This window comes from Panicum virgatum, chromosome 9N, assembly GCF_016808335.1.
Source record: "Panicum virgatum strain AP13 chromosome 9N, P.virgatum_v5, whole genome shotgun sequence".
NCBI classification, from domain to species: domain Eukaryota; kingdom Viridiplantae; phylum Streptophyta; class Magnoliopsida; order Poales; family Poaceae; genus Panicum; species Panicum virgatum.
In genome coordinates this window covers 65,886,746-66,026,387 of record NC_053153.1, presented here as the reverse complement: position 1 = coordinate 66,026,387, position 139,642 = coordinate 65,886,746, and the positions used below count along the sequence as shown (strand labels likewise).

Here is a 139,642-nt window from a genome sequence, read left to right as displayed (position 1 = left end):
AATCCCTAACATCTTATGAAACCTAGTATGGAACTTCATTCAACAAAACTATTAATCCCATGGATGAAGAAATAACTTCACAGTACCAACTGAACAGAAAATCTATCTCACTGTTATTGTTAAATTCATACACTAACTTAAAAAACCAAATCACAACACAGAAGGGTATAAAATCATAGCCTATTCAGTCCTTGTTGACACCAAACTAGGATGCAGCATCAAAACTGAAACAAAACCACCATTACGTTGTTGCCAAATCAATACATGTATTTCACACTGGCCCCTATTACCAAATGTTTTCGACTTAGCTTCCATAGCCGAATTTCAATGTAAACAGGACAGCTAATTTTAATAACTACTGCTTCGAATTCACGTCATTGGTATGAAATGGGTCCAAAATGCATTACAGCACAAACTACTCTTGTTCGGCATCCGAACACATTCACTTTTGTACGCAAAGCCAGCGAGATGGTACGGGGAGATCAAAGCTGCGCCGCAGCTAGATAGGGCGAAATTAAAATGGATCTGGGGTGAAGATGTCAAGGGGGAGAAAAACGAGGGGGAATGATACGTACGGATCTCGGAGAAGAAGAGGAGGAGGATGGCGAGGGAGGAGAGGATGGTGATGAGGCCGCCGGAGAGGGTGCGGCTGTAGAAGTCCTCGTTCACCTTCGGGTAGGCGTCCAGGTTCCGAAGCTTGCTCCAGAGCTCCATCGCTTGAGCTCACGCCGCCGGCGAGACCACCGGAAACCTGGGACGAGGAGGAGATCTACGACGTCGGCGTGGCCGCCGCGAGAAATGGGGAGGGTATCTCTGGAATTTGTCGGACCGAGGGGGGCTAATCGGCGAGAAATGTTTGGATTCGTGTTGGCCTGTTGGGTGGGGTCCACTTGAAAGTGTGATAAGACAGGAGTCAGGAATTAGTAGCATTTTATTTGGGAATTTTCTCCAAACCTACTACTAGTTATATTTTATTTCAGCTCTCAAAACTCCAGAGTTCCTCAAACCAAACAGTCCCTGACGCATCAGTCTCCTTGTTGCGGTTCTGGTGTTCATACTGCTTTACGTGATCTATCTATAACCATGATTCATAGCTACAGCAAATCCAGAAACAAGTACAAACATCGATCCAAGTAATAAGAAAATTTCCCAAAATAAATGAGGAGTGACTGATCGAAATTTCATTTTTCAGCACAGGCATTCCATAGCACGAAGCCACGAATACATATAAATTACAAATATAGCATCCATTGTCCTATCACGTGCTGGTGAAAGAGATGCAGAATTCCATAATTCCATTACTTGTATAAAAACTCCAAAGAGATGAGAAGAATGAAGAAAATGGATCCCTCATATACTGATATAACCACAGGAATGTACATCTCTATATCCACGCATCTTTGAATTTAATTACCACCATATTACATTTACAACCGCAGACTTAAGGCGGCATAGCACTAGGCAGTAATCTACAATTCTTTCCTAGGCTTAATTTGAAACTTAAAAAATGGTCAAAGTAATTTATCCCTATTATTTCGACAAACATTTACACCCAGATGATTTAATTATCCATCTATAAATGACTGGTTATGTTCAATTCCAGAAATTAGAGCCACTAGTCTGACTGCACCGAATCTACTTCCACTCCTCATAATTTGTCTTAGCCTCATCAATTTTCTCTTTGAGAACCGTATAATCCTGCACCGAAACCTCTGAAAAGGTTTCAAGCTTCCCTAGGAATATCTCCAAACTTGATTGTAAATCTGTAGGCAGGTCACTCCTCTGGACTTCCCCCATTTCGCCATTTAACCTTCCACTATGGGTTAATGAGAAAGTCAGCTTTGAACTACCACGTCGCTTCTCTTGGTGTGGTATAGAGCGGTTTACATCTGCGGCAAGGCTTTTAATGGCATCCTCCAAGTCCTTGGTTGGTAAGTGATCCAATAAGTCCATCCAGCTCTCACAAGTTTTAAATATGGGCGCAACAGCATACTTGGTTATTGGATCAGCTTCAACCTTCTTTTTCCTGGAACTCTTCCTCCTCCTCTGTAGTGACTTCACACACTTGAGTAGCCACGAATTTAGGCTATTCAAATATGCTCTGTGGGATGATATCCATTTCTGGAAGTTTGAACATAATGTGCTTAGCTCAACCTGGAGGAGCAGACTGGCTTGTAACTGTGATTCTGACCGAATTGAGACCTTCATGCTGCCACTGTTGCATACTAGCTTAATAATCTCATGTTGATGCCGGTGACACTCGAGCATTGTTGGCCACATCCGAGTTAAGCTGCAAATGAGACAAATATTGTGTTCATTCAACAAAGATACCATAAAAAAGGATTACCAAATGTGAACATGATGAATGCACTAAATAAATGCTAAATCAGATATTGCAAGCATCATTACATGAAAATTTTTGGTCCACCATGTAATCATAACTAGTATTTCATCTATTAAGTTAGACTTGAGTGACCAGGAGGACCAGGCCAGAGCATAGCCCAATTTCATTCAGGTCATAATTACTTACTGTATCATTTATTAATGTAGATCAGAACACCAGAACCAGGCCAGTTTCATTCAGGCCACACAGTGAGACTTCTCATTTTTTCCATTAGGTCCAGACCATAGCCTAAGTGCGTAAATCAGTTTCAGAACTGATCACAACTATACTGGAGCCAAAAGGGTTATCCGGTCTACATTAAAGTGCCAATTGAATTGTAGTTCAGTCAAAACTGAAGGGATAAATATACCTTCCAATCAATTCCTCTAGCTGTGGTTGAAGCTCTTTGTCCCTTAGATCCTCGATGTTCTTCGAAATCATGTCTATTCTCTGAATGGCAACTAAAATTCTGGAGTGCAAATCCTTTACAACAGCACGGGTTTTGTCAATACTCATTTGGCTTTCTCCTCTTGATTCCTGGTGTCTTAGTTGCCTACATTTCTCATCATACTGCCTGCAAATTGCACTACTCGCCTGGAGGAATGGAAAAGAAAAACTGTCAGATCAACATATTTTGGCTATCTAAAGCAAAAAAAAAAGGTTCTAGAATGTACAACAATTATCTCGTTGTAACGAGATAAAATTAAGTTGAACACTGTAGGAGGTATGGGGTAGTGTGCACTGCATGATACGGCCATATCGCTTTGTAAAGCAGGTTTCCAGGGCAGTCACAGTCATGTATAGCCACCATATAATAGTGTGCACGTGTGGCAGCACTTAGTTCAAATACATGCTGTGCATCAGTATGGTCTATTTGTTCCGCCTTCTAGTCATCTCAAAATTGGCAACTTAACCGCCTGTTCGGCTGAACGGATCAGCTGCGGCTGAATTACTGTGGCTACAGTAATTCGTCTCACAAGAAATCTCCAGCGCCAGCGGCTGGGCTGGCTGGAGCTGGCCAGCCCAGCCAGCCGAACAGGGGCTAAGTCATAGAACAGATGCTGAAAAAAGAGGCTTTTTACCTTAACTTCATCATAAAGCTTTCTCTCCCATGCATACAACCTGTCCAGTGTGGACGCGTGACTGCCAGCATTCATGTATACGCCACTAAAGATATTTCCAGTGAGACCATCAGTGTCATCTTTTGTTGTTGTCCCAAGAGGATTTCTAGATGAAGAAGAAAGTGAAGACATTGATCTATGCCAGGTAAGGTACTTCACTTCAGCCTGAGGAGGAGCTGCATTACAACATGAGGCATTATACGTCATTGTGGACAAGAACACAAGCCGTACTATTGCTCATCGCACAAGGTATAAGTTAACTACTCCCTCCAAAATTGCATTAGTTGTTTCAACTTCAACTAAACTATATGGTGGACCAAAAAGTGACCACATGACAATGAGATCTCTATAGTTGTTCTCTAAAGTTAAACTACCTCAAACACATCAGTGCAGTTAATGAGCAAAGCTATATGCCAGGGTGATAAATATTGCATTGGATCAAAATAACAATATATTGTGCTACAATAATTTACAGGTGCTTGTGTTACAAGAATGAAAAAGAACTGTAATAATTACTAGATAAGAGCAAAATAACTTACGTTGAGGAACAGGGACTTCCTCTCTGCAACAAGCAAATAATTTTGCAAAAAAACCTGATGCAGTTGATCCAGGTGCTGCATCAAAATATCAAGATAAACCCAATAGTAAGTAAACTAGAACAGATGGAGTGACAAAAAATAATGGCCACTAGCAAAGTTTTAGCTGTGGCAACAGATAAATAGTGAAATTTCATATCATTGTGTGTGTTCATCCCAAAACCTTTCTAGTTCCTATCTTCATTTGAAGCAAAACTTGAATGCATGTGTTATGGAACAGTAATGTAAACCTACTAAGATATAACCTTTTTCTTCTGGAAGTAAAGGGCGGAAATTGACTTTATCTGCTTCAAGCATCCTCGGAACTTCTTTTCCAGAATCAGATGCCTTGATAAATAAGACCTCAATCTCCTTCATGCATGAGTTTAAATCTTTCACTACATTCCTTACATCACGAAAAGTTTCCTTTGATTTCCCATTCATAGGGAGAGCAGCAGTCGAAGATGAAACTTCTTTCACAGGGCTTGCCAAAGGAGTTTCATCACTTTCATACATGCTAATGTCCAGTACCCTGGTGTCATCTTTTGGTCTTACAGTCTGAGAATCAACTCCAGTGTCATCTTTTGGTCTTTCATTTTGAGAATCAACTCTCATGCCATCTTCCAACCTTTCAGTCTGAGAATCAACTCTCATGTTATCTTTTGGTCTTTCAGTATGAGAATCAACTCTTATGCTATCTCTAGGTCTTTCAGTCTGAGAATCAACTCTTATGCCATCTCTAGGTGTTTCAGCCTGAGAATCAACTCCCATGCCATCTTTTGGTCCTGCGGTCTCAGAACCAATCGTTTCTGAAGTTAACTCATCAGTAGGATGCTGCACAGGTGACTGACCTGTTGCAGTATATCCAACAGGTGTGTCATTGCGATTCTTGAACACACGTACTAAAGATTCAGATGTTGGATTGTCAAAATCATCTTCTGACAATGCAAGATCATCCTCTCCACCATTCATAGGAGACTTCTCAACATCTTTGAGATCTGAAGCTTTCTCCTCTCCTAGGTGCCTAGTTATAAAATCAGAATGAGCAGGAGACTTCTCCACTTCCTCTTCAAGCTCTGGGATTCCTTCCTTCTCACAAAGACGCCTGATATCATCGGAATTCTCAAATTCATGAACAAGTTCCTTCTCATCATGAAATGAGATCTGGCTCTCAACAGGTTGAAACAGGCCAAAGTAGTCCCATGGTGGTGTACCGGGCGGAGCTTCAAATGTGGAACTATCATCCAGATCATGGATAGCTTGTCTACGCACAGGGGATGATGTTTGCAGAGTGGCTCTTACAGGTTCAAGCAACTTCTCCTGGACAGTTGTCACTGCGCTCCCCCCAGCTTTCATATGGTTGACATGGAAACGTCCTGAAGATAAAGGTGATGGAACTGGGGAGAAAGAGTCACTAGCATGATGTGAAAGGGATGGGGAAAGGTTCAACGATTTCTGCCTCATGGTAGGAAGCTCTGGAGTAGCAGATGTTGATGTGAATAGGGACGAATCCGTTGGCACTTCAGGCTCCATGAATTTTCTCAGGGCAAATCCTGTGTGCCTAAGTGACTGAATATAAGCGAAATGAGCAGCTGCAAAAGCACATCTTCCATCAAGAGCTTCTCTGACAAACCGTTTTCTTTCCTGACACAAGACAAGAGCCTTGTCATCTTCGCTCTTTGATCGCGAGCCCATTGCCAGTGCACCACACCACCACCCTCAATGACTAACAAAAATTACAGGTCAATGCAAAGCCTCGGCCATGCACTGTAGATCTATGCTAGTATTGAGGGAAGCTGATCTGTAGGGGAGATCACCCAGGCAGTATACCTTTGTGCCTGCACTAAAGTAGTAAAGAATTTTGCTATTAGATTGTATCCAATAATTGAGTAAAGCTGCCATTTAAGAAAATTAAGCTGACGTTTCCCCAGATATTTTGTATACCCATTAAAGTACATTCTGGGGAAATGGAAATTGCACGAACTAAATGCCTATTGCCTAAATGTTGTAAAATTAAGTTCAATGTATAATGCACAAACTGGTCACATCAAAATCTAACACTATAATCAGTGATACCATATATCATAAACAAGTGACCTGCACAGCTCAGGTCGTAAATTTCATGTTTTTATGCTTAGAAACAAATTTGGAAGGTGAAACTCACGTAACTGAAAATAGCTTCCTAGATCATAGGACCACACTGATATGTAACGGAAAACTGGAGAAATAGGCACATACTAAAAACAGAACAAACAACCGGGTGTTCCATTTTTGGGAATTTCTTCAGTCGTCTCAAACTTAAAACATAATCCACGGAGAAATCCAAGTGGTGTAACAGACAATCCCATCCACTACACAAATCAGTTTTATGCCCAAGTGTACCCGCTCCAACCGACAACAGGTTTGGCCGTATTCGGGAATCTAAAATGCGTCATCCGAATCCTTCACTAGCAACGGCCTAATCTCAACTCAGATAATTCCAGGCACACTGAATTCACCAACGAGCGTTGCAGGAACCCAACCCTCAAGAGATTGGGACTACACAAGCTCGGATTGCACCAAGGGCAGTACCGACCAAGGGTTCCGGTGATGAAGTACACGCCTAGAACCACAAGCGGCGCTGTGCTGGAGCTTTACCAGCCATCCGACGGGTGAGCAAAATAGATTCAGATATAAAACGGATTCAGAAACTGCAGTGCCCACAGCGCAATTACGCAATTCCTCGCACGCGGAACCAATCATCCACATCCACCCTACTTTCCACGGATATCCTAGTAGAACACCCACTGGTACCCTAACTGGACCCATTAGTATTGCCAAGTAAATCAGGAAACGAAGTAGCTAAGTCATCAACGCCGCGTACTACAAGCCCAGACGAAGAACCGCCAGCTGGAGAGCAGAAAGATTCGATTTTCCGCTCGCATCCACCACCACGACCACGACTCCTCCCTCAAACCGCCCGCCACCGCGGAGCGCGCGGCCGCGGCTCCCCGATTCCCCTCGAAACGCGGAGCGAACCGCCCGACGAGGAGGCAGAACCTGGGAGAGTCCGAGAGAGAGAGAGAGAGAATAGTCACCTCGCTGGACCCTCTGGTAGAGCTCGGCGCCGGGCTCCCGGCGTCCCGCAGCTGGACGGGGGGAAGAAGAAGAAGACGACGAAGAAGATCGCCGCTGGCCCGCTGGCCGTCTCTCGTCGGGGTGGGGTGGCGAGGACGGGACGGGAGACGGGAGAGTCAGTAGCGAGAGAGGGAGTGAGGGACTAGAGAGGAGAAGGTTCGAAGACGGTGGGCAGGGTGCGGGGCGCCGACTGCTGCGAACACCACTAGCGGAAGGATGGAGCGGGCGGATGCGTGTGTGCGTGTGTGCGTGGGGATTCGTGTCGCGGCTTGCGGGCTCGCGGAGGCGGGGGATGGGGGGGGGCTCGGTGTCAGGTCGCTGCCACGCGGGGCCCGCCCGCCCTGGGCTCGCAGGTTGGCTGGTGCGCGTCACCGCGAGGTGGCCGCTAGCACGACCGGGTGGCCGCTAGCCGGTGGTAGAAGGAACGAGCCGAAAGGGGGTGGAGCGGCTGGCGTTTCGTTGGCTTCTTTCGCCTCCTTCCCCGAATCCCCGTTCTCTCCCGGGGGGCGCCGGCACGGTGGGCTGCCATTTTCGCCCCACGGCTCGCGCTACGGGCTAGGACCAGGGTTTAATTATCCGACAGGTGACCGGTAACCGCCGGCCTCCGGTTCCGGTATACCGGTCCGGTTTGGCCGGTTACCGGTCGGAACCGGTCAAATCCAAATTTGAATTCAAACTTCCCAGTTCAACCGGTTTATACCGGTATACCGGCCGGTTATACCGGTATACCGGCCGGTTTGGCTGGTAACCGGCCGGTTTGGCTGGTAACCGGCCGGTTTGACTGGTAACCGGTCAAATTCAATTTTTTTTTGGTTTAAATTCAAATGCCCGCAAAGTATACTAAATAAATATTTGTATAACATATTTTAGTCTAAATGAACCCTCCAACTCTCTTTTGTACTACTTTTACATTGTATTTGTATATTTTTGTATGCACGTTTTTTTAACTTCAAATCCCCGCAAACTATACTAAATGAACGAATTTTTGAGAAAATTTAACACCATTAGATTCATCACACCTTGAAATATTTTTAGGAATTTTTTGGGAATTTTTCATTTTTTTGAATTCAAATTTAAATTTTGAATTTGGACCGGTTTCATACCGGACCAAACCGGAACCGGTCCGGACCGGTTTGACCGGTAACCGGTCAAACCGGACCGGTTACCGACGGTTTGGTTAACCCTGGCTAGGACTAGGGGGGTGTTTGTTTCCACTTATAAACGGATTCTCCAAAATAATCAAGAATCCCATCCAAACACCTAACTTAATTTTCGCTTACCTAGGATGCCGCTTATTTGAGAAGCGCAGAATACACATTAACTTCGCTTTCCTTCAACGCGACATCGGAGAAGCGTACCTGAGAATCGAGCGCTTTTTCCTCGACTACCCCCGCCTCTGCCCGTCCATAGCTCACCCCCGCATCCTATCCTCCCGACGGCATCGTCCGTCCCTGCTGTGGATCCGCGCCGGCGCCTCCTACCCTCCCCGCGCATGAGCTGCGCCGCCGCCCCTGCAGCACCCCTGCCCGGATCTGCGCCGCCGCCCTGCAAGCCGGCCCGATGGAAGCAACGCCTGGCGCCCCTACAGGCCCCCTCGCGTATCTGTGCCGCCACACCTGCAGGCCCCCAACGCAAGCAGCGTCCGGCACCCCTGCATGCTCCCTCCCTCTCTGCTTTTCCTCCCTCTCTTGCTTTTTACTCCCTGAATGCTATTGTATGTGTTGCTACTGGATCCAATGAGTGTATTATGGTGTATTATTGGTTGCTAAATTGCATGTTTTGCTATATAGATACTGCGCATAATTTTTTTCTTTGAGGTACTTGTTGCTAAAATAAATTTTTGAATATAATTATGTAGTCAAGATACTCAAAAAAATATAAAAATTATTGAATTCTTATTTTATTTAGCAAAAAAATGAGATATCATCAGACTCAGGGGTATTTCAGACATTTTACTACTCAATTCAGAGAATCGACTCAAAATAATCAGGATTGCCAAACACCCTGCTTATCCAGACAACCGATTCTCCAAACAGCTGGTTTATCTCATAAACTTGATTCTCAAAGAAGCAAAGTCCAGAAAAGCGGAAACAAACAGGGCCTAGGAGGGCTCGCGCGATCTCGCTAGCCCGTCTGGTCAGATTTGTTTGGGTCTGCGCCAGCCAGCCTCGGCGGCGGCCGCAGGGGTGGGTGGAAGGAGAAAATGGAGAATTTTGCCTTTGGAGACCGCACATGGTACGCTTGTGAGCTTGTCCACCACTGGCGGCTACTGGTTTGTGCTCTGCTCGGGTTTGTGTACTTCAAGACTCGAGTTACTCGAAATCAAACCAGCAAATTCTATAAGGTGCAATGGAGCAACTACTCCGAGCGAGAAGCCACATGGGAAACTGAAGAGCTTCTTAAATCTAAATATCCGGAATTGTTACAAGCCTACCAAGGTACCTAATTTCCTACCTACCTCTCAATTTAACTTCTCCATTAAATCTCGGGACGAGATTTCTTTTAGGGGGAAGGGATTGTAACACCTCAGGTGTTAATCACTGATAATTAGGATTAAGCACAGCCATTAGTTACAAACACATACGACCAAACTTCACAAAACCAAAGTTTTTAGTCTCAGCTCAGCCGGACCAGTCTGACCGGTCGGGGCAACTGGTCTAACCGGTTGAACTGGGTTCAACTAGTTGGGCCCACAACATTTAACTCACTCACTCTCTCTTCCTCATCAGTTCACCCACCTCCCTCAGCTCTCTCATGCTCCCACCCCGAGCTCTCCCTCTCTCCAAGCCCAAATCCACCAATCCACCATTTCCACTTGATTCCAAGTCCAAGTAAGGATCAAATCGGCGTGGTGGATCACCCTTCCCACGATTTTCTCCCTGGGGTGGCTGGGATTCAAGTTCTTGTGCACAAAGGAGCTCACTCAAGGTATGACGCTTGTGTCGGCCGATCTCTTTTCCTAGGAGGTTTTAGGAGATTTCCTCTGGTCAAAAACGTCCAAATGTATCCCTGAACTAGTACCTAGAAGGGTTTTAGAATTTGTGGGCCATTTTTGCCGCACCAAGCATTCTAGGTTTTGATCTGGGCAGGATCGGTCTGACCGGTATGGGTCCGGACAGTCCGGCCATTGGTTTGGATACTCCGGGTTTGTGGTGGTTTAGACATTCCGGGTTTAGGTCCGGATTCTCCGGACTTGGGAGTCCGGATACTCCGAGCAGGTGTCCGGATACTCCGGGTTTTTGGGTATTTTTGGGTGGACAAGAGCAATTGGGTTAGATCCTTAGTAGTTGTACTCGGTCGATGGTTAATTGTAATTATAGAATCGTATTTGCATTAACTCATATCATATGCATACGTGTAGCAGCCGCGGCAGAGGAGATGGTATACGAAGTAGTTGTGGAGCCACAGGAGCCCCAGGGGCAAGCCCCGCAATAGGAGGCACGCGAGGAGTCGGCCCAAGGCCCAACTCACCTAGTGCTGAGCAGCAGACTCAAGGCAAGCCCCGGTGCACATCCTACTAATTCAAATTATGACACATATATATGTCTCTAATAATTGTGCATTAGGTTTAGGAATTGTTTGAAACCTTAGTTGCATGATCCCTAGATTTTCCTGGGCCTTATACTAGTATGAATAGGTCGTTAGCACTGTTATGCTTAATAGGGCTCGATAGAAGTCGAGTGATAATTCTGTCACTCGCGAGATATAGGATGTCTTTATATTACAGTATATGAATTATTATATTCAAGATGGAAGGTATGGGATGGGAGACCGTATGGGGGAAGGTGTAGCCCCATCTGTGTTGATTAAGGACCGTTCCATTGTCGGCTGTGCTGATCGAGGATTGAACTGTACTAACCGCATGCCGGGAGTAGGAGGTAGTCGAAACCGGTAAGCTGAGTACTGCTTTGCTTCGAAAGTACAGGAATCCGCACCCAACTCCTAGGGTAGTCGAGTAGTCGCAGAGAAATGGGGATGCATATGTTTAATTTTGGTGGTCTCATGTTGAGCTCGGCTGACCATATGTCGTTGGGCTGGTTCTTGTAGTTCGAGGCGGGGAGGGGAAAGGTCTGTGCGTGGGGTCCGACGGGTCTTTTGCGTGCCGTGTTGGTTAGGTCCACCTTGCAAGGTTAAATCGAATCGATTCGCCGTGTCTCGCGGTTATGAGGGCCTTGATCTCTTGGTCACATCGTAGAATGGAAAATGAGTAGAATGAGAAGAGATGAAATGTGGGCTGATGATATCTAATTAATGATTTGATCACCTTGATTATTGTAGTTTTGCTAATCATAGATGATTAGTAATTCTATTGATAGAAATGGGAGCTAAAACTTGGGAAATAAGGACTCACTTATAGTGCTTTTCTGCAAAATATCCACCAGCCAAAAGTCTTGCATGTCTAGATACGTGGGCTAAGTTATACCCACTGGTCGTGTAAGTCTTGCTGAGTATTAGTTGCTCAGGGTTTGTTGCCACCATACTTTTATTTCAGGGCCCCCAGACGTGGATTTTTGCCCCTGCTGCGTCAAATTTATCCGCCGGGATGCAGAGGGGTGGAAAGTCGTGGATCGAGACCCCTAGGTTAGAGAGTTGTTGGGTTGCACACTTAAGGGCAGAGTTGCAACCCCTCAGATTTTGTTGGACCGGTCTGACCGGTATTCGCAGGGTTTTCTTGCAGCCGGTCTGACCGGTTGTCTGAACCGGTCTGACCGGTTGTGCATAGGCAGAAGTGTAGAAGTAAGGGAATGTAGACCTTTCTCTTATTATTCGAACTCGTATCTCTGGAGTTGTAAAACATGTAAGTTATGTATGTATTTGAACCAGCTTTGTAAAATTGTTATATTTAAACTCGTGTTGTAAAGATTGTGGTTTTTCCCTTTTCCGTCTTACCGTATAATTTCAAGTATTTGTCATGTTTGTACCATCTGCGCCCACCTTCGCGTGGGACTACCGGTGTTGTTTCGATCGGGCCGTGGGTTGAGAAAGGATCGCCAAATTAAACCATTAAGCTAATGCGCCCGATGTGTTCAAATGGCGGCCATTACGCTTAATTTAGCGTTTTAATTTGGCGGTTCCGTCACACTCCCATCTTCCCATCCCCGCAGTCGGCGACGGAGCGCCTACCTGCTCCTCCCAGCACCGACGGCCCCGTTGGGCACCGTGTTGATCAAGCTTCCCGGGATGAGGGGTTCGGGTCGGTACTGATCCATACCCATATCCCGGTCAAGGGTGTGTGCTCTCGATCAACCCCTCCTCTCACCTCTTCCGCCCAGGTTTCATCTGGTTTTTCCCGTGATAATCCCTCGCTCGGTAAACTCCCCAAGTTGCATTTCCATCGCATTGACGGAGATAATCCCAAACTCTGGATCTCTAGATGTGAGGACTACTTCGAGATGTACTCGGTAGATCCCAGTTATTGGGTCCGATTGGCGCTAAACCAATTGGATGGTCCTGCAACATGTTGGTCCCAATCAGTTTCCAAGCGTCTAAAACAAGCGGGTTGGTCTGATTTCTGTTCGCTGCTCCTTGAGCGCTTTGGATGTGATCAGCAAGGGTCCTTGATCCGCCAACTTTACCATATCCATCAAACCACTACCGTTGCTAATTACGTGGATAGTTTCTCTGAATTGGTCGACCAACTCATAGCTTATGAACACACTATTGATCCCATGTATTACATAATTCGCTTCATAGATGGTTTACGTCCTGATATCTGTGCTACTGTACTTGTTCAGCATCCTTCTATGCTCGATTCTGCTTGTTCCCTTGCCCTGTTACAGGAAGAGGTGGCCTCCCCTGCACGGCTGCACGACCCTTGTCGTCCCGATGTCGGGTTTCAGTGGAAACTGCCGCCTCCTCGGACACCTCTACCTCTCAAGGCGCCGCCCCGCGTCAACAAGTAGCCGTCGCCAGCCCTCGCCACGACGGATGACAGCAGTCCACCCGAATCAGGCAAGCCAGCGGCTGACAAGTTCGCGGCGCTGAAGGCATACCGCCGCGCCGCGGACTCTCCGATCGTTGTGCTGAGCACTGGCGTCCCGGCCATCAGTGTGCCCCGTCAGTCCAGCTCCACGTGGTGTAGGAACTCATCGACTTGCTCTAGGTATCAAATTCTAACACTGAGCTCTCCCCGCCACTTGCAGAGTCTGCTTCAGATCAGGGTGGTTCCTTGGCCGAGGGGTAGTTGTTCGTTTCTTTATCTACAGAAGCTCTGGCCGGCTCAGGCAGTCCCCGCACAATGCGTTTTGAGGGCACATTCTTTTCTCAGTTCTGTTGTCGCTGCTCAGTTGCCGGGTGTTCAAAGGTTATTTGATGCAATCTCAGTTCAAGTAGCCAATGGCAATGTTATGCACTGCTCCACTCACCTACCCGCTGCTGTTTGGAAGATTCAGAACTACCACTTTTCTTCAGATCTGCGGATTCTCCCGCTCCAACATTTTGATCTGATCTTGGGGATGGACTGGCTCGAATCTTTTAGCCTGATGAAGGTACACTAGAAATTAAAATGGTTATCTATCCCATATCAGAATTCTACCATCCTGCTGCAGGGTATTCTCCATCAGGTGCCCCCTCACACTTCGGTTCAGATCTTCAACATATCAGTGTCTGATCAGTTGGCGAACCTGTCTACCTCCATTCAGCCTGAGGTGTCAGCGGTTCTATCTGAATTTGCTCTAGTCTTTGCTCCAGTTGATGGCCTTCCTCCCCAGCGAGCTTGTGATCATGCTATTCCCCTGGTTGCGGGTGCCAAGCCGATTTATATTCGTCCCTATCGTTATCCTCCGGCTCTCAAGGATGAAATCGAGCGTCAGGTGAAAGATATGCTGGACAAAGGCCTCATCCAACCGAGCAGCAGCCCGTTTTCCTCCCCTCTCTTGTTGGTTGAAAAGAAGGATGGCTCCTGGCGTCCCTGTGTCGAATACCGGCACATTAATGCCCTGACAACCCGTGGCAAGTTCCCTATTCCCATTTTTGATGAACTAGTGGATGAACTAGCTGGCACTTCCTGGTTTTCCACACTTGACCTCAACTCAGGCTTCCATCAGATTCGTATGAAGGCCGGTGAAGAGTTCAAGACGGCCTTTCAGATTCCCTTCCAAGGCGCTATGAACTGCACTCTCAAGCCATTGCTTCGTAAATGTGTCCTGGTTTTTTTCGACGATATTCTAGTTTACAGTCACTCATTTGAACACTTGGCCCATCTCAGAAAGGTGCTTCAGCTGCTCACTTAGGATCATTGGCGTGTCAAGTTATCTAAATGCACTTTTGCCCAACGTCAGATTTCCTATCTGGGTCATATCATCAGCGCAGAGGGAATTTCCACTGATTCCAGGAAGGTGCATGACATGGTTTCTTGGCCTTCTCCAACCAATGTCAAGGATCTTCGTAGTTTTCTAGGCCTGGCCGGTTATTACCGGAAGTTCGTCCGCCATTTTGCTGTCATTGCCCGCCCTCTCACTGATTTACTCAAGAAACATGCTCTGTACGTTTGGACTCCTGATCACCAAGCAGCTTTTGATGCTCTTAAAGCCACCTTAAGCTCGGCCCTGGTCCTGGCCGCTCCAGATTTCAGCAAACCGTTCGCCTTGAAGACTGATGCTTGTGGCAACGGCGTGGGTGCGGTCCTGTTACAAGCTGGCCACCCCACTGCTTACATTAGCAAACCTCTCGGCCCCATGTCTGCTGGCCTCTCCACTTACGAAAAGGAATACCTGGCCATTTTACTCGCGGTGGAGCAGTGGCGTTCTTTCCTGCAACACGCAGAGTTTACCATCTATACCGATAAGCGCAGCTTGATTCATCTATCCGATCAGCGCCTGAATACTCCGTGGCAGCAGCGGGTTTTCACTAAGTTACTGGGCCTCCAATACAAGATTGTGTACAAGCGGGGTTCTGATAATCGTGCAGCCAATGCTCTGTCCCGACGGCCACATGCTTCTGCCCAGATCTACCTAACAGCTTCCTCTGTTGTTCCTTCTTGGACCTCTACAATTGTCCTAGGGTATGACTTGGATTCAGTGTCCCAAACTTTACTGTCCAAGCTGACAGTGGATCCTGCATCTGTTCCCCATTTCTCTCTACAAGATGGTCTCCTCCGATATAAAAAGTGAATCTGGCTGGGCAACAACAAGGAGTTACATATTCAGATTCTATCTGCCTTGCATGCCTCTCCATCTGGCGGCCATTCCGGGTTCCCTGTGACTTATCGAAGAATCAAGCAGCTATTTGCATGGCCAGCAATGAAGTCTGAGGTAAAGTCATTTGTGGCTCAGTGTTCCATTTGTTAACAGGTCAAGCAAGATCGTGCTAAGTACCCAAGACTTCTTCAGCCCATACCAGTTCCTTCTCAGGCATGGCAAATCATATCAATGGATTTCATCGAGGGGCTACCAAAATCTCAGGGCAACACTTGTGTCCTTGTAGTCGTTGACAAGTTCACAAAGTACAGCCACTTCATCGCTCTCTCTCATCCCTTTACAGCTGCCAGCATTGCCAAGATTTTCTTTGATAACATATACAAGCTGCACGGCCTGCCTGAGTCTATAGTCTCCGACCGAGATCAGATCTTTACCAGCGCATTTTGGCAAGAGCTTTTCAAGTTGACCCGGATCTCTCTGCGCATGAGCACAAGCTACCACCCCCAAACCGACGGCCAGACCGAATAGGTCAATCAATGCCTTGAGACTTTCCTTCGTTGTTTTGTTCACTCTTGCCCATCCAAGTGGTGCGATTGGCTCAGCTCCGCAGAATTTTGGTACAATACCTCTGCTCACTACGCCATCGGTTGTTCACCATTTGAGGCTCTATATGGGTACACCCCGCGGTGCTTGGGTTTGGCCGTCCCTGGTCAGTCCACATCTTCAGATGTCGCAGATTGGGTTCAGAATCGGCAGCTCATGACCCGTCTCATCCAGCAACACTTGTTCCGCATGCAGAACTGCATGAAGATGCAGGCGGATAAGAACAGGTCTGAACGTTCTTTTGCCGTGGGCGATTCAATGTACCTCAAGCTGCAGCAATATGTGCAGTCGTTGTTGGCCCCGCGTGATAACCAGAAGTTGGCATTCAAGTACTTCAGCCCTTTCTCCATCATCGGCAAAGTTGGTCATGTCGCTTATCGTCTGCTGCTTCCCCAGTCAGCTGCCATCCACGACGTGTTCCACGTCTCTCAACTAAAGAAAGCGATCTCTGCCGACACCCAGGTTTCTTCAACTCTTCCTGACCCAGATGCTGCTTTACAGTTCCCTGAACAGATACTCTCCAAGCGTCTCCTCACCAAGGGCATTCACCAAGTTCAGCAAGCTTTGATCAAATGGTCTGGGTGGCCTCCATCTCTGGCTACATGGGAAGACTTCGAAGCTCTGCGCCAGCGTTTCCCAGCAGCACCCGCTTGGGGACAAGCGGCTTCTCAACAGGGGGGGATGTCACTACCTCTAGTATTCCATCAGTTGGGCCTCGTCGTTCTTCTCGGCCCAGAGTGGAGCCGGCCTGACAGGGGTGTAAACCCGGGGCTCCTGACGAGCCTGACTGGTAGAGGAGGAAGCCCAATAGATTCCCTGGGCTGGGCACGACATGACCCGTCAACCAGCGTGGGCAGCTGCCCGACCTCCCGGGACACGTGGCAGTCCCCCGACCTGGCGCTCCGAGTCAGAGCCATGCCAGATGACCTGGGTCGTGCGCTCCAAGGTAGCCGCCCTCCCTGACAGGCGTGCCTGTCAAGCCAGGCCTCCGTGCAGGCTCCGTGACAACAGCTCTCCTTATCTTGCGGCATGGGCATAGGCTACAGAACTCTCTGATAGAGGGACAGTGCCACCCGCACGGGCCCCGCGACACTACGGGAGGGGGTGACAACGGACGTCGCCTCCCTCGCCATAATGATGGTTGCCCCTGCGCACCATCCCATTATGCCAGTGAGTGTGACCGGACGCCCCCGGTCTGACCTCGATAAGGCACCCCTCATCGGGTGAGCTGTCCTGCTGGCAGGGGCTACGCAAAGAAGGCGTGAGGTAGCCTCGCAGGCGGGGAACATAGGCCCAGGCAGACAAGACCGGAGGTGACCCCCGAGCGACCACCCGAGTGACCAGGCCTCCCCGACTAGTTAAGGATGGGACAGTGCTTGGATAACCCGTTGCCCAAGAAGATCACCAGGATCAAGATTCCCCACTCCCGACCGATCGAGTGTGCCCCGATGATTGACAAGCACGAATGACACCTTGACGGTGCCAAGACACAGCGCTAGATATATGTAAATGGGGGCCCCACCTTGAACTATAAAAGGGAAAGCCCCCCACGTAGGAAAGGGTTGGACTCCTAGAGGTTCTATACTGTTTGACCAGCTTGTAAGCTCCCCTCTAAACTGTGATCACCCGGGCTCGAGAGCAATAGAGCAAGAACACCACCCCCCATATAGGACGTAGGACACATTGGGCCTGAACCAGTCCAAACCCTCGAGTCTTTGTGTGCCAGACCATATCCGATCAAGCGCACAACAAACGAGCAATCAAGTAGTTTAGTAGGCGCTCACTTCCCACAGCGACAGTTTGGCGCCGTCCGTGGGGAATGCTTTTGTGTGTTCACTGCTACGGCGATCGGATGGTTTCGATCACCCTATTCGCCGCTCCGGCGGCGAGCCGCGGTGAGACGATCCGCTTCGGCTCCCCGGAGTTCCCTGCGATCCCCCGCAACAGATTGTGGGCGCCTCATCGTTTCCACCTTCCCAGACCTTCCAATTCAGAAGTCTGGAGTTCGTCACCGACCAGCTCGGTGCATTGTGCTTCGGCGAGGAGGAAGCCGCCCCGGCGGCCACAGAGGAACCCGTTCCTCCTCCCAAGCCTCACAAACTGACACGTCGGTGATCAGTCCACTGGCGCATCAGGAAGCGCAGGCCATCACAGCCAACCCGTGCGGTGCTCCGCCGCATCGCGCTCATGATGGCCTCCAATCCCGCCGTCGAGGACATCAACCTAGTCCTCTTCTCTCTGGCCTACGTCTCTCGGCAGCTCGCGGGCGGACCTCCGCTCCTGACACCCCGCTCGTTCTCGGAGTGGCTCCCATTCGGCCTACGCAACTCCGCGAGCGTCTACACTCGGGAGCTGCACAAGGCCACCCAAGGGCGCCAGCCCGCGTCCCAGTTCGTCGGCATGACGGAGAGCTACCCCAACTCAATCCATGACCTCTTGTGCTACGAGGATCTCCTGAGTGATTCCTCCAGCACGGGAGACAACCACCTGGAGGGAACATCCGTGCCGCCGCGCGTGTGCGCCATGGCCGACAATGACCCGCCGCTAGAGGTGGTGCCGTCTCAACAGACGCACACCCCGCCGGACCACCGCGAGCAAGCGCTCGCCAACACGCAGGCCCATGGCGAGGATCTCCGCCGTTGCCAACAGACGCCCCCACCCGTGGACCAGCCTCCGCGGGCTCCCTCCGGGTCAAAGGGGATAAACCCCGCGGGCTCCACACATCATCGCGCGCGCGGAGTCAATCGCGACATCATTAACGACGCCCGCATGCCACTCCCGCAATAGTTCAGTGCAGGCCAGAACATCGCGGCGGCTGCGATTCTCCTGCAGACACTGCCAGAGCCGGAGGATCCGGCCCAAAGGAACCTTCACCGCTAGGTGAGAAACCTGGTGGAACTTGCCGCCGTCCAGCAAGCGAAGAGCTCCTCGTTGCACCGCCGGCAGGTCGCTGCCTCGTGTCCTGTTGGAGGCGCAAGCCACCATGGGCGGGAACCATCCGAGGTACAGCACCCCCCGCCGACGCAGCAGGCCAACGTGGGTGGCGCGCCAGCCCCAGCAACGGTGTCCGCTCCTCTCCCGCCGAGGCCTCCGATTCACGACTGCATCGGTCCCAACTACGATGCGTGTAGCGTGATCCAAGGCTGGCAGCAGGAGAGGCACCACGCCGACGTCAACCGCGTGGCCGCTCGAGTAGAGGACGCGCGGGCATACGCGCCCAACCCGGAGCGCTCACCGCTCCTGCGAGCGGGACGCCCCTGCGACCCTGACATGGATCACGACCGGCGTCCGAGCCCGGACCCCACCGGACCAAACACATTTTCCAGGGCGATTCGTGCGGCGCATTTCCCCCAGCGTTTTCGGCCTCCGGCAAACGTCGTGAAATATACTGGGGATATGAACTCCGGCGTGTGGCTGGAGGACTATCGGCTTGCATGCCGGGCCGGAGGAGCAAGTTACGATCATTTCATCATCCAGTATCTCCCAATATGCTTGGGAGAGAACGTCCGCGCCTGGCTGGAGTTCTTGCCCGCCGACTCCATCGGCAGCTGGGCAGACCTCCGGAAGGTGTTCATCGGCAACTTTCAAGGCATGTATGTGCGCCTTGGCAATTCTTGGGATTTCAACAACTGCCAGTAGGAGCCCGGCGAGTCCTTGTGCAACTAGATCTGGCGCTTCTCCAAGTAGTGCAACTCACTCCCAGGCGTCGTCGACGCTAACATCATCAGCACGTTCCTCAGTGGGACGCACTGCAAGACCCTGGTCCACAAACTAGGGTGCCAGAAGCCGCGTACCACGTACGAGCTGCTGGAGATCGCCACCAGCCATGCTTCCGGCGAGGAGGCAGTCGGGGCCGTCTTCGAGCGCGACCAACATGCGGCGAAGGAGAAGCGACATGACCGCGATAGGCCTTCCTCAAGCCGCGAGGATAGGAAAAACAAGAAGAATCGCCGGCCTATCGCCGCAGGCGAGGTCGCGGCGACCGAGCGCCAAGATAAGCGCCCCCTAGAAACGACCACTTCAACCAGCTTCTGGAGAAGCCATGCACCAACCATGGCTATCCGGTGAACCACAAGTTCAAGGATTGTGATATGATGAAGCGTCTCCTCTGCAGGACAGCCAAGACCGACGGCGACAGCCGCGACAAACGGCTCGACGCCGACCAAGACAAGGAGAAGCTGGCGGAAGGAGCATTCCCGGACGTGAACCGGTGCTTGGTAATCATCGGCGGCCTGGAGGATGAATGTTCCCGGCGACTGCAAAACGATGACCATCCGGCCAGCTTCCCTCGACCTGGGAGATACCCTCTCGTCGTCAGCAACATGCGCCTGTCCAAGGTGCTGATGGACGGGGGCAGCAGCCTCAACATCCTCTACATCGACACCCTGGAGGCCATGGGGATCCCACGAGCCTACCTGCGGTCCTCTCTCTTCCCATTCTACGGCATCTTGCCAGGCATGAAGGCGTACCTGGTCGGCAACATCGACCTGCCGATCACGCTCGGCAACAAAGCCAACTTCCGCACCAAGACCCTCACGTTTGAGGTGGTGGACTGGAAGGGGGCGTACCACGCCATTCTCGGGCGCCCCGCCTACGCCAAGTTCATGGCGGTGCCCAACTACACCTACCTCAAGCTCAAGCTGCCAGGCCCAAGCGGAGTCATCACGGTGAGCGGCTATTTCGAGCAGGCCTACGTCAGCAGCCGCGAGTACTACGATCTCGCCACCACTGCGGCGAACTTGGTCGAGCTCGGCCAGCTTCGCGCCACCACTCCCGAGTGCCATCCTGACCCTGGCAAACCCAGCCAGGCATCGACCTTCTTCTCAACCGATGAGACCAAGTCGGTCGTGATCGACGATGCTGATCCAACCAAGACAGTACGGGTCGGCTCCGACCTATCGGCCAAATAGGAACACGCGCTCGTCGACTTCCTCCGCGCCAAGAAGGACACTTTTGCCTGGAAGCCATCCGACATGTCGGGCATCCCAAGGGAGGTCGCCGAGCACGAGCTCCGCATTTTGCCGGGATCCAAGCCCGTCCAGCAATGCCTGCGCCGCTTCGACGACGAAAGGTGTAGAGCCATAGGAGAAGAAACTGCTAAGCTGTTAGCCACTGGCTTCATAAAAGAAATCTATCACTCTGACTAGCTCTCTAACCCAGTCCTTATAAAAAAGAAAACTGGTCAATGGAGGATGTGTGTCGATTACACCAGCCTGAACAAGGCTTGCCCCAAAGACCCTTTTTCTTTGCCTAGAATAGATCAGATAATCGACTCCACCTCTGGATGCGAGATCTTATCCTTTCTAGACGCTTACTCGGGCTATCACCAGATAGCGATGAAGGAATCCGACCAGCTCGCGACATCCTTCATCACGCCGTTTGGCTCATACTGTTACGTGTCGATGCCGTTCGGTCTTAAGAATGCAGGGACAACATACTAGTGATGCATGCAAGCCTGCTTCTCTGGCCAGATTAACTCGCCGATCGACCCCGACTGGCCGGATCCGCCTTGGGTGACGGTCGCGGTCTACGGTGACGACATCGTCGTCAAGACGCCGCGCGCAGATGACCTAGTCGCCACCCTGAGTGCCACGTTCGCAAATCTCAAGAGGTTCAACATCAAACTGAACCCCGAGAAATGCGCATTTGGTGTGCCTAAGAACAAACTTCTCGGGTACATGGTGTCCGAGCGTGACATTGAAGCCAACCGCGACAAGATCGTTGCTATCAACAACATGGGACCCATCCGCGGCATCAAGGGCGTCCAGAGGTTAACCGGGTGCCTAGCAGTGCTCGGCCGGTTCATCGCCCGGCTGGGAGAGTGAGGCACAGGCGGCCCTCGACCGCCTCAAGACCCTCTTATCCTCTCCACCGGTGCTCGTGGCACCGGATCCTTGCGAGCCCCTTTTGCTCTACTTAGCAGCCACCAACCATGTGGTCAGCGCCGCTCTGGTAGTTGAAAGGGAGGAGCCAGGACACACCCTCAAAGTCCAGCGCCCAGTGTACTTCGTCAGCGAAGTACTGACTGACACCAAGTCGCGGTACCCACAAACACAGAAACTCCTCTACACCAACATCATGGCGGCCAAAAAGCTGCAACACCACTTCACCGACCATGAGGTGTCGGTCGTCACCTCATTCCCACTCGGCGAGGTGGTTCGCAACCGCGATGCCGTCGGGCGGATTTCTAAGTGGGCAGTCGAATTGATGGGGTATGATGTCAAGTTCGTATCGCGCACGGCGATAAAGTCTCAGGCCCTGGCCGACTTCATCGCCGAGTGGACGGAAGTTCAAGCCTCGACCCCAGAAATCTCTCACGAGTACTGGACCCTCACTTCGACGGATCGGTCATAGGACCCGGCTCGGTGGACGTGTTGTCCTGGTCTCCCCAGAGGGAGGCAAGTTCCAGTACGCAGTCCGCCTTCACTTCCCTGCGTCCAACAACATTGCAGAGTACGAGGCACTCATCAGCGGCCTTCGCATTGCCATCGACATCGGGGCAACCCGCCTGTACGTCTACGGCGACTCCAAGCTAGTAATCGACCAGGTTATGAAGAACTCCAACTGCGAGAGCCCCCTCATGGACGCATATTGCCAAGAAGTCCGCAAGTTGGAAGGAAATTCCGGGGTCTGGAGCTCCACCACATCCCATGGGAGCAAAACCCTGATGCGGACGCTCTCGCAAAGATGGCCGCTGAGCGCAAGCCGGCGCCCAGTGGCGTTTTTGTCAATGACCTGAACGCGCCGTCAGTGCGAGAGAAGCCGCTGACCGCAGACAGGACAAAAGCAGAGGAAATAGAGCATGCAGAAAAAATAGAGCACGCTCCCTCAGACCCAGCCCCCGACTAGATACCCGGGGGCCCAACTTGTCTAGCTACGGGACAATCCGACCCAAGCCAGACAGACAACACAGATTGGAGAGCAGACCTACTGGCCTATCTCCTCCACGAAGTCATCCCTGAGGAACGCAACGCAGCCTGACGAGCCAAAACCTTCGCTGTAATCGACGACGAGCTCTACAAACGCAGCCCCTCTGAAACTGGCATTCTCATGAAGTGCATCCCCATTGCCCAGGGCAAGGAGCTTCTTCTCGAGATACACGCAGGGATCTACGGACATCATGCTGCACCACGCTCCGTGGTCGGAAAAGCTTTCCGACAAGGGTTTTATTGGCCAACAGCACTACGCAACGCGGAAGAAATCATCCGTGCATGCAAAGGCTGCCAGTTTTACGCCAAACAAATCCACTTGCCAGCCCAAGCCCTTCAGACAATACCCATAACATGGCTGTTTGCCGTGTGGGGCCTGGACATGGTCGGGCCACTGAAGAAGGCACCAGGAGGGTTCACTCATCTACTTTTCGCAATCGACAAGTTCACAAAATGGATAGAGGTAAAACCGATCCCCACAATCGACTCCAAGGAGGCCGTTAAGTTCTTCCTTGACATCGTTTACAGATTTGGCGTGCCCAACTCTATCATCACCAACAACGGAACCAACTTCACAGGCCACTACTTCCAAGAGTTCACGGAAGGATACGGGATCCGGATCGATTGGGCATCGGTCGGACACCCACGCACAAACGAGCAAGATGAGAGAGCCAACGCCCTAATCCTCCAAGGGCTCAAACCACGAATTTTTGACATGCTCAAAAAATTCGTGGGCCGCTGGGTGGAGGAGCTGCCGGCAGTGCTATGGACCTTGATAACCACACCCAACCAGTCCACAGGGCTAACACCTTTCTTCCTAACATACGACTCCGAAACCGTGCTCCCTTTCGATCTGGACTACGGCACGCCAAGAGTCAGAGTGTTTGAGCAAGAAACCAAAGCCCAGAGGGACGCCATGGAAGTCTTAGAGGAAGCAAGGCTAGCAACGCCACACCGATCGGCCTGCTACCAACAAACTTTATGCAGGTACCACGAGAGGCGCATACGGGAGAGGACGATGCAGGTTGGAGATCAGGTTTTGCGACGAGTCATGTCGACGAAGGACAAGCACAAGCTCTCACCGCCATGGGAAGGACCCTACAGCTTCGCAGAGGTCATACGCCCAGGGCACCTACAAGCTAAAAGACTCCGACGGTAATATTCTGACCAACTCTAGGAACATAGAACAGTTACAGCGTTTCTTCCCGTGAGAAGCACTAGCGACTCAGTCCAAGTGCCCCGACCCGGCCACTTCCGGCTCGGGCACTCGGGGGCCCGACACCTGTCAATTTCTTTCTCCTCACCGTACAACACAGTGCACTCACCCGGCGACCCGACCCGGCCACTCCCGGCTCGGAATCACTCGGGGGCCAGACACTGCATCTTTTTCGCTCGCAACACACAATCTCTCTGGTTTCTAGCACCCCGACCCATCCACACTTGGCTCGGAGCGCTCGGGGGCTAGACCATGGTCTTCGACCATCCTACTTTCTGTTCTTTTTCGCCTCAACAGCCCCTTGCCCTGAGCACTCTCAGGCCAAGGCGCTCGGGGGCCTCACTAGGACAGACTGTGCAGTACACGCACACTAGTCTCTCCTGTCACACAACATACAAAAAATCCCATAACCAAATCGAAAAAACAAACGGCAGAACCTTTTCAAAAAACAAACCCGAGCGAGACGGAAAATGGAGCAAAAACACAAGAAGCGAACACAAATTTAAACATAATTAGGGACGTCACACACACACGGTGAACGCCCCAAATGTTCACCCAAGCCGCACGAATGGCTTGGGGCACAGTACTTACATACATCCCATAATTAAACAAAATAAAAAGATGGCCGCCGGCCGGCCCCGCGCTCTGCCTCCGTCACACCAGGCCACTACGGGCCGTCCAGCTCCGGGTCCGCGCCGAGCTGCAGGAGGTCGTCGACGTCCATCTCCACCACGACGACTCGCCCGAACCCGGCGAAGTCCAGCATGGCCCTCCGACGGACCGCCGCGCTAGAGGCCTCCGGGAAGCCGGGGTCGATCCCCCCGAGGTGCACCCCGGTGTGCAGCCGGACGGAGGCTAATGCGGCGGCGGCGGCGCGACGGCTCCCCAGCCTCTCCGACGAGCGGATGATCACGGGGAGGGCGTGGAGCTGATCCACCCGCATGGGCGCTTGCGGCTCCGCCACACGGAAGACAGCAAGCGTACCTTCCTCCAGGGCCTCGCGCTGGTCCTCCACCTCGCCAAGGCGGGGGTGCAAGTCCGTCACCTCGCGGCGGATGGCTTCCAACTCCTCCTCCAGCACTGCGGGCAAAAATTGTGAAATGCAAGGAAAACAGGGGATGAATTGGCGCCTCCTCCTCGACCGCGCCCCGAGCCACCTCAACCACCCGCAGGCTCTCCTGCAGCTGCTTGATCTCGACCGAGGTGGCCGAGTAGCGCCCGCGCGCCAAATTACACTCCTGCTACAGCACTGGTATGTCTGGGTGAACTTCTGCAGGGTCGGACTCCGAGGACGAGGCGGACGACGCAGGTAAACCCGGCGCAACCGCAGCGACACCCTACGGCGCCGTGATGACCGGTGCCGGAGGTGTAGCGGAGGACAAGGCAGACCCACTGGCAGCAGCAGCAGACACCCCGCCATCGTCTCGCACCGAGAGCCTGTTAGACGAAGAGGAGCTGGAGGCGACGAGGCCACCCGACAGCCCAATGCCCCCTTGCCCCACGATCCACGCGCCGGGACCCATCGACGGCACCCTTTCCATCACACGGTAATTATCAAAAACATAACTAAGTAAAATGCGCAGACGGATGAGCGAGGACAGTGCCAGAAAATACCCTCCCCGGAAGAGGTCGCGACACACCCGCGGTAGGCCGCGCGGCGGGGCACTGGACTCCTCGTCGCGGGGGCGCTTGCCGTCAGCCATCAGAGAAGACGACGACGACAAAGGCGGTTAGCACCTTCTCCTCCTTCTTTTTCCCCCGCGCCTATGCCTTCTCCCTCTCTCTGTCCTCTCAGAAAACTAGCAGGCAACAGCGTCAACGGAGACGAGGCGACGGGAGGAAGAGGGTTAAATAGGCGATCATCGTCATCACTCCGCAGCGGTTCCCGAGCGAAGCGACACCTCAAGACACGAGCCGACACAGACAGACCTCTCCGCAGCAACCGGTGCGACACATCGGCTCCACGGGTGCGTATTCTACGGTTCCAATTAAATCCCCATCGTCAATTCGTTTCCAATTGCAGGGAAGATGGTGAACCGTTTCCATGCCTCAAATGAATCACGACCGCACGATTCGATTTCATGGTTCGAAGGCCAGTCCGCTAGGGGCTCCGCGCCGCCTTGACCCAAAGAGCCAGGGAAGAAAAATTGAGATGAGCACCAATCGGCCCGAGCCCGACCTGCCCCAGCCGCAGTAAGCTCTTCTCAAATTTTCTTGTCCGATCCGGCCTCTAGCGTTCCACGGAATCCCCTCCAGGGAGGAGGCCGACTAGGCCCCCCCGAGCTGGCTGACGGCTCGGGTATCTGACTGGGATGCGGGCTGTAGAGCAGTGAAATGCTCCCAATGGGGCTCCATCGACCCGGTCATCCGCGGCAGGGTCGAACTTCACTCAGATTGTCCTTAATTGGGCGTACCCGCTATTGAGCTCACCGAATCCGCCATTCCGGGCCATCTAGGTGAAGTGGAAGGATTCACCTCCTCCGATCGCCACAGGTCGCAGTGGTGTCATTCATCGTTGAGGCATGAAAATGAAAAAACAGTGCGGCAAACTAACGAACAAAAACACCTCAGGGCGAATCTTATTCTATTTATCATCTCCTTGAAACAATCAGCCAGAAGCCGTTGCAACAAACGAAAGCTAGCTGTCCTCGACTCGGGGAAACAGCGGATACAATGGATCAAATCCATTTACTCCCACAAAGGGAGCAACGAAAAGGGGCTAACGCAACGGCTGCTACCTGGCAAGCTAGAGGACATGGCCAAAGAATGTCGCAAGACTTCTTGTAGCACCTCGCAAGCCTTCTTCCAGCACTAGCCGCGCCAAGAGCCCTCGGCGGAGGTAGAGGCCGACGGCGCCGTCGAGGAAGGTTTAATGGAGCTGAGGCTAGCCCACACCCCTCGACCGACGCCGCTTCTGTGTATCTTCCTCAAGCACTGGAAGACGGGCCATGATCTCCTTCCCACGGCCACGCCCGCTTTCCAATCGCACCTCAGAGGACCGCCCGCCTCCGAACAGAGGCGCGGAGACCCATCCTGATCGTAAGACCACCCTGCTAGACGAGAGAGGAGCCCATGACCGTCCCCCGCTACCACGAAGCACGGCGCCGAGCTGTGCCACCTTCCAGCTGTAGCTGGAAGATGAGGCAGCGGATCCGCAGCTCCGCGCCAACGACGCGTGATGCACCCACCCGAAATCTCGGGGGAGCGGCACTCGCAAGAAGGACGCAAAAGGGCGACCCCCACGGCAGGACAGGATAGGTCCACCACCACTAGGTCTCTGAGATGACGCCGATGAAAGAGTCCAAGGAGGCCACCAGAAGCCGGGAGCCCCCCTGGCCGATTGGCAAGGGAGCCGGCAGACCAGTGGCCTGGCTTGCCAAACTCCAGCAGTAAGCCCTCGAACTCCTCGGCACCGAGCGGCGGTTGGCGGGACGAACTCGTTGACGAGTTCACGCCTGAGGAGGATCCCCCGCCGTTCGCAAGCATTCTTCTAGCACCAGTAACACAAGACATGCCCGCTCTCATCTGGAGGACGGGTGTGGGGTGTGAGGAAGAGAATTACCAAAGGGATTTCCATGATCCGTTCTCTTGTGTGGAACCATGTATCTACAACACCCCTATTTATAGGCAACCGTGGACACGAACGGCCCCAGCACTCAGCGGGCCGGCCAAACGGGACACACCAAAGGCCTCCACCTAAACCGAACCCCCTCTAGAATGCCGACGGGACGGCGCCAGCTCACCAAGCAACCGCCGCGCCACTCGGGGCACGATCGCCGCACGACCCACCAATGGGAGGCCACCCTGGGCGAGGGGGAAAAGCGAGGCATCCGCAGTGTGGCGATAAGACGTGGCGACCGGCCTCAAGATTCCACGGTACAAACGTTCCAGCCGGCCATCAAGACCGGCGCGACTCCGTCACTCCAGCGCTGGCGCACGCCGAAAGCAGGGAGCACGGACAGGTGGATGGGACGCCCCGGCCAAGGGTCATCAAGACCGAATCCAGCGGCTCCACGATTACCAAAATCGCAGAGCCACTCGGGGGCCTCTGACGGGGGTGTAAACCCGGGGCCCCTGACGGGCCTAACTGGTAGAGGAGGAAGCCCAACAGATTCCCTGGGCCGGGCACGACACGGCCCGTCAACCCGCGTGGGCAGCAGCCTTCGCTCGTAAGGCAATGCGGCCGGGAGCCCGACCTCCCGGGACACGTGGCAGTCCCCTGACTTGGCGCTCCGGGTCAGAGCCATGCCGGACGACCCGGGTCATGCGCTCCAAGGCAGCCGCCCTCCCTGACAGGCGTGCCGGTCAAGCCAGGTCTCCATGCAGGCTCCGCGATGATAGCTCTCCTTATCTTGCGGTGTGGGCATAGGCTACAAGACTCTTTGACAGAGGGACAACGCCGCCCGCGCGGGCCCGGCGACACTACGGGAGGGGGCGACAACAGACGTCGCCTCCCTCGCCGTAATGATGGTTGCCCCTGCGCACCATCCTATTACGCCAGCGAGTGTGACCGGACGTCCCCGGCCTGACCTCGATAAGGCACCCCTCATCGGGTGAGCTGTCCTGCTGGCAGGGGCTACGCAAAGGAGGTGTGAGGTAGCCTCGCAGGCGGGGAACATAGGCCCAGACGGACAAGACCGGAGGTGACCCCCGAGCGACCACCCGAGTGACCAGGCCTCCCCGACTGGTCAAGGATGGGACAGCGCTTGGATAATCTGTTGCCCAAGAAGATCACCAGGATCAAGCTTCCCCACTCCCGACCGATCGAGTGGGCCCCGACGACTGACAAGCACGAAGAACACCCTGACGGTGCCAAGACACAGCGCTAGATATATGTAAATGGGGGCCCCACCTTGAACTATAAAAGGGAAAGCCCCCCACGTAGGAAAGGGTTGGACTCCTAGAGGTTCGACACTGCTTGACCAGCTTATAAGCTCCCCTCTGAATTGTGAGCACCCGGGCTCGAGAGCAATAGAGCAAGAACACCCCCCCATACTGGACGTAGGGCACATTCGGCCTGAACCAGTCTAAACCCTCGAGTTTTCGCGTGCTAGACCATATCCAATCAAGCGCATGCGTGCGTGACCCGTTGCCTAGAGTACAAGTAGACGGCGACGAGGTGATCAACTTGTCAAGCAAGAACATGAACATTCTGATGAATGAATCTGTCCTCCGACCTCCTCTGTTCTCCCTCCGTTCCCTGCTACCTTCTCTCGGATCCGTGAGGATTGCTAACATAATCAAGTCAACAGGAGGTTGACCCCAACTAAGACGCACGCACCCTTTCGAGGGGGCAGTTACTTTGTAACCCTGTATATATAACAAACTCAAGGGATCAATGAAATGACTAGTTGATTGCCATTCATTTGTTCTACTCGCGAATCTCGTTTACATCTTTATAGGATGGGTCCTGGGCTCCTGGCGCTGACTCACAAGGGGATGGGGGCGTGTCACGTGTTCACAGTGCGCTCATGGGGGCTAGTACGCTGTATCAATTTGTCTTGGCTACATCCCCCGTACGGAATCTGAATTTGGTAGCAAGCCAGTCCTGCCCTGCTCCCCGGACTCTGAATTTGGTAGCGAGCCTGCCCTGCCCTGCTCCGGTAAATCTCTCGAGGCCGGCTTGCCCCCCAATTCTACCCGCCTGGTGTTCCGACGGCATGACGAGACGGCAAGACACTAAAGCTAACAAATAACCCGCGATTACGTTTCGTACAACTGCAAGCATAGTCCAGTCATTATCGGTAACCTGACTGCGACAAATGGATGGGTTTCTCGCACGGCACGACGACCGTGACACTAGTCGGCCGCAGAGCTGGCTAGTCAACACGGCAGCTTCGACCTTTGTTACAAAAGAAAATGAAAAGAGAGGGGCAGCTTCGACTTTTGCCGCCTGTTTTTCCCCTTTCAGAGTTTCAGTTGTTCTAGACCTACGGAGTCAGGAGCACACCAGGTCTTCTCCCTCGCCCACTTGCCCTTGTTTTTTTTTCCCGACGATGATTTTCCGTGGCCGTCGATTTGGATGTAAAAACAATGAAAATGGGCCTAATTTACCCGTTGATTTCCAAGTGGATCGCGTGAGACGTGACTGACATCCAAACGATCTTACTCGTACCAAGCATCATGGTACTCACGAATGGATTGGACCCAATAACCAAACAGTCGTCTATCTATACCAGGCACCGAAACCACCGAGGGCCTGGGATGCGCGCGATCACTGCCGATTGACCGTTCCTGCCCACGGCGCTGCGATGGCTCATCGCCGATCGTACCACCGATGGCGACGGAAGTAGTTCCTCTGCAGTAGTGTGGTGTCACTGACGTGTGGGGCCGGGCTCACACGGCAGTGACCCAGCTGCACCATGCAGCTACTCCCCTAGCGCCGAGCCGGGCGTGGCTACAGGAAGCATATCCACCAGGATCAGGTTGTTATCATCGATCGATTGGCGCGCGACCGCCGGCTCCACCGCTTGACCTGTGCCGCCGAGCAAAAGCGCCAAGATTCCCTTAGGGATGGGTGCGGACAGGCGGGCAGCGCCTGGTTGTTATCATCCGAGCCGCTCGCTTTCCGACCCCGAAACCAAAAGCTGCTTTCCTTCGGGAACGTACGCACGGGTCGGTGCGAATGCGGCGTCGCCGCCGCTGCCGATGCTTTTCTTCCCGCGCGCGTTGCGTTGCGCTCGTGGAGTCGTGGGCGCGTCCGGTGCGCGCAGCGCTTTGCTGAATGGCATCCGCTGTTTTGTTTACACAAATTGCTGGCTCGTGCGCGGCCGATCTGGATGCCTGTCGACGCGCGCACAAGCCGTTCCGTTGCATTGCATCTAGCGGGCGCCGGCGAAACCACGTGGATCTGTCAAGGCCATTTCTCCGGGCAAACGATCGGAAAAGCCTCGCGTACTTTTCTGATTTTACTTAAAAAGAAAAACACTTTTCCAGATGCGACGAACGCCACGCACCCGTTGGGAAAAGGGCAAAGGCGCGTCGTCGACCTCGGTCGGGGTTGCTCTGTACCCCGCCTCTGCTCTGGAGTCTGGAACCTACCACTACCAGTACCACATGCGTGCACGATTAATGTGGGTTCGCTCCGAAAGGGGGCTCGCTCCGGTTCATGTGGCCTCCACTCCACTTGAGAGAAAAATGCACCCGGAGCTGCCGCGTCACGCTGAGCTGGAGCACGGAATCTCCAGATCTCGCCAGGCGGAAGGAGAATGAAAAGGCCAACTCGAACGGACGTGTTCCGTGGCCCTGCTGTGCTGGATCCAGTTTTCCAGTGAAAGCAACGGTTTTAGGTTTTTAAACCCACATCAGCAAGACAGCGAGAATGGGCAGCATTTTCCCAGTGAGAAGTCCTTGCACGAAACCCGGTGCCTCGAGTGTGGAGACCGATGAAAGGCCAGCGAGGTTAGCGGATGTGCGACGCGGAGGAAGTTTGTAACTGTCAGGCTATCCACAACGGTAAGAGCAAATTTGCTCCTCCTCCTCGTTTCCCACGCTCCCTCACATATTTACTGTCTATAGTGCGTCTACAGTGCCAAACAGTACATTTGCTCCCCCATCACCATCTCGGTTAATCATCAGATCATTTGCCTTCGCTGTTTGAAAAATCTAGTATGCTCAGCTCGTGGATATAGATTAGTGTGCTGATGGCGACCAGATATATCATATAGGCAGGGCGCTTTCTCCAAAAGCAGACGAATGTGATGGACCAATGCGTGGTAAGTTTTTTTTTTTCCTCAACCACCAGAGCTAACTAACGAAAGCCTTTGTATTAATCAGTCAATTTCGGGGCTCTTTTTACGGCACATTCTGCTAGACCTCTCAGTGCGCCGCCGGCGGACAAGCACGTGGGGGGGAGAGTCGAGTTGTTCGTTTGAGATTTGGGAATATAACATATATTCCCAAATCTCAAACGAACAACTCGACTCTCCCCCCTCGTGGCCTCAAAGCACAGCGTCCGTTTTCTCCTTTTTTTTAATAGCCGTGGGATCCCGATAGTAAAGAATCCGAGGACGTTGACGAGTTGACAGCATCGATTCCATGTCCTCTATAGCCTGTGTTTAGTTCCGCGAAAAATTTCCAAAATTTTTCACTTACGCACATCACATCGAATCTTACGATATATACATGCATGAAGTATTAAATGTAGTTAAAAAATATAATTAATTGCACAATTTGGTTGTAAATGACGAGACGAATCTTTTGAGACTAATTACTCCATGGTTGGACAATAATTGACAAATAAAGCCGAAACGTGCTACAGCAACTTTTTCGCGAACTTTTCGCGAACTAAACACACCCATAGTTGAAGAATGTTCTGTTCCCCACATCACATCGTTGGCACGAGATGTTTTTAGGTTCTGTTTGGAACCAAATTTTTTTCAGAAGTCCCTATCACATCAAAAAGAATCTTACTATTTTATAGTATTAAATAAAATCTGTTTATAAATGTTTTTTGACAGCTGAGTGCTTTTTCGCGAGACGAATCAAATGAGCCTAATTAATTCATAATTTGCTACATTGATGCTACAGTAACCATTCGCTAATCGTAGATTAATATACCTCATTAGATTCGTCTCGCAGTTTAGCCCCAGGATTCTGCAGTTAGTTTTATAATTAACATTTATTTAATACTTCTAAATACTAAAAAGTTCCAGGGACTTTTTTTAAGTCCCTGAAACCAAACAACCCCTTATTCTTCATGCTTGTTCGTCTCGCTGCTTCGTGGAGCATCAGATCTGATCTCTCACATGCTAGCTCAAGAAAGGAATCCGGACGATCGTGTCAAGTGTCACAACTAGGAGGAAGTCTGGAAGTGTACCGTAGTACAGTGCGTTTGGCGTATATACCCAACTGCAGTAGCTCGTCTCTTGTCCACAGTGGCGAAGCTAGTCATCAATCTGGGGAGGGGGTAGTATACCCGTGCCTACTGCCTAGTGTATAATATTAACATTGATGCTATAAATAAGAATTATACAAACTAAAAAATAGATGATTTATTGGGGAAGCATCTCTTGAGGTTTAGACTTTAGAAGAAGTATGAAATAAAGAAGCAAATCTAAACTACAGTAGGCAAGTAGACAAAACTGATGATTAACTAATTGTTACTAATATGATCAGCGCTGGTGTACAGTAGTACTAATATCCAAACAAAGCAAATGAACTACTTGATGAAAGTAAAATGCATAGGGAAATATACATGCATGATGCATGCAGCTATGCAAATGTGTAAGAGTAGTGTGTATGCAGTAAATATAGGCTACCATCCTTTATGCATGTGTACCATGCATCACAAATTGATAGTGTGTACTGTAGATCCTTCGAAAATTTATCCAGGGCAAGAGGGGCCGGAGCCCACTGTGGCCCGAAAGAGGCTCCGCCGTTTCTTGTCCAGACCATGAGACCAAAAAGGAAAGGAAAAGGAAAAAAGCAGGGCTAGCCGAGCGCGCGCGCGCTTGATTGGGCCCCGGCAGTGCGCGGCCGGGTGCTCCTCTCAATTTCTTCCGCGCTGGGCCGTGTGGTACCGGCGGGACGCGGGATCCGCGCTCGTTCCGCGGGGCAAGCGACGAAAAGGCCCATGGGCTGAATATTAAGCCCTCGGAGGGGCGTGGCCAGCAGCCCAGCCTGGTTTAGGTGAGAGGTGCCACATTGTTGTGACTGGGCCTCATTGCAGATTGGGCTATCCAGAGCTTTGGCACTTCCTTTCTGCGATGTTTGGGACACACAGATTTCCCCTGGAATTGAACAAGGGAACCTAGCAAATTCTGAGAGCTGAACAAACTTTACCTGCAATTATCGTGTTCACTTTAGAAAACCTCATATCACACGAAAAAGGGTTGTGCGCGTGTAGTGCAGCAATTCTTTCCCTCTTTTGATGCGGAAATGAGTAAACAAAGAGACGGCAAAGAAATCTTTGGAAGTTGAATTTTGGGTAGTGTTTTCACGTGTTCTTGTGCACGCAACGCTACGAATAAAAGCCACTGTAGCAATTTGATGTGACAAGCCACTGTAGCACTTTTTGGGTTTTTTTTTTAACTAAACATCCCCTGATCCGCTAACTGCGAAAGCCACTTCCTCGCGGTCCAGCCAATTTTTCCGGCCGCGGGGCAAACCGGCATCTATGGACGCCAACAGGAAAATCGCAGCGGCATTTCCGTGCCGTGTCCCAACTCCCAACTCCCAACCCAAGTTCAAGACTGTTCCTTTGCTCAAAAAGAAAGGAAAAAAAAGGCTGAAGGCTGTTCCAGGAAACATTCAAAGGCTGCTGCGCCCAATTTAGTTCTGACCAACGACGGCCCATTTTATGTAGCATTTGCCATTTGGTTGGTGGGATGATATGAAATAGGATGGAACGGTTTCAGCACCATTCATAAAGCTGTTTGGTTGGAGTGGGAGGAATTGAGGGGTTCCAAATAAAAAATATTTGTGAGAGATTCGGAATAAATTTGTTCTGTGAAATTGGTCGAACGAGCTCATCCTATTTCTCGCCATCTCGCTCCTTCCTTCTCGCTCGAAGCTCGCCGGCGGTGGCCTCTACGCGGGCAAGGGGCACGTTGGTGGTGGCCTCCGCCGCGCCCGGCTCTCCGCCGTGCCTAGCCGGGCCTCGAGGCACACATGGGAGGAGGGAGGAAGAACAGAAAGGGTAAAGAGGGAGGTAGAAGATTTCTTACAAATAGATCCCATGTGAAAAGTGAGAGGAGTTTAGATGGGCCGCTGCTTGCTTATTGGGTCGGAGGGGCAGAGGGAATTAGGTCTATGAAATTTGTAGAGTGGAGTTCTCTTGAACAATAATGGAGTGAAAATTACTCGAGTGGAGCCCAAAAATAGTGGAGTTTGTGGAGCAGAGGTGATTTGGATGGACTGAAGTGCTCCCAAATAGATTCTAAAACATCTGAATTCGTGTCCGTCTTTTTGCCAAAAACCTAACTAGACCGCTGCAAATTTGGACCAGGGACACATCTTTTCCGGCGCAAGGAACGAGAGATGAGCGTGTCTTAGTTTTGTGTCATCGTCTATTTGTCTTCATCTCATCGTGTGTCTTTTTCTAATAAAGCAGTGTTTTTTTTTTGTCGTTGGCCGATGGCCGAGCGCTTAGTTAAGACGACTGTGCCTAAAGCAGGGTCAACTTCAAAGCAGGGTCAACTTCTTAAAGGCCGTCGACCTGACTCGGCCGGCTCGCGCCACGTCGATGCGTCGTGTCGTTTGCTCTGACCGCAACACACAAGCGGCCCACCGGGCCGGGCGCGAGAGAGGTCAGTTTTAACAAAGACTAATGAACCAAAAGGTGCTTTTCAGATAAGCAAAGACTCGACCAATCGAAACGGTTCGATGCATATATACCATCTTGCCACGAAAATTCGGTCACGGCTCTAACTCGAGAGAGAGAAAAAGAAAGCTATTTTCCGAGGGCTACTCTCGTTGAGTAGCTTGGCGCTATCGTACATCCAGGGACTTTTTTAAGTTTCTGGAATTTTTTAGTATTTAGAAGTATTAAATAAAAATTAATTATAAAACTAACTGCAGAATTCTGGAGTTAAAATATGATAACCATAGCATTACTGTAGCAAATTATGAATTAATTAGACTCATTAGATTCGTCTCGCGAATTAGCACTCAGCTGTCAAAAAAACATTTATAAACAGATTTTATTTAATACTATAAAATAGTAAAAAAAATTTAATGTGATAGTGACTTTTGAAAAAAAAAGTTTGGAACAGGGGCATAAACTCCGTCCGCTTCGTGGTTTGACGTTTGGCCGGAGCTCCAGCCGGCACGGCAGGGCGGGCGCAGTATTTTTCCACGCGTATCATTACTGGCACGCATAGAAGGCAGGCAACTTCGTAAACGAAAAAAAAGTCACATCGAATATTAGAACACATGTATGAAGTATTAAATGAAATCTATTTATAAAACTTTTTGCATGAATGGACTGTAAATCGCGAGATGAATCTAATGAGTCTATTTAATCTATTATTTGCAACAGTGATGCTACAGTAATTGTCCACTAATTATAATTAATCATAGATTAATTAGTATCATTAGATTCGTCTCGCGATTTACAACTCATCTATGCAAAAAGTTTTGTAAATAGATTTCATTAGCATTTCAAATTAATAAGATTCCAACACAAAATTTTTACATATAAAAAACTAAACACGACCTTATTATTGTTATCTTTCTGACTATGCTAGGGTTATCATATTTTCAGATGGGAGGTAAGTACAGTGAATGGCATGATATTCCAAGGCTAAGCTTTCTTTAAGTGATTCCAGTGTTAGGTTCCAGTGGCTCTCATGCCAATTTAATTTTTTTAGTCCCTTACTTGACACCAACTTTTTCGCCCTATTTATCTCTCAATACTTTTTTTAGATAATTTATCTCTTATACTAGTAAGCAGCAACCATTCCGACCAGTTCATGGAAATATCAACAGATTGGTTTTTAAGTTGATTTATATTATGGAAAACTTTGGTGAGATGGTTTGCGTGTGTGAGCGGGGAACGCCGGCAGCTGCATGTCACGTACCGAGCCGCTGGGATGGCACACGTAGGCGGTAGGCCGGCCGCAAACTACACGCCTTTTTCTATCCCCGGGTCGCTTGGCCCCCGGTTGTTAATCGTGTTGTTCATTGTGGCCACACTCCGATGCTTGTTTTCTCCCGTTTTATCAGGGACCGCGGCGCCATAGTTTAGTCCGTTAGTCTCTCCGCACTCGTCAATCTCTAAATTCACTCTCCAAAAGAAATATTTTTGTCTGGTCATCAAGATTCTCCTCTCTATATTCAGTTTCTCCACGTTCATTCACTCTCTAAATTTCTACTCTATACCAACTACCACGAGTGGGGCCCACGTGTCATAATTATTTTTTCTTTTTTTACCCCCTCCCTCCCCACTCTCTCTCCCATCACCGCGGCCCCTCTCTCCCTCCCTCCCTTCATCGGCGCGCCGGCCACGGCGGGGCGGAGCGGCCGATGGCCGGCGGCCGCGGCGGGGCGGCCTCGGCGTGCCCCTCCTCCCTCCCTTCCCCTGCTGCGCCAGCGCGGGGGCGGCGGGTGCGCGAGGCCCGGCGGCGTGCCGCGGGGCGGTCGCGGCGCGTCTGTGCCGCCGCCGCGGCATGACGGCATGGCGGCGTGCCGGCGAGACGGCACTGGCCTTGCTCGTCGCCGCCCATGGAGCCGAGGCCCCGGAGCTGGCGGCCCTCGAGCTCGCTGCCCCGTCCCCCCTGGCGGCGGCCTCACGGCGACGCAGATGAACGCCCGTGGCGGGGTGGGCGGCAGGCGAGCGAGCAGCGCCGCCGCGGTGCGGGCGAGCCCCGCGCGGGCGGGCTAGGCGCGGCGGAGCGGCCAGGGCGGGCCGCCGCCGGACGGAGGCCGCGACGCCATCGCCCCCACGCGGCGGAGGAGGCGAGCGGGGGCCGTGCGCGCCGGGCTCCCTCGCGGCGGCGGCGGCGGGCGGGACGCGCCTCCTCCGCGCGGCCGAGCTCCTCCCCTGCTCCCACCGCTCGGGCCCTCTGCTCTGGCCCTGCTCGCCGCCACCCCAGACCTCGGTGCGGCTCGTCGGCCCCGGAGATCTGGCCTGCCCCTGCTGCGCGACTTCGCCGCGCCCCCGCGCCGGCGGCGCCTTCCTCTTCCGCGTGGGGCAATGGCAGGTGGCGGGCGAGTGCCGTCGCGGCATTGGGCTCGAGGCCCTCCCTCTCCCCGCCCCCTCCCATGGCGCGTGGGCTCCGAGCTCTGGCCGCGTGGCCATGGCGCCGAGCTCGGGCGGGAGGACGGCGTATGGTTCGGGACGACTGCGGGAAGGACAAGGGGGCCGCGCGCGTCAGTTCCCAGAGTCGTCCGTACCGCGCCACGGATGCTCGAACTCCATTTTCCAGAGCCGCTTAGCGCGCCCCGCTGCAGCGAAAAAAACGCTAAAGACATTTTGTAAACGGGGTAGCGCGCGGCATACCGAGCCCGCTGCGGAGAGCCTTACCAACTGCATTTAGTATATATTTATAAATATATCTGCATGTCAATGAATAAGCCAAGATCTGGATTGCTGAAGCGGCTGAGCGCATCGCATGCAACCCCACCTCCGGCCTCTCTCCTCCCCCACCATCCAGCCAATCAGGAGGCGATACCCGTCCACTCTCTAGAAGGGCCCGTTATAAAATGGGCTAGCTAGCGTGTCCCAGTCTTCCTCTAGCGTTCTTTATTTTCGGATATACAAGTATAGTAGACCGGTGTTCAAAGTATTTGTAAATATAGTAAATCCCAAGGGGAGAAGGGAAGAGAAGAGAAGAGTAGGACTAACTGCTCCGGATACTTAATCAAATCCCAACCCCAGCGGCTTGCGAGGCCGGGTAGAAAGTCAGACCTCTTCTGCTTAGCGGAGTCTTATTCAGTGATGCGCTGCATTAAACTAAGTCATCTGGTGGCCTTGCTACTTTACTGTTAGCCTGTCCCCTCCCCATTTTCTCCTCTGACTTCGCTGGCCCCGGAGCTAGGGTTTCATCGCTCATGTGCGTCCGCCGCCGCGCCCGTCCATCCACCCGAATAGATTAATTAAATTAATTATCTCCGTGGCTGTCATTTTCACCGCACAGAAAAACTGATGGCGCAGTGCGTTCCTCTCAACATTTCTTCTTCCAGCTTCCGTTTTTCTTTACCGCTTCCGCGCGTCTCGGCATCATTTTTACCGCGTCATGGACGCCGCTCGATGCGCGCATCAACGGCCAAATCAACCACTGGCACTAAGCTTATCGTCCCAGCTGCGGGATTGCACTAAGCTTAACTAGTGGCCCGCGTGGGTGACCGGGCGCCCGCCCGGCGATCCAATCGCCGGTGGCCGGGGTTGGTTTTAACTAAGACCCAGTGGGAGCGGGTTAACATCAGGGCTGAGCTCACGTCCATGGTCCTAAAAAAACTCGGCGGGAAGAAAGCGAGCAATGGAGAGATTCCTTGCCGCCCCAACTTGGCCTCCGGCATGTGCAGGTCTTTTTAAAAAAACCCCGGCGGGCGATCCTCTCCATCGGGACGCGCGGTAGGTATCAGCAGCATTCAGCAGAGAGCAGCAGCAGCTAGTCGCCCTCGTTCCCAAGCAACGAGACGATTCCTCTGGCCTCCGCCAGGGAAAGGCATCAATCAGGTCAAGCCCAACTGGTTCCTCCTTTTCTTTTTCTTTCTTTCTTTTTCTCCATCATGTGCCACCACCTCAACTTCCATTTCGGAAACAAGATTTTGAACCGGTCCAGTCGGAAAAAAAGATATATATACACAAATACGCCGAGTTCCGATCAGCCGGAGTTTTTTTTTCCTTTTTGAAAACTGCCGGAGGCTTGTTTTTAGCCCAAGTTGCGAGATCGATGACAGTGCTTAGGGCAATAAACAAACACGGGGACACATCATCCGAGGCCACTTGTACGCTGCTCCGGCTCCGGCACTGCTGCGCTGGGCCTGGGGGCTCTGGAGAAGGCTCAGGGAAGTTTCGTCAGGGAGGGGGGTCGCCCGTCGGTGCGCGGGGGCACGTGACAGCGATACGCCCGGAGGCCAAGATAATCTTTGCATCGTTCTTGGTCTCGGTTTCGGGCAGTTTTATATGGCCGCGAGGGTTCAATTATTATGGAGTTCATCTTCTCTCTCCCTCTCTCTTCCTCTGATGTGTTGTTAAGCTGTTAAGCAGCGAAGCTAAAAAGGGGTGCTCGTCTGCTGCCTGGAGAGGCTGGTCAAGTACGCTTCCGAATTAAAAGCGCTCTGGCCTGCCTGCTCTCTCCTCCACGGCCGGCCGCGTCCTCTCCGCCCTCGCTCCCCTCCCCTTCCCCGCATTTCTTGATTTCTTCTTCTACCGGGAACAATGTCTCCGGCGCCGACCTCGCATCAGTCGCCGATCAATTCGAGGTAACTGCCGCAGGGGCTTCCGTTTTCTCTGGATGATCTTTGCTGTTGCCGCGGTTCAATTAAAAGTGGGCGGCGCCTGATTTGTGTTTCCTTCTGTTGTGGCCTTGTGGGGGAAAAAATTGAAATCTTGGCAGGAAGGAGAAGCGCATGAGGAAGGTGGACACCTTCGCGCCGCACAACGACGGCCACCAATGGAGGAAGTACGGGGAGAAGAAGATCAACAACACCAACTTCCCCAGGTCCGAACGGATGAGCATCTCTCTGTCTTGTTTCGTTTCGTCCTCGTTTGTTCCTGAAAAAAAGAAAGAAATTCTGCATCTGCCCGTGCTCTGAGAAATCTACCTTGACGGGCAAAGAATCCACCTTTATTAGCCAACCTTCTTTGACTTTCCTCCTTTCGCCGCATCCAAATCGGCCGTACAGTAATACACAGACAAATTTGAAGAAATGTTTGAAGCCAAACGAAAAGCTGGATCTTTTCATGGCCATTTCGCTCATATGTTTGATTTCCTCCCCCCTCCTTTGCTGCAGATACTACTATAGATGCACCTACAAGGACAACATGAACTGCCCGGCCACGAAGCAGGTGCAGCAGAAGGACCACAGCGACCCGCCATTGTACGCGGTCACCTACTACAACGAGCACTCGTGCAACAGCGCCTTCCTCCCGCTCTCTCCCTCCGAGTTCCAGCTGCAGACCTCGTCGGGGAAGGCCGTCTCCATCTGCTTCGACTCCTCGTCCGGGCCGGCGGCGCAAGAACCGCCGTCCGCCGCCGCCGCCGCCGCCGCGGCCCCCAATGCCAGCGGCGGCTCGCCCTCCTCCAGCGCCGCGCCGCGGCGAGGCACGCCCCCGGAGATCAGCAACCCGCCCGTTCTGCGGCGGTCGGAGACGTACCCGTGGGGTGCGGGCGCAGTGGAGCAGAAGCCGGCGTCCTGCAGCACCGAGTGCCACGACGCGTACGCGGGTGGCGCCGGCGCGGTGCCGGAAGAAGTGGTAGATGCAGGCAGATTTGGGTCTATCAGGTTCTTCCATTTTTTGTAAATTGATCAGTGGAAGGCAATTGATTTTACTTCAAGAAACTAATATGATACAGATGTCTTTTTTTCTTTTTGTTGCTTTACGTGCCGAAGAGTACTAGAGATTCGCATGTTACTTTTGTTCTCTTGGTTCAAGAATCGACATACCACTGCTAATTTAAATCCAGTTCATCTCGGCATGCTGTGTCACTAATTTTGTTCCGGTAACTAATGTATGTTCAGGCCTTTGTTCGTATAGAGTGAAGAAAATTTTCCTGTTCCCTGCAAACTTTGAAGTGGGATTACAATCTGAGCACATAGGGTGAAAACTGAAAAGGGGAGCCGAATTAGACAAAGACGCAGCATGGCCACAAATAATTTTCTTTTTGCAGAGGTGATGGTGCAAAGCTTGTGTATGTTTAAAAAGACATGTAAAGGCCAACCCCCCTGATGAATATGACCATGGACTAGGATGAGCAGTCTAGCACAATCTATCTTCCTCCAAGGCTCCAAGCCATATTTGTGCGCTCCGCGTATGCAGTATCATGGAGGCGTTTTTTTTTAAAAAAAACAGTATCATGAAGGAGGTACATGATATAGTGACTACTCTGTAATTTACCATCACAGGCAGGTGCGCATGAATTCAGGATGTCCAGCCCCAGGCCCAGATCAAGAAGCCAATTAAGAACAAGGTCACCTTACATAGTTAAAAAAAGCAAAGTGATGCAGAGATTCACATGAGTTTGATTCCTCATGTTGTTCTTTCAGAACTCGGGTTTTCAAACCGCCCTGGTTTTTTGTCGAAACAGCTACTAGGATTTAGTGCTTTACAGATGCTGGAATAGGAAAAAGGGTTATCATATGAAACAAAAAAAAGTCTGCATGTTCAGTGTCTGAAAACAACCACGGATCAACAGCCACAGCCCACTGATGAGCCCAACGAGGCCCACAGTTAAGAGAGCCGCCCAGCCCCCGTAGAATTCGCAGATGGGCCGCGTTTGGTTAACACCACGAAATTTTTTTTCACAAAAAGACAAATGTATGTATGAAGTACTAAACGGAGTTTATTTGCGAAAACTTTTTACGAATGAGTGTAACTTTTCGAGACGAATCTAATGGCAGTAATTAATTCATGATTTGCTACAGTGATGCTACAGTACCGTCATCTAATCGTGCGGTTAAAAACCTCATTAGATTGATCTCGCGAATTTACTAGGAGTCCTGCAGATGGTTTTGTAATTAGACTTTATTTAATACTCTAAATTAGCAGTCAAGATACAAAAAGTTTTCGCGGATAGCTACAGTGAATCTTACTGTAGCAACTACACGTGGTATAGCTACAGTGAATCAGCCGAAATAAGATCAGTGCAGCCGAACAGATGAAGAAGAAAAGATGTCAAGTGAAAAACTAAACCTCGCATATTCAGAGAACATGATGAAGACAAATTTCAGCATCAACAATTGATAACTGCATTCAATCTCCACTAACCACCACTAACGATTTCAAAATTCCAAACTCCGAAACAATGGCTGGAGCATATTAAGTGTTACTGTTGTTCTATCACCAAGTACAGACAGATTTGTGCGTGCCTAATTCCATGGTGCAATGTACAAGCTGTCTAGCTGCAGAATTGCAGGAAAGCCTGCTACCTTCTATCGTACATACACAGATACACAGGAGTACCTTGAACACAACCAGATGAAAAAATATTCCAAAAATTGATCCGAGGACATTCTGAAGGATGCCGATTGCAGAGTGCATACAGATTGAACCGCGCGTCAGGATTGCGTAGCTGCATCTTGAGCTGCGCCAATCATGTCTCCACACTCAGAATCGTCCTTGAATTCCACATCGGTGAAGCCCAAAGTTCTCCCCAGGCACCGGACAAGCTGGTCATGGATGGCCTCGTCGGTAGGGAGCTCCACTTCGTCCGGCACCTCCCGCCGCAGCGACGTGACCCCTTTGCCGGCGATGCCGCACGGCACGATGTGCTCGAAGTACCCGAGATCGGGGTCGATGTTGAAGGCCAGCCCGTGCCACGTGAACCCGGACGAGATCCTGACCCCGATGGCGCCGATCTTGCGGTCCCCGACCCAGACGCCGGTCTCCCCGGGGTCACCCGGCCGCGCGGTCACGCCGTGGAGGGCCGCCAGCTGGATCATGGCGGACTCGAGCCCCTCGACGTACCTCCGCGCGCCGAGCCCCAGGGCGCGCAGCGAGAGGATTGGGTACAGCACGGCCTGCCGCGGCCCGTGGAAGGTGACGTCGCCGCCCCGCTCCGTGCGGTGGAGCTCGGCGCCCAGGGCGCTCAGCTCGGCCTCCGGGGTGAGCAGGTTGCGCTCGGCCTTCTCGCGCCGCTTGCCGAGGGTGTATGTCGGCGGGTGCTGCAGCGACAGCACGATGTCGCCGACGCGGCCGGCCTTGCGGTCCGCGACGAGACGCTCCTGGAGCTGGAGCGCGTCGCCGTACCTGAACACCCCGAGCCTCCACGCCTCCAGGACCCTCCTCGCGCCACCGCTCATCTTCCTCGCCGTCGGTGGGAGGGGGAAAACGGAGATAGGCGCCGGCTGTCGTGACGGTGAGAGAGGAGGGGACGGTGATGGGCCACACGGCCCACGGGCTCAATAGACGCCGAGGAGGAGAGGGCGCGCGCGCGCACTCTGGAGACCTAGTTGACAGGTTGAACTCAGCCCACCCCACCCGCGTCAAGCCGGTGGCGCCGCCGAATCGCTGCGCCGCCGCGCTCCCCCGCCGATTGCCGGGCCGCTCCACCGAGCTTGCTCCGCAGCCTCCGCTTGGATTTGCAATCCGGCTTCTCGCTGGCCGTTTCGAAGGATGGCCGCGCCGGCGGCGTTCATGGAGCGGGCGCTCGAGCAGGTACGGTTGCTTAATCCTGCTCATCTTGCAACTGGTGCACGTATGATTTGGCCTCCGGTGCTTAGCTTCGACTTAATCGATTGTTGTGTAGGCCAAGTTCGCGCTGGACAACCTCGAGGTCCCTGTAGGGTACGCTTTTGTTTGGATTCATCCGTCACAGTCCTTTCCCAACTCCATGTGTGCGAACTGCTAACTGCGGGGTTTTGTTCTTGTTAATTACCTTTTGCCGATATTAGATGTGTGATTGTTGAGGATGGGAAGGTGATGTCCTCTGGTAGCAACAGGACGAATGCCACTCGAAATGTACGTCTGCTCATCTCGTTTTTGCTGGAGCCAGGAGATGTCTGTTTTACAGTGTTTCTGTGCTCTTTCGCCTGTGTCATTTTACCTTGTGATTGTTCGTACTGCCAGGCTACCAGACACGCTGAGATGGAAGCCATCGATGTCCTGCTTCGGGAGTGGCAGAAGATGGGTCTTGATCAGGCACAGGTGGCGGAGAAATTCGCAGGATGCGACCTTTATGTCACGTGTGAACCCTGTATAATGTGTGCAACGGCATTGTCGATCCTTGGTATGAATTCCAAAGTGTTTGAATCATATATTCTCCAGTGTAAGCTGCTCTGTAGTATAACTATTTGTGATTTTAATTGTTTCACTTTCTTTGGTTAGGAATAAGAGAAGTATACTTTGGTTGTGCCAATGACAAATTTGGAGGATGTGGCTCGATCATGTCGTTGCACCAGGGTTCTACTTCGTCAGATGATTTGTCAGGGTAAATAAAAGGCAGCATGCCGCAACATGCTCGTAAAGCTGTACATATTCATAAGAGCATGTTAATTTCGTGCTCTCATTTGTGCTGGTATTTCAAAGTGCTGCGTACAGTGTCACATTTAACGCAAAGTTGAACTTGCTTGACCTTTCAATTTTCGTTCTTGTGATGTGATGCATGGTTTTATGGCACCAACAAATTGTATGGCTGACATTGTTTTTGTTTTGCTAGGAGCCAACCCCCTAAACCAAAAGGTTTCAAATGCACTGGAGGGATCATGCCTGAAGAGGCAGTGGCTCTGTTTAAGTGTTTCTATGAGCAGGGAAACCCGAATGGTATGTGCTTATGCATGCACCTATTAATACAGTGATTTCTTTAATTATTTTTGCGCATAGACTTCCGATGCAGGTCCTAAGTTAAAAGGTCTGTGTTGCTTATTTCGTTTTGCACAGTTAGTTTGGCTCATGAATTTTTGCTGGCATCGTTACACAATTACTATGATTCATTTTCTTAAGCATCTCATGATCAAGGTTAACCTAACCGGTGGGAACCGGTCCGGTTTGACCGGTTACCGGTCAAACCGGTCCGGTCCGGTTCCGGTTCCGGCCGGTACCCAACCGGCCAAAATTCAAAATTTAAATTTGAATTCAAAAAATGAAAAATTCCCAAAAAATTCCTAAAAATACTTCAAGGTGTGATGAATCTAATGGTGTCAAATTTTCTCAAAAATTCATTCATTTAGTATAGTTTGTGGGAATTTAAAGTTAAATCAAAAAAGAAAAAGAAAAAAAATGGGCCGGCCCATGAAGGCCCACCGATCAAACCGGCCGGTAAACCGGTCAAACCGGTCGGTAAACCGGTAAAACCGGCCGGTAAACCGGTTGCACGGGAGCGTTTGAATTTCAAACCGGTCAAACCGACCGGTAAACCGGTAAAACCGGCCGGTAAACCGGTCAAACCGGCCGGTAAACCGGTCGGAACCGGTTGCACGGGAAAATTTGAATTTATTTGAATTTGGATTTGAATTCAACCGGTTTCCACCGGTTACCGGCCTAACCGGTCCGGTAAACCGGTACCGGAGGGCGGCGGTAACCGGTTTCCGGTTGGGAAATAAAACCCTGCTCATGATCATGCAAAGAATGGAGAACCATGTATAGAACTATAGATGTTGTGTTAAAAAGTAGATATAGAAACTTTTCTGATGCCACATAGCAAGCCCGGTTATCCTCCATCATTTTGTATGCTGGATCAGTCTTCATTTTCATGTTTTCATACGATAACACCAAAAACATCATAAAAACTTATCATGTCATTTAACCTTCAGTGTTATGATTAAAAAAAATGTACCCTCTACATTTTTCAGCACCAAGGCCTCACAGACCAGTACGAATACTTCAACAGTGACAGGTTTCTTTAGCTTGACTACAAGCATAATGTGGAGGATCTCAGGAGCGCAGGCATACAGACTTGACTGTAAAATTGTATTAACATTAGTAACCTTGAAAGAAATATTTCGATGTGATGTATGTACAAGATACAATGCCACCTTTTCCATTTGATTCTTTAAACAATATGCATTTCTTTTGTGAAGAATGGCTTTGAGATATAATTTTATGCTTAACTCTTAGATAATTGTGTGAATTTGAGAGCAGAAACAGTTTCATTCTAGTTGCTCACGCGTTGAACCATTTCAAGAAATGTGCAACTCCTTCCAGGAGCATGGAAACACTAATTGCCTTTTATTGGTTCCGAAAGGATTGATGCGTCCCCTGGGTTGTCCTTGCGTGCAACAGAGCAATAACATGAAACCAAAAGGCAAGAGTGGCTGAAATGCAGAATATACTGTATTGGCTAAACGAGCACGGCTATGACCCGTGGTTCAGTGTTCACAAGTATTTGAACTCTATGTAAAGAGTGGTAAAAGCTATTATCTTTGTACAGAAAGGAAAATAACATCTTCAAAATCAAGTTCTGCTATTTGTTCTGTGCAAATTTACTCCAAGCCAAACTGCTTTATGGACCGAGGGCTGCAGATGTCAAACGGTTTGTCAATACTGTCCCTTAATATTGAAATCTCACCGTCACGAAGCAGTATCTCGCTCTCCTTAAGCATTATATCCTCATCAAGCGATCTAATCTTCTGCTTCAGCCAAGCAACTTCATTTTGCAAGCCATTGACAGTTCTTTTCAGCTGTTTTGATTCCTGCCATGAGACATCTCTTTCATCGCTTACTGTTTTGAGCATGCACCGAAGAGCAGTTCCTTGGCAGATTCCTGGTAATCCTGCTCGATCTGGTTAATTGTCCCATCTTTCTTTGAAACCTGCAATGTGCAAAGTTGAAACCAAAAATGGCATTGGAATCATGGGCATGCGTACAATATCGGCAGTGTGTGTGTTGCAAATATTTGACTGTCCACCTCTAGAAGGATAATAATGGATGAAGATAGAAACAACATATTTTATGAATTTCTTAGATGATATTAGTTGAAGACTGGTCAGAATGACAAATAATGCATACAGTGGCACAACCTAAGATTCATTTGACAGGGAGACATACTGTGAAAAAAAAACTCTTCAGGGGGCAGGGTTTTCAGGTCACCTGAACTTCCAAATTCTTGGACTTGTGTGTAAGGCAACTTAGTTCATCTTGAAGTCTCTGGATCTCATTTTGCATTACATCTTGGATCCTAACTGAAGCTGCTAGATCTGACTGCAATTGCTCAATGTCTAGTTCCTTGGACACTAGCTTCTCCTTCAGTATTCTACTGATCATAGCTTCTTCTCTTAGCCTAATTTCAATGTCATCCTGCATAAAATAATACAAAAAACGAAGATTGATTTGAGTTTCAGATAATAGCTTCAGTTTCACAAGTTATAATTTTGTCTCGGCAACTTGCTCCATGCTCAGAAATGTTTTTTCATATTGTACAAAAAAAACACAGTATTAATTTATTACAATATTACTTACAAGAAAATGTTTGTCATATTCTCTAAATGAAAGTCATAATATCATTAACAACATCTAAAGAGTTAAGATATCAAGACCACGATATTATTTCTAAACAAGAACCTCAAAGATAGGTCATACCTTGGATACCTTTTCTTGTTCCAGAAGACAATCTCCAGCACTCTGCCTAGTCTCTTTGTTTTGCTTCTCCATCAGCAGGGATTTGATTGCACGCAGCCTCTGTTTTACATTCTCAATTCCTCCATTCATGGTCTGGTACTTTAGAGTATGCTCAATGACTACTAATGCATCAACATCACCACTGTTCTTCCTACTCTTTGATTTGATCAATTCCAACAACTTGGCACAAAGTTGGCTAGCATCATCAAGTAATGATAAAGCTTGTGTCTGCAGACTTTCCACTCTAGCATGAAGCTCCTGGTCAAGACGAATTGTGGAAAAAATCACTCCATCTTCACTCTTTTGCAACCGATTTAAAATCCCTATATTCTCTTGCCTAAGAGACTCCATCTCAAGGGTACAGGATTGAATTTCTTTTCTCAGATTTTGCTCAACCCCAGTAAGTCTGTTAAGCTCCGTTAGCATTCTGTTTATCATATCACTATTTCCAGCAGCTCTCTTTTCGAATTCGGTGCCGAATCCTTGTCTCAGGCCAGCTATTGTTTTCTCCTGTTCGTTACATGCCCTTTGTAATCTTGCAATAATTTTGTGTAACGCTTTATTGGCCTCCTCTTTGTCTTCTAAAAATTCTCGGATTTTATCCCTTTCCGCTATAGCTTGAGCAAGTTTATCATGTGACTCTACTAAGGAGTTGTGAATGTTTTCGTGATCAACTTTTACTTTCTGTAACTCATTGTCCAGATGCTTGTTTTGCAGCTCTAGACTTTTAATCCTACTAGTAGCATCAGCTTTGTAGGATTGAAGCAAAGTAATTTCTCTCTGAAATGACACATTCTGCTCTGCAAGCTCTCTTACCCTTCCCTGTAGTCTTTGTTCTTCAGATTGAAATCTCTCCAGCTTGACTGACCAATCACTTGACCTTCTATCCAATTCTGTCTCCAAGTTACTTTGTATGTCTATCTTCTCCTTTTCCAGCCTTCTATTTCTAGTTTCTAATTCTAACTTAGATCTCTTATATTCTTCTTTGGTTGCAAATCTTTCAGTAAGACGTGCCTTAATCTGTGAAGATAATTCAGATGCCAATATTTTTCTATCTTCAATCAGACCCTGGATGAGTTGCAACATTTCAGTTGAATCCAACCTCTTGTCCCTGAGTGCATTAAGCTTACTGTTTTCCATTGGAGAAAGCATAAAGCACGCATCAACTTCTTTAGCTCTTTGAAGCAACTTTTCATCAGTCTCTTGTTCCAATCTGAAATCATGAGCATCATGAGACTCCTCATGACAACTAATGTCTGCAGCAAAGTATCTTGAGGTAGCACTAGAAACAGGATCCGTTGAAGAGCTGTAGAAGAACGGAGATGGAGGTCGTACATCTTGCAAGTCCTCGTAAATATCTTCCACAGAAGTCATAGTTTGTGATCTGGGCTCTTCAAAATGTGAAAGCTTCTGAGAACATACTTTAAAATGTCTTGCATCATGGCCACCTCCATGACACATAGATGCAACCTTGCAGGTGCCGTTAGCCCCACCATGAGCAAGTTGGGAGTGCCAGGCATCATCAATATCAATGTTGGAGGGGCTTTCAATAATCTCTTTACGCAATTTTGGTGAAGATGGCGCTGTAGAATGTGGCCGTGGTGGCCGTCCCTGTCCCAAGTATGGAGCTGTAGATCTGGTGGGGAATTTCTGGTTCTGTCTCTCATTTAATCTGGTAACTTCTTGCTCGCCATCGATGTACAGATCTAGCACTTCATTCTTATTCAATAAATTGGTCAACCTAGCAGGCCTGCATTTTAACACAACAGGAGAACTGACAGGGGAATTCCCTGTTGAGCATGAATGGCATCTTGAATGAGATGAGTCAGCTTCCTGGAATCCATGTGAATTTGGGACCTTTATTGTGTATTCTCTTCTGCTGAGGTGTCTTTCTGGAGACCATGTGTAGCACCTGATAATGACCTTTCTTAGTGATATCTACAGCCATGCTGAATAAAATATCATCCATGTAAGGTGCACCGGCTATTATCATAACAGCAAGTCCCAAAGGAGATTTTGTAACAATAATATTATAGAACACACAGATTAAATTAAAAGAGCAAGCTGAATGTTTACTGCAGCTTATCTCCGCGACAAAGATGATATGTCATCAAATTTAGTCCACATAACAAACATCAGTTGCAAATAAATGTCCAAGCAGCTACAGAAAATAATTCATGGTGTTTTATCTCCTTTTTATTTTTTCCCCGAAAGAAGTGACTGGCTGACTGCTAGAATCCATTAACATACTAGTGAAAGTTCTAACTGTTTGACTGCTAGTTTTTTTTTTTTTTTTTTGAACAAACTTGAACTGCTGGTATAGGTGAAATGTGAACTTTGGTTACTTACTCCACTTCGCCGATATGACCAGGCGCATCAGAATCATTGGACATCGAATATGGAATATCACGTGATATCATCCTTTCATCCAAGGACCGATCAATTGCTGATGATGAAAATGAAAAGGACCTCCTGAGCTGTGGATGGGAAGATTCCTCATTCCTCGATGCACCATGGCGGCTTCTTGATCGGAATGACCGTGCACCAGGAGATCGGGAAGCCCTGCTGGTTCCACCTTCATCAACTTTGTTCTCGTTCATGGCATCATTTGCCTGTGCTGCTTTACCATTCCCGGTACTGCTTGTAAACGAGCGGAATGGGAAGAATCTTCTCATATTCCAGGACCAGGATGACCAACGCTCTGCTGCCTGGAGAAAATATCGGGTTCAGCAGAATATAACAGCCACAAACTGAGATGGAATTGCCCCAGATGAAAGCACGGCATTGATAGGAAAACAAAATGAAATTTACTAGGTGTGGACCCCGACTTGTTGTGTGGCATGAATGTTGGGGGTTTAGTTGAACACTTGAACTCCCAAATTTCAAAAATAGTTTGGGCCTTGGATCCCGGTCCAATGGCGTCAGCTAAGAAGATAGATCTTGGGCGCACTGAAGAACTTGAGCCAAATGGAACCGGACCAGAACAATGGGCGGACCCAGTATACGATCCGAAATACAAACAGAATACTATAGGGGGTTTGGGTGTTCGATTTCCCACATCACAAAAAGGAACGGAAGGGAATGGGCAGACATACCCTTGTTGGCCGGCGAAGCGTCCGACGAAGGACTGCCAAGGGCGGCGGCACCGCGGCACTCGCCCTGTCGCCGCCGCTAAGAAAGAACGCCGAGAGAGAGGGGGAGGGAGAGAGGGAGAGAGAGCAGCCGGATGTTTTCTTTGCTTCCACGTCGAACAGGGCCAGCCAGCATAGGAAAGCAAACCAGAAGGCCTATCAAAAAAAGGAAGGCCCAGCTTGGCCCAGCGCGCGAGAAAGGCCTGCCTACTCAGTGTCTTACCATTCGCGGTTTTTTCTTTTTTATATTTTTTAAAAATTAAAATTTCAAAAATATATGTCCGTTTTCAAATATTTCAAAAATATACCCCGGTCGCCCTCCCATAGGGCGACAGACCCAATGTGTAAATTTTTTTTCAAATTTGCAACGAAGTCCCTGGAGAGAAAAAAAAGGCGGGGGACCTGTCGCCCCCCCAACGGGCGACAGGCCCCCCCCTTTTTTTCTCGGACTTTTATTTTTGCAGAGACCTATTTTGAGCTATTCGAGCGTGTATTCGTCATCATCGTCGGCAAGATCTCGGCCGCTAACTCCTACCGCACGTTACTTGTCCTTCATTAAATCACGGAAAAAAATCGCAAGAACTTCCCTTATTTCACGAGCATTATGGAACCCACAAACATAATAAGTTCACATAAATAATATCTATAAAAACAAATGACAAGTAACCTACCACAATCATAAACATCGGATACAAATAAGCGGTCCATAGCTATCTAATTACAAATAAACATCATATACATCTAACCACCCCTAGGGCATCGGACTCTCTTAGCCCTCTGCTGGGCACGGACATGTCCCTCGGAGTAGGTGAGAACATCCGGAGACCTCACCTGTCGCTCAGGACGCGCAAGGGGCTGCGGTGTCTGCTGCTGAGAGATCCCAAGTGGTGCTCCTCCTAGCTGTGAATACCCCAAGACATCGGGGTCACCTTGCGCGGCAGGCTCTTCTGGACTCAAGCTGTCGAAGTCGTCTAAGGTGAATGTCTCGTTATCTGGTCGAAAGGAGGAAGAAGAAGGTCCGGCGCCCGCATCGGGGTAGAATCCTACGCAAAAAATATGGATGTTAGCGTACGCTCGTATATTTCATAATGACATGTAGAAACCGAAATACGAAACATAAATTAACCTGTGCACGCCGGTATCTGTGGCCCCGGTACCATCCCTGGATACGGTCCGCCAACTGGTGATGTCCCTCTAAACATTCCAGTATGGCCGAACGCAGTAGCTGGATCGTATCCTGTATGTGATATTAGTAAATATGTAGGAACACTTGATGTAATTTTAAATAGATATGTATGTTACCTGTACTTGGGAAGAACTGCGACGTCGGCCCGTGTATGGTCGACGGACACGGGAACGACGACGACGCCTGAGACGACCCGTGGCTGTCTTCGTACTGCACACGGCTTCCGAAGTTGTGCGTTACCTGACGCAACTGATCACGCTGCCTCGACCATGCCTCTATCTGCTCAAACTGGGTCATTGGGGATCCGGCACGTACCCTCGTCAGGTAAGTCGAGCAGTCCGTCTCCATCATGTTGCAAAGGCGAAACTGCATCAATTCAGTAAAATTACAAACACATGAATTATCTTATGAATATGATTATATATATATGCAAATATGAGGAGGGATTTTTGGTGGAATTTTGGTGGAATTTTCGGGCTCAAATGAGGAGGGAAGGGGAGGGCTGGGGCTTTTATAAGGGGGGAGACCCCGGTCGCCCGCGGGGGGGGGCGACCGGGGGTATTTTTGAAAAAAAAATTACACATTGGGCCTGTCGCCCTATGGGAGGGCGACCGGGGTATATTTTTGAAATTTTTGAAAACGGACATATATTTTTGAAATTTTAATTTTTTTTAAATATAAAAAAGAAAAAAGTTCTTACCATTCCATCCTTTATTTTGGACATCTTCCTTTTAATACTTTTAGTAATCCATTATTCCATAAATATCTACTACCTTAAAAAATAAGTGCTTAAATAAATATTTCGTGGAGGATATTTATCAATTCTAACATATATATTTAACATTTCATGTTCGAATGTTGAAATTGTAATATCAAGATGCTGACATTGTAAATCCCAGATGTTAAATGGTACAATCAAAAAATTTTGAAATATACTTTGAGTTGGCATACAGCCGAAAATCACACGTGCTACTGTCCATAAAATTTTAACAAGCGCACTATATACATATACAACTCTTTCGGATTTCTTTCTTGAGGCGATCAGGTAGCGGACGATAAGTTGAGAGTAAAAAAGGGGCGCTATTTGTACGCCTCGTGCTGGATCGTGTGGGAATGGGATCATCCGCAAGAAACCGACACTCTTTAATTATTGTACACGTCTCTTTTCAAAAAGACTAAAAGGAAAAAAAATCATTTACACGTCATTTAGCCATGCTGAGCCGGTAGCTAGCGCAGCACTTAATTATTCTAAATCTTGCAACGCCTAAAAAGGGGAAAAAATGAAACAAAGAAACCTCCACACCAAAGTCTCGAAGATGACACGGAAGGAAGACGCCGGCGCGCCAGGGTGCGCCGTGTAAGCGCACCGCGCCCCCTCAGACGTACAAAGCAGCGGCGGCGGAGTCACGACTTGTCCGTTTCCTGGGCCTCGTCTTGCTTCGCGTCGGCATCGGGAGCGGGGGTCGCGGCGACGGCGCTGAGGTTGGAGGCGTGGTGGCGGTGGTGCTTGCAGCGGAAGGAGCCAGGGTGCGTGGTGGGCGCGCACACGCAGGAGGCCCTGCCGTAGCCGGCGGCGAGCGAGTCGTTGGACCAGGACTTGCGCATGCCCCGCAGCCTGGGCGCCGCCGGGCGCCCGTACCGGTACGCCCGCCGCTCGCTGTCCGTCATCACCGGGCTGCTGTCGCCGCCGTCGTCCATCGCCAGTATCTCCCCGGCGATCGAAGTTCACTGCGCGCGAGCAAAGAAAAGATTCAGGCCAAAATCATGTGTAGGCAGCGCGCGATGGACGCACAAAGTTGCTAGTAACGTGATCTTCTCTTTACACCAAGGGTATAGAAAACGAGATCTCCAACTGCAACGAATTTCTCATGGAGAAGAAGAGGGATAAATGAAGTCGATAAACGCAGCAAAGATGTTAGTTGATCTGTTCGTACCTCGGGTCTGCAGGGAAGGTGTGGGTGGAGTCTGAAATCTGAATCAAGAGGAGACTAGGCTTCCGCTCAACTCTTGAAACATGGGAGGAGATGTGCAAGAGGCCGGTTTAATAGGCACGGAAAGCGGCGCATCTACCACGTCGGCACGGTGGGCGTCGACTCATCAGACTGGGAGAATAAACAAAGCGCCACTTCAACTCAAACCGGCCGTCTCCTTGGACTGTTGGACCAGGCCAATATTTGTTTTCATTTGCAGTTAGCATTGGAGACACGTGTTCGTAGGCTCAAGAAGCCTCACCATGACATTGACAATGGTCTCAGATTCTTAGCATACGCTCTCCTGGTGGCCGGTGGTCAGCGTATGCGTGTAACACCTCAAGTATTAATTACCCATAATTAAGACTAAGCCCAACCATTAGTTTTGAGAAAAACCTAAACGATAAAACTCACTGATCAAATTTCTTGGCTCAGTTCAGTCGGACCGGTCTGTCCGGTTGAACCTGTTTTGTGGGTTTTGGGCTCACATCATTTAAATCACTCTTCTCTCTCAACAACTCACTCATCCTCACCACACTCAGGCCACTCTTTCCCCGAGCTCTCTCCCTCTCATTCCCTACCCAAGCCATAAGCTCCTCAATCCTCCCTCTCCCTTGATTTCGAGATCATGGGAGCTTCGGATTTATGTAGGTGATCATCTCCTCCACATACTCCTTCCCGGGGTGCCGTGGATTCCAAGTTCTTCGTGGGGAAGAAGACATTCAAGGTAATCAAGCTTGGGTGGATTGATCTCCTTTTTTAGGTGGTTCTAATTGATTTCCTTTGGTCAAACATGTTCACTTACATCCCTGAACTAAAGCCTAGAAGGAATTTAGATTTGGTGGGCTAGATAACTCATTCAAGGTAATTCACCTAGGGTTGGGTGAATCCACCTTTTTGGAAGGTTTTAGTTGTTTTTCTTGGGTTAAGATCATCCATATGCATATCTGAATTAGGGCCTAGAAGGGATTTGAAAGCTGTGGGCTAGTTTAGCCGCGACTTAGATTCTAGTTTGTGGTCTGGATAGGACCGGGGGGACCGGTCGGAGGGACCGGTCTGGCCGGTGGCGGGATTGATTTAATTGGGACCGGTCTGACCGGTCAAGTGGACCAGTCTGACCGGTGTGGCCCTGGATGAGAGGAGGTGATGAGTGGGTGTTGGTGCAAATAGTTGGAATTTAATTTGGGTATTGGTTATTTATAATTTTTATAAATCATGCATGCATTCTCATATCATATGCATATGCACACGTGTAGCAGCCGCCGCGGAGGAGGTGATATACGAGGTGGTTGCGGAGCCACCGGAGCCGCTAGAGTATGCCCAGTAGGAGGAGAGGCGTGAGAACCAGGCCCAAGGCCCAACTCACTCTAGTTCTGAGCAGCAGCCAGAAGGCAAGCCTCGGTGCACAACCTATTAATTTAAATTATGACACCTATATATGTATCTATTACTTGTGCATTAAGTTGTAGGAGTTGTTTGGAACCTTAGTTGCATGATCCCTAGGTTTTCCTCGACCTTTTACTAGTATGAATAGGTCGCTAGCACGGTTATGCTTAATAGGGCTCGATAGAAGTCGAGTGATAATTCTATCACTCGCGAGATATAGGTTGTCTCCATATTACATTATATGAGTAACTATATTGTAAGGATCGATGGACCAAGAGGGGGGTGAATTGGGCCTTTTTTCAAATTTCTAAGATAGATAAAACAACCTTAACCTATGCAATGCTAGTAAGGCTTAATTCACCAACCGGCTAAACAAAGCAAACTACACAAGCTAACAAAGATATGAAACTAAGCAAGGTAGAGCTAAGCTATGATCTCTAAGGTCAAGCACATGAAAGAATGCATGAAAGTAAGTGATTGAAATGAAAGAGAGTGCAAGAGACAACCGGATTTTTTCCCGTGGTGTCGATGTGTTGGCACACACCCCTAATCCACGTTGTGACACTCACTAAGAGTCTTATCACCTCCCATGTCACCGAGACTTGGGCGCTCACTAAGAGTCTCCGTTCACCATCCCGGCGTGGTGGAGCTCAAGCCACGTACAATCTTCTTCTCCGGGCTCCCACAATCCTTGGCAAGCTCCGCGAGAAACACTTCTATCACCAAGATCGTCTAGGTGCTGCCAAACACCAAGAGTAACAAGCTCCTAAGCCTTCACTTGACCTACACTCAGTTGGCCCTAGCTCAAGCACACTTGCTACACTTGCAAAGGATGAAATCTTCAAGATTGAAGCACAAACAAAGCACTAGATCTTCTCTCTTTTGCTCAAAGCTCTTTCTCTTCTTCTCAAGGATGGCCTCAGGTTTTCAAGGTGTCAAAAGGCAACTGAAATGAGCCAGGGGGTACCCTTATATAGAGTGGAGGAGGTCACATAGCCGTTGGAAGTTTTCTGCAGAAAAACCGTGACCACCGGAAGAACCGACGTGATAGAAAGTATAAGCATCGGTTCAACTGGTCTCTGTGTGTCCAATAAATAGCCGTTGGAGTTCTGACACAGTATCCACGCTTGCGTCATTGCACTGGTGCATGCTCCGTAGGGGCATCGGTTCAACCGGTGCTGAAGAGGTTCACTGATCAACTCAAACAAGCATTCTGGAACAAAGTACATCCAATGCACCGGTGCTTTGATTCTGAAGCGTCGGTTCAACCGGTGCTGAAGAGAAGTTGAAATCCACCAAAACATGCTCTCTGGAACAAAGTACATCTAATGCACCGGTGCTTTTCTTGGGACCATCGGTTCAACCGGTGCTATAGAGTTTTTGACTTGATTCCTGCCTGCTTCCAGAGAAGATAGACCGACAGGGCATCGGTCCTTCCGCCATGCATCGGATGCTCCGATGCTAGGGCACCGGTTCAACCGGTGCTGCTGTTTTTCTTTGTTTTCAGCTGAATTGACTTGGATTCAAATGTGACTTTGATTGTTTCTTCTTCCAAGAGTTGTGTTAACTTCTATTGACCATATTTTGCTGTTTTTGAGTGAGTGTGCAAGATTCTAAGGCCAACTCAATTTTGATCAAGCTACTAACTCATGAACCCCTCTTAATAGTACGATCAAGAACTAGAAACTATAAAACCTAGCTAAATCAAGTGTCCTTCATCTCCTTGTGACACTTGAGACTAGAAAAGGTCCTTAATCTTTGAAATTGAGTCCTTGGTACGTATGATTGTTTCGAATTGAGGGGTCACCTTTCTTATTTCATATGAGACTAATCCAGTCAAAGAGATTTCCTTTAAAACACACGTTAGTCGCATACGGTTGTCATTAATCACCAAAACTTACCATTAGCATCTATCGGCCTAGATGCGCTACAATCTCCCCCTTTTTGGTGATTGATGACAACACAAAGTAGAGATACACAAGATATGAAATTTAAAGCGATAAACAAGCCTGCATTACTCGAATTAAAGCACATGTAGGGACATGTCAACACAGAGCATACACAATATCCAAATAACATGTCCATACACAAAATCCATGAAGATCCAAACACGCCACAAACCACCAAGCTCCCCCTATCTCTACTCCTCCTATCTATCTCCCCCTTTGGCAACAAAGCACCAAAAAGGAAGGTGATCTAGTCCTGAGCTGGAGAAGGCGGGGTCTTCCGGCTGGGTCCGGTGGAGAACTGAGCGGCGGAGTCGTCGGCGTCGTCGTCCGTCCAGTCGTCGTCGACCGAAGAGGACTTCTGCTCGACCGGAGTCGTCGGAGCAGCAGAAGTAGCTGGTGTAGCGGTAGAAGCTGGCGCAACGACGACCATGGAGTCCGTCGGAGGAGCAGACGTGACGGGAGTCAGGTCTGGCTGAGTGGAGCGCACGACGGACGGACGGAGCACCTCAGGCTGAGAAGGAGAGTCGAACGTGAGAGACTGAGCCGAGGGGTGCTAGAGCTGGTGTAGGATCTGCTGCTGCCTAAGGAACTCTGCACGCTGCTCGGCAGTCCAAACACTAGGCTGAGGAGCAGGAGCCGGAGCAGCAGTAGGAACAGGACTGGCAAACAATCCGGTCTGAAGAAGTGGTGACATCGGGAAAGATGACAAGGGTGTCTGCACAAATCCGCCAACAGGTGGAGGGGGAGCAGTGGGGTCGAACTGGAGCTGCTGGGGTGTAGGGAGCTGAGGCTCAGGCAGTCCAGTGTGACGGTACAGCTGACCAAAGCATCCCGAGAAGAAGGTAAACATCTGCTGCTGGATCTGGGACTGCTGCTGAAGCTGTAACCTCATGGCCTCCTGCTGCTGCCGAATCCCCTCAAGCACTAGAGTCTGGGCCTCCTGCTGGCGAGCCTGCTCAGCTTGCATACTCAGCTGAGCTGCAGCAAACCGGTCCTGCTGGTCAGATAGCCTCTGAAGAATAGTAGCGAGTGCATCGGGCTGAGTGACCTGAGCAGTGGTGACTGGAGGAGCAGGGGCTCGTGCTGCACCGGAGGATCCTGCCTCATCATCATGAGCTCCTCGAGGGACTGTAACAGTGGGAATGAAGTACTCGTCATCCTCCGAGTCCTCTGAGTCAGTGATCAGGTAGTGTGGGAGCTGGGCCTCTGCTGCTGCTAGTGAAGCGTCCTCGGCTGCTGTCGGATCATCTGCAATTCTGCCCTCAGCCAAGATACGCTCATCCAGAACCTGTTGTGCTCGACGCTGGCCTCTCGAGCCACGACGACCGTCTCGAGAAGTAGCAGGTGAGTAAAAACTGAAATGTGTCCTCGACTGCTCCAGCTCATCCATATGCTCATTCTGACTGAGCTGAGCCAGAATCCAGCAGATCCAATGAGCAAACGGATGGCGGCGGTGAACTGTCATCCCATCCAGAATCACGTCCTCTAGCTCGCAGATAAAGAAGTCGACTAGGTCAAAGTCACGACCTGTCATGATGTAAAGTAGAAGCCACTGCTGCAGAGCTGTGATCCCCTCATTGTATCCAATTCGAAACAACAGACTCTTCCTCAAAGCTAGGTGTACTGAGTGAGCTACGTGAGTAAGTCTGTCCGGGGTCCTCGGTGTGCCAGGCAGGAAAGGCTGCTCAAAGAGAACGCTGATCTCCTCGTCAGACGGGACGTGAGACTCATGAGGACGACGAGGAGGCACCGTGCTGCCATAAGCCTGATAGTGCACGAAGTGTGGCTCCTCGGCAATCTGAACTCCAAGCAGTGTAGCTAGACATGCTCGAGTCAATCTGTAATGCCTCTGCTGGAACATAAAATCTATGAACTGTCGGTCCTCCTCAACAAATAGGGTGGCGTAGAAAACGCGAACCCACCCTCTGATGTACCGAGACCTCTCATTCAGTAGAGCTGGCAAACCCTCATATCTCTCAAACAACGGGAGGATAGGAGTGCCTCCTGCTGCCACGCGCATAGCCACCCAGTGGAGCATTTTGTGCTCACTGATCTTGATATCCAACTGGGTATAAGCGTGGTAGAAAGACTCCTGGAGCAGAGTGTGAAAGCGACGATCAACTCCAATATCCCTCTGCTCGGGAAACCACTGCTCCGGGGTCACGTATCTCAGTCTCTTGACCCTAGGTCCTGGAATACCCCTGAGATCAAATAGCTCAACCTCGGGCAGCTCCTCACCACTGTCCTGACCTCCTACCTGAGTGTCACTGCCGGTGTGCTGCTGCTGCTGTGCATGACCTGCTCCTCTCTGAGTACTACCACCTCGAGTCCGTGGACGAGTACGGGACTCAGGTGAGATCTGTGCTGTCTGAGTACGTCCTGAGCGATGTAACTGTTGCTATGGCTCCCCCTGAACCTGAGGATCCCTGATCCTGAGCGATCCCTGCCTATCTGCTGCATCTGCAACTGCCTCTGCTTGCTCTCGCTCGCGATCCTCACGGGTGCGCTTCTTCTTCTTCTGCGCTACCATCTTACCATTGCCCTTCTTGTCACCAGCCATCTGACATAGAGAGGCAGAACAAGGATTCGATTTGAGCCTATGACATGAATTCTAGTGGATAACCTCTGAAAGAACACACTAATAGAGATCTTATCTAGACAAGTGTAAGTGTGTGAAAGATAAGTGTTATGTGAGGTGCAAGGGGCATACTAGTGCATAAGTACAAAGGATGTGAGATTGAGGGTGCATGAAATGCATAGAATGGTCAGGAAAGTACCCTTGTAGATCAGAGACGAAGCTGAGTCAAACTATGACGAAAATTGTCCTTGAGACAATTCGTCGAACACCTTGAGGGCGCCTGATCAAAGGGTGAAGGGAATGAATCAGAGCCCTTGCTGTGGCGCGAGTAGGGCAAAAGCGCGCGCGTGCGAAGGTGGGAAGGTGCTGCGAAGCGGCGGCGCTGGTCGTGGAAGGCGGCGGCGCGCGGTGCAGGCGGCGCAGGGCGACGCAGTAGTGGCGCGGGCGCAGGCGCGGCGGGTGCGCGGCGCTGGCGTGGCGCGTGACGCGGCGGCGTAGTGGAGCAGGGGCGGCGCTCGTGCGGCAGCGGAGGGGCGGCGCAGGAGTGGCGGCGGCGGTGCGGCGCGCGTATGGGCGAGGAGCAGCGGCGGCGACGGTTCGCGAGGTAGACGAAAAAGAGAGAGAGAGAGACTGACTTGCGGGGCCCGCGGAAAGATTAAGAGAAACAGGACGAGCGGGCCCGCCAACCCTAAGGCATCGGAAGTTCCGATGGTTCAGAGAAAAGAGCATCGGTGTAATTACCGGTGTAACTTTGACCAGATCTGATTGAGAAGAAAACATGGTCAACAGGGCACCGGAAGAACCGTTACTAAGGCATCGGAACATCCGACGGGCGTCGGTGCAACGACAGGAGTAAGGTCCAGAGACACTGCAAGGGCCATTTCTCCACGCAGTAGCACCGGTTGAACCGATGCTGAGGCGTCGGTTCATCCGCCAACCATCGGAAGCACCGGTGGCCTTCGGTGTTACGGTCGGGAGTTGTTCCAGAGGCGATGCAGAAACCAAGCCACGAAGACTTAAGCACCGGTTGAACCGATGCAGTGTAAAACCAGGTGTCGGTTTAACCGGTCGTTAAGGAAAAATTCTGCTGAACTACAAACTCTACTTCTGATCCAAATTTACAAAACCAAAGCCTTAAACACTCAATTTGGACCATTTTCGAGAGACAACCTCACCCCTCAAACACTCATACTAAGTGCTCGCAAGCTTTTACATAAACATAGGCAAATTAAGATCCAAGCGAGGTTTTAAACACAAAAACCAAATGTATGAGCCACTTTGCCTATGAACTTAGAGATTTAAACTTTAAGTTCGATAGGACGTGACTCAATAGGCATGAAAGCGCAATATTGATCTTATCACTCTTGTAGAGATGATATTTCATATTTAGCATGAATATCTTTCTCGAAGTGTGATTTGCTCCCTTGTGATACTACTAACGTGATGCAATGCCAATGCAAAGCAAGAATTAGACATGGATGCATTCTATATGACAAGCACATGCATTGCACAGATTTAAATCTATCTTGTCAAGTTTGAACCCTTGGCAAGCTTCTTCATGATGAACCATTCTTCATGCCATGAGCGAAACGAAGACCACCGGCTCATGCAAGACCCATGTTCATCACTATCTTGACAAGGTTAGACAAGTGTCCTATATGGATGCATTTTTCTATATGACAAGGCAACTTACATAACGTTTGCCGCATCTAATACATTTAGCTCATTCCTTAGCCTAACAAAAGTACTCTCGTCTAAAGGTTTTGTGAAAATATCCGCCAATTGCTCCTCGGATCTCACACCTTGAAGAGATATGTCTCCTTTAGCTTCGTGATCACGCAAGAAGTGATGGCGAATATCAATGTGCTTTGTGCGAGAGTGTTGAACAGGATTTTTGGCAATTTTTACGGCACTTTCATTGTCACAAAGGAGTGGGATCCTATCTAGTTTCACACCAAAGTCCAAAAGGGTTTGCTTCATATATAGGATTTGGGCACAACATGCACCGGCCGCTATATATTCCGCTTCCGCGGTGGACAAAGCCACGGAATTTTGCTTCTTACTCGACCAAGAAACTAGAGAACGCCCAAGCAAGTGGCAACCCCCGGAGGTACTCTTGCGATCCACACGGCTTCCGGCAAAATCCGAATCCGAGTATCCCAAGAGATCTAAGCTAGCGCATTTGGGGTACCACAAGCCTATGCTTGAGGTGTGCTTGAGATACCGAAGGATCCTATTCACAGCCGAGAGGTGTGATTCCTTTGGGTTTGCTTGAAAGCGGGCACACAAGCACACACTAAACATTATATCGGGCCTAGATGCGATAAGGTAAAGCAAAGACCCTATCATAGAACGATAGAGGGATTGATCAACCGATTTACCGTCCACATCCAAGTCAAGATGCCCATTAGTTGTCATGGGTGTCTTGATTGGCTTGCACTCATCCATCTTGAACTTCTTCAAGATATCTTTAGTATACTTTTCTTGATGGATGAATGTCCCTTCCTTCATTTGTTTGACTTGAAAACCGAGGAAGAAGGTCAATTCGCCAATCATGGACATCTCGAATTCCCTAGACATCATGGTGGCAAACTCATGGCTTAGTGAATCGTTAGTTGAGCCAAAGATAATATCGTCAACATAAATTTGACAAATAAAAAGATCCCCGTTGACATCTTTTGTGAACAAAGTGGTGTCCACCCTCCCGATCTTGAAGCCTTGCATGATTAGGAAGTCACGAAGCCTCTCATACCAAGCCCTTGGAGCTTGTTTGAGTCCATAGAGTGCCTTGTGCAACCTATAAACATAATTAGGATTCCTCGGATCTTCAAACCCGGGAGGTTGCTCAACATAAACAAGTTCGTTAATAACGCCATTTAAGAATGCACTTTTCACATCCATTTGATATAACTTAATGTTATGATGTGAAGAGTAAGCAAGAAGGATGCGGATAGCTTCAAGTCTTGCGACCGGAGCAAAAGTTTCACCAAAATCCAAACCTTCGACTTGAGAAAACCCTTTTGCCACAAGTCTAGCTTTGTTGCATATCACCACCCCATGTTCATCTTGCTTGTTTCGAAAGACCCACTTGGTGCCGATGATGTTCTTGTCTTTCGGAGGAGCTTCGAGGACCCAAACTTCATTGCGGGTGAAGTTGTTCAATTCTTCTTGCATGGCCATCACCCAATCCGAGTCCTCAAGCGCTTCCTCTATGCTAGTGGGTTCAATACAAGAAACAAACGAGTAACATTCGCAAAATGAAGCATGCTTGGAGCGAGTTCTTACTCCCTTGGAAGGACTACCAATGATTTGACCAATTGGATAATCCTTGGAGATGCGACCATGCTTCACTAGCGGTGCTTGAGTGGATGCTTGTTGGGGTGGATCATGGGTGACTTGTGCTTGTGGTGGAACACTTTGCTCTTCTTGTTCTTGGACTTGGGGTGTTGGTGTTGGCACATCTTCTTGAGGTTGTGTATCATCTTTGTCTTGATCTTCATCCACTTGGGGTGCCATGGAGGTGCTTGGTGTAGATGAGGAAGGTCCTCCCCCTTGATCATTGCCTTCATGCACCTCTTCTGGCTTGATATCCCCAATTGACATATTCTTCAAAGCTTCATCAATCTCGTCATCACCTACAATGTCATAGCCAACAACCTCCTCTTGGGAGCCATTAGATTCATCAAACTCCACATCACATGTTTCTTCAACTAACCCGGAGGTTTGATTGAATACTCTATATGCTTTGGAGTTTGATGCATAACCAAGAAAGAATCCTTTATCACATCTACTTTCAAACTTACCGAGCCTTTTCTTCTTATAAATGAAGCATTTGCAACCAAAGACTCGAAAGTAGGAGATGTTTGGCTTCTTCCCGGTGAGGAGTTCATATGGCGTCTTCTTGAGGAGTCGGTGGAGATACACCCGGTTGGACGCATGGCACGCCGTGTTGATTGCTTCCGCCCAAAATTTCTCGGACGTGCCATAGTCATCCAACATTGCTCTTGCTAGAGTGATCAATGTCTTGTTCTTTCTCTCCACCACTCCATTTTGTTGAGGCGTGTAGGTGGCGGAGAACTCATGCTTGACACCCTCTTCATCGCACCATTCTTCAATTCTCATATTCCTAAACTCGGTGCCGTTGTCACTCCGGATCTTCACAATTGGGGAGTTATACTCCCTTTGAGCCCTTCTTGCAAATGTCTTGAAGAGTTCCGGAGTTTCACCCTTATCGCCTAGAAACATAACCCAAGTGTAACGTGAAAAATCATCAACAATTACTAGGCAATAGAGGTTACCACCAATGCTCTTGTATGTAGTTGGTCCAAAGAGATCCATGTGAAGTAGCTCGAGCGGCTTGGAGGTAGACAACATCGTCTTGATGGGATGATGTGTTGCAACTTGCTTTCCGGCTTGACATGCACTACATAGCTTGTTCTTGTCAAAGGTGACATCCTTCAAGCCGGTGATCATCCCTTTCTTGTGGGCTTTCTTGAGGTTGCTCATGCCGATATGAGCAATTCTTCTATGCCAAAGCCACCCAAGAGACGACTTGGTGAAGAGGCATGTCATGGTGCTTGTTTGCTTTGAAGAGAAATCCACCAAATAGATGTTGCCATGCCTAAACCCCGTGAATACCATTGACTTGTCTTCTTCAAGAGTTACTACAACACCATTCTTGTCAAAGGTACACGTTAGTCCAAGATCACACAATTGAGCAATTGAAATAAGATTAAAACTTAGTGCTTCTACAAACAAGACATTAGAAATAGATAAATCTTTGGAGATTGCTATTCTACCCAAACCTAAGACTTTCCCCCTTGAGTTATCACCATAGGTGACATGTTCATGATCGCCGGGGTCTTCAAGAGAGGTGAACATGCTATCATTGCCGGTCATGTGTTGAGAGCAACCGCTATCAAGTACCCAATGTTTTCCACCGGCTTTGTAGTTCACCTACACACATGAGAATTCACTTTTGAGTTTTAGGAACCAAAACAAGCTTTGGGCCTTGCACATGTGTGACAAGAGCTTTTGGGACCCAAAGTTGCTTGGGGAGCTTCTTCTTTGACTCCTTAGCAATTTTGCCAATGAATTTGGCCTTCACCTTGCCCTTCACTTTACTCAAGAGAAAATGGTTATTTTGAAACATTGATGAGTAATTCTTAGGTAAAGTGGGAAGAGGACGTGATGGTCAGGTGCACTCCCTAGTGTGGTGCCCGGTGACTTGGCAATATTGGCAATATGAACCAACTTCCTTGATGAAGCTAATCTTGATCTCCGGAGAAGGAGTAGTGCCTTGATTTGGCTCCGGAAATGAACCAAGACCTCTCCTGCCATAGTCACGGGCATTGTTGAAGAGAATCTCCTTGTGGATGTATTCTCCTCTTGAGAGCTTCTCCACACTACTCTTGAGGCTTGCCACTTGATCCATCAATTCCTTTTCCCTAGAAGGTACAAGCTTGGGCAAAGCATTAGTAGCATTTGCATTAATGAGTAGGTCATCACATGAAGTAGAAGCATTGACCTTCTCAATAGTTTCATGAGCAAAGTTCTCAAGACTTGGGTCAATTGCTTCATAGGCAAATTCAAGTTCTTGCTATTTGTGAGCCAACTCCCTATGCTCTTGTTTAAGCTTTTTGTGGCTCTCTTCAACTTGCTTAGCAAGTACAAGTGACTCATTGTGCTCTTTGAGCAAGTCATTGTACTTGCCAAGCAAGTCGGAGTGGGCAAGCTCCAACTTGGCATGAGTGCTCTCAAGAATCTTGACTTTGCCCTTTTCCCTCTTGATGACGGATGTATACTCATTAATGAGGTTAGTGAATTCATAAGGGTCAAGCTCTTCATCACTATCATCTTCACTATCCACCTCACATACCTTGGTGTTACCTTTTGCCATGAGGCACATAGGAGGCGGAGGTAGTGGTGGTTCTTCATTTGTGAGGGCGATGGTGACGATGTCTTCTTCATCACTTGAATCTTCGCTTGATGAGACATCGGTCACCCACTCTTATTTTTCCACCAAGAAGCTTCTCTTGGTGTGCCCTTTCTTCTTTGGGAAGAGCTTGGTCTTCTTGTCATGGCTCTTCTTCTTCCCAACCTTCTTGCTCTTGTTCTTTTTTCATCCTCTTCATCATCGCTTGAATCATGGCAATGTTTGCCTTTGTTGTCCTTTCTCTTGTCCGGCTTGGGGCAATCGGGAGAGATGTAGCATTTTTCTCCACAATTATAGCAAGTTTTGTTCTTGACATCTCCCCATGGCCGGAACATTCTTCTTTTGGGGTCAAAGTTGAAACCCTTCTTGTTGATCTTGTTATTCAAGCGTGTGAACTTTCTCATCATGAGAGCAAGTTCTCCATCATCTTCTTCATCGGATGTGCTCTCATGATGATCCTCTTCTTCATTGCTTGAGTTTGATTCTTGCTTGACCATCTTGAGCTTGCGGGATTTGTTGGCCTTGGTTTTGAGAGCAATTGACTTGCTTGTTGTTGGCTCTTCGGACATACCAAGGATACCCATTTCAAGAGCGCGAATTTCGCCCACAAGCTCTCCCACTTCCATTGCATCAAGATTCACTTTTTTAAGCATAGCATTGATAATGTTGTACTTGGGCTTCGGAAGGAGCATGAGAATCTTGCGGTTGATGGAGGCACTGTCAATTTTAGAAACTTCAAGAGCATTAATGTCCTTGACAATGACATTCAAGCGAGAATATATATCATTGCAATTTTCATGAGCAAGCATCTTAAAAGAATCATACTTTGCTCTAAACAAGTGATATTTTTGTTCACGGACTTTTGTGGAGCCTTCATGAATTTCAATTAGCTCTTTCCATATGTCACTTGCTAAGTCCATGCCATTTACTCTAGCAAAGACTTCCTCACTAATGGCTTCGAAAATTGTATTTCTAGCCTTAGCGTTCCATTTTAATTGCTCCGAGGTGGGAGTTCCGGTGAATCCGGTCTTTGTTGCCATCCACACTTCGGGGGCAATCGCATCAAGGTATGCGGCCATACGAACTTTCCAATAGGCAAAGTTCTTGCCCTCGAAGTGAGGCGGCGAACCTCCCATCTTGGCCATAGCTCTAGGCGGTGAAGCCTAATGATCCAAATGAGCAACGAGGCTCTGATACCAATTGTAAGGATCGATGGACCAAGAGGGGGTGAATTAGGCCTTTTTTCAAATTTCTAAGATAGATAAAATAACCTTAATCTATGCAATGCTAGTAAGGCTCAATTCACCAACCGGCTAAATAAAGCAAACTACACAAGCTAACAAAGATATGAAACTAAGCAAGGTAGAGCTAAGCTATGATCTCTAAGGTCAAGCACATGAAAGAATGCATGAAAGTGAGTGATTGAAATGAAAGAGAGTGCAAGAGACAACCGGATTTTTTCCCGTGGTGTCGATGTGTTGGCACACACCCCTAATCCACGTTGTGACACTCACTAAGAGTCTTGTCACCTCCCATGTCACCGAGACTTGGGCGCTCACTAAGAGTCTCCGTTCACCATCCCGGCGTGGTGGAGCTCAAGCCACGTACAATCTTCTTCTCCGGGCTCCCACAATCCTGGGCAAGCTCCGCGAGAAACACTTCTATCACCAAGATCGTCTAGGTGCTGCCAAACACCAAGAGTAACAAGCTCCTAAGCCTTCACTTGACCTACACTCAGTTGGCCCTAGCTCAAGCACACTTGCTACACTTGCAAAGGATGAAATCTTCAAGGTTGAAGCACAAACAAAGCACTAGATCTTCTCTGTTTTGCTCAAAGCTCTTTCTCTTCTTCTGAAGGGTGGCCTCAGGTTTTCAAGGTGTCAAAAGGCAACTGAAATGAGCCAGGGGGTACCCTTATATAGAATGGAGGAGGTCACATAGCCGTTGGAAGTTTTCTGTAGAAAAACCGTGACCACTGGAAGAACCGACGTGATAGAAAGTATAAGCATCGGTTCAACCGGTCTCTCTGTGTCCAATAAGTAGCCGTTGGAGTTCTGACACAGTATCCACGCTTGCGTCATTGCACCGGTGCATGCTCCGTAGGGGCATCGGTTCAACCGGTGCTGAAGAGGTTCACTGATCAACTCAAACAAGCATTCTGGAACAAAGTACATCCAATGCACCGGTGCTTCGATTCTGAAGCGTCGGTTCAACCGGTGCTGAAGAGAAGTTGAAATCCACCAAAACATGCTCTCTGGAACAAAGTACATCTAATGCACCGGTGCTTTTCTTGGGACCATCGGTTCAACCGGTGCTATAGAGTTTTTGACTTGATTCCTGCCTGCTTCCAGAGAAGATAGACCGACAGGGCATCGGTCCTTCCGCCATGCATCGGATGCTCCGATGCTAGGGCACCGGTTCAACCGGTGCTGCTGTTTTTCTTTGTTTTCAGCTGAATTGACTTGGATTCAAATGTGACTTTGATTGTTTCTTCTTCCAAGAGTTGTGTTAACTTCTATTGACCATATTTTGCTGTTTTTGAGTGAGTGTGCAAGATTCTAAGGCCAACTCAATTTTGATCAAGCTACTAACTCATGAACCCCTCTTAATAGTACGATCAAGAACTAGAAACTATAAAACCTAGCTAAATCAAGTGTCCTTCATCTCCTTGTGACACTTGAGACTAGAAAGGTCCTTAATCTTTGAAATTGAGTCCTTGGTACGCATGATTGTTTCGAATTGAGGGGTCACCTTTCTTATTTCATATGAGACTAATCCAGTCAAAGAGATTTCCTTTAAAACACACGTTAGTCGCATACGGTTGTCATTAATCACCAAAACTTACCATTAGCATCTATCGGCCTAGATGTGCTACAATCTACCCCTTTTTGGTGATTGATGACAACACAAAGTAGAGATACACAAGATATGAAATTTAAAGCGATAAACAAGCATGCATTACTCGAATTAAAGCACATGTAGGGACATGTCAACACAGAGCATACACAATATCCAAATAACATGTCCATACACAAAATCCATGAAGATCCAAACACGCCACAAACCACCAAGCTCCCCCTATCTCTACTCCCCCTATCTATCTCCCCCTTTGGCAACAAAGCACCAAAAAGGAAGGCGATCTAGTCCTGAGCTGGAGAAGGCGGGGTCTTCCGGCTGGGTCCGGTGGAGAACTGAGCGGCGGAGTCGTCGGCGTCGTCGTCCGTCCAGTCGTCGTCGACCGAAGAGGACTTTTGCTCGACCGGAGTCGTCGGAGCAGCAGAAGTAGCTGGTGTAGCGGTAGAAGCTGGCGCGGCGACGACCGTGGAGTCCGTCGGAGGAGCAGACGTGACGGGAGTCAGGTCTGGCTGAGTGGAGCGCACGACGGACGGACGGAGCACCTCAGGTTGAGAAGGAGAGTCGAACGTGAGAGACTGAGCCGAGCGGTGCTGGAGCTGGTGTAGGATCTGCTGCTGCCTAAGGAACTCTGCACGCTGCTCGGCAGTCCAAACACTAGGCTGAGGAGCAGGAGCCGGAGCAGCAGTAGGAACAGGACTAGCAAACAATCCGGTCTGAAGAAGTGGTGACATCGGGAAAGATGACAAGGGTGTCTGCACAAATCCGCCAACAGGTGGAGGGGGAGCAGTGGGGTCGAACTGGAGCTGCTGGGGTGTAGGGAGCTGAGGCTCAGGCAGTCCAGTGTGACGGTACAGCTGACCGAAGCATCCCGAGAAGAAGGTAAACATCTGCTGCTGGATCTGGGACTGCTGCTGAAGCTGTAACCTCATGGCCTCCTGCTGCTGCCGAATCCCCTCAAGCACTAGAGTCTGGGCCTCCTGTTGACGAGCCTGCTCAGCTTGCATACTCAGCTGAGCTGCAGCAAACCGGTCCTGCTGGTCAGATAGCCTCTGAAGAATAGTAGCAAGTGCATCGGGCTGAGTGACCTGAGCAGTGGTGACTGGAGGAGCAGGGGCTCGTGCTGCACCGGAGGATCCTGCCTCATCATCATGAGCTCCTCGAGGGACTGTAACAGTGGGAATGAAGTCCTCGTCATCCTCCGAGTCCTCTGAGTCAGTGATCAGGTAGTGTGGGAGCTGGGCCTCTGCTGCTGCTAGTGAAGCGTCCTCGGCTGCTGTCGGATCATCTGCAATTCTGCCCTCAGCCAAGATACGCTCATCCAGAACCCGCTGTGCTCGACGCTGGCCTCTCGAGCCACGACGACCGTCTCGAGGAGTAGCAGGTGAGTAAAAACTGAAATGTGTCCTCGACTGCTCCAGCTCATCCATATGCTCATTCTGACTGAGCTGAGCCAGAATCCAGCAGATCCAATGAGCAAACGGATGGCGGCGGTGAACTGTCATCCCATCCAGAATCACGTCCTCTAGCTCGCAGATAAAGAAGTCGACTAGGTCAAAGTCACGACCTGTCATGATGTAAAGTAGAAGCCACTGCTGCAGAGCTGTGATCCCCTCATTGTATCCAATTCGAAACAACAGACTCTTCCTCAAAGCTAGGTTTACTGAGTGAGCTACGTGAGTAAGTCTATCCGGGGTCCTCGGTGTGCCAGGCAGGAAAGGCTGCTCAAAGAGAACGCTGATCTCCTCGTCAGACGGGACGTGAGACTCATGAGGACGATGAGGAGGCACCGTGCTGCCATAAGCCTGATAGTGCATGAAGTGTGGCTCCTCGGCAATCTGAACTCCAAGCAGTGTAGCTAGACGTGCTCGAGTCAATCTGTAATGCCTCTGCTGGAACATAAAATCTATGAACTGTCGGTCCTCCTCAACAAATAGGGTGGCGTAGAAAACGCGAACCCACTCTCTGATGTACCGAGACCTCTCATTCAGTAGAGCTGGCAAACCCTCATATCTCTCAAACAACGGGTTGATATTATTTAATTAATGATTTGCTCACCTTGATTGTTGTTGTTTTGCAAATCTTAGGTGGTTAGTAAGTCTATTAATATAATTGGAAGGTAAAACCTGGAAAATAAGGACTCACCTCTAGTGCCTTTTTTGCAAAACCAACCACCAGCCAAAATGTCTTGCATGTCTAGATATGTGGACTAAGTTATACCCACTGGTCGGTTAATGTGACAGTCCCCGTTTTAAATATAAACCTAAGTCGGGAAAACAGTGTAAAATGCAAACCTCAATTCAAATCCAGGTGAAACTTCCCGAACATACCCCAAATTGAGGGCACAACTAAGTCATAACAAAAGAGTGGAGACAAGGTGAATTTATGCACATGGAATGACAAGTTAAACCCCTCAATTTTTTTCAAATACTTAAAAAGCCAAAAATCCATTTAAATAGACCGAAAAGTCAACTCTCACACCTTAGCTCAAATGAACTTTTGCCCAAAACAAAAGTTGTAGAGTTTTACAAGACAAACAACTTTTGTATTCAAAGTTTTTCAAGTTACAACATGAAATTTGGAGAAAAACCCGAAAACAGTAGGTTTATGGGGTTTTCATTTAAACTTGAATTCGAAATTTTAACTTTCAAACCGAGCCTCAAATGGGAAAACGTCTGAAACCAAAGTTGTAGATTTTGACCCGAGGAACAACTTTGGTATTCAAAACTTTACAAGTTTAGTTCAAAAATTTTGAGTTATCCTCGGTCAAACCACGCTAGGCACTGTTCGTTTCTTTTCTCTTTCTTTTCTCTCCCCTTCCCGAACTCACGTCGAACACGTCGGCCGCCGAGCTCGCCGAGCGCTGACCTTGGCCGCGCACTCAATGCCTAGCCGCCTAGCCGCATGGCCGCCACAGACCTCACTCGCCTACTGCCGCGCACGCGCCCTCGCTGCTCCGCCCGTTTCGCCGCGCCATCGAGCGCTCTGCGTCGCCCCGTCGCACTTCGTTCACGCCACCGTCCGCGCACGTGCAGCCACTCATGGCCTCCATGATGAGCACGCAGCTCGCCCCGTCCCGTCGCCACTGCAGCGCCCCGACCCTCCTCGCCGCACCCCTGAGCCGGCCATTACTGCCGCTCGGCGAGCACGTCACCGCAACGCCGCACGCGCCGAGTTTGCTCTACTACACCCCCTCTTGCCGAGCTCTCCCCCTCCCCATTTGCTTCGCCAAGAGGCGTTCCACCCTCCCTCTCCACTCTCCTTCCCTCACCAAGCCAAGCCGAGCAGTCCCTGGGCCAGAACGGCGTCGCCGCCCCGCCATTGCCGCCCGCCGCTCGAGCTCACCGTCGAACCCCCTCCTCCGCCCTCCTCGACCCAAATCGACCCCCAAGATAGCTTCCTCGTGGTCCAGTGAACCTCCCCGGCCTGTCCTCGCCCTCCCTCTCATGTCGGAGCGCCGCCGCCGCAGCTCGCCACCGCCGCCGGCCTTGCTCTCCGCCGCCGACCCCTCTCCCGGCCGCCCCGACCTCGAGAAGACCACCTCCGAGTCGCTCTCGATCTCCTCTATCATTTCCCCCACTTCCCCTCGCCACCGGCGAGCTCCCTCGCCGGGAACCAGACTGCCGCCACCTCCTCTGTTCCTGGCTCCAGCCAGGGGCATATCTGCAAGCCCCCAAATCATTCCAGGGGCCTAGATGCAAGTTTCCGTTTTCTTTTTCTTTTGTTTTCAAAAACAGCAAACTTGTAAAATCGATATAAATTCATAGAAAAATTGGAAAAATGCAAACTCTACTGTTATGGAATCTTTGCAAAGTGATCTACAACTTTTGTTACATGCACTTTTTTATTTGCTCAATATTTTTTGCTTTATTTAAAATACAAAGAACAAGTAGCTTTTATTGTATCTCAAGTTCTATGCATGTTATAGTAGCCATCTTTGGCCAGTGAGTTAAACACTAGAAGTGTAGCTTTGTGTAAAAGTTTTATAGTCAGTTATCATGCCTAGCTATTGGTTTATTTAGGTCTTGCTTTATGCCTAGGTTAAGTAGATTTATTTATTCGAGTTGTTATGCTATGTTTCTTCAGCTGAAAATTCTACAGTATATCTATGCCATGATATAGTTGCGGTAGAAAAATTTTGGAACTTTTTAGTCAAGTGTAACTGTCCCCACAAATTAATAGCATGAGTTAAGGTGCTAATTAAAGAAAAATAGTTCTTGCACATGTAAAATTCTAATAATTTTTCTATGCGTTAACTTTGAGTATAGAACCATGCTGGTAGAAGATGAGGCTCTGGAACTTGCTATAACTGTCTGTAGGATTTAAACCTGATTAATGTAGCTTTATTTTGTCCTATTTATCATGCTCTGTTACTTGCTCATTTAAATCTAAAAAATTTACATTAGACTTACCATATGTTTAGGAGCACTCAGTAAAAATTGTAGCATCTTTAATTATAGGGTTTGTTCTGTATAAATGAATCTTAATCCTAGCAGTAGTTGTTTAATGCATTTTTAATAATTAATATGCTCAATGAAAATAGCTGAAAATTTTATGGCAGGTTTGTACTTAAGTGATTGGCTCTCCATAAAAATTACATCTTCAGAAACTATACCTATCATCTGTTTTGAATATTCCATGCTTACACTTAAAAATAATCTTTATAAAAATAACAAAACCCTCACTTACTTGACGAGGTTAGTCAGTTTAAGATAGACCCGATAAACGACTGCCCCAGTGAGTTATAACTAAATTGTTGTACAACTTTATTTGATCTTGTTGGAGTGCAACCTTGTAGCGGAGTGCTTGATGTTTCTTTTCCAATAAAAACAACTCACGCATTTGCATCTCATATAGATTTGACTACTCTCGCCGACGGTACGTACGAGCTGGTGCCGGAGTCCGAGAGTGAGCAGCGTGAAGCTCAAGTTAATCTAACTGAAATTACTGAAGACCTGAACCAAAGTTAAGAAGAGCCCAAGGCTAGTTCCGCTCAGGAAGGCAAGCCCCGGAGCATGTCCCGTTTATTTTTTAAGTTTATGCAACTTATTGTTATTCCTATTGACTTGTGCATTTAAGTCTACAAGGGTTGATTGGAACCTTAGTTGCATGATCCTAGGTACCTATACTTGAAAACTAGTATGTGTAGGTCGCTAGTTGGCTATGCTAATGGTTCGGTAGAAGTCGAGTGATTTTCTGTCACTCGCGAGAATTATAGGAGTTGGATGTTTACGACACACTGCAATATAAGGTTTACGGGCGGGGTTGTTGTACTTGTGATACCCCGTCTGTTTAGTGAAAATGGATAAGGCCGCGGTGTGTGGTAGTGGTGGTTAAGCGTTTGAACGTACTAACCATATGCCGAGAAATATGGTAATCGGTAAGCTTAAGTACCTGATCGGTCCAGGGAGGGGACTTTTCCCTCACCCTTTGAACGTTGTTTCTCATGCGGCCACATGCGGGTGCAAGCGTAGTCACGACCCGGCGTCGACCGTGGCGTGGGGCTCTTGTAGTCGAAGGGGGTGACCCTGATCCACGAGCCGGAAAGAAAGGGGAAATATTGCGTGGGGACTTGGTTCCCATGCGTGTGTTTAGATCTGCCTGGCCAGGTTAACAAATTCGATTCGAATCGTCCGCCTCTCACGGATCTGGGGACTGCTTAACCCTTTTGCCACATAGAGTAAGAAGTGGAACAATGAGGATGATGAATATGGTTGAATGATGAAAAATAATTGTTTTCCACCATGTATGCTATTGGTTAGATGCTCACTTAGATTGGTTAATTAAACTAGAATTTGGAAGCTAAAACCTGAAATTAAGGATCTACTCTTTACTGCTTTTCGGCAAAACAAACCCCTCTAGCCAAAAGCCTTGCATGTCTAGTTAGAGGCTAAGTATATCCTAGTCGGGTAAGCCTTACTGAGTATTAGTATACTCAGCCTTGCTTGTGGCTCAACTTTGTTTTCAGGTGATACGTTTGAAGATCAGATAGCTAGCTTGACTTGGCCGTGCACTTTACCTCCTGGTTGGTCGGTGGAGTGGGATACGACTCCGGCCAACGATGACAATGTCGAGTGATGTCATGTACGGGCTTCATCATGACATCTTGTAGCGTCGTTTAGAACTCGCTTTATTTCCGCTGCAGTTGAACTCTGAACTACTTTCAATTTGAACTTCAAGTACCTTTCTGAGATTTCGAACTTGGTTTGTAATAATTAAGTTAAGACTCGGTAATGTAATGTATTTGTGAAATGTGGTACTCTCTGGACTCACCTTCGTGTGGGTTGCATGTAAGCTTTGGGTTCGATCGACGCTCAGGTGGATTCTTCAGGACTTTACCCGACAGCCCTGCCGAATTACTCCGTTTAAAGTGCGTGTTAGCCGGGATTACCTTTAGGATGATAGTTAGCGCACTTGAGCCGGATTAATTTGGGCGGTTCTGCCACAGTTAAGTCTTGCTGAGTATTAGTTGCTCAGGGTTTGTTACCACATATTTTTGTTTCAGGGCACCCGGACATTGACTTCTGTCCCTGCTGTGTCAAATTTATCTGCCGTGATGCAAAGGGGTGGGAAGTGGTGAAGCGAGACCCCTAGATTAGGGATTTGGCTAGTTGCACGCGTGTGGGCGATGTGTGCAGCTTCTCTATCTGTTCAGACCGGTCTGACCGGTCGGTGGGACCGGTCTGACCGGTGTCTACGTAGAGTTCCCATGCAGACCGGTCTGATCGGCTGGATGAACCGGTCTGACCGGTTGAGAAGAGGCAGAACACTAGCGTAGTTGTAGGTTCTTTTCTATTTGAACTTGTCTACCCTATTGTATAGTTTGTAAACTATTTAGTTTATGTAGATTATGTAAACTATTGGTGTATTTAAACTCGGTTTGTAAAACTCTTTGATAATATCGTATGTCACTCTTATATATTTTCAAATATTTATTGTGCTTGTACCATCTGCGCCCGCCTTTGCACGGGACTACCGGTGTTGTTTCAATCGAGACGTGGGTTGAGAAAGGACTGTCAAATTAAACCATTAAGCTAATGCGTCCGATGTATCTAAATGATGGCCATTAAATTTAATTTAGAGTTTTAATTTAGCGGTTCCGTCACAATGCGTATCCGAAACGGATTTAGAGTACTAGCGAAGAACCTGTAGTCTTGGTACAGAACAACCCGAACGTACATGGCGAACCAGTAGCGCATCAGTCAACCTCCTCTGGATCTTAGTCACATGTGTAGTTCCCACCCGTAAACCTAGTAAATACAAAAAAAAAATATCCAATGTTTCGACACATGCATGGAGTACTAAATGAAGTCTATTTACAAAACTTTTTACATGGATGGGCTGTAAATCGCGAGACGAATTTAATGAGCCTACTTAATCCATGATTTGCAACAGTGATGCTACAGTAACTATCCGCTAATTATTGACTAATCATGATTTAATTAGCATCATTAGATTTGTCTCGCGATTTACAACTCATCTGTGCAAAAAAATTTGTAAATAGACTTTATTTAGTAGTTCAAATTAGCAAGATTCCAACGCAAAAAATTTTTAAGCTGTAACTAAACACGGCCTTACCCTTGCCATGCAACAACCAACAGGCGAGAAAAGGCAGAGGGCAACCAACCACCCCGCAGGCATGACTTCATGGCGGCTTCGATGGCCATTGAGGCATTGACCATTGAAAGTCCGTGTGAAACGCATAGTCAATTGGGTATCAAAGATCCTACGGGGAGGTCCGCAATGTGCTTGGAGAAGGTAGGAGAAGCAGGCATTGACTGCCGGTGCCGGCGAAGGTGATTGATGACCGGTCGTTCAACTGTAGTTTGCCTGCATTGCCGCTGCATCTCTGACCCACGGCATGATAAAAAGAAAAGACAAACGCCAAACGCCATAATCCAACTTACGACCAACTGATTTACTGGGTTCATTATCCAAATTTCAGTTAAAAAAGGTGGACTTCAAACGCCATGATAAAACGGATCTAGTGCTAGTGTGCCCCTGGCAAATTTAGTTTCCTGTTTTTTTTTATCTCTGAGCTTCTTCTGTCTTTCTGAATTTTGAACCACGGTTATTCGTTCGTTTGATCCTGGTGTCCCTGGAAACTCGCATACACGCGCAGTGAGCCAGTGACGGTATGATTTTTTTTGAAAGAAAGGTGACGGTATGAATTCAGTGGAACTATATCTGCTGATTTGATTTCAAACGCGTACGACGACACATTGACACACACAGTTTTTCCGTTATCAAAGCGCAAACACAGGTTCCACAACAAACTGCTTCCTGCACAGGTCGGCGTAATCCATGCGTTGACAAAAGATGACCAAAATGCCATGGGCGTGACGCCCCTGCTCTGCTCAGCGGCTCTGCATTCTGTAACCATGAGACGGCGAAGGGTAGAATGGTAAATTGATAGAGGAAACGAGGGTTTCTTCGGGTCCTTTCGAGGGGCAGGGGGGCTTTATCCGCGGAACATTTTCCGGCGGCGACCACTTGGTGCCCGGGGAGGCGATCGATCCCTCACCATGTCATCGGAGAAGGAGGCGGCGCTCGCCGCCGTGCCCAACGACAACCCCACCATGTGAGCTCTCTGTCCTTTTCTTTCGCGAATTGGAGTGACCGCCCTTTTCTCCGCGGTTTTTGTTCCAAGACCGCTACTGATTCGTAGATACCGAAGTATTTCGGTAGTAGCTGCTTGATCTTTCACTTGAGTATTGAGAGAGTGTTGATTTGTATAGTTTAAATCTCAAAATGTCATGAGTTGCCTCTCCAGTTTCGGATAAGTTAGGGGCCCATTGATTTGGTTCGCGTAAGCTCAGAGCTAGTCTAACGATTTAATGAATTAATGATAGATATTGCTTTGAATCATCAATCATGTGAGTCCAGTTGCTTGGCTCTAGAAACATTGTCCTGCTGAATTGACCAGCTCTTTCTGAAGAACAAGAAGGTGCAAAAAAGAGAAGGTCGAGTTTTTTTTTCGACGGTCAACGGAGGGGGAGAGGATCCCCCACCTGTATTCATTAACTGTGGCCCAACACGGCCCGTTGGATGGTTACAGATTTTCGGTTTTCATTGAGTTTACATTGCCAAGGAAAAGAAAGAGCACCATTGGTCGCCTACTGCGACATCTTTATGGGGCAGTCGTGCTGCCCAGACCTTTGATTCTGACCTGCAGCTTGCGATGAGCTGTTGGAGGGACATGTCCTCTTGCCGGAAGATAACACCATTCCGCCGCTTCCAGATTTGCCAGCAGCAGAGCAGAATTAGTGTTTCAAAGTGTTTGCTGGGAACATGTGCTGGTTTCGGTAGTTGATGTAGAGAGCTAACACAAAATCCAGCTGGAACTTGAACCCCGACTGTTCTCCAGAAGCTGCTGGCCACAGGGCACTCAAAGATCAAGTGGGTTGCCGTCTCTGGGCAATCGCCGCAGAGGTCACAGACAACAGCATCAACTATCTTCCGCCTGTGTAGGTTTGTTTTGCTCTGCACCCGGTCATGGACTAACAGCCAGCCAAAGAACTGCACACGGGGTGGGGTGCTGCTGGACCAGATGAACTTTGCTGTGGCATCTGGTTCCCCCTGGCTTGACTTGAGAAGTTTGTAGAGGGTCGATGTTTGGAGCTTGCCGTCCAGGGCGATCATGGGAGAGAGTCTCCTGTCAGGGGCCGTCGAGAGTTGAGTGTTGGCCATGATTTCCTGGACTTGGACCAGTTCAGCGGTTGCCGCTGTACTCAGGCGAGGGACAAGGTGTTGTTGCAGCCCTGTCTCACACATGTTTTGCACAGACTGCGTTGTGGACTTGCAGTGGCTAAGTAGCAGCGGGAAACGGTCCGCCAAACTCTCGTCCCCTAACCACACATCATGCCAGAAGGTGTTGCGCCCGTTACAAATAGAAATAGTGGTGATGGCACGATAGAGCGGGAGCAGTTCCCTGAGAGCTTCCCAGTGGTGCCCTTGCAGGTCCCCTTCCAATGACACCATGTTCACATGTTGACGAGCCCACAATGCCCACGATGAATCTTCGCCAGCAAACAGCGTGTGCAAAAGTTTGACAAGTAGACAGGAGTTCTGCAGCCCGAGATCCTTGATCCCCAATCCACCTTGTGCTTTCCCATGACGGACCCTGTCCCATGCAACCAGACTGCTTGATCCATGCAATCAATGAGATATGGTGTTTTAAATTGAAACCTGTTACTTCACAGTAGCAATCTGAACTGTTGCTCAAAAAACTAGAAAATGCAAAGAAAGGGTAGAATATTTCCATAAACACATTGCAGAGCATAGGAGTTTGGCAAGCATATTACTTTCTGAAACTTTTTGCATCTGCAGATTTGACAAGATCATAAAAAAGGAAATACCGTCTACTGTCGTTTATGAGGATGAGAAGGTATTGTATGGTATTTCTTTTTCACAATACTCAATTAGGTTGAGAATGTTTTGCTGGTGAATGAAATTATAGCTCGATTGTCCGCTTTCGTTCGAATACATGCTTATCTTTAGGACAAGGTATTATGAAAATTACTGTACTGAATAATGTGGTGTTTGCTATTGTGAAAAGGTTGTTGTCAACTAGTGTAAGAATGCAGTAGATGCCCATGTGTGGAATTTTTATGCTCGGAAAATTAGTTGTTATCTAGGAATGTAGCCAAACTTGCTATATGATAATTTGTTTTAGGAGGGCTATGCACTGATGCTTTAGATAATTTGTGTTTTGTTAATGATCTAGAGCACTAGGTAGCTGACAGGTCCTTGCTACTCTGAGCCATTATTAAATATCATCGTCTCATTGTTCATTTGAACCTTTCAGCTGCTTCTGAAATTTTCGAGCCTTAACTCTTTCGAAGTTATGTAAGGAAAAACTTCAAGCAACTTACTGATGAAATATTAGACCCAAAGATGAGCAGCAACATGTTTTTTTTTAAAAAAAAAAAAACTAGTTCAGCCTGGGGTCTAGTCCAATCCTAGGTCTGCCGCTGACTTTTAACTATTAGGTTTACATGTTCTTTAGTGTTGTTGGCCTCACTTCTGTAGAAATTAGTTTATTAGGATGAGAACAATTAACAGGGTTCTGTACACAGTTGCCATGCATTTTGCGCTGCATATTGATGTTTGATGGTGGTGGATCACCATGTCAATTGTCATGTTGGTTAGTGTATGTGATGTAATTGATCTGTCGATTCTTTTAAGGAGCCTTACATTGGTATAGAAATCAGCTAGGGCCTTACAGTGGTTAGGAATCATCTAGGGACCTTACAGTGGTATATCAATCTGTATTCCATTTTGCCATCAACTACTGTATGATGGATTACTAAATTGCAAGTTTCAAGTAAACTGGCTGTTCAGTTGAATTCTGCTGTTTATCGTTTTGTGTATGCCTAACTCTTCAGCCCAGTTTGTGGTGCTTCTGCTCTAGATTGTAATTATTTGTTTGTATATCTGAAGTGCATATATACCTGATGTTTTGGTTACAGGTATTGGCTTTCAGAGACATCAACCCTCAAGCTCCAACACACATCCTAATCATTCCCAAAGTCAAGGATGGATTAACTGGCCTTTCGAAGGTACAGTTTACTATTTATCGATTATCACTTTATGCTTTCCATTAATTCACTGTTCGCCTACACAACCGTTTAAACCGTTTACACAGCGTGTAAATGCTACTCGATGGGTAGCCGTGTAGGCTGATTAGCCGTGTAAAGCCGTGCAAAACCGTTTCAGCCATTTAAAAGGTTCACCATTAACGTATAGGCTAACATTGCATTAATTTAAGCAACCTTTTTATAACCAGATCATAGAATATATATCACTCCAGTTTCCTAAAATGTATTATCTTTCATGGTCAAAAGAAATGCGCCTCATCTGGGCCCTTCTTCCCACTTCCCAGGCAGAAGAGAGGCACGTTGAGATACTTGGCCATCTCCTCTATGTTGCCAAAGTGATTGCGAGGCAGGAAGGACTTGAAGATGGCTACCGTGTTGTCATCAATGATGGCCCCAGTGGATGTATGTGCTACTGACTGAATGCCCTTAAAACAGCTTTCTGCTAGGTACTCACCCCATTAACTGCCCCATGGCTTCAATTGCAGGTCAATCTGTTTACCACATCCACGTTCATCTCCTTGGAGGCAGGCAGATGAACTGGCCCCCAGGCTAAGAATCTCGCGTTGATCAGTCTCCATGGCGAGGATTGACGCTGCATCTCTATCGAATAATTCCTGTAATTCCCACAAAATTTAGCGTGTGGAACTTGTGCTGTATTTGTGGAATTACTGGAACCAATCCTGCTGCGATTTATGGACGACGAACTTGCACTTGGAAGTTGGAATCATGGATTGACTTGTCCTCGTTGATCCGCTCATTAAATTGCCCCTGTTGATCTGCTTAGTGTTATCGCAAGTGTCGCTACTTCTCTTTGTTCAGTAGCATCAGTACCTTCGTTGGCTTAGTTGTATGCACTTAGCACAGCTGATGCGCCTTAAAACTTTGATCCTTCGGTTCCCACTGGAATTCGTGACTTCTTCTGTAGCAAATAATTCATTACAATGTTTCTCGTGCTTCCTCTTTCTTTTTTGAGAGAGAATGTTTATTGTTCTTCCCCTTTTTTTTCTTTGAGGGAAGTTTTGTTACAGAATTCTGTCTACTGGATCACTTGGGCCATAAGACAAAAAACAACGGAGTGGATTGAGGCCCAGCCCGAAGGGAAGATATTTATGCAGTTTTGGAGAGTTGTGACTGCTTCCGAAGTTTTGGATTGTGGTGAGAGGAGGACGGCCTCAGCCTCGCTTCGCTCTTCCTCCGTCCAGGTTCCAATCGAACTACTACAGCTTGATTGAAACTGCCATGGCCATGGGACTCCCAGGCCTCCGCTGCTGCCACCACCTCCCCGCGCGCGGCACGCTGCCTCCCCTGGGTCCCGGCCTCCCTCGCAGGCCCCTCCCGCGGACCTCGGCTCTCCGCTACTCCTCCCTCCAAGCCCAAGGTAATTTTGTTCATCCACCACTGCTCCTTCATTCACTTCATCCTTCCTGGATGCGCTCCTACCCCGCCTTGTGGCGGAGAAATGAATGCCAAGTGATTGGCACCTGGAACGTATTCGTGCCTTGGCTTTATGGCTTTGTTTGCTGGTACTGATCCCGTGAACTGCTACCAACAGCTGGGGACAGTGTCGGGGAGGAGGTCCTGCGCATGTTCCTTGAGGAGAGGCAGCTGCACGGCGATTTCGTCACGAAAATATCTGACATGGTCTGGGGGAGGAGTGGCGCAAATGTTGATGTGGTAGAGGCGACCGTGGTCCAAGGGAGTGCTGCGGATGCTGCTCAGCCTGAAGATGTAAGCTCTGCTAACCATGGTGTCTGTTCCTCTACTTAAGCAAAGAGTAACTGGCACACATTTGGGATGTGGGTACAGGAAGATGTTGCGGATGAGGGGGTGTTGAGACTAGCGGCAACGAGAGATTGGGTGTCCGGTGACAGCAGCCCGCCTGTGAGCAAGAGGCGTTCTGCTAAGGTATGACATTTTTTTTGTATGGCGGTTGCTGTTCATTGTTTTGGATCGAGAGAATGTTATCTCAGTGACAGCTGATGGAGAAATGGGAAATGATTTTGCAAATGATGGCAGGATAGGCAGAATGAGAGCGACAAAAGGAAGGAGCTGAACCTTTTGAAATATGAAGCAGTAATGGTTCCTTCCAAGCATTCTATTTTTAATCTTCTACACATTGCTCAAAAAGGTAATTACATCTGATTACCTTGATTTTCGTGCAGCTCAAGGATGAATTGTTGCTCTTGACTACTGGAATTGGAGCCGCATGTAGTTTATACTGTCTCCTGGTCTTTTCTCTCAAGGTAGATCCAGATTTTAAACCATGTGGCTGATATATTAAATGTTGCTCTTGACAAAGAAGCAAGCAAAATAACTATGTTACTATTACTATTATATGTTTATGTGCCTAACATAAAACTTCTGAAACTAACTGATATGATTAACCCAAAACAAGAACCCGGTTTACAAATGAAATGTTGTAGCTTGAATATGTTGCCGGAACTGACCAACTTAGTTATATGGGCAAAATTAGGTGTCGCAGCGCTTATTGCCCATCCAGCCACCTAGCTAAGACCATCAGCTCTGAACCCTCATTTCTCTGGCTGCCAAAAGCCTAACTGAATGAAATCAGTTGGGGATATCCGTGCCCCCATTGACTATAAACAAAAGACTATCAACTCTGCCTTCACTTAGAAATGGTTTGATGTCAATCGATGTGACTGAATCTTAAATCTTCTTATTGAACAGACTGCTGTCAGTTATGCTTTTGGGGTTGGTTTCAGGTAAGCATGCCCTTCGCAACCTCAGGAGGCATTTTATTCTCATAATACCTGTTGAAGTTTCAAGAAGTGTTTCAACTATTCTGAAACTAGCCATTCTTATGTTTAACAGTTGCTTGTATCTTCAACTTCTGTGTCGGCACACAGATAACCTGTCAAAGGAAGATATTCCAGAAGTCTTTCTAAAGAAGAAAGTGAAGAAGTAGGTTTCAAGATTCAGACATGTTGTCAGCCGCAGTCTGTACCCCATTTTTTTATTCCTCTCATTCTGGTTGTTTAAATAATTACTACTTTTGTGCAAATGCTAGAATTGGCATTACAAGTGAAGATTTGAAGAACACAATAGAGAAGACATTGGGTGGTGCTGGAGTAGCTCTTTCATCCCCAAGGCTTGTGATTCCTGCTGTGATTTTTGGAATGTCTGCTTTATCAGATCACTTCCAAAATAACTTTTTCAGTTTTGAGGTGAGAGCACCATTCTGCTATTGTACTAGATTTCATTCAGTTGGCAGACAAAGCAAAATATATCTAGCCTTGAATACACACATATTTCAGTACCTATTTCTCCTTTTAATAACTATGATTATTGTATAGCAAGGGCTATTATTATATCCCTGGGTCCTCGTCCAGACCCAATATATTATTCCACAAACATATCTGAATGACTGGCTCTATTTATGCAGGTTCTTCCAGGTATGATGGGTTTCCTCGCATACAAGGCTGCAGCTTTGGTTCAAGTGTACAGAGATAACGAGGACCTGCGATTGATACTTCCTGAGGAAGAGGATGCTGACAGTAACAGCACTTGAAACGTAACAGTTAGAGATTTTGTTAACCTAGTTGGTGATAAATACAGATTGGTGTACTGAATCATACTTCAGTTTGGATTAAAATTTCTCGCAACAGTGTATCCTGAAATCCAATTGCTTAATCTACCTTTTCGGGGGGAGAAAAGAAGAAGAGCTGAATAGATTAGGACTCCATGTCAGAGACAACTGAGATAGAAGGAAGCCAAACATTTTTACCCCTTGGGTGATCATACAGCACAACTGCTTATCTGTTCAACACTCTTGCAATCATAGGTTGCATAAATCATCGGATCAGTTAGATGGCAAGATTGCCGCAACAACTACATGGTAGGGGTACTAAGGGTGCAAATGGCTAATCTTTAAGTGCACCTCCAACTCTCTTTAGTTCAGAATATTGTACTAGTTTTCTAAAATGGGATTCCATTTTGAAAAACCAGTATAATATTTTGAACTAAAGAGGGTTGGAGGTGCACCTAAAGGTTACCCATTTGCACCCCTAAGGGGTACCATGGCTTGCAACAATACCCAAATCCAAGCTGCAAGTTGGGGACTGCATAGAAGAGTTCTTACTACTTAGTAGCTGGGTATTCCCAACAGGGCGGTTACAACTTGAACAAACCCTACTGCCAGGACAGTTCACTACTATTAACATGATCAGAAGTTGGCCGAGTTAGTCCGCCGGAGCTGATTCTTCACCTCCTGTGGCGGCACATGCTGCAGCACCGGCTCCGGTGCCTGCAGCAAACACAAAGCAGCTACTTCATCAGTCCCCTAAACTGTAAAAGATTTCGCTGGACGTTGGGCATATCATAAACATCTAAGTATGAGATGGAATCCAGATCTCAAAAGGCAAATGTCTATATGAGTTCATCTTTCCCGGAGAAGTAAAAAATGAATACCGTTCTTCAGTGCGTCAAAGCATGCAATTTCGACCCTGCTGCTGCTGCATGCCTCAAGTTTCAAGTTTCAGTGAAGCGTTATGCCACAAAGCCAAAGGCAGCAGCTGCGGAAAAGGGTAGCACACTATTTCCAAACCCCACCTGTCACTGAGCGCTGTACCAGCATACCAACATAGTACTAGAAGTTTATCTTTCTGTAGATTAAGGCATATAAGTTTATCTGTTCATGAATGTTTGTTTGGTTTGCCCCTTGTTTAGTTGCAAAGTTTAAAATTCCAAAAAAATTTCCGGCACCTGCATGGAGAATTAAATCTAGGCGAAATAAAAAACGCATTGCACAGTTTGTCTGTAAATCGCGAGACGAATCTAATGAACCTAATTAGGCCGTAATTAGACGCTAAATTGCTATAGTAATGCTACAGTAAACAATCTCTAATGATGGATTAATTAGTCTCATTAAATTCGTCTCGCGATTTACAGATGAGTTCTGTAATTTATTTTGTGATTAATCTATATTTAGTACTTTAAATATAGGAAGATATCTTTTTAAAATTTTTACACCGCGCAAATAAACAAGGCCGCTCTTGCCATTTTTCTAGACAATGGTGTCAGGGTCTCAGTCCCAAAGTGCAGAGTAGGACACAGATCTCGCCTTTCGGAGAGCTTGTCACTTGCAGAGTAATACATACTGTCTTCAGATTGCATGACACGGGGCATAGAAAGGAGCACGAAGATTACTACAAAACCAGCAAAGAAAAATAGAAAACGCAGCTCGAGATGGATGTGAAGATTTACATCATGGTCATGGATACTAGTAAAATTTTCACATCGAGCTGAATCAAATGGGCAAAAACTATTACTTGCTGACGGGGAGTATAAGCCAATGCTGACTCTAAGCCAATGCTGTCAACTTTTCCAAACTCTTTGTTTAAGCTATCGTAAGAATAACCTATCTTTAGTAAGTATAGTGACGGCTGTCCAATGAGAACTGTTTTACAACAGTAAGAGGGATATGAGCGGTTGATCGTCCACGAGGCCCTTGGCAGTGATGCCAGTCCAATGAGCACACACGGCACACTAGTTGCGTCAGAAAACTATGCGAGTGGCCCAAAGGTGGACAGGAATGGCTGACCATACAACAATGCCCATTTGCAGATACTTCAGTATTTTTGTCTACTTTCGGTTTAACAAAAAGGACGTCCTCTTTAATTGCAAAATGAGTTTAGCAAAGCACAGGACGGATTTTTTCTTTTTTGAAAGCTAGGACGGATTTTTTTCGTACAAGAAGATCTGAAGGTGCACAGAAAAAGACTGGGACGGTGGAACCCCAGCTGATTGGACAGAAATTTGTGGCCCAGCCATCAATCAGCGCTGGTGCAGGCATGCTCGTGTAACCACTCCTTGCAGCAGCGGGGAGCCAATCGCGAATGGACAGCGGAAAAACGGGCAGTACCTGGCTCGTGGCAACCCAAAAGACCCCTACGCACCGTCGCACCGGATCAAAAGGGTACCGTGTGGCACGCACGAAGCAATTACGCGGCCAATGATTGGTCCGACGCGAAACCTCCTCGCTCGTCACTAGCGTAACCACACTGTGCGTGTGGCTGTTTTGGCCATGGTGGCTCGATACCGAGCAAGGAAAAAAAAAGGGTTTTCTTGTCGTGTATTACAGGTCTCTTATCAGCCTTAGCCGTCATTTCTTAGGGTAACAACAAAGGGGGAGCTCAAGGTGGCCTACTCGCTGATGCCGTGTTGGGCGTAGTTTTTTGGATGAACTTAAAACTGTGTGAACACTAAGTGATTAGCAGAGCCATGGTTAACTCTTTCACACGAAGCGAGGCAATTCGCTATTCGCCACACTGAGGTTCGTTCTATCACAATCGCCATTGTGCACTAGATAGTGTCCGCCCCAGGTATTGACCCCTTTAAGTCAACTCGTCCACTTGGAGTGCTACCGGTTGCGACTACAAAATTACAGTAGGAAAGTGGAGTATGTAGATTCAATGTGGGCAGCAAATTCAGATGCAATTAGCATAGTTTGATTTGGAGCATTATACCTTGTGGCCACGCAGCCGCTCGTTCTCCTCCTCCAGCTGCGCGATCTTGATCTCCAGGTCTTTGGTGTACGCCTGCGTTTCATCGAATCCGGATGCAGACACCACAAATTTCAAAACGAGTCTGCGCCGCGCGTGCGTTCGAATTCGGTTTGGCATGCGCCAGGAAGGCAAGAGCACGCACCTGCTTCCGCGCGCGCGACCTCGCCGCCGACTCCCGGTTCTTGATCATCCGCTTCTTGCGCCGCTCGTTCGACCTCTCCGCCACGCCGCGCTCGGGCCCGGCCCGCTTCCCGCCAGCCGCCGCCGCGCCGCCGCCCTCGTGCCCATCGTAGTACGGCGCGTCCAGCGCCGGCCCGGCGCCCACGCCGAGCGGCCGCGCCACGGGGCGGCCGACGGCTGGGTGGTGGTGCTGGCCCAGCTGCGGCGCCGGGGCCGGCTGGTGCAGCTGGTGCGCCCAGCCGCGCGCCCCGGCGGGCGCGCCGGTGCCGGCGGCCCTGGACAGGAAGTCCTCCAGCGTCATCTGGGCCCGCGGGCAGGCCGCGGCGCCCTGGATGTCGCGCCACACCTCGTCCACCGTCTTCCGCCCCGCGCGGAGGAGGTCGTCCAGGTTGACGCCGTGCAGCTGGGCGTCCGCGTCGCCGAACGCGAGGCTGCACACCGAGCCCTGCCGCGACGCGGCCCCCGCCGCCGCCGCCGCCGCCACCGCTGCCGTGGGACGACATTGCCTTGGCTGCCATTCACTAACTTGCCTACCTACTCCGGCGCGCGATCATCAACACGTACACCTGCAGAAAATGCGCGCGCGATCAGCACCACAGAGGCCGCGCTCCTCATCGCGGAAAGATTTTGACACACGAAAACAGATGGCACTGACAGGAGGAACCCCTGACGACGGCGCATGGCAAGAACGGGAGAATCTTGCGGCGACGAGGAGGAGGGCTGGAGAGGAGGGCGGCGCGCATACACACGGCGGATCAGAGACCCACCAGTAGAAGCGGGCGGCGGGTGTGGGCGCGGCTGCTGCTCTGGCTGGCTAGCTGGCTGTGGCTAGTTGTTTGGCCTGCTCCTTTCCCTAGTTGGGGAGGCAGGTGGAAGAAGCAGAGGGAAGGCAAGAATTTAGGATTCCACAAAGGGGGAGGTGGGCTTGGGCCAATGAGGGCAGACAGGCGATGCCTGGGAAGAAGAATCCAAAAAGGGTGAGGTGTGACGTGTGTGGTGAGAACTGAGAAGAGGAGGTGAGGCTATCTCCAATAACACGACCCAAACCCAAATTTGAGTCCCGAATAGTGTTTTAGGTCCTGAACAGTGTCCAAAAACATTCTCCAACGGAGAGCCCAAACAGCCAACCCATTTTGCGTCGTCGGTGAGAGGATAGCTAAATATGCGTCTCTTTCTCTGCTCAACCCAAATGTGCGCCTCTGCTGCGCCGCCCCGTCCCGCGGCCCTGCGTCGCCCGCCGCCTCCTCCTCCCGCGGCTCCGCGCCGCCGAGTCGTCCTCCTGCGGTGCCCCGCCGACGAGGACCCGCGCGGGCCAACGCTGCAGCCCCGCACCACCGTCCGCGCCACCCCGCTGCGGCTGGCCTTCTGACGCCGCCTCGAGCCGGCTCCGAGCTCCTCGGCGTAGTCCGTGCCTCCCACGGCGCCGTTCGCGCCTCCTGCGGCCCCGCGGCTCGGCGGGGAGGGAGGGAGAGAGGCGCCGTCGGTGGGGATGGAGGGAGGCTCGGTGCTCGGCAAGGAGGAAAGCAGGTGGCACATGTGGTGATCTGCTCTGCGGAGATATTTTTGGGTCCGCTGTTGGAGAACGGAAGGTTTGGGTGCATGACCCTTGTTTCCTGCGTGACCCAAATGGAGGAATGGGTCTCGGATTTAGGTGGGGGCTGTTGCCTGTTGGAGACAGTATGAGGAGGAGCGAGAGAGGGGGAGGAAAGGTTGGAGGAAGGAGGTGCGGGGGCGGGGCGAGGCCAAGGTTCGTGGCTTTTCACTGCCACGCTTTGCTGGACGGCCGAATTTCATTCGAGGTGCGTGGTGCAGCGTGTGCAGCAGACTGCGGAACAGAGACCGGTCACCGTGCGGGGCCCACGCGACCAGTCCCTTCCGTCATACGGGCACGAATCTTGTAGCGAGTCAGGACGAAGACAGATGCTCTCATGCTCAGGCATCATGAGGCGGTGTTTAGTTCTCAAACAAAAAAAATTGGGTTGGGTGTTATGTCAATGTTGGACCAGATGTCGAGAAAGCTTTTCGAACGTTAATTAAAAAATTAATTTCAAAACTCACTTGGAAATCGCGAGACGAATCTTTTGAGGCCTTTAACCGTATCATTAGCACATGTGGGTTACTGTAGCATTTATGGCTAATCATACACTAATTAGGCTCAAAAGATTCGTCTCGTCGTGTACATCCAAACTGTGTAATTAGTTTTGTTATTTAATTACATTTAGTGCTTCATACATGTGTTTAAAGAGGAGGTGAAAATTTTTCTTTATTCCAACAACATGACATTTTTTTCATTGTTTTAGTTAGATGATTACCGGTACGCTCAAGAATAATCAATCGTGGTGTTTAACCGTAGAAGTCACTAACCACTCTAAAGGAGGATGCACATTTGAAAAAAAAACTTGTGATAAATGTACATATACTTAATATTTACATGTCCATGTGATGGTGAGGTGTGGAGGCTGTAGACTCTACAATACTTTGACCGTTGGTATAAGAAAACGAGATAATTTTCTATTTGCCATCGGAATAAGATGTGCTTCTTTTATTTGGCATTGAGAATTTTGAAGTTTCTTACCAGGCGTGAAGTTTATCTTTTGTCTCTGCTTTCGCCAGTGACATGAAAGGAAAAAAAAGATTAATTAAAATTAAAGATGGAGGCGTTTGACATTAGACATAATACTTCGGATTGCAAATCTTTCATTTTTTCAGAAAAGAAAATATTTTTATTTTCTGAAACATAATATAGACATAGAGGCTCGTGTAGATGTTCATATACTAACCTACGTGACTACATCTTCAACCGTCTTCCTTTCTCCAATAAATATCAATATTTAGAAAAAAGTATATTGCAGCAGTTTCTCAAAACCTTTCCCTTTCCCTAATTAGTATTGGATTCTTCCACTATTTCATCCTAAACCCCCTTAAATAAAGGGAGAATTTCCGCTCTCACAATAAGTTAGTTGAATTGGGATGACCCAATAATCTATGAAAATTGTATTGAGGCATCATAATACTATCTTTTTGAGACATGTTCATCGGTGTATATGCTCTAAACGTAATTCTACTATGAAAATTTCAAAGAGTCAACACAGAACAGAGATCATCAGATTCACGATGTTCTGTTCGGCCCATTGACAATGACAGTTTCCAAGAAGGCACCCAGCCCATTAGCCGAACAAAAAGGATTGGATTGGTGGCACAGGGCCGTACAGTATATGTATTCACTTATCACTTGAGCATTATTGCAGTCTGATCTTGGCACACGTTTTTCTTTATTTATTTCTTTCCTTTTTCTGAAGAGAAGCTTGGCACACTTGACACTGCAGCCAAAGGTACACTAAACTCTGATTCTCAAGTAGTAAATTCTCTTCGTGTATATTTTTTTGTCTAAAAAAAGAAACTTTTGGGTTAACTGTATTTGTTTGTAGCATCATTTTCATCGTTTCTGGTAAACTTCAGGTACATTACATGAATGTAAAACTATTTCATAACCAGTTAAAAGGGCTTTCAGATCGATAACACAACGAGACTATCTCAGGTCGCTGTCGATGCAATAGGCATACACACTGACAAAAAAAACTGAAGCTACACATACATGCATGTTTCAAGAACGTGTCTTCTGCACAAAAAACCTACACACTGACAAAACATGTTTCAGAACGTGCAGAAGATGCAGAAGATACTCATATTAGCTAAGGTATCATCACCAACTCCGAGTACGAAAGAGTTCTGGCCGGCAGCCTCAACGCGCCGAGCCATCCATGCACGATCCTAGCTACTCCCCGATGACGCCCGATGTACGAAGGAGTAGCTACCACGGCAACCAGCCTGCGAACCTCTCCTCCACTGGCTCCGGCCGCCCACCTCCGATGACGCCGATAGGACGCGGCTGCCCCTTCGCCGCAGCTGCAGGCAGCTCGCTCCCCAGCTCCAAGCCTGCGCACGGGTCGTCGGCCCTCGCGATCACCACGTTCTTGACGGCGGCGCCACTCCACATCGGCTTGCAAGGCGGCCGGGGGTGGAACACCACGGGGCAGGCGAACGTGTCCACCAGAACCAGGACACGCCGCCGTTGGCGACGCGCGGGTCGGCACAGGCCGCGGCCACATGCGCGCAGATCTCCCTGCTGGCGGCGACCACGGCGCCGCGGTCGAACGTGTGGCCGACGAGCGGGAGCACGTCCTCGGCGAGCGCCCGCTCGACGCGGTCTGGCCCGCGCAGACTGCGCGCGGGCCGCCTCCGGAGAGCGATGTCCTCCGCGACCTTCTCGACGATCCGGGTGCCGCGTGCGCCGGCGACGGGGAAGTGCCTCCTGATGACGACGCGGACGTCCGCTGACAGCGCCGGCGGCGAGCTTCCTCGGCGTCCGCCGCCGCGGCGGGCCGAAGACGAAGACGAACGCGGCTGAGGGAAGAAAGAAGTGGCGAGCTGGAGGCGGCTAGAGAGACGAACGGCGGGGACGCCGGCAACGCGCGCCGCGGCTGCCATGGATGGCGTGGTCTCACTCCTGCAATTCACACTTTCTCCGGCGCTCTGGAACGAGCGGTGTGACTGGATATTTATGGCGGGGGGCGGTGGGAATTGGGATGCACGGATGGAGCTCTCCTTGTGCGAGTCGGCTATCCGCTTCCGATGCGAAATCGAAGCAGTCGGATTGAGAACCAGAGGAGAGGCACGAAGAAACCTCTCGCGCATGGCGGACTCGGACTCATACTCGCAGAACACAACGAGAACGAGAAGAAATTGAAGCCGTGTGCGTGCGCTGCGCCTCTGGGCTCAAAGAAAAACGGATCTTGGGCTCCTCCTAGCCCAACTAAACTGGCCCGCAAAGCGCCGTTTTTTCATTTTTATATTTTTTAAAAATTAAAATTTCAAAAATATATGTCCGTTTTCAAATATTTCAAAAATATACCCCGGTCGCCCTTCCATAGGGCGACAGGCCCAAAGTGTAATTTTTTTTCCTTCCAATTTGCAACGAAGTCCCTGGAGAAAAAAAGGGGGGACCTGTCGCCCCCCAACGGGCGACAGGGGCATGTCGCCCGAGGGCGGGCGACAGGCCCCCATTTTTTTTCGACAGAGCCCCCTTTTTTTACAGGGACTTTTATTTTTCCAGAGACCTATTTTGAGCTATTCGAGCGTGTATTCGTCATCATCGTCGGCAAGATCTCGGCCGCTAACTCCTACCGCACGTAACTTGTCCTTCATTAAATCACGGGAAAAAATCGCAAGAACTTCCCTTATTTCACGAGCATTATGGAATCCACAAACATAATAAGTTCACATCAATAATATCTATAGAAACAAATGACAAGTAACCTACCACAATCATAAACATCGGATACAAATAAGCGGTCCACAGCTATCTCATTACAAATAAACATCATATACATCTAACCACCCCTAGGGCGTCGGACCCTCTTAGCCCTCTGCTGGGCACGGACATGTCCGTCGGAGTAGGTGAGAACATCCGGAGACCTCACCTGTCGCTCAGGACGCGCAAGGGGCTGCGGTGTCTGCTGCTGAGAGATCCCAAGTGGTGCTCCTCCTATCTGTGAATACCCCAAGACATCGGGGTCACCTTGCGCGGCAGGCTCTTCTGGACTCAAGCTGTCGAAGTCGTCTAAGGTGAATGTCTCGTTATCTGGTCGAAAGGAGGAAGAAGAAGGTCCGGCGCCCGCATCGGGGTAGAATCCTACGCAAAAAATGTGGATGTTAGCGTACACTCGTATATTTCGTAATGACATGTAGAAACTGAAATACGAAACATAAATTAACCTGTGTAGGCCGGTATCTGTGGCCCCGGTACCATCCCTGGATACGGTCCGCCAACTGGTGCTGTCCCTCTAAACATTCCAGTATGGCCGAACGCAGTAGCTGGATCGTATCCTGTATGTGATATTAGTAAATATGTAGGAACACTTGATGTAATTTTAAAGGGATATGTACATTACCTGCACTTGGGAAGAACTGCGACGTCGGCCCGTGCATGGTCGACGGACACGGGAACGACGACGAGGCCTGAGACGACCCGTGGCTATCTTCGTACTGCACACGGCTTCCGAAGTTGTGCGCTACCTGACGCAACTGATCACGCTGCCTCGACCATGCCTCTGTCTGCTCAAACTGGGTCATTGGGGATCCGGCACGTACCCTCGTCAGGATTGATTGCAGTTTCAGTATTGATTTGCAGGATACCTGCATGCCTATCACTAATAAGGCACACATCTGGACGTGCAGCAACAACATGATTCTTCACTCGTTCAAGGAACCAATACCAACTGTCTATGTTCTCATTCTCAACAAATGCAAATGCGAGCGGAACAATTTGGTTGTTGCAATCTACACCGATTGCGGTGAGTATCTGACCTTTATACCTTCCAGTCAAAAATGTGCCATCAATGCAGATCACCGGAAGACAAAACTGAAATGCTCTAACAGAAGCACCTATGCAAAAGAAGGCTCGTTGCATAATTCTTTGTCCCCTAGTCACGGCTGGTAAAAGGTATGTGTCATAAAAGCTTCCAGGATTTCTAGCAGCAACCTGGGATAACATACGAGGTAGGTTATCATATGATGCCTCGTATGTGCCGAACCGCATCTCGAACACCCTTTGTTTAGCCCGCCATGCCTTCAAATAATTGATGGTGTACTGGTAAGTCTGCTCAATGTGTCGAACAATCATTTTTGGCTCATAATTTAGGTTGTCCATAATAAACCCATACATTTGCTTTGCAACAAAGTCGCATGATATATTGCGATGCGAGGGAAGAACTTCTGACAGCAAACAAGTGTGCTCTGTGACAATGGAACATTTCCAGTTTGACTTCCATTTTCCCTTGAATGCATGTACTCGCCATGGACATCCAGCATTCACACACTTCACCTCATATTCTTTACTGCCAGACTTTACGACTCTGAATTCTCGTTTAATGAGATTGCCCATAGTCTCACAGCATCTTTTACGGCTTCAATGTTTGGATATGTTGCACCTTGCACTACCTCATTCCCTCTGTACTCCCACTCCTGATTTCGTACATCTTCTGCGACATGACTGCCAAAACCATGCTCTTTCCACTCTTTTGGCAATGAGTACTGCTCGTCATCAGATGAGTCCTCATATTCTTCCATCTCTATTGCGGTTTGGTCTTCTGCCTCCATCTCGTCCAGAATGCTATGTATCCTCTCTCCCTCATCAGCAAAGCCCTGTGGTCCCATGTTTTGGTTCTCTGTCTCTTCTGACTCATCTTGCTCAACATAATTGGTCTCTCTTCGAATACTCGGAGTTCCTTGATCTGCACAATGTTGGATTTCATTTTGTGTCTTCTCCCGGATTTGAACAAGAATGGCCAGAGGCCACCCACGCTCTAGAGCTGCTTGCATGTACTTCTGCCAGTCATCAGTGCTGTGTATCATCATTAATTTCCATAATTCACTTTCTACCTCCCAATTAACAAGAGACTGGACAGTGATCACATATGTCAACGGATCAACATGGAACCCACGCTGCAGCCACTTACATATGGAACCAAAACTCATTTCCAGAGGTTTATCTATGCCGCTAGATGTGCGCTTAAAGGTAGAAAGATCTACTCCATTTGACCCATACATAACATTGTATTCACCATAAAATACTTGAAACTACATCTTGCTCGACATATCTGTATATCACATAATACTTATCGAGTTATACTCTTTACTTCACTACCTTATTCAATAATCCGTAAAAACTAAGTATGAAATTCAATTACAACGTATAAGTATTCATAACTACGTGATGACACTCAAATTCTATACTGCATAAATAGTTCTACTAATTTTCTAAACTAATTTACTACTACGTAACTACAAACTAAAGTATCATTGAACTCCTACTTAAATGGTTCTACTATAGCACTAATTAAATCAAATTACTCATATTAAAATACGTAGTACTTAAATATAATAATATTTAAACTAAATATACTAACCTGCAGATCACAAGTGCTGAATCCAGCAGGGCTTCGCCGCTTTCCTTCTCCTCACTCCTCTCTTTTTTTCTGGATTTTTGGTGGAATTTTCGGGCTCAAATGAGGAGGGAAGGGGAGGGCTTGAGCTTATATAGGGGGGCACCCCCGGTCGCCGGGGGGGGGGGGGCGACAGGCCCCCTGCCGCGCCCGTGGGCTGGGCCAGCGGCGGTCGCCCGTGGGCTGGGCGACAGGCCCCTGTCGCCCCCCCAACGGGCGACAGGTTTTTTTTTAATTTCCAGGGACCTTATTGCGAATTTGAAAAAAAAAAATTCACTTAAGGCCTGTCGCCCTATGGGGGGGCGACCGGGGGTATTTTTGAAATATTTCAAAACGAACGTATATTTTTGAAATTTTAATTTTTAAAAAATATAAAAATGAAAAAATTTCAGATGCCGCTCATGAATGTAGCCCATGGGAATTCTTCTTTGATGACAGTTGCCTTTGCACCGAAGGTTCTTCTCCCCCGGAGCGCTGCTTCCTTTCCCCTGCCCGTCTCTTCTCCTGTTTTCTTTTTCTTTCTCGTCGCATTTAAAGCTCCGAACTCCGAGGCCGAATCGCGCCTCCAAACTCCACACCCCGAAGTCGTCTCCCCGCGCACCGAATTCCCCCCACCGCGCAGGACAGCTTCTCCTCGTCCTCCTCCTCCGCGCGGCTTTCCTTCCCGTGGTAGAGTGCCTCCGAAAACGGGGGCCCCTCGGTGAGTCTGTTCGATTCGATGTTTCTCTCCAGCTTGCTGTGCTTTTCGATTTCACGCGTAGTTCCTCGGTCGAAGGTCTGCACGGGTTCGGGAGTTCAAGCGAATCGTTAGGCTTCGTACTTAGGGGAAGAAGCTTCGTTGGATTGCTGCACTCTGAAGGGGAAATTTAGTAGCGTGATTGGTAGGGTTCTGCTGCCCTGTGGCTTGTGGGGATTCTCTAGTTATGCTCAAACTTAGTCTTCAACCCTACTGATTAGATGTTGTGCAATTCAGAAGTATGGACTATATTTAGAGTTTTTTGACATGATATTTTTGGGCGGCTTTGGACGCCCTTTTTTTCACAAAAGAATGCACGCCAGGCGGCCTAGGACATTGAAATGTAAAATGCTAAAAAGCTTCAGACAAGGTGATCTCTTGGATTTTGGTACCTTGTATTCTGCATATAAACTGCTCTGTTGGTTATTCCTGAAATGTAACAGCATTGTTGTTTCACGAACAATGAAGGCTTATGATTGGATGGTTGCATATGAGTGCATTGAGTGTTTTACACTGGAAACTGTTGCTATTGTTACACTGCTTTTGATTATTGCTGATTGTGTTCTGTAATATTTTCTGGTGTAGGCTTCTAGTTTGAGGTGGTAGTACTACTTCATGTCAGTAAGCAATCTGAGGAGGCGACTCCATCATGGAGATGTTGATGGAAGGAAAAATGAGCATGTTGACATATCTAGTGCTGATGCCCTCAATGAGCCTCTACTTGGCTCCAGCCACGACAATGGTGGATCAGAGGTTAGTTCTTCGTATCCACAATTTTTCTTGGTTGGATGCATTATTCCATATTATTGTTCAATGTACATATTGATGTTTTTTTGCCTGCTATAGGTTTATGATCCTAGAAGGCAGGATTTGTGGGATGATGATAGAAAGAAGGAGCAGCTACACTGGTCGTTTCTTTTCTCAAATCTGATTGCACAATGGGCACAATGGTTGGGTAATGCTCTCATTTAAACTAGCCGATTTATCTTAGGTTATTATTCATGAATTTCAGACGCTTCACGGTGGACTTTACCATCCCTTTCAGTTTCCTGATTTCTAGAACTTTGATGGGAGTTATAGATTAGTCCTTCTGACTTCCTTGGTCCTTATTGAATATAAATTCATTGAGTAGTTTGTATAGATGTTTAGCAAAATATGCACCACAGGTCAATACCAACTCTTAGACTTCATTCACAGTCTAGGCTAATATGCCTATGTTCGTGTATTCACTGTGTATGCATTTCTGATTCTGACTCGATCAAGCTGGTACTCTGGTTGTCATTTGGTTAAGTTGGATTCCGATCTATTGCAAGAAACAAACTCTTAGTACTAATTCTCTGGCCTAATATGTAAACAATCATGTCACATCTACACCTCCCTGTCTCTGAAATTTTTTCTTCTTTTGTCTGTGAAATCCTATGTTGCTTGCTATCAAAGTGTCGTTGTCTGAATGAATGTGCGTATTTCGCTTTTGTTGTGTGCATGCAAACTTAGAACTTAGTTCAGTTGGGCTGTGGCCTGTGGGAGGAATGATGGATGCAGCTGCTTGTAGTGCTAGAGTCTCCTGTCTCCCTCTCACTGTTTGCTATTCACATCATCTTCAGAAGTACTGCAAAACATTCTTTGTTTTCTCTATTATTGGATAACCTATGGCAAAGTATTCTAACATAGTCAAAGTTAACTTAGCAGAATCATCGTTACCATTCCAAGGAACACCTTTTATTAATTTGAAAGTCCAGTGCCTAGTCTACTTTCACTCTGCTGCTTTTTCGTAAATCATGGAAATGATATGGAAATGTACTGAACCCATTTTTCTAATTGATATTGTTTTACCATATTACGACTTACTAGTTGCTACTCTTCATGAACTGTGTCCCACTGATTCGTCATGCTTTTATAATACGGATATACCTTTTTTTGCTGTTTTCTTTGCAGCAAATATTATTGTAGGCTCAGGATCAATTTTTGGCAGATTATTTCCCTTCTCTTTGGATAACCAAAGCAATCCAGTATATCTTAGCCCTTTGCAGGTAAGGTGTAGAGGAAATGTATATAACAGTGCTGCATGAGTTGGTTTAGTAATTACTGACCTTTCTTTTCCAGGAAGAAAGATTGAATACTTTGAGACGTAGATTGCAAATTCCTTTTGATGGCTCCCGTATTGAACATCAAGTCAGTATAACCTCTGTGGATCAGTTTTCATGTTGGTATCCTCTCATTCAAGGAAAATAACTGATCTACATTACTGTTATTAGGATGCCTTGAGACAGTTGTGGCATTTAGCATATCCGACTCGCGAGATTCCTCCTCTGAAATCAGAATTATGGAAGGAGATGGGTTGGCAAGGCACTGATCCATCTACAGATTTTAGGTTTCCTTTTTGTAGTTTGATCATTTGAGTGCCAGAATATGCCCGTCCATCTAATACTGACCGCATCCATGCAGGGGTGGTGGACTCGTATCATTGGAGAACCTTATCTTTTTTGCGAAGAACTACCCTGTAAAGATCTTATTCATATAAGACTTGCTGCTTTCTTTCCGATTTACTTTATTTTCAATCATTCATTATTGCTACATGCTGGTGCAGAAATCCTTTCAGATGCTTCTGAACAAAGTGCAAGGGCAGAGATCAGATTGGGAGTACCCTTTTGCTGTTGCCGGTATCAACATTTCATTCATGCTAATCCAGATGTTGGATCTTCAGTCAAGTAATATTCCATTCATGAATCCTCTTTGCACAAAAATGGAATTCTCTGTACATCCTGGTCTTTATCATGTCCAATTTGTGCAGGTGTTCCATCCTCAAAGTCTGGAATTCGATTTCTTGAACTGCTTGGACGGGATGAGAACGCATTTGATCACCTGTATTGTGTGGCCTTTTGGTTGCTTGATGCTCAGTGGCTTGTGAAACGTGCCTCGTATATGGAATTCAACGTAAGCATTTTGCCCTGTTCAGTAGATTGATCATGGAAAAGGTCCATGTCGTATCCTTTTTTTTGTTCAATTTACTCCCGCAACTATATTCTTATTTGTTTTTATTACACCAGGAGGTCATGAAGTCTACAAGAACTCAGTTGGAGCGTGAACTGGTTCTTGAGGATGTGCTGGCAGTGAAGGACCTGCCCTCGTACACTATGCTGGACAAATAAATTAAAGACGAGCAGCATTTTGATCCCGGAGACGTGTTTGATGGGTAGCAGTTAATTCCTTGATACGCTGAATGTCTTATCCTAAATGTTCCGGTGGCCCAGTTTGCTTATTGGCTACTTGGCGCGTGCATTTTCTTGTTGTATACTATCAAGAGACGTGTTTCAGGCATTATCTGTGATTCATTTGTACGTATATGTGTGAACTTGTTTCTGTGCCTTCCGGGCTTACTGGTTCGAAGAAATAAAGCGATAAGTTTCATTTCCGTCGGTTTTCTGTGCTCTATATTTTGAACCGTGGAGCATTGCTGGCACTCATTTTTCGCTCTATTTTTTTGAGAGTCAACGGGAGGGTAGAGGACCCTGGACCCCCCACCTGACTCATTCCTCATTTTTTTGTTCAACCTGTGGTAACGCAAATGAAAACGAAAACATATTGCAGGGGAATTAGAGGTGGGATTGGTGATTACAGACTTTGTTTGGTCTCAAAATGTAACGGTATCACACAGGTGTTCGCTTCCATTGCCGGAACTGCTGCAGAGCATGTGGCCGTTTGCCTGCTCTGCTGCTCAGCGCAGCGGCAATGCAGCTCTACTTCTCTCGAAGACACCACCATCGGCCTCCACGGTTTGCCGCAAGCCAGAACTACTCGCGACGAGCGTCAGAACAGCGAAAGGTGCCAGCCTGGTTCCGCTCCTCGCTCCTGCCCATCCAGGAGGAACTGCGCCGCTTTGGTGCTCCTGCCGACATGCCGAGGGAGCAGGAGACCAATTTTCCTGTATAAGGTCTCTCGTTGTCGGTTGCGGCGGCGCAGTTGCGTAGGCAAGTGTTGACCTCGTCCTCTCGGTCAAAGAAAACACATCCTCCGGGGGAGAAAAAAAATATCCAGTGTTGGGATCTTTACTTCTTAGATATCCAAACAGGAAGCATAAACAATATGAAAATAATAATAAAAGTAGGCACTTAATTCTCCAATAATAACTAGAAAATTCAACCCTTTACACTGTGGCGATGGGGGCTATTTATACCCCTGGCCCTCGGCCAGATGTCACCAAATTGCCCCCTTCCAACTCATATACAGCTCATTTACAGACGGTTTCAGGGTAAAATTACAGGGTGAGAGGTGTACAAATCCAACTTTCTCACGTATTCACGTTCTACACGCACGCCTTATTCCATCGAAGGTCCAGCAACCCTCGTCCGTCTTGTATCTTGTAGTTGGTATCCTTCGGGCTTCGAGGTCCCTGGTTGGTCCCTCCTTCGAAGGTAGGTTCCCTCTCAAAACCTTCGGTCGGCACCTTCATTACCGAAGGTTATCTTCCCCGTCCCTTCGAAGGTCTTGTTCTCCTGGCTTGTGCTCCCGGGCGAGCAGTTGCATCCTTCGGTCCCCCGAAGGTGGGTTCTCTGGCCTGGGGCGATCTCGCAAGCGACTGTCGCCCTTCGGGTGTGCTCGCCTTGCTTCGTTGGAACCCTGCAAACGAGTTAGGGAGCGTTTCCGAGGGTGGGATCGACCTCCGGGAGTCTATCCGAAGGTCCAATCCCCAACAGTAGCCCCTCGAGGGCGAGGTCCGAAACCGCGTTAAAGAAGAAGATTGCGCGTAACCTTCGGGAAGCTCCCGAGGAAAAATGTCTCCCGAACCGTCGGCTGTAACGGTCAGTTTTGGTTGTGTACGTGTCAGGCTCCGATTGCGTCGCTTGGGCGGCCGACTCCTCGGTTTTACCATTGGTACTGTTGCTTTCCCCCGCCAATATAAGCGAAGGGGCGGGGGATAAAACTTGTGCCCTTTTGAGCTTTGCTTACCTTCGACGCTTTTTGCTATAAAGCGCTTCTTCCGAAGGTTCCGCTTCGTGCGTGATCAAGCTGCTCGTTTTTCTCGGTGTAAGTAGATTAGCGGTTCATGGCTCGCACTAGGCAAACAGTGAGGTTAATCGAAGATTCGTTTGAACCTTTTTTTCTAATTTGCCTTTCTCCACTTTTATGTAGATATGACATTCATTAAGAGGGCGGTTCTCCGCGCAGACTCTGATCCCGCTGAACATCCCGAAGGGTCCGAGGCCTCGCGTCCGCCAGCCCAACAAGAACAGGCCAGTGGCAGTGTTTCGGGAGTTTGTACGAGTGTTTCTGATCTAATGGCTCCTAAGAAGCGTAAGACCTTGCTCTTCGAGCCATCTATCATCTCTCAGAGTACGATCGATTTCTATGTTTCAAAAGGATATTTTTCCGAAGGTGTGTGTCGCCCTCCTGGCCCGGAGGTTTTACCAGTGCCTCGGTCTGGAGAGGTGGTGGTGTTTAAGGATTTTTTTACCGCTGGGTTGCGCATTCCGATGGATCCAGTAGTTCCGAAGCTGCTGGAGCCATTCAATGTGAAGCTTCACCATTTTACCCCAAACGGGATAGCAGCATTGTCCAAATTTTTGTGGGTTGCGAGGACGTTCGGAGGTGGGGTGTCTGTTGATGCCTTTTGCAGGCTCTTTCAGTTGCACTGTCAGCCTCGGAAGGTTTTTGTGGATGATGATGAAGAAGAGAGTGAGGTACAGAATGGGTGTTGCACCTTCGTCCCTCGCAAGTCCAACAAGAAGACAGGCTTGACGAAGGTTATGCTTGCCGCAGCCCAGAAAAACAAATGGGAGGGGAATTGGCTGGGGTACTGGTTTTATGCCAAGATCGGTTTTTCGGATCCTGAGGGCTCGAGTGAGGAGAGGTTTTTGTTAGCTTCGAATATCGAGGCGTTCGATCACACTTATCAACCTGCATACAACAAGCGTGCACCGGGTTTTAAGCCGTGTGTGGAAGCCTTCATGACAGCTTGCTAGGTTTGCGGCGGTAGAGATGTGGTGGAAGAGTTTTTGGCCGCGGGAATTTGGCCTTTGTCCGCTGGTTGGGCTCCTCGAGGGTTCGAGCGAAAGCGTTTTGCTGGGATGGAGTATGACTTGTCCTCTCCATTTTTTGGACTTCGGAGGCCCGAAGGTTCGAGCGAGGAGGTGATTGTTGCCGAGTTGGAGCGGGAGGCCTCGGACATCTTGGGGCCTTGGAACAGGAAGGAATATCTTTCCTTGGTCGAGATTTGCAAGAGGAACCTTCGTTTGAACAGATACTTGGTGGAGATGGGCGTGGAGTACGGCCTTCGGCCGGTGCCTGCTGGTGCGGTTCTGAGGATGACGCCTCCGAGCAATGTTGGCTCTGAGGTGGCGTCGAAGAAGTCCAAGGGCAAGGCTAAAAAAGAGGAGGGTTGCATTGATAGTTACCATTTTGTCAGGAAGGTGCTCGTCTAGGGGGATTTTCTTGACTTCGCAATCTTCTTCGAATGTTGCTTTTTCTTTGTCTTTCTGCTGCTCTTTGAAGGTATGGGACTTGGATTCGGTTCGAAGATTGTGGACATTTTTCTGACCTGGGGTGTAGCCCCGCTCTATGTCTCTTGCAAGCTGCTGGTCGCCACGGACAGTGATGACCCCCGCAGGTGCTGGAATCTTCATGCATAAGTACAGTTGGTGAACAATAGCTTCAAACTTGTTGATGGCCCCCCTTCCTAGGATTGCTCGATAGGGATAGGGCATCTCTACCACATCGAAGGTGATATGTTCTGTTCTTGCGTTTGCTGTGTCACCGAAGGACACAGAGAGTGATAGTTTGCTGATTGCGTTCACTCTTTTCCTGTGAATCCCATTAAAGGGATTTCCGAAGGCTGAAGTAGGCTTCGGTCGATGCCCATTTTATCGAAGGTGTCAGAAAAGATGATATCTGCAGAACTGCCAGTGTCAACTAGTATTCTGCCAATCCTCCATCCCTGAATATTTGCCTCGATGACAAGAGCATCTGTGTGTGGGTAGCTGATGAGGTTGACATCTTTTTCGGAGAAGGTGATCGGAGAGTGTGACCACTGGGTTCTCTTGGTTGGACCTTCGGAGACGATGCAATGGACTTGCCTGAAGTAGTCTCTGCGCTGTCTCTTGTTTTCGAAGTCCAGGGTGGAACCTCCAGAGATGGGCATGATCATCCCGAAGGTTGGTAGTGTCGCGGGTTGGCTATTTGTGGTTTGGTTTTCTTATTTTGGTGGGTGGATTGGGGGTGGTGGTAGCTGCTCTTGTGTTGGCTGAGCTTGGGTGGTGTGTTGACTGGGTTGCGTTTGAGGGTTTGGCTGTGGCTGCCAGTTGTGGTTGTAGTTGTAGTTGAACGTGGGTGGACAGTATGCTTGGGTAAATGGGGGTGGAACGAACGAAGGTTGTGTGTATTGTATTTGTTGAGGTTGAGTTTGTGGAGTCCGAGGCCATATAGTATGCCCAACTAGCTTGGTTTTTTTTCTCGGACTCCATTCTCTCAAGGGTCTTCTTCTTCTCCGAACACTGGTTTGTTCTATGATCAGAGTCAGACCCGTGGAAGTGACAGAAGAGTTTTTTGGACTCAAGCGAAGATCCGCGACCTCGGCCTCTTCCTCTGCCGCGACCTCTGTCCCGTGCTCCGGACGAAGGTTGCTTGTCATTTGTGTGTTGAGGTTCCGACTCTAGTGGTATCATGAAGGGATCAAATGTTAACTGTTCCTCATCATCTTGTGAAGGTTCCACAGGTAAAATGAGTTGCTGAGCAAACTGCTTCTCTTGCTGCCATGTTTACTGATTGTATTTTTCTGCCTGACGCATAATTCTTCTTTGCTCTACCCTTCTGCGGTGGTCGGCATCTGACTTCGCGTACTTCTCTGCTTCTGTATAGAGCTCCTCCAGGGTCCTTGGGGGCTCTCTTGTGAGATGAGAAGCAAGCTGGCCAGGCAGGAGACCCTCGATGCATTTCTCAATCGCATCTTTCTCTGGGAAGTTTGGGATTTGAGTCTTCTTCTGAACGAACCTCCGGAAATAGTCATAGAGAGGCTCGCGGTCGTGCTGTGGGCGCTTGAAGTCTTTCACAGTGTTGATTTTTAGCCTTCTAAAACCCTGGAAGTTCTGGAGGAGCCTTCCTTTCAGCTGGTACCAGTTATTGATTGATTGTTGGGGAAGGTATGAGTACCAGTTGGCCACAGAACCTTCACAAGCCATGACGAAGGACTTAAACATGGTTGAGTCGTCACCTCCGGCCGAAGCAATGGTTGCTTCGTAGGCCATGAGGAACTGGGTTGGATCAGTTGTAGCATTGTACTTGGGGAGCTGTGTGAGCTTGTAACCGAGTGGCCATGAAGTTCGCTGCAGAGCGACTGAGAGTGGCGACGTCGGGTCAAATGGGAGGTTGACCGGTGGTGGCCTTCGGTCTTCATTGTGAGTGAAGCTTGTCTGGTGGATGACGCAGTTTTCTTGTTGGGCAGAACCTTCGAGCATTTCTTGGTATGTCCTCTGCAGATTCTCAACTTTTGCCTCCATTTCTGCTAGTTTGCGCCTGACCTTGGCTAGCTTGTTTGCCTGGTGTGACAGAACCGCCAAATTAAAACTCTAATTAAGAGTAATGGCTGTCATTTGAACACATCGGGCGCATTAGCTTAACGGCTTAATTTGACGATCATTTGTCAACCCACAGTCCGATCGAAACAACACCAATAGTCTCACACGAAGGTGAACGCAGATGGTATGAGCAGCACACAATACTTAAAAATACAAACATCATGCTATGAAACATTTAAATTGCAAACTGAGTTCGAAATACTTAATATTATATGAGTGTATCTGTCTTTTATACAAAGTTTGATAAACATGGAATCCGCCCACTACAATATATTAGAACGGAAACAAATTACACACTCAGCCCATGAGTGTGCAATTCCAACACTCCAAAGCTACGCGCCTGGGTCCTCGATGTTCCACCCAACCGCATCCAGTCGAACGAACTTGGCGCAACACGGACAGAAGTCTACGTGTGCGGGTCCTGAAATCATTTTTCCAACAAAACCCTGAGTATACTAATACTCAGCAAGACTTACCCGTCTAATAGGTATACTTAGCCCACATATCTAGACATGTAAGGCTTTCTGGTTGGTAGTTTGTTTTGCAGAAATGCATCTAAAAGTAGATTCTTGATTTCAAGATTTTAGCTCCAAATTAAAACCATAGATTTGCTAAATATCTATGTTTTGCATGTCTATGAAAACCAACGTGAAAACACAATTGATTAAGAAATATCAACATTTATTATATCATTCCGTTTCACTTTCTTACTACGATGTGACTCGAAGATCAAGGTGCTCATGTCCGAGAGTGACTGACGGCGAATCGATCCGATTTAACCTTGCAAGGTGGACCTAACCAACACGGCGCGCATTTGCCCCGTCGGACTATACATGACAACCATTCCCCTCCCCACCTCGAACTACAGAACCGCCCCACCTGCATATAGTCAGTCGAGCCCTACCAGAGACCACCAAAAGTAAACTTATGCATCCCAATTCTCCGCAGCCACTCGACTCGCCCTAAGGGGTGGGTAGAAATTCTGTACTTTTGAAACAAGGCAGTACTCGGCTTACCGGTTTCAACTACCTCCTACTCCCGGCATGCGGTTAGTACAATTCAAACATGATCAGCAGGGCCAACAACAGTACGGTCCTCATTCGACTCGGACGGGGCTAAGACACCCAGGAACCCTGTCCTGCTGCCATACCTATACATCATCATCATTCCCCGCTCGGTCTCATATTTCCATGTCAATTTCAACAACTCAGGTACTGTAGATAAGTATATAACCTATATCTCGCGAGTAACCGGAAATTACTCGACTTCTAAATATCCTATATCTCGCGAGCGCAAGAAGTCACTGGACTTCTATCGAGAACTATTAAGCATAGCATTTCTATCGTCCTATACATACTAGTATAACTTAGGAAAACCTAGGGATCATGCAACTAGGGTTCCAATCAACTCCTGAAACATAATGCACAAGTAATAAATATATATATAGGTGTCATAATTTCAAATAATAGGATGTGCACCGAGGCTTGCCTTCGGGCTGCTGCTCGACATTGGGCTCAGCTGGGCCTTGGGCCGGGTGCTCACAATTCTCCTGCTGAACTTGCCCCCGCTGCTCCTGTGGCCCGGCGATCACCTCGTACACGGCTCCTTCAGCGGCAGTGTCTACACGTATGCATATGACATGAGAATGCATGCAGTATGATTTGTAACTTTGAAACAAACCTAAACCGTATACACGAACCACTACTCGAGACAACCCGACGTCCACAATTCTACAAAACCAGAATATCCGGACATCAATCCGGAATATCCGGAATTTTCGGAGTATCCGGATTAATACCTGGAGTTTCCGGGTTTCATACAGTTTTCGCCCCCAAAACTGAAATTTTGATTGAGACAAGTCCAACCCACAAAAATCGAAACCCTCCTAGATCCTAGTAGAGTGATTCATAAGAAGATAATTGACCCAAAAGAAATCACTTAAAACATCCTAGAACGATCAATCCATTTAGCCCTAGCTTGGGTACCTTCTCAAGTTGAAACTGAAGCCACCCCGTTAAAACTGAAGCCACCCCAGAGAGGAATGATTGGAAGGGATGATCCTCCACGCCAATTTGCACCTTTCGAGGTCTTGAGATGGATTTGGGATGGTGGATTTGGTGTTTAGGGCTTGGGAAGAGAGAGAGAGCACGGGGAGGGCGAGAAAGGAGAGTGAATAACGGTTTATAACGTTTGGGAACAACAAAAAGGATCAAAACGTGTGATATAAACTTCCAGGTCCGGAGTATGCGGAAGTTCCGGGTCCAAATCCGGAGGTTCCGGTTTCCCCCGACTCCCGAATTCGAAAACTGAGCTTGGATCGATTTCTGACTCGATTCGTAACCGAAGAATTAGGTCACTCATTAGCTAGTTAATTCCCAGGTCTAACACTCGGGTGTTACACCTGGTCCAGTGCCCTCTTTTTGGTGGCGAGCTGAGCTTTGATGTTTCTTTTCTTCATTTCAAAGGCCTTGAGCTGGAGTGCTGCTTCTATGAGCTCCGCGGATTGGATTTGATGAGCTTCGGTGTCTTCATTGTCTTCAACCGGATCTCCATGAAGAACAACTTCGGTGGTGATGTCTTCAATTCGTGGGTTGGCTTCTTCATGCTGCGGTGGAGAGCCGTCGAGGACAGGGCCAGGCTGAGTGGAGTTGCTAGTGGTGCCGGCGGGGGCTTTCCTCTTCGCTGGGGGCATCGAAGGTTGTTTTTCGAGCTAGAACGGTGGGCGCCGCTGTTGAGATCTTTGCTTTTTAGATGCCCAAACATGGAGCATGAACAGTATGAAAATGATAATGAAAGTACGCACTTAATTCTCCAGTAATAACCAGAAAATTCAACCCTTTACACTGTGGCGATGGGGGGCTATTTATATCCCTGGCCCTCGGCCAGATGTCCCCAAATTGCCCCCTTCCAACTCATATACAACTCATTTACAGACGATTTCAGGGTAAAATTACAAGGTGAGAGGTGTACAAATCCGACCTTCTCACGTATTCACGTTCTACACGCACGCCTTATTCCATCGAAGGTCCAGCAACCCTCGTCCGGCTTGTATCTTGTAGTTGGTATCCTTCGGGCTTCGAGGTCCCTGGCTGGTCCCTCCTTCGAAAGGTAGGTTCCCTCTCAAAATCTTCGGTCGGCACCTTCATTACCGAAGGTTATCTTTCCCGTCCCTTCGAATGTCTTGTTCTCCTGGCTTGTGCTCCCGGACGAGCAGTTGCATCCTTCGGTCCCCCGAAGGTGGGTTCCCTGGCTTAGGGCGATCTCACAAGCGACGGTCGCCCTTCGGATGTACTCGCCTTCCTTCGTTGGAGCCCTGCAAACAAGTTAGGGAGCGCTTTCGAGGGTGGGATCGACCTCTGGAAATCTATCCGAAGGTCCAATCCCCAACATCTAGTACAAGGAAGAAGAGAGAGCAGCTTATCTTCGCAGAGAAACGCGGGAGATAGCGCGCGCCCACGCAGAGCAAGGTGAAAGGCGGACCTGCTCGCGCCCAGGAGGCAGGCCGGCGGAATCGGAAGTCGGAACAGCCGCCGCGACGTACGGCCCTAGCCTCTGATGCTAATTCGATGCGCTTCTGCTGCAGTGCTGCTGACTGCATTCGCCACATCTAAGCTACGGTGGCGGTTCGTATGACGCCTGCGAATTTCGGCTCAGGCTGTATTTAGATCTATAAAATGATAAAAAGAGTCACATTGGACACTACAACACATTATAGTATTTTTCATTTGTTTGTGGTAATTGTTGTCCTACCACGATCTAACTAGGCTCAAAAGATTCGTCTCGTCGTGTACATCAAAACTATACAATTAGTTTTTTTATTCACCTACATTTAATATTCTATGCATGAGGCAAAAGATTTGATGTGATAGGTAAATAGTAAAATTTGAGGAGAGAAATTTTATAACTAAACACAGCCTCACACACGAGCCACAAAATTCCGTATATATTACTTCCAGAGCTTCTCATTTGTGAACGTTTACCAAAGGTTTACAAAGGCTGAAAGGCAGTGTGAAATTTGAACATCATGGAAAGCACCAAAAGAGAACTGAAACACGAAGCTCTGCTAGGCCACTACTACTAGCAACAGTTTATTATTTGCCCATGCAGGGGCCGCGGCGGTGGCGGGGGCACGTAGCGGCCAGCGCGCGCCACGTCCGCGCCTTCTCACATCTTGCCGGGGCGGTGCGCGCAGGTCGATCCGGCGCACCCCTCCACGCACTTGTCCACGCACCGGTCCACCCGCTCCGCCGCGCGCTCCCGGAGCGCCCGGTCCTTCTCCTCGAAGTACACCGACGCCGCCTTCTCCGCGGCACGCTCCTTCGCCGCGCGCTCGTCGTCGCCGCCCAGCCGGACGTCGTGCTGCCCCGCCGCTCCGTGGCCGCCCATCGTCAGCTTATCCTTGATCGCGCCCGTCACGTTCCCGAGCGCGCCCAGCAGACCTGGTCCTGCTTGCTCCCTGCAACGCATGCAAATCATCACGCGGTCAAGGGTCCGTCGAGAACGAGAGTGATCCTCCCGATGTGGTAGATGGTAAGGGCACGTACTTGTCGCCGTCGTGGGCGCCGGCGGCCATCTCCCTGGCCTTGTCGGCGGCGGTCTGCGCGGTGGCCCAGGACCTGTCCCTTGCCTCCTGCGCGGTCCCGCGGGTAGCGTCGGCGTACTCGCCGGCCTTCTGCTTGGTGACGTCCTTGGCCTCCCTCGCCTTCTCGGCGGTGGTGTCCATGGTCTCCCGCGCCTTCCCGGCCGCCGCGTCCTTGTACTCCCCGAGCTTGTTCTTGGTGGCCTCCGCGGTCTCGCTCGTCTTCTGCGCCACGGCGTCCTTAGTCTCCCGTGCCTTCTCCATGGCGGCGTCCTTGGTCTCCCGCGCCTCCTCCACCTTGTTCCGGGTGGCCTCTGCCGTCTCGCTCGTCTTGCGCGCCACGCTGTCGCTGGCCTCCCGGGCCTTGTCGGCGGTGGCCTGCGCCGTCTGCGAGGTCTTGTCGACGGCCGCGTCCTTGGCGCCGCCGAAGGTGCGGCCCACGGCGCTCACCAAGGACTTGGCACCCTCCTGTACGCTGCCCAGGATACCGCTGCCGGCGCCGGCGGCCCCGGCGACGCCGTGGTCGGCGCGGGAGCGCGCGATCTCGTCGGCCGCCGAGCGGGCGTTCACCTCGGCCTGCACCAGGTGCTCGTCCCGCGCCCGCGCCAGCTCCTCCACGGCGCGCCGCGCCTCGGCCTCGGCGCGCGCCTCACGGGTGTTCTGCCTCGACGCCATCGGTGGTCTTCTGTGCTTTGTGCCTTTCGGCTGGCCTGAGCTACTAGTTCGTGTAAGTGTGTTCGAAGTGTCCCTGGTTCGCTGCACGTTAGTGAGGGGAGGCTGTGGAAGGGTGGAGCGTGTATATACCCGGCGTGAGAGATACGAGCGCGACACGTGCCCCCGCGGGTTGGACGCGTGTGGTTCGTCTAGGGAGACAGGGAGAGGTGACACGTACGTGACCGGCGCGTCGCGTCGCACGCGAGAACGACGCGTGCCACTGTGCCTTCTGCTGCTTGCTACCGTGACCAGCAGGCCTTTTGCCCTTCTCGAGCTTTCTCTTCTTTATTTCTTTACCAGTACAGTGCTCATACTACAGATAATATTATTATAGATCTACATCGTCCCATTAATCTTATTAACTTTATACTCATTTACAGATCGAGATGTAATTGAGTGAGATATTAATTGTTCTAGTTCTGGAACTCTTATTGATTTGTTTAGATTCTGATTAGAATTCAAATTAATTTATCTGAATTAAGAAAATATTATTTTTTTAAAAAATAATAGAGATAGCGCGGGAGGCCTTCTTGTCTTTGACTTCGGTAGGCTTGAGCCTGTTTACAGTCTGGAAGGACGGGCCGAGCCAAAGCCAGGCAGGATGGGCCTGATCGGGCTGAAATTGCCTAATTCCAACCCACAAACCAAAACAACAATCTGAGGCTTTGGGCCCTCCTCTTCAAATGGATTTTTCTTTTCCCGAAACCGGATCCTCTTGTCAACAACAAAAGGAAAGAGACCATTGAATCTGGGGCTTCATCCACGCCTAATGAGATCGATTGATACCACCTCAGCTAAGAACCGAGGTAGATCTAGCCAGCAGTACTCACTCTAACCAAACCAAGGACCACGCCCTTGGTTGGATCCATCATCCATGGGATCTGGTTCCACGTGGTTGCACCTTCCCAGTTGATCCTGGTGGTTGCGAAATGATCCGAGCTGTGGTGCCAGTTCAAACCCAACAGCGCCAACGCCCCATCCACCTTCTGATCTGCGCGCACCTAACAAGGGATGGGGCTGCCGCTGAATTGCTATAGCTGTTCAACCACCAAACCTCACGCGTACCCGGTGAGCCGGCCTTTTGGCCAGTTCAGTAGATCCAAGCTTCATCCTGATTTATTTTTTCTACCGCTATGTGTCCCTTGGTTTTGATAGAGACCGGAATTCTTTCCATCATCTAAAAAGAAAAGTTAAGGCACTCCAAGGGAATTTACGTTCCGACCACAACGTTGGTGCTAGACAGTTTGCTCCGACGAAGAAGACAAGCGTTGCCGCGTTTCGCCGCAGCTCAGGGAAGCAAGGTCCCCCTGGATGGGACGGGAATCCGGGCTCCGTTGGTTTGGGTTGATGCCGTTGTTAACTTGTTATTGCTGTTTTCCACGATGTTCACAGATCCATGCGTCCACTCTCAAAGTACAGTACCTGCAGCCAGCATGGGTCATCCCTGGATGCATCCACCAGCACTGACATGTCCTATAGTTAGACTGACTCCAACGATGCAACGCAAAATCGGAGAGGCAATTAGGAGTTTGCCTTGTGTACAGTAGTTGGATGGAGCACGCAAAAATTCCGGTCTCCAACAGAGCTGATGCAAAATCCGGATCCGGCGAGCTCGTGGGGAGAGGGCGAGGCCCGCCCGCTCGAGCTCCGGTGCCGACGGCCACCTCCTCCTCCGGCCTCGGCCTCCTCGTCGTGCCTCGTCCTCCGTCATCCGCCACCGGCCACCTCCCTCCGCGGCTCCCTCCCCCCGGCGCATCCCTCCCCCCTTCTCTCCAATCGCGCCGGAGCCCCTAAAGGACGGCGGCCGGGCCCCTGCTCGCCAGATCTCGACAGGCCGAAGCTCCACCTTCCCGTCGTCCTCCCCACTCCTTCGCTGGCGCGTTGGATGACGACGAGTTGGACGACGCGCCCGGCTCCGCCTCCCCTGCTCCGCCGCGGCAGGCTCCGGCTGATGCTGCGACGGCGAGGCGAAGGCGGCAGCGGCCCGGCCTCTCTCCCCCTGCTCCGCGCAAGGCTCTCGACGGCGGATGTCGGCCGCGGATAGGCGGGTCGCGGAGGCATGGCGGCGCGCCCCTCCGTCCCTCGTGGCGCCCCTGCTCCCTCCTCCGTAGTGGGCGGCGCGGCGCGGCAACCCTCCTCCCACGAGCTCGGCGGTGGCGGCGGCCGGGCCAGCAGAGCGCGCGCGGGGGCCCTGCCTCGAGCTTGGCCGGTGTGCGGCCTCGGGCTCGGCCTCGAGCTCGGCGGTGGAGCATGGGAGCTCCAGCTCGCGCCCGCCGACCGCGGCGGGACTGGCCCGCGCCGCGGAGCTCCACTCCGCTCCTCCACCGGGCTGGCCATCAAGCAAGGGAGGGGGCGAGGCCGCTCACGCCCACCAGCGCCGCGCTCTACGGCGCCGCCCCCCGCGGGGTTCGGGCCGTCGCCGTCCCCGCGCCACCACGTGCCGTGCACCACCCCGCCTCAGCCGGTGCTCGTCCACGTCGTCGCGGATACGATGGAAGTTCGCCTGGCTCCGGTCGCCGTCCCCCGCGCCGCCCCACGCCCGCCGAACTGCAGCGGGAGGCTGCCATGGCGGCGCAGCTCAACCGCTCCTACGCCGGCGCCAGGCGCGCGCTCAAGGGCCTCTGGTCGCCGTCCCCCGCGCCGTCCCCGCACCGCCCCACGCCCGCCGAGCTGCAGCGGAGAAATGCATAGGAGGAGGGAGGAGATTCATTTTTAGCTCTCCTCTCTCCTCGCGAAACAAAATGGCTCGCCGTTTGCCTGTGCTGTTGGAGCACCGTTCGTCGATGCACAGTGCCGCGGCGGAAGGATATATGCATTTGCATATCCTTGTTGAAGTCAGTCAAAAGGCGAAGCCCAATGTTTAAAAATCAAGCAGAGCAATGCGGACAACATTTTTTTAATAAAAAAGGAAAGGAATCTAGAAAAGGGGATAATTGGCTGCTGGCTCCCTTTGCCGTGCCTCCGTTGGACAAACATCACGGGCAATTTGGTTTAGGGGCAAAAATGGCCCTGTTTAAAAATTTAGGGCCCGTTTAGTTCGGAAAAAGTTGGCGAAAAGTTACTGTAGCACATTTCGTTGTTACTTGACAAATAATGTCTAATCATAAACTAATTAGATTTAAAAAATTCATCTCGTGCTAATCAGTTAAACTGTGCAATTAGTTATTTTTTTAACTACATTTAATGCTTTCGAAAGATTCGATGTGACGGATAGCATATGAAAAATTTTGAGAACTAAACGGGGCTTTAAGAGTAAGGCGACAAGCCGCTCGGCTCTTGCACTGTTTGCGCGCGGGTGAATAGTGGATAAACAGTACAACAGTACAATGAACAGTGGACAAACAGTGGCCGAGCAGTGAATAAACAGTGCATGAGCTCGGCGACGGAAGCGGCGACAAGCGCATGGTTCTTTCTTCCACCTCAGTGGTGCAGGTGATGTGGCGGGCGATTCGCCCGTTGCTGTACCTGCTCGTTGCAGCTACACCTACACCAACGTACTACACGTCACACCCTGGCATTATCTCCCCCTCGCCAGTCGCCGGCGAGTCCAGTTCGAAACGAACGCCCCAACGCCGAGCCAGCGGACAGGCCGAACGCCACTCCCCCGCCCGCCTCGCTTCCGCTGCTGCCTGCCTGCTGCTTCCTCCGCTGGAAAAAGAACACGCACGCATTCCGCTGGAATAATCCTGCTCCCTCCGATTTCCCGGCGTCCGCTCTTCACTCGCGGGAATCGCCCGGAGCCCGCTGCGGGATTGCCGGCCGGGGCCTCGCGCTCGATTCCGGGGGGGTGGGAGCAGCGGGCGGCGCGGCAATCCACCAGGCTGAAGCTCTCCGTCCGAAGCCGCTCCCGCAGAGCGCGGCGCGAGGCGAGGCGAGGCGATGGTGGCCGCGTCGAGGAAGGAGGAGGAGAGGAACGAGCGGATCGTGCGGGGGCTCCTCAAGCTGCCGCCCAACCGCAGATGCGTCAACTGCAACGGCCTCGTAAGGGCTCTATCTGTTTCCGTCCTTCTGCGTGGCCCGTGGCTTTGCTTGCTGCTTCTGATCCCCTGGCGGCGCTCGTTGCTTATTACTCAATATCTATGTGGCGTGGCTATGACTCTGATCCAGGGGCCGCAGTACGTGTGCACCAGCTTCTGGACCTTCGTCTGCGTCTCCTGCAGCGGCATCCAGTGAGTGCTGCATTGCCTTCTCCGCTCCTGTCATGGATTGCTTACATGCGTGCTCATCCGTGTCTCTTGTTATTCATAGAGTACCAGCGATGCATTTTAGTTGTAGTAGTCGACCGTTTCAGCGTACTTCGCAAGTTTACAGGGGCTGTGTTTAGATTCAAAATTTCTCTCTCCAAACTTTACTATTTACCTATCACATCAAATCTTTTGCCTCATGAAGCATTAAATATAAGTAAATAAAAAAACTAATTACATAGTTTTGATGTACACGACGAGACGAATCTTTTGAGCCTAGTTAGGTCACGATAGGACAACAATTACCACAAACAAACAAAAAGTGCTACAGTGTGCTACAGTGTCTGATGTGACCCTTTTTACCACCATTTTACGAATCTAAACACAGCCAGGATTGCTCTCATCTGTTACTGCAATAAAAAAACATTAGCTGCTTTGTTAAATCTATCGAATTCACTTTTTGAATAAGGATGGGGTTAGCTAGTTTCATTCGCGCATGCTGGCGTTCTGATCTCTTCTGTCATCCTAACATATCGATGCACTTGTAGTCGTGAGTTCACGCACCGTGTGAAATCCGTGTCCATGTCCACATTCAGCACACAAGAGGTCGAGGCTCTCCAGAAGGGTGGGAACCAGGTGAAGCCATCTGCTGGTTTCGTTCTGCTGTTCGCGGCTAGGGGATGCTCTTTTTGTTCATGTTCTAACTCTTCAATCGATTGATGCAGCGAGCCAGAGAATCGTTCTTGAAGGACTTTGATACCCAGAAAATGAGGCTACCTGATAGCAGGTAAAGAAGAATCCAGTCACTGTTATCTGTTGTGGTAATACATATCAAACACATCTCTGACTAAAACCTATTGTTGCAGCAACATTGGCAATCTTAGGGAATTCATAAAAGCTGTTTATGTGGAGAGAAGGTATGCTGGTGGGAGATTTTCTGAAAGGCCTCCAAGAGATAAACTGGTAAATTTGGTTGGGTCTTAGAAGTCTAGCTCTTATCTGCCTGAAAACTATCCTTTATCACTCTTGGATTTTGACTGTCAGCGGATTCACAAGCCTGTTGCTATATCCGTAGATGTCACTGAATACTTAAGGAGGTGTATCTGTGATTAAAGTTCAATTATGTTTTATTCATTAAGGAAAGTCTTCATATAATGTACCTTTCCTAGAGTATGTGGCAGCAACGCATCCTTCTGAACTCTTAAGTAAACTATACTCAATCTTTCAGAACCAAAAGGCCCATGAAGAAGAACATAGAAGGGCAAGTTCCTACCATTCATTTTCACAGAGCCCACCTTATGATTACCAGTATGAAGAGCAACGCAATGGCAAACAATCCGCATTTCTTAGTAGGAAGCCTGGCTCAGATTGGGGGCTTGATGGGAAGATTTCTGGATTTGCTTACAGTTCACATAGCCTGCATGAGAGAATGTCTGAGGACAGATATGCTGGTGAGAGTTGTGGATCAAGGACTTCCAATTGCTCAGGGTCAAGCATGAGTGATACAGTTAGAACTGCACCACAATCACCTAATTTTCCTGATAATGGGTGTTTCAGCGCCCCTGTTCTACAAGATCAATCAAATCAACAGAGTTCTTATGGACTCACTAGTTCACAGGTGGGTGGAGATGTATTGTCTTCTTGTAAACCATCAACTTTCATTTATTATCGCATTAAATAAATGTTCTACTCTCTCTTTCAGATAACTATGTCAGCAGGAAACATAGATTCAATCTCTCCTAAATTAGGCAAGTCAAGCTTATCTGATTTGATTTTTGAGGATGATAATGTTCAAAGAGCTCCGAAATCCGCCAACCCTGCTGCTCCAAGTTTCATAGCCTTTTCTGATGCTATTAGTGCCCCAAATCAAGATCACGTTAATTCCACAGCTGCTAAGAAACATCAAGTAACTACCTTGGAACAACCTATAGATCTGTTCGCAAATATGCCTACTGAAACTCTGTCAGGTGATATATTGATACCAGCAGCTCCGTCAATAGACAATTCTGGGTGGGCTACATTTGATACACCTCCAGAACAAAAGCAACCTTCAGTCGCTGGGATTTCTTATGTTGCTGCCACCAGCACCAATAAACAGGCTCTGAGTCATGATTTGTTTTCCTTTGAATCAAATGATGAGCCAACATGGTTCCAGAGCTCTAAGGATAACGTTTCGGTTACCAATCAGTCTACTGCTACATCTCCTGATACAGGCAGTTCCCAGGTGAGAAACATTTTCGTTGACCTAGGCTTGCTCTTCCTATATATGTTTTTTTATGTCAACATGTGTTCTCAATAAAATGAAGTTGACGTGTGCTCCTTTCGAAATGTTTGAAATCATTTTTCTTCTTATGAGCAAATGGGTGCCTAACCGGACTGGTTAGGTGGCCTCAGTAGCACTCCTTAGGTCCTCTGAGTTCGACTCATTGTGGAATCGAATTTCAAGCTGGGGTTATAAAACTCCCCTCGCCTTCCTACACGCCAAAGCACATGAAAAATAGGTCCTGGCCCACAACGGCCCGCTCTCACATGGGTTACAGTACGGGCTACGGCACCCCTGTGTAAGGGTGGGACAGGGGTTCAGGGGTTTTCGGGTTTTCTTGGCCTGCGTGAGAGATCTTCTCTTAGAAAATGCCATGGGGGCAGTCTTTCCCACGCAAGTCAAGTTTTTATTTTCTTCTTATGAAGATTTATGCTATTAACTTAGTCTTGTGCTTCAAATCTTATGTTTGAATTTTCAACCTTTTCTTCTACACCAGCCTTGGAGTGTTTTCGATGCTTCCAGTGCTAGCACACAGTACACTGCCAAGGGAGATATATCATTAATGACTTCTAAATTGCAAGTTCCTAAAGGGCTGGTGGATGACAATGTTTCTCAGGTGGTTAAATCATGAATTTCATTAATAAGTGGTTTATTTTCTTGCTGTCAAAAATCTTGTTAGGTTAGTTTTTATTCTAACTCATATTGTGGTTGTTTTTATTTGTAGCTCTGGCATTCATTTGATGATGTTAATGGGGTTGTTTCTCATGATCAACGCTATGCTCAGCCACGAATTGACAACCACAGGAATGTTGTGAACATATCCCTTTCAACCAGCAACCCATTTATGTGCTCTGTAGTTTCAAAGGTACACCTTTTCCTCTCCCTTTTTTATGGTATCAATAAAACAGCACTAAAGATATTTCCTTCCATTTAGGAATCTCATGATGATGATCCCAATGAAGTATTAATGGTGGATGGATTATCACCTAATACATTACTTGCTGCTTCCGCACAGCCATCTGTGGTATCTGCCATTCTTTAAGTGATATGGCTTCTGTAGTTCCTATCCCATTTAGATTTTGGTACATAGTTCCTCTCATGATTGATTTTGGGCTTATAGATTACCTCTTATTTACAGGAAGGAGCCTCTACTGAGCATATGCCACTTAATCCATTTGATCTTCCATTTGACACTCGTTCGGGGACCCCTGATCTGGTATCCTAATGCCATCTTTTTCCTTCCATTGATGGAGTTTTTCTTGGGTTGATCATTTTTTTAACCTTACCTTCAGCTAAGTGGTTTCTCTAGATGGCCCCAGTAGCCAGCAGAATCTAGTTAACTGTAAAATGTGACGCCAATATAGCCTAAAGCATTTCCCTGCTGTATAAGTTAATATTATATATGCTGTGCTGGTAGTCTGCAAATCGATAATGGTCTAGAACACTGTTGATGTATGTTTGCAACAGCTGGAAAGTCATGCCAGTCATGTGACTTCAGCACAAACAACTTATTGTCAAAGGTCTGATAGTATAGAAATTAAGAAAAATAACAACTCAAACATACACCATCATAATTTGTGGTGACTTTTGAAGTCCCTCCAATTTCCAGAGTTGTATTTTACTTGCACCAGTCATGTCTATAGCTGTGACGGGGATCAGATGGTAGTTAGAATAGTTAGAATTGTGTAACTGTAGAAGTTGACTGTATTCCGAAATAGTATTTTTTTTCCTGCAGCCTGTATCCAGTGATGCGCAGCATGGCCAACTTCCAACTTGCCATCAATATCCTGGACTAAAAATTGCTATCCAAGTTCCTGACATGCTCCATCTTTTACAGTTCATGGACATGAGTTCATTGCAAGAGGCCTTGCCTAATCCAGATCTCTCAATTTTCGTCGATGGTTTACCTGAAACATGGTTCTCCAGCAGTTCTTGCGCTTTTGTTCCACCATCACATGGTATGCTTTCCTGGACAGCATATATCAACGATCATCTTTCTAATGTTCACACCAAGGCCACCGGGTATGACACTATGACTGTAACAACATGTGCATGTTTCAGGTGGACTACCGTGCCTTGTCGAGCAGGCCCCGAACTCTCCGCTGCGGTAAATCACTCTACCATACTGCCTGTTTCATTGTGATCCGTCGATCGTTATTCAAGATACTCTCTTAGACCAGCTTTGTTGATTCAGGAACATACCAGTTGGCACTGTATCGATAGGAAACCCTTTTGCATAGATGGTGGGGACAGAGAATGTTCGTGTTGTTTTAGTTCAGTGAGCTTAGAGCTAGGCAGCCAATAGGGCCGCCAGGGTTAAATGGAGGAATATTTAGCAATTATATAAGGTTTCTGCTGGTGCGTGGAATGTGTATATTCTTTGTCCACTTCATGTACTCTATCTAATGAACAGGCTGGTTCCTTGAGATTGTTCCAAACTTCATCAGAGGATGACGCACACCAGAGTTGTTCAGACTACCGGGCGTCCTGGTAACATCTCACTCTCTGATGACTTCAACTCCGCCGCGCCGCGCGCCACTGCAGCCGGCCAGCCAGCCTCCCAGTCAGCCAGGAAATGGTTACTCTGACTTTAATCCCTCTTCATTTAGGTCAAACGCGTGGAGCTACAGTAACTTCGAACGTTTAGTCCCCAAAAATTTCACACGCTACAGTACTTCAAACATTTGACCGCTAATCAAGAGTGTTAAATGTGGATAACTGACAAAACCTATTCCATAACCCCCGGTAAGAAAAGTTTCCTCCTCCAACAGCTGGATATCTTAGATAGAAAAGTTGAATCCACTCTGTTATCACCACAAGAGTTGGAACACAAACCTGTTTTGTCTGCGGAGCTTTCTGGGTTGCTTAGAGTGATAGAAAAGCTGAATCCACTCTGTTATCACCACAAGAGTTGGAACACAAACGTGTTTTGTCTGCGGAGCTTTCTGGGTTGCTTAGAGAAGAGGAACTTTATTGGTTCCAGAGATCTAAAGCTACCAGACTTTTGCAAGGGAACACCAACACGAGATATTTTCAGCTTGTAGCTAATGGTAGACATCGTAAAACTAGGATCTTTCGGCTAGAACAAGATGAGGGGACTATTGTAGGTCATGATAATCTTAAAACTTATATCACTGAATACTATAAAAATCTTTTTGGAGAGCCAGAGCATAATGATTTTTCTCTAAATGAGGACACTAGGGAGGACATTCCTCAGGTGTCTCAATTAGAAAATAAATTTCTCTGTGATGAGTTCTCTGAAAAGGAAATTAGGGATGCATTGTTCCAAATGGAACACAATAAGGCACCTGGTCCGGACGGATTCCCAGCGGAGTTCTACCATTTTTTTTTGGGAAACTATTAAGGCTAACCTGATTCAGCTGTTTGTAGAATTCCACAGGGGTGAGTTGCCTTTACATAGTTTGAACGTTGGTGTGATTACCCTATTACCGAAAAAGGAGGATGCCACCAAAGTGCAACAATACAGGCCAATATGTCTTTTAAATGCTAGCTTCAAAATTTTTACAAAAGTACTCATGAATAGATTATCCGTTGTAGCTCAAAAAATAATAAGACCATCTCAAACAGCTTTCATTCCAGGATGGCACATCCTAGAGGGAGTGGTCATTCTACATGAAACAATTCATGAAATGCATAAGAAAAAGAAAAATGAGGTTATCTTAAAACTTGATTTTGAAAAAGCATGTGACAAGGTGAAATGGCCGTTTCTTCAACAAGTGTTGCAAATGAAAGGCTTTTCAACGAAATGGTGTGCTTGGATTAATCAAGTGATAACCAAAGGTTCGGTAGCCATAAAAGTAAACGATGATGTTGGGCACTACTTCTAAACGAGAAAAGGAGTTAGGCAAGGAGATCCTCTTTCTCCCATACTCTTTAATATTGTTGTTGACATGCTGGCAATATTAATTGAGAGAGCCAAAGAAAACCAGCAGTTCAAGGGAGTAGTCCCGCATTTAATCAATGATGGTCTTTCTATTTTGCAATATGCAGATGACACAATTTTCTTTATGGAACATAATCTTGAACAGGCAAAAAACCTCAAGCTTTTACTATGTGCTTTTGAACAACTGTCTGGCCTTAAGATTAATTTTCATAAAAGCAAATTATTCTGTTTTGGGGAGGCCCAGCTGTCCAAATGGAATATAAACAAATCTTTGGCTGCAGCCAAGGTATGTTTCCGTTTCGATACCTAGGAATACCCATGCATTACAGAAGACTTCAAAATTCAGATTGGAAAGGAGTTGATGAAAGATTCCAAAAATGGTTAAGCGGATGGAAAGGGAAGTTGCTTTCTGCTGGTGGAAAGCTTGTCCTTATTAACTCTGTGCTTAGCAACTTACCGTTGTTTATGATTTTGTTCTTTGAAGTTCCTCGTGAGGTTCTAAAAAAGCTAGATTTCTATAAATCTAGGTTTTTTTTGGCAAAGTAACGAACATAAAAAAAAGTATAGGCTGACAAGATGGAGTGTCCTTTGCTGCTCAAAAGACCAAGGGTGTTTGGGAATCTTAAATCTAGATGCACAAAATAAATGTTTGCTAAGCAAATGGCTTTTTAAGCTAATAAATGAAAAGGGGTGTGGCAAACTCTGCTTAGGAGGAAATACCTTCGGTTCAGATCTCTTACTCAGGTTGAACACTTGTGTGGAGATTCACATTTTTGGTCGGGTCTCATGAGTGTCAAATCTGAGTTCATGAGATGGGGCAAATTTAAGTTGGGTAATGGGTCTCAGATCAGATTCTGGGAAGACTCCTGGCTTGATAATGAACCTCTTAAAAATCAATACCCGACCCTGTATAACATTGCCAGGAAAAAATCTGTGTTAGTCAGCCATGTTCTAACCTCGACTCCACTAAGTGTTTCTTTTCATAGATCTCTAGTGGCTAACAACTTACTCTTGTGGCACCAACTGGTGGCTAGAGTAATGGATATTCAGCTACAAGATCAAAGTGACACTTTTATGTGGTCCCTGCTTCAGAATGGGGTTTTTAGTGCAATCTATGGATAGGGCAATAACAACCACTAATATAATACCTCATAATCATATTATCTGAAAACTTAAATTGCTTCTCAAGATTAAGATTTTTATGTAGTACTTGATTAAAGGGGTTACTCTCACTAAAGATAATTTAGCTAGATGGCGATGGAAAGGGAGTTTAAAATGTTGTTACTGTAATCTTAATGAAACAATACAACACCTTTTTTTCGATTGCCACAACGCTAAATTCTTATGGAGACTGATAAGTGTTGTTTTTAATTTACCTATGCCGTTAAATGTGAATCATATGTTCACTTACTGGTTGAATGGGCTGAGAAAACAACATAAATATCAGGCCTTAGTGGGAGCATGTGCAATCTTATGAGCAATCTGGCTAACTCGAAATGACATTACTTTTAACTGTGCGTGAGTTTCTTCGTCTCTGCAGGTGCTGTTCAGAGGAACTTATTGGATCCGGTTTTGGGCGTTGCTGCAAAAAGAAGAGGAAAGACCGTTGGTGTTAGAGGGGTGTCGCGCACTTGAGTGTTCTGCCATGGAAATCTTCGCTTCGAATGGATGGCCTTTCATTAATCGGATTGCTTATGTCTAAGCATTTTTAGTCTCTTTTATTTCTGCTACTCTGTCTTGTTTCGCTCGGACGCTTGTTGCTGTGTGGATTGTAGTTTTGAACAGCTATATGTATCAATCGATACAGAAGCTGGAATATGTTTAATATATATTCCCAATTCTAAAAAAATAACCCTCAGGTGAAATCGCGAGATGAATCTAATGAATCTAATTATGTAATGATTACACAATGTCGTGCTACGGTAAACAACCTCTAATAACAGATTAATTAGGTTTAATAGATTCGCCTCGCGATTTTCCGTTCATCCATGTAATTAGTATTATAACTAAACTATATTTAATATTCGTAATTAGTGTTGAAAAAAGTGCTAAAAAAATTTGTCTAAAAAATTTTGCTAACTAAACGAGCTAATGTCAACTCATCCGTCCGGAACCCCATGCGCCGCGCCTGCGCTTGGGTCGTACAGCAGTGGCCTCCCGCGCCATCTTGATCGTCCACTTTCAGTACAACGCGGTGTATGTCTGGGCTCCCATGTTAGCGGAGGGGAGGGGACGGATAGGAATCAGTGCTTTAGGTACAGATACAGATTACGTACAGATACAGATTATTGAATACATACAGCAATTGATCTGATCTGATATGGGGGTAAAGGGCTTTAATTTTTTGTCTAGATAATGTAAAGGCCGGGCCTTAAAAAAATAGGACTCTAATCTTATTCTGCCTGCTGGCCAGTGTGGATGGGATCAGATGCGGCATCGCCGCCGGTGAGCATGCACTTGTTTGAATTCAAGAGCTAAATTTTAGATCATATTATATAAGAATTTTTTTTAGTATTTATAAGTATTATATGAAATCTAATTACAAAAACTGAAGAACCTCAACGCTAAACTGCAAGATGAATTTAATGAAGTATAGTAATCTATGATTAGTGGATAGTTACTGTAACATCATTGTAGTAAATTATGGATTAATTTGGCTCATTAGATTCATCTTGCGAATTAGCACTCATCTGTAAAAAAAGATTTTATAAATGGATTAATTCCTTTTTACGTGAAAAGAGTAAAAAAATCCATGAAAATAAACAGGGTAGACACTCCACGATTCAAAGAATTTGCTTGCAGCGGATATAGCGGATACAAGAACGCTCTGGAAGCGCCAAACAAGAAAGAGGGAGAATACAGTACCTATAGGCACCGACGCTACGACACCACCCCTATGGCCTACCGGACTGCTGCGCGGCGGCCCAGCGCATCCGGCTCCCCAAGTTTTTTTATTTTACACACTACAACTTAAATAATCACAACACACTTAGAACATCTTTCTTTACTTAAACCTGGTCGCGCTCGCGGCCAGGGAAAGGGGCCACGTGGGCTCCGAAAACACCGGCCGTCGGATCGCGATCCGATGGTCAGGAATAGATAGGGATGTAAATTTTGTAAAAAAAAAACCCCGAGCTTTGTTAAAATGAACATGGAGTCCATCAATTTAACGGAAAACCCCTCGGACTTCGTGGAGCCTTACTTTACAAAAAAAACCCTGAACTTTTAGTAATCGTGCCATACTCCGTGAATTTTGTAAAAAAAACCCTAGACTTTGTTAAAATGATTCTGAAGTCCATCAATTTTATGAAAACCCCCTTGAACTTTTCAGTAATCGACCGGTACTCCGTCGACACCAAATATACCAAATAACCCCCGCAGTCTACCAATTTTACGAAAATCCCCCCGGACTTTTTGCAGTTCAATTTTTTAAAATAAACCTAAACTGGAGGGCATATTTCTGCGCGGCAACGCCGCGCAATGTTCTAGTATATTATGGCTGGCGACGAGCCGGCGGAATCGTATGTGGAGCAGTGAGAAGAGAGGAGAGAGAATGGAGCGAGCAATTTGCAGAACGCCAGCTTTGAGCGGGCGACTAGCGATCTTCCTGCTTCTATTGGTTCAGAGGGACGATGAGCATTAAATGGCACAAGGAACGGATGAATAAAGAAAACAAAAGTTATCTTGGATGGATGATGTGGCACTGCTATACGCCGGCAGCGGGCGAAATCTATTAATCTTGCTCTTATCCTTACGAACTCAAACTCTACCCTTATAAGTATCTTTTAAAACTGCACTGACAAATTCTTGAGATTGATAAAATTACCGCACTCACCTCTATGAATGGATTAACATAAATCCTAACTCTATTAGCATCTTCCGACAAATTATAAAAATTGATAAAGTAACTATATGCGTTCGACGTTGATCGGAACATCGCCTACTACTGAAAGCATAACGTCCTTGGTTAAATTCTAAAATATTTGTTCTCATATGGAGTCGAACCTATAAATAGAGATGTTACTATGACTCTTGGAACCATTAGATTGGAGGCCCTTTCGACCAAGTGATCTTGATCTTTTCTTTTGAATATAAAAGTAATCTTGATCTAGTATAGATGTTTTACTGCTGGTTGGCAAGGGCCTCGTTTGGTTTCATTCTTGTACTCCTAGAATACGTTTTTTTAAAGAGAATTTTGCATGCATGGAGTACTAAATGAAGTCTATTTGCAAAAAATTTTTAGGGATAAGTGCAACTTTTCGCGACGAATCTAACGACGGTAATTAATTGATGATCGGCTATAGTAGTGCTACAGTAACCATCATCAAATCGCGCGGTCAAATGCCTCATTAGATTCTTCAGGGTTCCTAGCGCAGGAGTTTTGGAGTTGGTTTTATAAAGTGTCTTTGTTTAACACCGTAACTAACAGTCAAAATGTTACTATTTCCTAGAATGGCCATAACCAAACAAGGCCAATCTTTGCTTGGTTTGTGCCGCGTGGTTTGCTTGGAATTGTTCTCCGCTCGATGTGTGTCGTGGTGTGGAAAACCATAGCCGGGTGGCGGAATGCACCCGCCTAATCCTAAGTGTAGGGTGTGCTTGGGGCAGTCAAGGAATGCTCGATCTAGAGGTGTAAGAACACGGAAGCATACAAGGATTTAGAGTGGTTCGGGCCGCCGGAGCGTAATATCCTACGTCCACTGTGTGATGTATTGCTTGGGCTTGTGTGCAAACTGGGGGAGGAGCTATGACTGTCTCTGCATATGTTAAAAATTGTAGAACCTCCTCTTCTACTGTGCGTGCTCTCCCTTTTATAAGCCCAAGGGGAGCAGTACACTGAGCGGGACCCCGACAGGTGGGCCCGGCGATGTATTATAAACTACACTTTGACTTTCAATGCCTCAGATCCGGAGATCTTGTCGTCGGCTTCCGTGCGTAGCTTCTGAACAGGGATGGTCTTGAGCTGTCCTGTCGAAGTAGAGTTTAGCCTCTGGAGCCGCGCGTCGAGGTCATGATGAAGCGCCGAACTACTGACTCAGTCCGCTGTAACAGCGTGCACTGTTACTCCAGTTAGTAGCTAGTCATCATGACTCGTCGTCCAAGCGGGGAGCGGAGGACCGAAGGCCGGCCCTGTGGGACACGTGGCGGCGCCGGACCCTGGGGTCGGCGGCCGCGCCCACAGGGGCTTGCGAGGGCTCCGGACTCCTATCCAAATAGGGTGCTGAGTCCGGGTCCTTTGGCTGGCTCGATGACTCAGGCCTCCTGGAGGTCCGGCTTCCACTTGTAGAGGCCCAGGTCCGGCCCGCGGAGATTCGGGACCTGCCCGCGGGGGTCCGGACCCGTGGTCCGTGGTTGCCGCTCCTGAGCGCGTTCGTCCTTGTCTTGTAGGAGACGGTACTCTTGTCTGAGTGTTCAGACAATCTGCCTTCAGTGGATGGTTTGGCGCACGCCATCGACATGAGAGGGGGAAGTTGATGTTGGTGATATGCCCAAGAGCCCATCATCACAATACAGTTTAAAGGCCCAAGTGGATATTGATCCAAGAGGGATTAGGGTTACTAATGGGCCTATGAGATAGAAGCCCATTAGTACGCCCTATATATATGAGGGAGGGGCTAGGGGGGCGAGGACCTGAGCCGCGCCACCTCCCTAGCCGCCGCCCCTCCCTCTCTCTCGGCCGCCGCCCTTGCTGTGCGTGCGGTGCTAGCACACCGACGCCCGGCGTTTCATCCCCGTACGTGTGGACTCCGTGGAGGCGCTGCTGCGACTGCTGCGCTGATCGGCTGCTGGGATCAAGTACGAGGAGCTCGGTTCGTGGGACGTGATCGACTACTTCCTCTACATCGACGCGCGACTTCTTCCGCTGTGCTGCGCGTCTAGTGGTAACGATCTATGATCTTCTACTCGCAAGTATCTTGGGTTTATTCTGTAGTAATGCTAGCGTAGCCTACCCGTTTCCCTACAGTGGTACCAGAGCCATCTTGCGTAGTTTTTGGTCTAGATCTTTTGCATATAGGTGATATGTTGTTGTAGTAGATTGGATCTATTACTTTTGCACGGTTTGATTAGATCAATTGGTCATAAGGGGTTAAAACTGGAGCGAGTTGATTGCGCGGCATGTGATAAAAGATTAGTTTGTGTTCTTTCTCTGTTATGCATACGACATGTCCCTACCGGCTGGAATCACCATCGGGACTAACTGTGTGCATAGTCAGCAGATTGAACCAACAGATCAAGGTCATGTGTAGATGCAGTCTTCTCAAGTGCAAAGTTTGCACGGTCAAGGTGATTGACCTAGTGAAAATTGAGGCATTATGAATGGCTCGGATTTGAGGTGATGCGATCACTCTGATGAGATTTTCATAGGGATTCCATAGATGCGATCTGTGTAATCACCAGCGGGACCGCCGTTGCTTTCTCGCTGTAGCGGCTTCCCAAGCGCTACTTTGGTAGAACACGTCGTACGCCTAACTTGTTTTTGCAGGGTGTGATGTGAATGGTATGGCCTCAATGTCATGTGATGATGTATGTGATGATTTGTGCGGCCTGCGTGTCGCAAGTTAACACAACCGGGTTGAGGTTGCACCATTATTGTATAACGACCTGCGTGTCGACTTGTGATGTTTGAATCCTCATGTAATTATTTCACTAGCTATTAGATGTAGTAGCTTAGTATCTTTTCATGGAGGTTTCAATCATGATGGCGATGATGATCACCACAAGACAGGACTGATGGCAATGGAGGTCACCTTGGAGCCATGGCGATGGAGCCCATTGTGATGCAAGAGGCCATACTATTCACAATATAATATGATTATATGCCTGTGATATTTATTTTCCTGTCATACTATTCTTTCATGCTTTTACATATGGTGGATGCTTTAATCATGATAGAATAGCTTCCCTCAGAAAAGTTTGAGTTTTTGATGCCTTTTACCAATAGCTGCACCTATAAATTTTGATCGTTGTGTGGTAGGTTTACCAAAGTAGAGTACCCTCAGCTATCACTTTTGTATAGGGTGGATGTCGGACATTCACAAGCATAGTATTGGTTTACTCAGCAAAGCTATCAAAACAGTTTTGGGCTTTAAGGCATAGGGTTGGGGCCGGGGCATTGGATGCCACCCAACAAACAAGAGTCGCATAGAGATGTGATTAGTAATTTGTTACTTACCTGTATCACTACTTTTCTAGCCGTGATGCTAAAGCTCACTAGAATTTTAGTGATTATGGATCTTGAACTACTATATGTCATTAGAGGGAAGATGACTTTGATATAGTAGGTTGTCTTTTGTTAAATCAGTTAATGAAAGTCTTTACATAAACTTAGTGCTGAAATCTTGCTTTACTTTAATGTTGTAGATCATGTCTGCCAGTAACAATTCCGCTTTCAATTTGCGTTCTGTTCTTGAGAAAGAAAAATTGAATGGAACAAACTTTATTGATTGGTACCGCAATCTGAGAATTGTTCTCAGACAAGAGAAAAAGGAGTATGTTCTTGAGCAGCCATATCCTGATGATCTCCCTGACAATGCAACTGTTGCTGATCGCAGAGCTTATGAGAAGCACTGCAATGACTCACTTGATGTCAGCTGTCTGATGCTCGCCACCATGTCCCCTGATCTGCAGAAGCAGTATGAGCATGCAGATGCTCATACCATGATCGAGGGGCTGCGTGGGATGTTTCAGAACCAAGCCAGGACTGAGAGGTTCAATATCTCAAAGTCCTTGTTTGCGTGCAAGCTGGCAGAAGGTAGCCCAGTCAGTCCTCATGTGATCAAAATGATTGGTTACATTGAGACTTTGGATAGACTTGGTTCTGAACTTCACCAAGACTTGGCTACTGATGTTATTCTCCAGTCGCTCCCGGCGAGCTATGAGCCTTTTATCATGAACTTTTAGATGAATGGCTTGGATAAAACATTGAGTGAGTTGCATGGGATGCTAAAAACAGCAGAGGAGAGCATTAAGAAGAATCCCAATCATGTGATGATGATTCAGAAGGGGAACAAAAAGAGGAAGCGTTGGACGCCTCCTAATCCCAAAGGTAAAGGCAAGGAAAAGAGTTCCGGTGGTGAGTCCTCGGGCTCTAAGCTAAAGCCAACACCTAAGGCCAAATCTGGCCCTACTTCTGAAGATGAATGCTTCCACTGTCATGAAAAGGGACATTGGTCTAGGAACTGCAAGAAGTACTTGGAAGAAAAGAAGAAGAAGAAGGGAAGTGAGACTTCCACTTCAGGTATAAAGTTATAGAAATAAATATTGCATTATCTTCTAGTGAATCATGGGTATTTGATACTGGATCGATGATTCACACTTGCAAATCGTTGCAGGGTCTAAGTGAGACTAGAAGATTTGCAAGAGGCGAGTTGGACGTTCGGGTCGGCAATGGCGCAAAGGTTGCGGTGTTGGCGGTCGGCACCTACCACTTGTCTCTACCCTCCGGATTAGTTTTGGAATTAAATAATTGTTATTGCATTCCTGCTTTGAGCAAGAACATTATTTCTTCTTCATGTTTGGAAGAAGTTGGTGATTTTAAGATTGTAATTGAGAACAAACGTTGTTCTATCTTTTGCAATGGTATTTTTTATGCTCATTGTCCATTGGTGAATGGATTATATGTTCTTGATCTTGAGGATAAATCTGTCTGTAACATTAATACTAAGAGGCTTAGACCAAATGATTTGAATCCCACTTTTATTTGGCATTGTCGCTTAGGTCATATAAATGAGAAGCGCATTGAACAACTCCAAAAAGATGGATTGTTAAGCTCATTTGATTTTGAATCATTTGACACATGTGAGTCTTGTTTGCTTGGAAAGATGACCAAAGCGCCTTTCACTGGTCAGAGTGAGAGGGCGAGTGACTTGTTGGGACTTGTACATACTGATGTATGTGGACCAATGAGCTCAATAGCCAGAGGTGGTTTTCAGTACTTAATTACTTTCACTGATGACTTTAGTAGATATGGCTATATCTACTTAATGAGGCACAAGTCTGAATCGTTTGAAAAGTTCAAAGAATTTCAGAATGAAGTACAAAATCAATTAGGCAAGACAATTAAATTTCTGCGATCTGATCGTGGAGGAGAATATTTGAGCCTTGAATTTGGTGATCATTTGAAGCAATGTGGAATTATTCTGCAGCTAACTCCGCCCGGAACGCCTCAATGGAATGGGGTATCCGAACGGAGGAACCGAACCTTGTTGGACATGGTTAGGTCCATGATGAGCCAAGCTGATGTTCCATTGTCATTTTGGGGTTATGCTCTTGAAACTGCTGCGTTCACACTGAATAGGGTTCCAAGTAAGTCTGTTGAGAAGACACCATATGAGATATGGACTGGGAAGCGTCCCGGATTATCTTTTCTCAAAGTTTGGGGATGTGAGGCTTATGTCAAACGTTTGATGTCAGATAAGCTCACTCCAAAGTCAGACAAATGTTTCTTTGTGGGGTATCCTAGGGAAACCAAAGGATATTATTTTTACAATAAGGCGGAAGGCAAAGTGTTTGTCGCTCGCAATGGTGTTTTCTTAGAAAAGGAGTTTCTCTCAAAAGGATTTAGTGGGAGCAAGGTGCAACTTGAAGAAATTCAGGAAACACCCGAAACTGTTTCAGCACCCACTGAAGATCCACGGGATGTGCAAGATGTTGCACAACCCGTAGTTGAGGCACCAGCCCCACGAAGGTCTATAAGGGCACGTCGCGCTACTGACAAGCTCAACCTCCTTATTACGGAGGAGCGCCATGTATTATTGATGGAAAATGATGAGCCCTTGGCCTACAAAGAAGCAATGATGTGACCCGACTCCGACAAATGGCTTGAAGCCATGGAATCCGAGTTAAAATCCATGCATGATAATCAAGTTTGGAACTTGGTCGATCAGATTGACAGTGTAAGACCTGTCGACTGTAAGTGGATTTTTAAGAAAAAATTAGATATGGATGGAAATGTTCACATCTATAAGGCACGATTGGTGGCGAAAGGTTTCCGACAAATTCAAGGTGTTGACTATGAGGAAACCTTTTCGCCCGTCGCAATACTAAAGTCTGTTCGGATTCTCCTAGCAATTGCCGCATATTATGACTATGAGATATGGCAAATGGATGTCAAAACCGCTTTCCTTAATGGACATCTAAGTGAGGATGTGTATATGACACAACCTGAAGGTTTTGTCGATCCTAAAAATGCTGGGAATATATGTAAGCTTCAGAGGTCCATCTATGGATTGAAGCAAGCATCTCGGAGTTGGAATATTTGTTTTGATGAAGTAGTCAAAGGGTTTGGCTTCATCAAGAATGAAGATGAGCCTTGTGTTTACAAAAAGGCTAGTGGGAGCGCACTTGTGTTTCTGGTCCTATATGTGGATGACATATTACTGATCGGAAATGATATTCCAATGCTTGAAGCCGTTAAAACCTCATTGAAAAAGAGTTTTTCGATGAAGGATTTAGGAGAGGCGGCTTATATTCTGGGTATTAGGATCTATAGAGATAGATCAAAAAGGCTAATTGGATTGAGCCAAGACACGTACATTGACAAGATACTGAATCGGTTCAATATGCAAGATTCCAAAAAAGGTTTCTTGCCAATGTCACATGGCATTACTCTAAGCAAGAGTCAATGTGCTACGACACCTGATGAGCAAAAGAGGATGAGTACGATTCCTTATGCTTCAGCCATAGGGTCGATCATGTATGCTATGCTTTGCACGCGCCCAGATGTTTTCTTTGCTCTAAGTGTTACGAGCAGGTATCAGTCAGATTTCGGTGAACCTCACTGGACAATTGTAAAGAGTATCCTTAAGTACTTGAGAAGAACTAAGGATATGTTCCTAATATTTGGAGGCGAAGATGAGCTCCTTGTAAAGGGTTACACCGATGCTAGTTTTCAAACAGACAAAGATGACTCCAAATCGCAATCCGGTTTTGTTTTCTGCCTCAATGGTGGGGCAGTGAGCTGGAAGAGTTCCAAGCAAGATACGGTGGCTGATTCGACGACAGAGGCCGAGTATATTGCAGCTTCCGAAGCTGCAAAAGAAGCTGTTTGGATCAGAAAGTTTGTTTCTGACTTGGGTGTTGTTCCTAGTGCGTCCAGTCCAGTGGACCTCTATTGTGATAATAGTGGTGCCGTTGCACTAGCAAAGGAGCCTAGAACAACTAAGAAGTCCAGACATATACTGCGAAAGTATCACCTCATCCGTAACTTTGTTGAGAGAGGTGATGTGAAGGTTTTCAAGGTGCACACGGATTCAAACGTTGCTGATCCGTTGACGAAACCTCTCGCACAATCAAAGCATGAGGCGTACATGAGATCTATGGGTATTAGATACTTACATCAGTGATTCTAGTGTGCGTGGGAGATTTTGTGTCATGAGTATGTTTATGTAATGATAAATAATTGTTATTTGTTCCATGGATGATTATTTTACATTGATTATCAAGTATGTGACTTGTTCGTGAAACTCTTTGTTGAAAATGATATGATTCTAAATTATCCCTAGTTTATGTCGTTGTGTGGGACAACAACGACATTGAGACTAGCACATGCATTAATTGATGATCATGTTTCACGGATCATGGATATGGAGATATCGGATTAATGATGTGGACACATGTTGGTGAACATGGTGTTGGATTGACCCACTCCAAGACAATGTTGGGATTGTTATTTTGTATGTGCCATCAGTTGTTCTTGAGTGTTATACCTACTGAATCCTTAGACCTGAGATCGCCATTGTTTCTCACTGTGTGTAGTGGTGCATCTTGGGGTTGCTAAACGCTACTCCGTGACTGGGTAGTTACAAAAGCAGCTTACAGGTATGTCATGAAACATGGAATGGGATGTGAGCGGATCAAGATGGAATTTGCCCCTCCTAGATAACGGGAGAGATATCTCTGGGCCCCTCGAGATAGTTGGATTTGAAAGTGCATGGCCATGCCAAAGTGATTAAAGAGTTAATCATGATGACTAAAAGTTAGTTATGAATAGAATTCACTATTAGATCGAGAGAATGGTCGAGCTATCACAAAGGTGGCACGCATCTCGCTTTGAGCTTGACTGGTATCGTGTGGCAAAGGGATCGGTGTATGAGTATATCTATGGTTCGGCCGATATGATCTTTATGTGTATTTGTGAGTCACTATGCCCTGCTAGGTGCCGCTATTGACTTGTGATTCGGAAATGATTTCCGATCACGACCACCTACACATGAACCTAACGGGTCACACACTTAAGGGGTTTGGAATGTTGGAAAGCTTGCATGTATGATTGTCTCTAGTGCAAGTGGGAGATTGTTGGTGATATGCCCAAGAGCCCATCATCACAATACGGTTTAAAGGCCCAAGTGGATATTGATCCAAGAGGGATTAGGGTTACTAATGGGCCTATGAGATATAAGCCCATTAGGACGCCCTATATATATGAGGGAGGGGCTAGGGGGGCGAGGACCTGAGCCGCGCCACCTCCCTAGCCGCCGCCCCTCCCTCTCTCTCGGCCGCCGCCCTTGCCGTGCGTGCGGTGCTAGCACACCGACGCCCAGCGTTTCATCCCCGTACGTGTGGACTCCGTGGAGGCGCTGCTGCGACTGCTGCGCTGATCGGCTGCTGGGATCAAGTACGAAGAGCTCGGTTCGTGGGACGTGATCGACTACTTCCTCTACATCGACGCGCGACTTCTTCCGCTGCGCTGCGCGTCTAGTGGTAACGATCTATGATCATCTACTCGCAAGTATCTTGGGTTTATGCGGTAGTAATGCTAGCGTAGCCTACCCGTTTCCCTACAGTTGAAAGCGCTGTCTGGTGAATCCACGCCGGCGGTTAGCGTCGTACGAGAAAGCCATGTCCAGCAGCTGCAAAGGAGGGACAAACTTTTTTTAAAAAAAATGGCAACTGAGCTGGGGTTTATGAAAATATTTAGAAGTTCTTCAAAAGTTTTTGGATCGCAAGTATTAACCGCAATTCAGATATTGAGATTTTAGTAATAACTAATTAGATCGCGATTAATAATTCGATCCAAATCAGAAGAATTTAGCAAATATCAAAAGAGGCTATTTTGCAAAATTACTCCCCTCTCCACCGCTGATAGCCGATGGCCGATGGCGAGCCAGCAGGGCCTCCCACCGCTCGTTGCTCTACCTAGCTACGGATGGAGAGAACCTTCAGCTCGTTGAGATTTGGGTTTTACTTTGACGAGGGTCGAGCTCGGCTCACCCGTGTGACCGGCCCAAGTATACCACCAACAATCGACACGTCTAGGAATTTTGGAGACGAAGTATAATCTAGAGACGAAGCGGACACCACAAAACTAAATTCAAGTTCAAACCCAACTACGGAAAGTAGAAATCTCCATTCCTACACTAATTCGGCTTTTTTCTTGTCTCCGGACCTGTGAAAACCCCCCTCATGGTCTTCACGGCTTCTACTGCGGAGGGCACTAGCGACAGGAGGCCACACTGGACGGTCGCCGCCAAGGCTGCCACCGTGCAGAGCTCCCCCATTGGATCCTTCAGCGCGCAGATCTCCCCCCTTGAGCTGCCAAGCCGTAGTGTCTGATCGCATCGTCGTAGGCTTTGTGGCTGGAGAGTCCATGGCAATGGCAACCTCCCCGAGGATCCATTGCTGCACTCAAATCTACCAGAATACCAGATGATGTGATGTGGATTCCGGAGCTAATGCCTCACCCAAATGGGGGCAACCAAAACGAATTGTCTAATGCCTGTTGACGATCAGAAATTGGATGTCATTATTATCATTTTTTCCTAGCAATGTCAACACTGAAAGAAAAAAAATCATGAAAAGTTGCAACTCAATCATATAACAGCACAATTGGTGTCCTAATGGCACTTGGAAGTCGCACAAATTTCCAGATTTATAGTACTAGTAGTTAGAATTAGAATGGTTAGAAGTTGACTGTATGCTAGAATATTCTTTCATAGATAAAACCGTTACAGCCAATTGATGCCGAACTAATCGTAACCAGTCAACTCAATCATTATACTTGTTTACTTGGCGACTTAGAAGTTAGAACTAATGGTAACCATACTTTAACATTCGATCCTACTCCTGCAGTCCAATCCAGTATTGGCCAGTATGGCCGACTTGGCATCAATATCCTGAACTACACTTGCTATCAGTCAAATTCCTGACATGCTCCATCTTTTGCAGTTCGTGGCCGTAACGTCATTGCAAGGGGCCTTGTCTATTTCAGATTTGCCAGCTTTCCATGATGGTTTACCTGAAACATTATCACCAGCAGCTGGTGTGCTTATGTTCTATCAGCATCTTATGGTACTCCCTCTGTCCCTTTTTAAGTGTCGCTGTTGGTGTGCGTGCCACGAGTTTGACTCGATTTGTATAAAAAACGTGCAACAGTTGTATCTCCAAATAAATTTATTAAAAACTAGATTAAAAGATCTATCTAATGATATTAATTATGTATCATAAATATTAATATCTTTTTATATAAAATTAATCAAAATTATTTCTCGGAAAGCGAAAGCGACAGTTATTTAGGGACGGAGGGTAGTATATGTGATTTCCTGGACTATCAGCGATTATCTTTCTACGTGCTGTTCACACCGAACCCACTAACACCATGTGCATGTTCAGCAGGCTCCGAACTCCCCGCTGCGGTAAGGGGCTGATTGGTTGGGTGAATCAGCCCCATCCAAGTTCTCAGGATGCAATATTCATTTGATTGGTTGCTTGCACGGGCACTAGAGCTTGGCTCGCCGGATGCAAAATGCACTCGCTGGCCTGGCTCGGCGGAAACGGAAAACATTTTGCAAGTCTGCTTCAACATTAGCTGCTTGATAGCGATGGTGGGAAGACCGATACAACCAACCATAACAATTTCTTTACTGAGCCAGGTTACGTGCACATAGGTAACCAAACAAGACAATTTTGCATGTAGTAAGACTGGCTCGCGTGAGCTTGATTCCCTGATGCGATGCAAGCCAAGCTCGTACGAGCAACCAATCAGGCCCTAAATTACCCGGCGTCTCGGCCCTGCTGCCTGCTTCAGTACCATCCATCACTCATTATTCAGGCTACTCAGTCACTTGAGTTCAGCTTTGTTGATCCAGAAAAATATCTGTTGGCACGGTATCGACCGGAAATCATTTTGCATAGACAGTGGTGACAGGAAACATTTATCAAAAAAAAAACGAGTGGTGAACCGGTGACAGGAAACGGTCGTGTTGTTTTGATTCGGTGATCGCATTTCGTAAGAACCCGGATGAAGCAATGGTATTTGATAGCGCCTCCAGGGTTACAATGGAGTATTTGATAGCGCCTCCAAGGTTACAATGGGTCTGCTACGCGGCGGCCCGGCGCATCCTGCTGCCCCACGTCTCCCGGCCGCGCCGCTCCGCCGCGCGCCACTGCAGCCCGGCCAGCTGCGACTCCCAGTCGGCGAACCCCGCGCGCCGCGCCGCGCGGTAGCCCGCGTCGCCGAAGCCGAAGCCGCCGCAGCGGAGCTGGATGTCGTAGCCGCGCCTGCGCTCCGGGTCGGACAGCACCTCGTAGGCCTCCCGCGCCGCCATGAAGCGGTCGGCGCCGCCGGGGCACGCGTCCGGGTGCCACCGCCGCGCCGCGCGCCGGTACGCCGCCTTGATCTCCTCGGGCCCCGCCGTCTCCTCCACCGCCAGCACCTCGTACATCGTCGCCTTCGACGCCGGCGCGGCCACCGCCGCCGCGGCGGCCACCCGCACCCGCGCCCGCCGCTGGCCCCTGGCCCCGGCGAAGTAGCAGCCCGAGCCCACGGGCCTCGCGCACACCGAGCTCATCCTCCTCCTGTCCTTCCGCTGCCGCTGCCGCTGCCGGGAGCTCAGGCCGATCGATCAGAGACGACCAAGAAAGTGATGGGCAGCAACTCGTAAGCTCGCTACGGATGAAGCGAAAAGCAAGTCGCGTCTCTCGCTGGCTCTGCAACCGTGGCGACGAAAGGCCGCGGACCTGCCGGTTATATAGCGCGCGCGAGCGCGTCAGCACGAAGGTCGGAGACCTTCTCTTTTCTGGAAGGGGCGGAGGCGGAAGGGATAAGCCAGGGGCGCCCCCGCCCACGTGACGCGGGTTATTAAGTACTACTAGCGCGCCAAGATTTCGCGACCTGCCGTGCGTAGTGGCCCCACATGGGGGACCGCGCAATACTGTTCAAAGTGGACCCATACTGTTCACGGTGGGGCCCACGTCAGGGCCCACACAACACTGTTTATAGTGGACCCATACTGTTCACAGTGGGCCACAGTACTGTAGATCCTAATTAAGTACTACTAACGCGCCAAGATTTCGCGACCTGCCGAGCGTACTAGCCCCACGCGGGACCCACACAATACTGTTCATAGCGGACTCATACTGTTCACGGTGGGGCCCACGTCGGGCCCACACAACACTGTTTATAGCGGACCATACTATTCACATGGGCCAGTACTGTAGATCCTAATTAATTAAGTACGACAACTAACGCGCCAAAATTTCGCGACCTGACGTGCGTACTGGCCCACGTGGGACCCACGCAATACTGTTCATAGTGGACCATACTGTTCACGGTGGGGCCCACGTCGGGGCCACACAACACTGTTTATAGTTGACCCATACTGTTCACAGTGGGGCCCACAGTACTGTAGATCCTAATTAAGTACTACTACTAACGCGCCAAGATTTCGCGACCTGCCGTGCGTACTGGCCCCACGCGGGGCCACGCAATACTGTTCATAGTGGACCCATACTGGTCACAGTGGGGCCCACGTCGGGTCGACACAAACACTGTTTATAGTGGACCCATTACTATTCACAGTGGGGCCCACAATACTGTAGATCCTAATACTGTTCAGAGTAGACCTCACGGTACTGCAACCGACTCCTCCCTTGTTGTTCTCTGCTCCCCTTTCTATTTTTAATTCTTTCAAATATTTGATTTCTAAATTTTATATACAACAACACTCCAATTTTTTTAACCTCTCTAAATAAACATAAACTCAAACATATACTACAAATAAAAATTATCAAAACCATAAATCACTTTTCTATAACATATATAAATATGTTCTTTCCTATCGGACCAACCGATTTGTGTCTTCTCCTTTTCTTGCAATATCATCTTTTTTTTATACCTTCCAATATTCCTCTAGAAAAAATGAACTCTACACTACTATCCACGACAAGCCACACCGTTTCTCCAACGCCCTTCCCTTATAATATTAGCCTTTCCTCCAAGTTTCCCCCCCTCCGTTTATTCGCCAAGATTTCGCGACCTGCCGTGCGTACTGGCCCCACGTGGGACCCACACAATACTGTTCATAGCGGACCCATACTGTTCACGGTGGGGCCCACACAACACTGTTTATAGTGGACCCATTACTGTTCACAGTGGGCCACAGTACTGTAGATCCTAATTAATTAAGTACTACTACTAACGCGCCAAGATTTCGCGACCTGCCGTGCGTACTGGCCCCCGCGGGACCACGCAATACGGTTCATAGTGGACCCATACTGTTCACAGTGGGGCCCACGTCGGGTCGACACAAACACTGTTTATAGTGGACCCATTACTGTTCACAGTGGGGCCCACAGTACTGTAGATCCTAATACTGTTCAGAGTAGGCCTCACGGTACTGCAGCCGACTCCTCCTTTGTTGTTCTCTGCTCCCCTTTCTATTTTTAATTCTTTCCAATATTTGATTTCTAAATTTTATATACAACAACACTCCAATTTTTTTAACCTCTCTAAATAAACATAAACTCAAACATATACTACAAATAAAAATTATCAAAACCATAAATCACTTTACTATAACATATATAAATCTGTTCTTCCTATCACACCAACCGATTTATGTCTTCTCCTTTTCTTGCAATATCATCTTTTTTTATACCTTCCAATATTCCTCTAGAAAAAATGAACTCTACACTACTATCCACAACAAGCCACACCGTTTCTCCAACGCCCTTCCCTTATAATATTAGCCTTCTCCTCCAAGTTTTTTCCCCCTCCGTTTATTCGCCAAGATTTCGCGACCTGCCGTGCGTCCTGGCCCCACGTGGGACCCACGCAATACTGTTGCTAGCGGACCCATACTGTTCACGGTGGGGCCCACGTCGGGGCCCACACAACACTGTTTATACTGGACCCATTACCGTTCTCAGTGGGCCACGGTACTGTAGATCCTAATTAATTAAGTACTACTACTAACGCGCCAAGATTTCGCGACCTGTCGTGCGTACTGGCCCCACGCGGGACCACGCAATACTGTTCATAGTGGACCCATACTGTTCACGGTGGGGCCCACGTCGGGTCGACACAAGCACAGTTTATAGCGGACCCATTACTGTTCACAGTGGGGCCCACAGTACTGTAGATCCTAATACTGTTCAGAGTAGGCCTCGCGGTACTGCAGCCGACTCCTCCTTTGTTGTTCTCTGTTCCCCTTTCTATTTTTAATTCTTTCCAATATTTGATTTCTAAATTTTATATACAACAACACTCCAAATTTTTTAACCTCTCTAAATAAACATAAACTCAAACATATACTACAAATAAAAATTATCAAAACCATAAATCACTTTTCTATAACATATATAAATCTTTTCTTTCCTATCGGACCAACCGATTTGTGTCTTCTCCTTTTCTTGCAGTATCATCTTTTTTTATACCTTCCAATATTCCTCTAGAAAAAATGAACTCTACACTACTATCCACAACAAGCCACACCGTTTCTCCAACGCCCTTCCCTTATAATATTAGCCTTCTCCTCCAAGTTTTTTCCCCTCCGTTTATTCGCCAAGATTTGCGACCTGCCGTGCGTACTGGCCCCACGTGGGACCCACGCAATACTGTTCATAGCGGACCCATACTGTTCACAGTGGGCCCACAGTATTGTAGATCCTAATTAATTAAGTACTACTACTAACGCGCCAAGATTTCGACCTGTCGTGCGTACTGGCCCCACGCGGGACCCACGCAATACTGTTCACAGTGGACCCATACTGTTCACGGTGGGGCCCACGTCGGGCCTCCACACCATGCAGCTGGTACGCGCAGGCGAAGTTCACCGTGAACTGCGCGCAGAGCTCCTCCCAGGACTGGATCGACCCGGGAGAGAGGTTCAGGAGCCAAGCCCGGGCTGACCCGGTCAAGGCAACGTGGAAGTAACTCGCCATGATGGCGTGGTTACCCCCAACCGCGGTGATGGTGGGGACGTAGACTTGCAGGAACTCCAATGGGTTGGTCGTCCCGTCGTACTTCTCCTGCAGGTGCGGGCGGAACTTGGGTGGCCAGGCCACCATGCGGAGATGCTCCGCGAGCGCGACGCAGCCCGCACCAACCACCGGGGTCTGGATATAACCCTGGGACCTTGGTGCCGCCGCACCGAGATCGGCATCGAGGTTCCGACCCTCGATGTTGAGCCGGCGTTCACGTGCCCGCTCCATGGTGATGCGGGCATCCTCTCCCGCACGCCTGCAGTTGAGTTCTGCCCGCAGATCAGCTGTCCGCGCGCTTCCCACTGTAGGAGAGCACGCAGAGGTTGGTGTGCTGCCCTGTCGTCGACGTTGTCCCGACCCAGTCCCCGTGGAGCCGGGGGTGGCCTGGGCGGGATGATGAGGCGGTCGATGTCGTCGCGCCACTGCCTCATCACGTCCGGCGAGGCCGCTAGA

The 139,642-nt window shown here is 48.4% G+C and overlaps 12 protein-coding genes and 2 pseudogenes across 13 annotated transcripts in view; 6 read left to right on the top strand and 8 right to left on the bottom strand.

Moving 5' to 3' along the window:
• The window catches only part of LOC120691185 (endoplasmic reticulum-Golgi intermediate compartment protein 3-like), a 4,887-nt gene extending 4,024 nt beyond the window's left edge, over positions 1–863 (bottom strand). Inside the window, exon 1 of the mRNA XM_039974194.1 lies at positions 576–863. Within this exon, the coding sequence (XP_039830128.1) occupies positions 576–714 (139 nt within the window). The 5' untranslated portion in view covers positions 715–863. The remainder of the gene's footprint in view (positions 1–575) is intronic.
• A 468-nt stretch (positions 864–1,331) lies between these two features.
• Positions 1,332–7,397, bottom strand: LOC120689200 (protein ROLLING AND ERECT LEAF 2-like). Its single transcript, XM_039971516.1, has 6 exons — positions 7,157–7,397; positions 4,346–5,922; positions 4,044–4,118; positions 3,466–3,680; positions 2,754–2,977; positions 1,332–2,290 (listed from the first exon to the last, which is right to left on the bottom strand). The coding sequence occupies exons 2-6, from the start codon at positions 5,772–5,774 to the stop codon at positions 1,636–1,638; spliced, it is 2,598 nt and encodes an 865-aa protein (XP_039827450.1). The 5' UTR covers positions 5,775–5,922; positions 7,157–7,397; the 3' UTR covers positions 1,332–1,635.
• Positions 7,398–38,985: 31,588 nt separating this feature from the next.
• LOC120692184 (probable WRKY transcription factor 47) lies at positions 38,986–41,165 on the top strand. Its single transcript, XM_039975426.1, has 3 exons — positions 38,986–39,952; positions 40,087–40,191; positions 40,484–41,165. The coding sequence occupies exons 1-3, from the start codon at positions 39,909–39,911 to the stop codon at positions 40,992–40,994; spliced, it is 660 nt and encodes a 219-aa protein (XP_039831360.1). The 5' UTR covers positions 38,986–39,908; the 3' UTR covers positions 40,995–41,165.
• Positions 41,166–42,449: 1,284 nt separating this feature from the next.
• LOC120690429 (octanoyltransferase LIP2, mitochondrial-like) lies at positions 42,450–43,641 on the bottom strand. Its single transcript, XM_039973066.1, has one exon. The coding sequence runs from the start codon at positions 43,490–43,492 to the stop codon at positions 42,749–42,751; it is 744 nt and encodes a 247-aa protein (XP_039829000.1). The 5' UTR covers positions 43,493–43,641; the 3' UTR covers positions 42,450–42,748.
• A 19-nt stretch (positions 43,642–43,660) lies between these two features.
• On the top strand, positions 43,661–46,243 carry LOC120690430 (tRNA-specific adenosine deaminase TAD2-like). The gene is made up of 7 exons (XM_039973068.1): positions 43,661–43,847; positions 43,939–43,976; positions 44,084–44,150; positions 44,259–44,418; positions 44,517–44,619; positions 44,848–44,951; positions 45,980–46,243. The coding sequence occupies exons 1-7, from the start codon at positions 43,806–43,808 to the stop codon at positions 46,018–46,020; spliced, it is 555 nt and encodes a 184-aa protein (XP_039829002.1). The 5' UTR covers positions 43,661–43,805; the 3' UTR covers positions 46,021–46,243.
• Positions 46,244–46,438: 195 nt separating this feature from the next.
• Positions 46,439–51,007, bottom strand: LOC120690428 (annotated as a pseudogene).
• A 2,100-nt stretch (positions 51,008–53,107) lies between these two features.
• LOC120691935 lies at positions 53,108–54,133 on the bottom strand. Its single transcript, XM_039975138.1, has 2 exons — positions 53,996–54,133; positions 53,108–53,789 (listed from the first exon to the last, which is right to left on the bottom strand). Exon 2 carries the CDS (start codon positions 53,757–53,759, stop codon positions 53,466–53,468), a length of 294 nt encoding a protein of 97 aa, XP_039831072.1. The 5' UTR covers positions 53,760–53,789; positions 53,996–54,133; the 3' UTR covers positions 53,108–53,465.
• Positions 54,134–77,130: 22,997 nt separating this feature from the next.
• Positions 77,131–81,094, top strand: LOC120693122 (14 kDa zinc-binding protein-like). The gene is made up of 5 exons (XM_039976523.1): positions 77,131–77,313; positions 79,062–79,119; positions 80,204–80,293; positions 80,617–80,734; positions 80,818–81,094. The coding sequence occupies exons 1-5, from the start codon at positions 77,258–77,260 to the stop codon at positions 80,883–80,885; spliced, it is 390 nt and encodes a 129-aa protein (XP_039832457.1). The 5' UTR covers positions 77,131–77,257; the 3' UTR covers positions 80,886–81,094.
• A 369-nt stretch (positions 81,095–81,463) lies between these two features.
• LOC120693120 lies at positions 81,464–84,144 on the top strand. Of its 2 annotated transcripts, XM_039976522.1 has the most exons (10): positions 81,464–81,710; positions 81,885–82,060; positions 82,139–82,237; positions 82,349–82,405; positions 82,495–82,575; positions 83,021–83,055; positions 83,165–83,254; positions 83,361–83,517; positions 83,736–83,864; positions 83,997–84,144. In XM_039976522.1, the coding sequence occupies exons 1-9, from the start codon at positions 81,572–81,574 to the stop codon at positions 83,859–83,861; spliced, it is 960 nt and encodes a 319-aa protein (XP_039832456.1). In that variant the 5' UTR covers positions 81,464–81,571; the 3' UTR covers positions 83,862–83,864; positions 83,997–84,144. The 2 variants fall into 2 exon arrangements, with proteins under 2 accessions (XP_039832456.1, XP_039832455.1); XM_039976521.1 differs by having other exon boundaries at positions 83,736–84,091.
• On the bottom strand, positions 84,116–87,599 carry LOC120693121 (annotated as a pseudogene).
• A 7,893-nt stretch (positions 87,600–95,492) lies between these two features.
• Positions 95,493–99,187, top strand: LOC120691729 (ELMO domain-containing protein A-like). Its single transcript, XM_039974901.1, has 10 exons — positions 95,493–95,739; positions 96,361–96,528; positions 96,622–96,730; positions 97,711–97,805; positions 97,879–97,947; positions 98,031–98,146; positions 98,221–98,275; positions 98,363–98,483; positions 98,567–98,709; positions 98,823–99,187. The coding sequence occupies exons 2-10, from the start codon at positions 96,391–96,393 to the stop codon at positions 98,922–98,924; spliced, it is 948 nt and encodes a 315-aa protein (XP_039830835.1). The 5' UTR covers positions 95,493–95,739; positions 96,361–96,390; the 3' UTR covers positions 98,925–99,187.
• Positions 99,188–108,281: 9,094 nt separating this feature from the next.
• Positions 108,282–109,671, bottom strand: LOC120691855 (late embryogenesis abundant protein 17-like). The gene is made up of 2 exons (XM_039975055.1): positions 108,887–109,671; positions 108,282–108,798 (listed from the first exon to the last, which is right to left on the bottom strand). The coding sequence occupies exons 1-2, from the start codon at positions 109,594–109,596 to the stop codon at positions 108,507–108,509; spliced, it is 1,002 nt and encodes a 333-aa protein (XP_039830989.1). The 5' UTR covers positions 109,597–109,671; the 3' UTR covers positions 108,282–108,506.
• Positions 109,672–113,159: 3,488 nt separating this feature from the next.
• On the top strand, positions 113,160–118,540 carry LOC120691490 (probable ADP-ribosylation factor GTPase-activating protein AGD14). Its single transcript, XM_039974565.1, has 14 exons — positions 113,160–113,616; positions 113,743–113,804; positions 114,368–114,455; positions 114,545–114,606; positions 114,686–114,782; positions 115,048–115,437; positions 115,522–116,043; positions 116,579–116,698; positions 116,807–116,947; positions 117,017–117,106; positions 117,221–117,298; positions 117,920–118,040; positions 118,144–118,189; positions 118,277–118,540. The coding sequence occupies exons 1-14, from the start codon at positions 113,515–113,517 to the stop codon at positions 118,320–118,322; spliced, it is 1,965 nt and encodes a 654-aa protein (XP_039830499.1). The 5' UTR covers positions 113,160–113,514; the 3' UTR covers positions 118,323–118,540.
• A 16,504-nt stretch (positions 118,541–135,044) lies between these two features.
• On the bottom strand, positions 135,045–136,016 carry LOC120687238 (chaperone protein dnaJ 20, chloroplastic-like). The gene has a single exon (XM_039969227.1). The coding sequence runs from the start codon at positions 135,772–135,774 to the stop codon at positions 135,304–135,306; it is 471 nt and encodes a 156-aa protein (XP_039825161.1). The 5' UTR covers positions 135,775–136,016; the 3' UTR covers positions 135,045–135,303.
• Between the last annotated feature and the right edge of the window lie 3,626 nt (positions 136,017–139,642).

Coding starts and splice junctions, on each gene's coding strand:
- LOC120689200 (XM_039971516.1), bottom strand. CDS start 5,774: ATGGGCTCGCGATCAAAGAGCGAAGATGACAAGGCTCTTGTCTTGTGT. Junction 4,119..4,345: donor TTTACTTCCAGAAGAAAAAG/GTTATATCTTAG, acceptor ATTTTGATGCAG/CACCTGGATCAACTGCATCA. Junction 2,291..2,753: donor CTAGAGGAATTGATTGGAAG/GTATATTTATCC, acceptor TCTCATTTGCAG/CTTAACTCGGATGTGGCCAA.
- LOC120692184 (XM_039975426.1), top strand. CDS start 39,909: ATGTCTCCGGCGCCGACCTCGCATCAGTCGCCGATCAATTCGAG. Junction 39,953..40,086: donor CAGTCGCCGATCAATTCGAG/GTAACTGCCGCA, acceptor AAATCTTGGCAG/GAAGGAGAAGCGCATGAGGA. Junction 40,192..40,483: donor AACAACACCAACTTCCCCAG/GTCCGAACGGAT, acceptor CCTTTGCTGCAG/ATACTACTATAGATGCACCT.
- LOC120690429 (XM_039973066.1), bottom strand. CDS start 43,492: ATGAGCGGTGGCGCGAGGAGGGTCCTGGAGGCGTGGAGGCTCGGGGTG.
- LOC120690430 (XM_039973068.1), top strand. CDS start 43,806: ATGGCCGCGCCGGCGGCGTTCATGGAGCGGGCGCTCGAGCAG. Junction 43,848..43,938: donor TGGAGCGGGCGCTCGAGCAG/GTACGGTTGCTT, acceptor ATTGTTGTGTAG/GCCAAGTTCGCGCTGGACAA. Junction 44,952..45,979: donor TGAGCAGGGAAACCCGAATG/GTATGTGCTTAT, acceptor TACATTTTTCAG/CACCAAGGCCTCACAGACCA.
- LOC120691935 (XM_039975138.1), bottom strand. CDS start 53,759: ATGGACGACGGCGGCGACAGCAGCCCGGTGATGACGGACAGCGAGCGG.
- LOC120693122 (XM_039976523.1), top strand. CDS start 77,258: ATGTCATCGGAGAAGGAGGCGGCGCTCGCCGCCGTGCCCAACGACAAC. Junction 79,120..80,203: donor TCGTTTATGAGGATGAGAAG/GTATTGTATGGT, acceptor TTTTGGTTACAG/GTATTGGCTTTCAGAGACAT. Junction 80,735..80,817: donor CAATGATGGCCCCAGTGGAT/GTATGTGCTACT, acceptor CTTCAATTGCAG/GTCAATCTGTTTACCACATC.
- LOC120693120 (XM_039976522.1), top strand. CDS start 81,572: ATGGCCATGGGACTCCCAGGCCTCCGCTGCTGCCACCACCTCCCCGCG. Junction 83,255..83,360: donor CTAAAGAAGAAAGTGAAGAA/GTAGGTTTCAAG, acceptor TGCAAATGCTAG/AATTGGCATTACAAGTGAAG. Junction 83,518..83,735: donor ATAACTTTTTCAGTTTTGAG/GTGAGAGCACCA, acceptor CTATTTATGCAG/GTTCTTCCAGGTATGATGGG.
- LOC120691729 (XM_039974901.1), top strand. CDS start 96,391: ATGTCAGTAAGCAATCTGAGGAGGCGACTCCATCATGGAGATGTTGAT. Junction 97,806..97,878: donor TATATCTTAGCCCTTTGCAG/GTAAGGTGTAGA, acceptor TTTCTTTTCCAG/GAAGAAAGATTGAATACTTT. Junction 98,710..98,822: donor CCTCGTATATGGAATTCAAC/GTAAGCATTTTG, acceptor TTATTACACCAG/GAGGTCATGAAGTCTACAAG.
- LOC120691855 (XM_039975055.1), bottom strand. CDS start 109,596: ATGGCGTCGAGGCAGAACACCCGTGAGGCGCGCGCCGAGGCCGAGGCG. Junction 108,799..108,886: donor GGCGCCCACGACGGCGACAA/GTACGTGCCCTT, acceptor CATGCGTTGCAG/GGAGCAAGCAGGACCAGGTC.
- LOC120691490 (XM_039974565.1), top strand. CDS start 113,515: ATGGTGGCCGCGTCGAGGAAGGAGGAGGAGAGGAACGAGCGGATCGTG. Junction 118,041..118,143: donor TTTTGTTCCACCATCACATG/GTATGCTTTCCT, acceptor TGCATGTTTCAG/GTGGACTACCGTGCCTTGTC. Junction 118,190..118,276: donor GCCCCGAACTCTCCGCTGCG/GTAAATCACTCT, acceptor TTGTTGATTCAG/GAACATACCAGTTGGCACTG.
- LOC120687238 (XM_039969227.1), bottom strand. CDS start 135,774: ATGAGCTCGGTGTGCGCGAGGCCCGTGGGCTCGGGCTGCTACTTCGCC.